General features: G+C 34.4%; 10 protein-coding genes across 21 annotated transcripts in view; 5 read left to right on the forward strand and 5 right to left on the reverse strand.

The window, feature by feature from the left end:
• Window positions 1–5,850, reverse strand: part of LOC122400306 (relaxin receptor 1-like) — a 10,244-nt gene extending 4,394 nt beyond the window's left edge. The window contains exons 1-16 of the mRNA XM_043401695.1: window positions 5,683–5,850; window positions 4,850–4,963; window positions 4,439–4,516; window positions 4,262–4,355; window positions 4,077–4,148; window positions 3,944–4,015; window positions 3,098–3,241; window positions 2,812–2,880; window positions 2,668–2,739; window positions 2,528–2,599; window positions 2,353–2,424; window positions 1,577–1,648; window positions 1,425–1,496; window positions 1,223–1,293; window positions 696–857; window positions 115–260 (exon numbers count right to left, since the gene is read on the reverse strand). Coding sequence (XP_043257630.1) covers window positions 115–260; window positions 696–857; window positions 1,223–1,293; window positions 1,425–1,496; window positions 1,577–1,648; window positions 2,353–2,424; window positions 2,528–2,599; window positions 2,668–2,739; window positions 2,812–2,880; window positions 3,098–3,241; window positions 3,944–4,015; window positions 4,077–4,148; window positions 4,262–4,355; window positions 4,439–4,516; window positions 4,850–4,963; window positions 5,683–5,770 — 1,470 coding nt within the window. The 5' untranslated portion in view covers window positions 5,771–5,850. The remainder of the gene's footprint in view (window positions 1–114; window positions 261–695; window positions 858–1,222; window positions 1,294–1,424; window positions 1,497–1,576; window positions 1,649–2,352; window positions 2,425–2,527; window positions 2,600–2,667; window positions 2,740–2,811; window positions 2,881–3,097; window positions 3,242–3,943; window positions 4,016–4,076; window positions 4,149–4,261; window positions 4,356–4,438; window positions 4,517–4,849; window positions 4,964–5,682) is intronic.
• A 2,287-nt stretch (window positions 5,851–8,137) lies between these two features.
• On the forward strand, window positions 8,138–13,650 carry LOC122400316 (odorant receptor 82a-like). The gene is made up of 6 exons (XM_043401710.1): window positions 8,138–8,675; window positions 11,468–11,753; window positions 12,115–12,214; window positions 12,434–12,544; window positions 13,329–13,484; window positions 13,600–13,650. The coding sequence occupies exons 1-6, from the start codon at window positions 8,138–8,140 to the stop codon at window positions 13,648–13,650; spliced, it is 1,242 nt and encodes a 413-aa protein (XP_043257645.1).
• An 8,704-nt stretch (window positions 13,651–22,354) lies between these two features.
• On the reverse strand, window positions 22,355–30,381 carry LOC122400342 (poly(A) polymerase type 3). Of its 2 annotated transcripts, none has more exons than XM_043401751.1 (12): window positions 29,950–30,381; window positions 28,988–29,218; window positions 28,661–28,904; window positions 28,316–28,420; window positions 28,071–28,221; window positions 27,776–27,987; window positions 27,387–27,684; window positions 26,688–26,864; window positions 25,537–25,658; window positions 25,277–25,447; window positions 25,080–25,178; window positions 22,355–24,804 (listed from the first exon to the last, which is right to left on the reverse strand). In XM_043401751.1, the coding sequence occupies exons 2-12, from the start codon at window positions 29,200–29,202 to the stop codon at window positions 24,751–24,753; spliced, it is 1,848 nt and encodes a 615-aa protein (XP_043257686.1). In that variant the 5' UTR covers window positions 29,203–29,218; window positions 29,950–30,381; the 3' UTR covers window positions 22,355–24,750. The 2 variants fall into 2 exon arrangements, with proteins under 2 accessions (XP_043257686.1, XP_043257687.1); XM_043401752.1 differs by having other exon boundaries at window positions 25,030–25,178.
• Window positions 30,382–33,872: 3,491 nt separating this feature from the next.
• On the reverse strand, window positions 33,873–43,780 carry LOC122400363 (forkhead box protein J1-B-like). 3 transcript variants are annotated; one of them, XM_043401788.1, is made up of 5 exons: window positions 43,692–43,780; window positions 43,366–43,424; window positions 34,952–35,234; window positions 34,410–34,588; window positions 33,873–34,296 (listed from the first exon to the last, which is right to left on the reverse strand). In XM_043401788.1, exons 3-5 carry the CDS (start codon window positions 35,187–35,189, stop codon window positions 33,874–33,876), a joined length of 840 nt encoding a protein of 279 aa, XP_043257723.1. In that variant the 5' UTR covers window positions 35,190–35,234; window positions 43,366–43,424; window positions 43,692–43,780; the 3' UTR covers window position 33,873. The 3 variants fall into 3 exon arrangements, with proteins under 3 accessions (XP_043257723.1, XP_043257725.1, XP_043257724.1); XM_043401790.1 differs by lacking the exons at window positions 43,366–43,424; window positions 43,692–43,780 and adding an exon at window positions 36,476–36,515; XM_043401789.1 differs by lacking the exons at window positions 43,366–43,424; window positions 43,692–43,780 and adding an exon at window positions 36,141–36,507.
• Window positions 43,781–44,300: 520 nt separating this feature from the next.
• On the reverse strand, window positions 44,301–48,011 carry LOC122400312 (dual specificity mitogen-activated protein kinase kinase 4). Of its 3 annotated transcripts, none has more exons than XM_043401703.1 (10): window positions 47,812–48,011; window positions 47,525–47,639; window positions 47,145–47,216; window positions 46,944–47,058; window positions 46,762–46,851; window positions 46,499–46,676; window positions 46,309–46,428; window positions 45,931–46,230; window positions 45,608–45,834; window positions 44,301–45,516 (listed from the first exon to the last, which is right to left on the reverse strand). In XM_043401703.1, the coding sequence occupies exons 2-10, from the start codon at window positions 47,565–47,567 to the stop codon at window positions 45,351–45,353; spliced, it is 1,311 nt and encodes a 436-aa protein (XP_043257638.1). In that variant the 5' UTR covers window positions 47,568–47,639; window positions 47,812–48,011; the 3' UTR covers window positions 44,301–45,350. The 3 variants fall into 3 exon arrangements, with proteins under 3 accessions (XP_043257638.1, XP_043257639.1, XP_043257640.1); XM_043401704.1 differs by lacking the exon at window positions 47,812–48,011 and adding an exon at window positions 47,766–47,777; XM_043401705.1 differs by having other exon boundaries at window positions 46,762–46,836; window positions 47,525–48,011.
• Window positions 48,012–48,283: 272 nt separating this feature from the next.
• Window positions 48,284–50,153, forward strand: LOC122400362 (iron-sulfur cluster co-chaperone protein HscB). The gene is made up of 3 exons (XM_043401787.1): window positions 48,284–49,618; window positions 49,693–49,949; window positions 50,024–50,153. The coding sequence occupies exons 1-3, from the start codon at window positions 49,250–49,252 to the stop codon at window positions 50,151–50,153; spliced, it is 756 nt and encodes a 251-aa protein (XP_043257722.1). The 5' UTR covers window positions 48,284–49,249.
• A 182-nt stretch (window positions 50,154–50,335) lies between these two features.
• Window positions 50,336–51,461, reverse strand: LOC122400359 (adenylate kinase isoenzyme 6). 4 transcript variants are annotated; one of them, XM_043401779.1, is made up of 4 exons: window positions 51,392–51,461; window positions 51,008–51,086; window positions 50,783–50,934; window positions 50,336–50,714 (listed from the first exon to the last, which is right to left on the reverse strand). In XM_043401779.1, exons 2-4 carry the CDS (start codon window positions 51,039–51,041, stop codon window positions 50,373–50,375), a joined length of 528 nt encoding a protein of 175 aa, XP_043257714.1. In that variant the 5' UTR covers window positions 51,042–51,086; window positions 51,392–51,461; the 3' UTR covers window positions 50,336–50,372. The 4 variants fall into 4 exon arrangements, with proteins under 4 accessions (XP_043257714.1, XP_043257717.1, XP_043257716.1 ...); XM_043401782.1 differs by having other exon boundaries at window positions 51,388–51,406; XM_043401781.1 differs by lacking the exon at window positions 51,392–51,461 and adding an exon at window positions 51,267–51,391.
• Window positions 51,462–52,657: 1,196 nt separating this feature from the next.
• On the forward strand, window positions 52,658–58,690 carry LOC122400307 (maternal B9.10 protein-like). 3 transcript variants are annotated; one of them, XM_043401697.1, is made up of 3 exons: window positions 52,658–52,762; window positions 53,462–54,150; window positions 54,821–58,690. In XM_043401697.1, exons 2-3 carry the CDS (start codon window positions 53,713–53,715, stop codon window positions 55,166–55,168), a joined length of 786 nt encoding a protein of 261 aa, XP_043257632.1. In that variant the 5' UTR covers window positions 52,658–52,762; window positions 53,462–53,712; the 3' UTR covers window positions 55,169–58,690. The 3 variants fall into 3 exon arrangements, with proteins under 3 accessions (XP_043257632.1, XP_043257631.1, XP_043257633.1); XM_043401696.1 differs by having other exon boundaries at window positions 52,663–52,757; XM_043401698.1 differs by lacking the exon at window positions 52,658–52,762 and adding an exon at window positions 52,781–52,904.
• Window positions 58,691–59,711: 1,021 nt separating this feature from the next.
• Window positions 59,712–64,902, forward strand: LOC122400370 (homeobox protein 4). 2 transcript variants are annotated; one of them, XM_043401802.1, is made up of 5 exons: window positions 59,712–59,987; window positions 60,229–60,624; window positions 60,719–60,802; window positions 60,932–62,658; window positions 62,733–62,857. In XM_043401802.1, exons 1-5 carry the CDS (start codon window positions 59,970–59,972, stop codon window positions 62,743–62,745), a joined length of 2,238 nt encoding a protein of 745 aa, XP_043257737.1. In that variant the 5' UTR covers window positions 59,712–59,969; the 3' UTR covers window positions 62,746–62,857. The 2 variants fall into 2 exon arrangements, with proteins under 2 accessions (XP_043257737.1, XP_043257736.1); XM_043401801.1 differs by having other exon boundaries at window positions 60,932–64,902.
• A 21,097-nt stretch (window positions 64,903–85,999) lies between these two features.
• On the forward strand, window positions 86,000–121,691 carry LOC122400317 (protein stum). The gene is made up of 9 exons (XM_043401711.1): window positions 86,000–86,030; window positions 87,014–87,075; window positions 88,598–88,979; window positions 90,559–92,305; window positions 115,361–115,624; window positions 117,585–117,801; window positions 118,390–118,516; window positions 119,383–119,577; window positions 121,564–121,691. The coding sequence occupies exons 1-9, from the start codon at window positions 86,000–86,002 to the stop codon at window positions 121,689–121,691; spliced, it is 3,153 nt and encodes a 1,050-aa protein (XP_043257646.1).
• Window positions 121,692–121,896: the final 205 nt, after the last annotated feature.

The raw sequence follows: 121,896 nt of genomic DNA on the forward strand, positions 1-121,896 counted from the left end.
AATGATATTATAAATGTATAATATATTTCTATATCAATTTTTGCTATTCTAAGTTAGCTTGTCCAAGTTCTCAGAATCACTCTATTTTTAATAAAAATATTAAATACCACATACCTCCAAGGATGTCATCGCCAAAACTCCTAAAATAGTGCAACTCCAGGATGACATCCACGAACTAGCAACTCGTTTGTAATTATCGCGGAATATCATGTCCGCCATAGCGATTACGAACAGGTAGATTCCCATCAACGTGTCGGAGACTGTAAAAAGATTATGCGATTCCCATATCGAGCTTATGCGATTCAATGATTTATAATCACCAATATTTTGTTAAAAATTGAAACTAATTTGGAAATTTATATAAACAAAATTTAAAAAAATATTATTCCTATCTCAAAAATTTTATTAGTACCTATACAATAATATGTATAATATAATGCAACAGAGTAGTTATTATGCATCATAATAAAAATAATATCAATTCTACGAAATTGTGGAACTCTATATTAGGCGACGAATAAATCATTTTTTGTAATGAAGTCGATTAATTATTCGTTATTTGAGTTAGAGGAATCAAAAAAGTGTTTAATCCTGTATTACATCATGTATTTAATAGTTTAGTATACAGGTAGCCAAGAAATAAATTTTCTTTTAACAGAGGGTTAAAATATTTAGTGGGAATAATTGTAACTAACCTGCCAGATTTTTTATGATAATAGTCAATACGCGATTTTCATCCTTGGCCGTGAATCTTCCCCAAAGAACAAGAACGTTACCCATGCAAGTAACGCACGATATTACCCATACTGCTGCCCGTAACAATGTCTTATCGAGCAAATGGGACAACGACGAAACTCCTGAACGAAACATCAGTCTTATATTAAACTATTTATTATACTCGCTGGGCAATGAAAATTATATTTTTTCTAACAATACTACTGTAGAAATTTTCGCCAAAATACAATTTAATGAACTTCTGCTGGACTTGTACGAATATTCATAATATTCTCAGTTAATTTGAAAAAATGGGATTCTCATTGTTAGATAATCAAAAGCTTAAAAAGGTATAATAACAGTAAACTGTGAACTTCTGAAGATAATACTAAAACAGCGAACAAATTTTATGCGTAAAAATAAATTTTAAAAATCTGACTGAACCGAACAATAAATTCAAATTAATTTGAACGAAATATTTTAAAAATTTCTTATTAGTTTGTCTCACCGTCTCCGGATGGCCGACATCTTATTGCGTTCGGCGCGAACGTCGCGCAATAGTGAAATTTCTTGAAATATCTGCAAATACATCGACCATTTCGCCTCTTTTACAAAATTTCGTGCATTAAACGATTAAATATTATTTTTCTGTGTTGTATACGTATCTGAAATTAATATTTGCCGGAAGAGTCATGGTTGAATTTACTTACACGTCCTCCAGTTCCCGAAACACGTCGAACGCGTTCTTCTTCAACGTGTCCAAACTTATGCCCTCCAAATCACTATGATTTCCATCGATGATAATTACAATCTGTGCAACCTCGTGTGATAAACAATGGGAAATAATACGGATAAAACTTACAGCGAATGAAGTTTCCTCAATGGATTCAAAACTGCCATCGGTAGATTGTGAAGATTGTTGTAGCCTAACTCTCTGCAATTTATAACAATTGTTAACCCATCCACTTACGACGCAATGCATTTTATGTATTAAATTTCATTTGTTTTAAAACGAAGTGAAAATAAATTTTACTTGCTAGTTTGATGTATAATAATTGGATTTAATACAGTACAGTAATTCAAATCAATCGTCTTGTGCACTAATACAAGACCAAATAAACCTATTTTCTCAAAGACCAACGAAGATTTCATTTTTGTTTAAATTAAAAGCTCCAAGAGGATTAAGCTTCTTATGCACGACAGATTCTTTAGAATTAAGAAGTTATCCAAAAAAAAGTTTTCCATTACAAATTAGTGAATTTCAAAATGTTCTATACGGTGATTTTTATTTGAAATAATTCACCGTGCAACATCGAATAATCGTCCGAAGAAAACGAAAAACGATGATCAAATGGGTTGATACGAGCAGAGGAAAAAAGGCTCGTTTAAACGTTAGATAAATCCTCTTTGGGTTCATGTAAATCCGAGAGCTCGTACAGCTACGTATCCGCATTATTTTCGTACGTGCCGCTAGAATAAATAAAAGTTTTAACGCCGACCATACGTGCCGTTCCTCTCGTTTGCTTTTCTAACGCCGTGTTCGACGGTAAATGTCATGTAAATATGTTGCGAGCACGCGCGTAGCTTAAGACGTGTAGCGTTACAATTTATGAGAATGCCCGTCCCTCGTATACTTACAGCTTCGTCAGATTTTTCAATGGCTGGAATACATTCAGCGGGACGGTCGTTATTTCGTTGTACGCCAAATTGCTGGACAGAAAAATTTATTTCGTACGACATCGTGATAAACGACGAACGTAACAACGCCGGTACATTCGCGCGCGATGCGTTCGCGGAAGTTTTGCAAACTCACAGTTCCTCGAGGTGCTCCAAATTTCGAAACGTCTCCTCCTCGATCGTTCTTATCGCGTTCTTCTGCATGCTCCTGGGACCGATTAATGCCATAATCGAAAGCCTTAATTTTTTATGTTCAACATCTAATTACGTACGTACAATAATCTTAACGTTGGACATCCGACGAACAGTGTATCGGGAATAGCATCGAACTTGTTCTCGTCTAGCAATCTGGAAATATATTAAACGGATCGAAACGATCGTAGTTTGGAAACTTTGAGAACGTTAGAGGGAGAAGCTTACATCTCGTTCAGCGCTGGCAAGTATGGCAGCTTCAGAGTTTCCGATGTCAACAGATTTTCGCTTAAATCTCTACAACGGTATTGCTTATTTAATAGATTTTAACATATTTATAATCAAATATGTACCTAATATTACCCAATAACAAATAAAGTAGTCACGCTCTAAGTGTGACGAATAACATCGTTGAATAAAAATGATAAATAATAAATAGTTCTGTCGTTCAACGTGCTACGATAATTAGGATAATTTTTCGGTTGCAACGAAATTAGTTGTACGAATAACTTACATGAAAGATAAACTGACGCTTCCCTTCAGATCCGACAAATCTGCTACGGTGATTCTGTTCTTATTTGCCTTTAGAGTCTCCAAATCATGTAAATCGGTAAAATGTCCAGGCAGTAGCTCACTGATTTTATTATTCTCTAATATTCTGCGGATCAATTTTATGTTAGCTCTTTACAAGTGGTACCGTAGCGAAAAAGAATATTTTTTTATTAATGTTAACAGCGTATATTTTAAATATTTGCAATATCTGTTTAGTTGCTAATAAAATTTAAAAAAAATTTGGTTCTAATTGTATGATTAATAAATTAAAGGATGTAAACACTTGTTAGTCTAATTTTCAAAACGTGTATATATTGTTACATAATGTAACAATAATTGAAAATATATTCCGCTCGAAGAATCATTTTTATATCCATCCTGAAACAACATACTTTTAATTTAAGAGCAACCAAATATCGAATGAGCTAACTCGGTACAAATGCACTGCTGCTCCACGATGAGTGCTCACGGCTCGTTGTGTCGCCATGTTTGACGCGAAAGACAAACTTAATCAGCACAACGCTTAACGTTTTAACTTTAAAAAAAATTTACGTATACTACGTATTCTCAACTTTTAATATGTTCTTTAGTTTGAAGACAGTTTCGAGGCAATATTATTAACTCAATAACAGCCAATAATTCCAATTAAAAGTCTCGATAAAGTTTACTGTCTTAACGAGAGATCAGAAATTTTCTTTTGATAATACCAGGAAGGCTCTTTTTATCAAATAAAATTTAATATACTCGAGTTAGGCTTGTACACTAACAAACTCTTGCCTGTACGAGTTTCCAGAATAATGGTACTTACAGCCAATATAGTTTCTTTAAATGTCTGAAAGCTCCTATCTCTATTTCGCTTATGTCGGTGCCATCGAGATACCTGAAAAAGACGATTTTCTTTTCTCGTAATTGAATGTGCACATTGTATGCAGAAAACTTACAATATACGTATTTCTGGGTATCGGGCGAAGGCGTCCCTTGGCACACGTTTAATGGAACTGTCGTACAGAGTTCTAAAAATGTTTGTGAGTTTTCACATTGATCGAATTATGCTAAAAAATACCGCAGAAACTTGTACAGTAAACGGGTACGAGATACTCGATTTTTAAATACTTAGAATTCGTACATCGCGGTGGTTTGCGAGGACAAGTTTTGTGGTATTTCGGAATATCCATAGCAAGTTGCACGACACTTCTCGTAGTTACATCTATCAATGGCGTCTGCAATAATAAGTGCACAATTTCGATACTCCCGTTTGTACTTGTTATTTTATTGTCTCTTGAAATTATAATTTCGCTGTTACCGCAAACGAATTTCGTTATGGCTTCCTTTATGGAGTCTCTGGGTTTTCCAAAAAGGTCCAGTACACCGTTAGGATCGTCTATGGTACATAATAAAAAATTCTACGTGAACAATGCAATTAATTTTACTGTGCAGAACTACGTGACAACATACAGGGTGTTTTGAAACTATAAGTACAAAGTTAACCTTATCAAATTTGGATTTTATTTAATGTTTACGTAATTGTGTGATTCCATTTGTGCATTAAAAACGTTAAATAAAATTGCTGTTTCGATCATTGGAACAATAAATAAAATAAATTTGATCAATACCTAAAAGTTTACGTATAGTTTACGTACACCCTGCCTAGATTTTCTATAATGTTACATTAGATGGAAACAATTGCAATTATTTGTGAAGAATATTAACCTACAGCAAGTTTGTTCGTCATCGCCGTAGGGACATTGTATCACCTGGTTGCACCAACTTCTTTGGGGTAAACAAATGGTGGTGTTGTGGCAAAGGAAAGTTCCTACAGGACACGCATCTGCATTCACGAATTTCCAAAGGTCATTATATAGAAATAAAAATATAAATATGTATTGCGTATTTAAAAGAAATAGATCTCAAAATAATAAAAGTTTATTAAGACGACATTAAAGTCACTTGTTAATGGTAAATAAAGTTGCTTCAAGATAATTTAAATCAGACTCCTGTTCATAAATCAAAGGGTACGCATTGCTTCTTGAAAGTAATTGATTAATAATTTAATTTGCCTGTTTCTTTCATTGTGTGGTGATCTCGTATACCAAATTGGCCAATTATTTCTATTCATTTCTGGATTTCGCATGAAACGTGAAATTGAATTGAAATAAAAAACATTTTATTGGAGCTAAAGACGATGAATGCAATCATCATACAGAACTTCATTCCCCCAGTTTGTTTTATTTAACAAATTTTCGTACGAACCTTCATTTGTTAAACATAAAATATAATTTCAATTGAATTTTGATTGAACAAATAATTAATCGAAAGAAATTTAACTTTTATTTGTTGATTTCATCTTTGTATCGTCGTATGAATTTGAGATTTATTTGTTAAAGTGTACGTTGTCAGTGACGCATAAATAAGAAAACGCTTGAAAGAAGCGTTGTGCGTGACTAAACATACATTTGTTTCGCATTGAGAAAGATGATATTCTTTTAAAAAGACAGAAAAACAAGGAAAATATAATGAAATTTGAGAATTCTGCAACGAGTCACGTACCTTGATTAAAGTAATACATGAGCCCCGAGAGTAAGCATACACAGGAGATCACAGACGCTCCAATGACGCCGATCCGCCTGAATCTCATCCTGTGATATTTGTAAACGACCAATCACCGATTGAATGTATTCGTTCTTCCCGTGAAACCTTGAAAAATCGATCCCTTACGTTTGGTTTCGGGTCGACTTTCGTGCTTCGTCCCTTCGCACGAACAATGTTCTCCACGTGCACTCGGTGCAACGACTGCATGACACTGGTTGCATCCGCTAGCACGTTGTAAGCTCCGACGTCGCGCACACGCGCTCTTCATCCTCCCCGAATGAGGTTTCCTTGTCCGTTTGGTGGTCAGAATTCCACATCGAATAACAACAATCGATTATTCTTATCTCAATGATCTCGATAATAGAGATAGACGTCTCTGATTATAGCGAATATCTCGCGACGATGAGAGCAAAGATGACAGGCTGAGGGTAGGTGGTACAGATTCATATGTCTATTTTTGACTGACGATCGGTGGGTTCTTTTGGACCCAGAGGTATCTCGTTCCTTCACTCTGTTTCAGCAATCTTTAAAGTCTTTTATTTTGCGATTGCACCTTCATTAGTTACTAAATTTTTAAAATCACTAAATCGTTAGAAGTCTAAATATGTAAATACTACAATAGATACGGTATGGATAGAACCACACACGAGGCATACGAGTAGACCTTACATTCAATGTATTTTTTTGGCCCATTTTTATGGATCTCTAGAGCCCCATTACCATTTTCGTGTCACTCGTAACATTACCAACAGGTTTCACAAATGAACACAAGAGACTGAAAATAAAATTACAAAAGAAAAAAAAATGTTATTTTTGACAATCGACGTTGCATTAGGTGCTAGTTATGCAATAGTTGTATCGTGAAATATAAGTATGAGATATAAGAAATGCAAAACAACAAAAATATTGGTAAATATTGAAATACAAAAATAGATCATTAGTAATTCGTTATTCAATAAAGAATTCCTTCATAATAAAAATGCAAAATTAAGAGATTAATTGGATGTATTTAAGTTTCGTAAAAGATTCCAGGAGTACATAGATTAGTCAATTTCGTGTTTTAAAATCTCAAATAAAAGAGATCTCACTGTAAATCGTTTACTTTTTACGCCTATTATTACCTACCTTTATTTGCAAATAAAAGGTCACTGATGTAAAACTGGTGTTTCGATCCAGTTAGTGCTAATGGACTGGCCGGTAAGGCTGATCTAGCACACCTTGTCTTAGACACAGTTGTTTAAATACACCGAGTATACTTTTAAAAACGACTCGAGTAATTGCTTGTTCGTTGAATGAAATTAAACTCTTCGTTAGTCGGAATAAACATGTCTTTATTTTCAAAGCTTTCGACTATAATATTCTGTACTTCGATGATGAATAAAAATATAATGTAAAGCTATATACAAACTTTTACTCTTATTACTCGCGAATCAAATCTGGTCATATTTAAGAGACATTGCCAAAAATTGCGTGCAATAATTTGTCATAATTATCTTAACGAATATGAGAGTAATTTAAAAATTTTAAAAATAGTTTAGAATGAACATAGGCAGTTTTCAAATTACACACCTCGTGCTTTGAATTTGAAATGTATTTATAAAAATTAAGCACTATGATGCTTCAAGAGATTTACATTTTTAGTTCGAGCTAAAGTCTGTGACTGCAAATAAACTGTAAAATGGGTGTAAAAAACGTAACCGCACCATCGACAATAAACGCTTCGACGAGAAGCAGAAGTTCTTAACCGTTCAAAACCGTGGAAAAAGAAATAATTGCACGGTAACGTGTCTACCCCAGAAGTTCAAACTCTGTGATTGAAAAGTATACGAAACTCGAGCGCGCCTTATAACGTATGCAACATTGTCTATGACAAAATTGCGGCCACACTTCGAGCGATCAGAATTCGCGCCGACGGCGTGACTCGATTCACGGCAGAATATGTAATTACTCATTAATGGAGAACTACGTATCGATCGAAATGTCGCCGCGATTCTGGACTGCGTCCAGCACACGAATTTTTATCCAACCTTTCGTCCACGAACTCAACGATCGTTTCGTTCGGAGTTCCAGTCGCTTATCGGCTATCGAGACGAAAACATTTCTCATACAAAACACCGATACACGCTATGTTGGCAATCGAGGAAATGTAGTGTAATCGAATTCGCAGAAGTGAGTGATTTTTAGAATTTTTGCTTGGAACGTTGCATGTATAGGTCGCTCTCTGCTATAGTTCGAATTGAAGTCGTAGACACGAACAGGAATTTTTGATGACTTTTTGGTGACCATTTCGATTTTGGGGGGTCTGAAATTTTACCATTTTCATTTTTAATTTTACCATCGAATATGTCTGCGCTGCTATGTATTAAAGTCTGTGTCGATGGTTTCGATGGAACCAGATTTCAGAGTTAAGAAAATGACTTCGACATTGACGATCGGATACTTTGTAATCTTTCAGGACAAGAGTATTGTCATGTTCGCGAGATTGAAGAAACCGATATCGGTGTACGTGGAATTGTTGTACGACAAGAACGTGCTTTCATGGAGCAAACGCATCCTGAACTTATCCGGCCTCTGGCCGGATAATCGGAACGACGTTAGATTCTTTTTCTACATTACGTACGTCATTATATTCACTTGGCTGGAGATCGTTACGTTCTTGCAGAACATGCACGACCTTGAGAAGTCGTTGAAAAATATCACGTTATCGTTTCCGACCATCTTGATAGTACTGAAGGCCGTGATGTTTCGACTGAACATGCATCTCGTGCTACCTTTACTGGCAGTCGTGAAAAGGGATGTGGAGCAAGGCTTGTATCAGTCGCAGGATGAAAGACGAACGGTGGTGTGGTACAACGTGGCCGCCACGTTATTTTCCACCTCGTCGGCCATGTCTTTATTCTTCGTGCCTATGTTGTTTTATGCCAAGCCAGTTCTCGACTGTCTTTCATCGAGTAAGTTCGATCGGATGCACAATTAATATTGTACAGAACTTCGTTTTGACATTGTTTATTTCTCATATAAATTATATTTACTTTTCTTCAATTTCGTAATCAAAACTTTTAACGCTTTGATCATGACCAATTGACCATTGTGGAACTAAACAAATTAATTCTCAAGTCTAGACGTTCGAGGGAAACTTCAGATAGGATTTGGCGGATTTTAGTAATGGTTACAGAAATAAATACTGAAACAAATTTTAAGTTACAGTTATATTTACAGAATTTTATTAAATTAAATCAAGAAAATAAGAAGACAATCGACTTATAATTAGATATGATTATTCTACGTGAAAAAGTGAATCGAAAATATGTTTTTGTTTCCAACATAATGGACGTTGAAGATTTATCTAACGTGTCTGTCTATTATTCGTTATTTCTACTTAGGTTGGACGTTCATAAGCATCGATATTGACATGATATTTATTTCAACTATAGTGGTTCTAATTAGTGAGCCCAACGACGAAAAGTAATTCCATAATAATGTTATTGTTTAAGGACATCGAAACAAGTAGAAATAACGGATAATGGACGGACACCTGCTCCACGAATTTCCAAAATGAATTTTCTCAGAAACAAAATACGAAAAAATTTCATTTTACTCAAAATCGAATCAGATAAAGGTTCATTTAAAACTATGCAGCCATTTACACGGAATTGTGTTAACAAATTTGAACCACACCGTACATACATAATGGCGGATATACAACATAGAAGCATGCTAATAATAATGATATTTTCATTGTCTCTATCATGATTATAATACAGTTCGTTTTATTTCTTATATGTTCGAAGTATATACTACTGTTTTCTTTTACGCCCGTTTTATTTTAACTCTACAAAATGGCGGCGGACGCATTTTTACGAATAATATTAAGGCTCATACTTACGGTATATGCGCGTTAAAAAACGTAGTAAACCGTTTCCTTGGAATGTTCGTTTCACTCGAGGCTTTTACTACCGAATTGAATCAGATTCGTATCTTTGAATTATTTAAAAATCCTCTAAAATCGAGAAATTCGGTACTGCCAGAAAACAACGTCCCCACTATCTCGAGGAGCGCCATTGAGAACTTAATTTCCAGCTTTACGCGTCAACCGGGTGTTTCATTAAAACGCGAAATGACGTTTCGTGTCGCGAGTCGTGGAACGAAGAAAGCGGTAAAAGTCGTGGCTTTATTAAACTCGCGGCCATTATCAGAGTGTCGCGGACGCGCGGGCGAGATAAATCAAGATTTTAATGTGGACTTTATCGGTCGAATCCAGGAAACGCATTCGATATCCGTATCCATATGATTGCGCGTACAGTTACATCGCGCGTGCAGTTTTATAGTGTTTCGAGGCGACAGTTATACTTCCTTCACGATACGCAAACGGCTACGTTTTACGAGCCTGTCACAGTTTGTCGAAGATTTTGCACGACCACCGACGCTGTGACTCCTTCGGGACCGTTTAATCGAGTACTTCACCGTCGAGGAAACCTGTATTTATGTACTCGACGCGCGAGTGATACGAATACCGAAAAATGCAATAAAAAAACCTCGTAAAAAGACAAAGTCTATCGTTGGTTGCAGAATTTCATTCTCAGGTTAATATTATTATTACACGAAAATTTACTCCTTCAAATAGCCTATTTTTTCGTGTGTAATTTTTTCGTAATGGGTGACGTTTGCTTCTTCACCTCCGCCAGAAAGAAAATTTATTTTTTTATATACAATTCATGTATAAATTTCACTCGATAAGTTCGCGTTAATTTTTTTGAATTTTTTAACAATTTTACAGTATTTGTGAGGTGCTTGATTTAAGGGGCCTTTCTACCTTGTGGGATTTTAAAAACCGAATTTTTTTTTTGCATTTTCTTTTAGTATGTAGTCTCGAAAATATATCTACCAAATATTAAATTGAAATTCTGAAAACTAACGAAGTTATAGCCTGCTGTAATGTACCACGCGCAGGGATATATGTACATATAACTACATTTTTCGGCACTGCGTATGTGATAACAGAAAAACTATTCAAGATATCAAGAGGAAATTTATACAGTATCTTTAGAACTAGTCTTCCTTTAGCATGAACTAGGATAATTGCGATATCTGCAATACTTTTTCTTTTATTAACAAAAAAGCAGCCAAATATATGAAAATATTCAGTATTTTTTCGTAAAATAGCTGCCATTTTGCCATTTTTTGTTCTTTTGAAAAGATCCTAGTCCATGCTATAACCACACTCATCTATATTAAGAATATCGTTGGTTTTTGGATTTCGGATAACTTGTTCGCAAGATATCACATACGCAGTCGGGCGCCGTTCCTAAAAACTGTTGTTTGTTGATCAACAAACAACAGCGTAATCAGTAGATATTATGCGTTGCAAAAATTCGTAAATATAGCTAAATATATAATGAATGTATCTACAAAACACGGAATTAATCACTCTTTAATAGTCCGCAAAAAAAAATATTTTTCGTGGCTACATGGTAGAATGGCCCCTTAATATTCGAACGAACTGAAGAATAGTATCCCACGAAGTACTAAAAAATAAATTTATAAAGTGTGCAAATAATTTTGTGAGGTCGAAAAAGTACACATTACGTTGTGGATTGTTTTTGTTTGTTCCAGAAGGCGAAATATTAATAGTCTTGCAAACTTCTTCATTTTTTAAAATACGTACCCCTGTACTAATGAATTTCTAACTCATTGTGTTACTAGGTGTTGCTTTTATTTATTGATGTTTTTCATTGGTTCGTAGAGTTCAACAACTGCACGCTTCCATACGAAATACCGATGAGAGTGAATTCTGTTTACGAAGTGACGGAAATGCGTACGTACGCGTTGTTCTGCGTTTATTTCATTCCGATCAGCATGGTATTAACAGTCGGTGCCACCGGGGCGGACAGTCTTTTAGTTACGTTAACCTTTCACCTGTGCAGTCAGCTCTCGATACTGTCGCAACGTGTTAGGAACATTGACATTGAACCTCGCACATATATCCCAAAAATGAGAATGCTCGTTGAACGACACACTGAACTTCTACGGTAAGGCGTTTCAAATAATCGTTCTGCCTTCAATTTCTCAATTAAAATCCATCAATCTTTGTATTAATTCAAGATACTCAAATGGAGAATCTCTCATAGTAACTAATATTTTGATATTCATAAATTAAAAAAAAAAACTATTATTCATTTGAACTTGGAGAATATAAAGGAACATCGTTAAATTACAGAAAATAATCTTTTATGTCAATTCTTTTCTTGTTAACTCCTATTAAAATTTTTATAAGAAAAACGAAAACTCGATAATTCGAACCTGTTACACGAGAGTAATATAAAACAATCTTTTTGCATTAATAAATTTATTTAATAAAAGCATCACAACGCCACGTATGGTTAATTATAGATTGGCAAATATTTTGGCGGAAGCGTTCAGTTCCTTGATGTTTGTGCAAACATTAGGACTGATATTCTCTTTGTGCGTTGTAGCCTATCAACTACTTATGGTAACGTTATCAATTCCTGTAGATATCGGATGAAATTAATTACACATGATCACATGCACTTTATAGTATAGTAAAGCACTCGATTCCTTCTACATTCGTCTGTTTGTTGGAAATTTTTGTTCAGCACGTTGCACGTCGTTGTTCGTTTTAAAGAACTGTTAGTGTTTCAGAAAAAATGTTCAAACGTTTGCAGAATTCAAATATGGCGATATTTTATAGACGAGCGAATCTGGCGAAGACATGAACACGATACATTTTGTAATTTACTCTTGCGCTGTAGTATTGCTAGCATTTTGCTACTGTTTCCTTGGAGAGTGCCTAATTGCCGAGGTAATTTCATTTTTTATACAATTAATATAATTATTATGCGTATTAAAAATAAGTAAAGCTTAGACGTTTTTAAAATTGTATGTTAGATGTAAAGGATCAAAAGTCGAGTTACAAAATGAAAATTAATTAAAGTAATTTTAGTTACAAGAATATCGGTTAATCTTCAGTCTGATCAAATTTTCCTCAACAATTACGGTTAAAAGGAAGGCTCTAGAGAAAATTTCTCTTAAGGAACCCTGTTGAGACGACCGTATATCCTATTTTAGTCGTTTCAGTGACCGTGACCGTGATCCTAACTCAAAATATATTAGTCTCGACTCCCTGCTCTTGGCTCTCGAGTAAGCTTATGAACCCCTTTCTCAAAATGGCGTTTTAACACTTTACCGACCGATAGCCTATTAATCGACTGTTTTACCGGCTAACGCTTACCGACTGATAGCCTATTAATCAACTGTTTTATCGGTCGGCGTTTACCGACCGATAGCCGATTAATCAACCGCTACCGGTCGGTAAAGTGTTAAGAGACTAATTAAATCAATTACTCTGCCAAATAAGAGTTCGTATCGAATAGAAAAGGATTTAAGTGTCCTGTAGTGTAGGTTTTTTACAAATTTTGTTTACAAACTGATAGAAAATTATGAATTACAACTACATGTTGGTAGCTTTATCAATGTTTGGAAGTTTACAAAAAAAAAAGCTTGTAATTTCGTATAAGGATTGTTTTCATGGAAACATTTCATCAAAGCATTAACATTGGGTTCGTCGTGTATTACAATATTTTCAGAGTAGTGAAATGCAAATGGCTTGCTATTTTATCAATTGGTATGACTTGCCAGACGAGTACGCGAAATCTTTAATGTTTAGCATAGCCCGATCCCAAAAACCATCGTACCTAACTGCGGGCAAGTTTTATGTGTTTTCATTGGAAACGTTCGGCGCTGTGAGTATTTCAAATACTATTACTTCGTGTCAATTTTAAACATAAAAATCCGCATAATGTAGGAAAACCATCATTTTTTAACACGATTGTTTCAAACGTGTTCATTTTGTTTTAGATAATGAAAGCGTCGATGGCGTATCTTTCCGTTTTGAGAGGGATTATGTAGACAACAATAGTACCTCAATAAAATTACTAAATACGCAGAAACAGTCGTTCGTAATACAAATTATTACTGTTTATCAGATCGATGTAAAAAGAACATTTATCTCGAAATAATTAATGGTTACGATATAAGTATACCTAAAGACTTAGTGTTAAATGTAACGTAAATATTTAACGCACAATACATTCCCGTTCTACTTTTCAGTGGAAATTCATTTTATTCTTGCTCGTTTCACTTGTTACCTCTTCCTTAGCCATCGTAGAAATCAATATTTACTACGCACAGACAGAATTGTATTAATTAAGAATCTTACACGCTTTCTCATTGCAAGTAAACAAAATGGCCACAATCGTGAACCCCCGTGGATCTTTTTTCAAAGCCAACTGTGTTTTAAAGGATCCATTCTTTTGTTTCAAAAAATTTTAGAATATTTTTCAAACACATATAAACAAACCCTGTAAATTTATCTGCAAAAGAGTATTATAGATTCTTTGTAAAAAATTCACGCTAGAGTACTGTCTCAAGTCGTCGTGCACGCTGGAGAAACATTTTAAAATAAGTCGTGCTCAGCGACATTTGCAATCGCACATTCCTAATTGAAGGACGGGTGGTCGAGAAGAAAATAACAAACGCCAGCTACGACAAAGCAGAATGACACGTCGAGACGTCACGACGTTTATTCGAATCGAATAGATGGAATTTCGAGGGTTGTTCGCGTCATTCCGCCGAATCGTGGCCGGCCGCTGATGTGCTTTTGGCTGAAGGAATTAAAAGAAAAATTTATTTCGGTTTATTCAAGAAAGATACAGAGTGTACAGCTGCCGGGGGATACAAATTATGCATATAACCCGTGCTTCTCGGTGAAAACAATCGTCCCTATTGCAACGTCGAAGCACGTGGACCCTGTCGTCGTTGTCTGCTTACAACGACCTCGATCCTACTAATGAAGTAACAGCTAACGCGCGTACGACGATCGCGATACACCTTCGAGGCCCCGCGGTCCTGCACTCGATGCACCTAACAGCCAGAGCTTTATCGGTGACAGAAACTTCTCGTGCAACGTCGTGTACATTTTACAAACTTCGATAAACGCGATGTGCACCGTGGTATGGAGCAAAATTCTTTTAACAGTCGTTCCAAGACTCTTACGAGCAACACGCTGCGTCTAACTGGGTACGTCGCGTTCGGGATTTCATACAGGACGAGAAACAAAAGAAAATTGTCGGACGATAATAGTCGTTCCCGATTGAAACGGGTGTTCCTTTGTTCGAGCGCGAGGGTAGTCGAAACTTTCGAACGATCGTAATTTTGGATCAGCTTGGGACGTTCACGAAACTTTCTTACCGCGTAGAATCCTCCCCAGCGACGAGGAAAATTGTCAGAATGAATCGTTTCATTTTATCCTTGGTATCCCTATGTATGCAGTTTGGTTTGATTTTGTTGTTGATTGCATTAAAGATACACAGAAATGATACGAAAACTTTTACAGCATAGAATCCTTCCTAGTGACGAGGAAAATTGTCAAAACGAATCGTTTTTTATTGTTATTAGTACTTCTATGTATGCAATTGGTTTGAATCTGTTGTTCACTGTATTACAAGTAGAATTGTCCAACGACGAAAAAAATTGTCAGAATCATTTGGTTTTTCATTACTGGTATTGCATTACTCTATAAGTAATTCTTCTGTAATCTTTTTTCTATAATATATTATGAATAGAACAAATTATTCAGCAATAATTCTCTTGGGTTTGTTTAATTCACAGCATTCTCAGATCCTTGGTCGATAATATTAACTCTACGTTTTTTTTTTAAATTTTTTACTTAAAAAGGAGTGCATGAGCTTACAATACTGTTCTTTGTTGTTGTATATCTACTTGACAAGAGCTTAAATATTATTAAATACTTGTAAAAAACGGTTTTCATGAAATAATTATTTGTCTTGCTTGATACAGTATCTTTGAGCACAAAATATGAAAAATAACCGTTAATTTTGTGTTAAATAAGTTTTGTCGAATAAATAAAAGTTGCTAGATTGAAAAATTATGGTAACCAGCTGGTCTGCGTTAATGGAGCCACTTTTAATATCTCTGCAAGTACTATACACTAGCTGCTGTTGATATTAGACATGTATACAAGAATTCTAATGAACACGAGAATATCTCAACCAAAATGAATAGAAATAAATTTAAATAATTTGAAATTGGAACAATTTAAACGACTGCATCGAATAGATCGATAAAAATTATAGAATTTCATTTAAAAAAAAGACGCAATTACATTTCTCAAATACATCAATGTATAAAAATGGATAAAATTGCATTGAGTTTGTGCATCATTTGATGCTGTTTAATTTTGCCTTATGACATTTGTTTCCCAATTGTGTGGAACACCTTGTATACGAATAAACAATGATTCGAAATTTCATTATTTAAAAACGTTTATTTTAAAGATGCAATGTTTTGTTTAAACGAGATCTATTTTAATGAAATCTTTTCATGATAAACTTGTCAGGACACACAAACACCTATTTTTTTATTAAAATAGAGAAATGAGTTTCTTTTTTAACAGAGTATATTCAGCGAAATATTATCTAATTTTACTGTAACAAGTAACACAAAGCGGCAAGGAAATATTGAGACTAAATTAACTCTTAAAAGACTTGTGCAATCTTCAATAACTTTGGTATTTTTATATGTTCCAAAATGTACAAAAATAACAAATCTAAATATCATGGTGCAGAGATATACTTTTATATTAATTTCATTGTTTTTGCAATACTTGAATATAAAGCATGGTAAAAAATGGAAATACTTAGCTTCGAGACCGTATGTTTTTCGAGTACAGTGATTGAGTAGAGTGATTTAAATACAATTGAATATTTGTTTATATTTCTTTTAGTCTCAATATTTTCTTAGCTTCTGTATACGTATAACTGTATTATAGTTGACTGCTAGTGATGTCGTTAAAATAAACAAAGTAAAACTATTAATGAAGTGCGTAGATCAGTTACGTTCTTTACGTTCCAAATCAATATAAAATACCATATTACTTACTTGTAACACTTGTTCGATCTTCGATATTTCAATTTCAGTAATATGTGTAATACGAAATACTTGTGCAGAATGTTCCATAATGAGCATTACATTCGATAAAACAGACGATTCTACGTGCAAAAATAAATCAAAAGTTTACAATAGAATTTTCAAATCAATTTTTGTAATTTTCGACATACGTAACCAAATTAATGGCGAAGACGTACAAATTTAGAAATTTGTAAATCAATATTTTACAAATTGTTGTATGAATATAGTCAAAAGATCTTTATTCTTTTTTAAGTTTCGTATTCAATATATTCTGGTACAAAATGGTTTCAATAAGGTCATTATCCAAATCTACGTTTCGAGTTAAAATCTACCAGTAACGTACTGCTTAACTAAGAAGGATGTAAATGTACTCCCACAATCTAGAAGCAATAATGAAATTAATTCGAACTAACTTTCTGATGATTATTAAGACTAAACAGGAGAAAAGTTAAGTAAAATATGACACAAATTAATAAGAAGTATGTTTAAAATGTTAAATTCCAGCTAAATACAAGCGTATAAAATATTAGTCAAATTAGTATAATGTATGTTTATGAAGTAATAAACTATTTCATCGAAAAAAGCGATTTTTCTTCTGTAAATGTATTAATTTGTTTAGAATCAGAATTTCAAGATTAAACAATTGGAATAAAATTTCTGGTCATAGATTACTATTTCTAAACATTGCTCAGAATTAAGGTGAACTAGCTTCAAAATTAATTTCCTCAAAAATGAAGTCGTTCGTGCAAGAAAATTTTCTACATTTTCGATTTATTCTTGCACGTAGTATCGCCAGATTCTCAATTGTAACACTCATTATGTATAGTTCGAAAATTTGAGCACTCTGGTCAATCGGATGAAACCAATTTTTACTTTATCAAGTTTTCGTGGCAAGAAATTTTCGAGATACCAATCCAATTCGTTAAAAATACTCGACGCTAACCGACCCGAAAATTTCGAATACCCACTCGCTCGTAATTATTTCGTAACCACAACGATGGCGATTACTATCGTTATTTCGTTCCCAGCGACGATTAATCGAATCGACTTCGCCTTCCTCGCGGCGTCACTTTTGCTTTCGTTACCGAACAGCTTCCTCTTCGGAAGGAACCTAAAAGAATTTCGACGCGTTACAACGATTCGATCACAGACGGGCAAAATTCTTATTTAAACGAAATTGTCGAATAACGAATAAAAAATAATACAGCTTTCATTGTTTGGTTAATAAGAATTATAAAATGAAACTGTGCTTCCTTTCGAACGAATGGAAACTTATTCGTGCAAGGTACGTACACCTAATCTCGACACTAATGCTAGTCAGTCATCGACACTTTAAATTTACTAATACGATCATTAGGACCACGGATTTTATTTGTTTATTATGTATACTTATATGGAAAACATCTGCATGAACGTATGAAGAATATATTTTATAAATTATTATAATAATATCAGTACTTCATATTGCATAAGTGCATACTTTGCATAATTGCATTTGCTACAAATGTATAAAATCCGTAATGTAATGAATATTAACGATTTTAGAGAAGTATTTCGTTTTTTTTTGTTTATTCTCAATATATATGTTTACAATTTATTGGTATTGGCAACTAAAATTTAAATATGAAATCAACATCCTAGTAATTGAATTTTATAAATAAATGTTAGAATGCCAGTTAATATATTTTTCATTGCTTGTGGGATATTTGCATATTGACGTTACGACGCTTGAGAGATAGTTAAATACGCGGACACTGATAACTTGTTCCTTAAGAATTTAAACATTAGGTCATAACATACAAAATGTCCGATTCCAACATTCTACGATTTCTAAATATATATTACGAAGAAACCTATCGTTTGCTTGCATTGTAAATCACATAACGTTGAAAATCATCATTTTGTTATTTTTTAATCAAATTTTAATTTTCTTATAAACAATTACATATTTTTTAAGAGAATACACTTTCCTACATTACAGTATATATTATGTCGTCCCATAAGTTCGTCTCGAGTTTTGTAGTAAACTGATAAACATTGTTTTATTAAACTTTCTACATTACGATTTGTTGGTCAGTTAATATCTTGTAAAGTCTAAATTTAACACATGTAAAACTTAAGCAAGATTTTCTGCATCAGACGTTAACTAAAAATTAGAATTTAATTAACAGAATAAAGTTATTTTTGAAATTAAGTAAAATTTAACTAGAAATTATTTATTAACTACATTTCAAAATACATATAGAAAATAGTACAAATTGTAATAGTCGTTATATTAATCGAATAGTAGATGAAGCACTCTTTAAAATGAAATTTGTTTCAAGTCGATTGCGTGGTTAGTTACGGAGATATAAGGGTTCGAAGAATTTGTTTACTTTTCAGTGTTTACGTCGCGAGGTTATTGACCTCACGTGCTCGTAGTAAACATTACGTCACTCAGTCACGACTCACGTGCGAGAGAGAGAGAGAGAGAGAGGCCGATACGTAAGATGAAGACAGAGATAATAAAATTTAAAAAATTACCCTTTCATTAAAACTATGATATCTCCATAACGGGGAAATCGGATCGACATAAACAAAAAATCACTTTAAAAGAGAAGCTTCAAATGATGGTTCAGTTATGCAGAAAGCATGAGTAGTTTCGAAACTGCACGCGTCTAAAGTTTTGGTATTTTTAACACGCATTGGTAGACTGTTTATTAAAATATTACAACAAATAGTAAATTATTTAGATAAGAAGAATTCAAGTTCAAGAATTGTATAAAATTCATTAATTACTAAAGAAGTTTATGAATGAAATGCGTTAATACTTTTCTCTGTTTTTGGACTTGGCCGACATATATTAATATAAATATAATATAAAGTAATGAAGTCTTTTTCCTCGTTCTATGTTCCTTGAAAAATGAAATTTTTAATTCGAATGATCTTAAATTATTATTGATGTTATTAAAATTATACAAAATCGCTTGAAATCTGTAATCATAGCACCTTAATCTGAAGTGGATAAACTCGGAACAAACACGGACATTTCATTTGTTACGACCTGATATAAAACAAACTATTATTTGTACAAAAATAGTAAAAGATATTGTACTCCGTAAAATGATTTTTCTCATTCGATAAGTCCTTCAATTACATACGTGAATACTTAGATAACCTTACTTACATACTTATACATATTTCATACATGTGTATATACTTGATCCTATTTTCATAAAGAAGTTCAAATGGATTAATGTTGTGCACCAAATATATTATAGAGAGAGAGAAAGATCAGTTTTGAAGTAGCATTAAGTTAGACATTTCGATCAAACTTTAAAACATATGTGTTCACGATTGGTCCAAAACATAGTTATCCCTACTAATAACTATTATAAAGCAATGAAACACAACTGTGCAGATATAACAGTTGTGTTCCACCGTTTTTCCATTGGCAAAAGTAATAGTATAACTATTTCTTGGCCCAGTGTACTATAGAATCACAAAATCATAAAATCAAACTACTTTGCAAAAGATGTTATTATCATAAATACATTTTTATTTTTGTATCTATGCCGAGAAATCTACTTTTTATTATCTCTAAAAAATGTAATCTTTCAAAAGACACAGCTGTATCACAATATAAACAAATTCTGTTGCCATTTAAAGTGACGATCGTCAACGTGTGTCGATAATCGGTATATTAACCGTAACTGTAAATCGTACAAAGATTGCAAGTAAATTGCTATAGTGAATTTTTATTCGTTATCTATCGTTCGAATAGGATTTCGCCCATCTTCCAGATTCGGTTGAGCCGTTAAATAAGGCACGACTGTGACTAAAAATTTGAATCCATACCATTTGCACGACGCGCTCAGGACTGTTTCGGTGTATCGCGACACTCGTACGCTGTGTACAAGCACATAAACACATGGTAATGTATCCGATGCCGTTTATTTTCATTCAGACAAATGACTCACGTTTCACATATTAACACGCAGCCGCGATGCGTTCTCGCGGTACTTCCACATAATTCAATATAAAATCGTGCGTCTCTGTGTTACGCTTGTCCTCTGGTACGCGGCGAACGGTACACGCGCGGTGTGTAAAACGTGTGGCACGCGTGGTGCGGTACTCTGTGCCTCGTCTCGCGGTTACGGAAACGAGTTGTGTTCACTGGCGTTCGTTTTGTGGTCTTTTTGCGTTGCAATTCGACAGAGACAGAGGAGACAGAGAGAGATAGAGATAGTATATGATACACAACAACGCCCGACAAAGAATCCTAGACGATCGACACCGATCGGGGGAGGGGCCGAACGATTTTCAGAACGCGCGGAAATTTTCGGGACTCTACACTCTTTTCGAAAACACTCGTCCCCCGAAGTGATACTCAGCCTTGCCTTCAGCATTTTTTTTCGACTTTTTCGGTTTTTTTTTTTTTGTTTGTTTTTGTTTTCTTTTCATTTGCTTGGTGGTCGTTTCCCGTTTTTGTTCGTTTGTTGTACCAGAGAGGTGTGTCACGGGCATTTTAATTTACCGTTTCGTTTAGCGTTCTTAGCGTTCTTGTTGGCGGCTCGAGAACGCCGTACCAGCGCAGTTACAGTGCGACGTTCTCGAGAATGGATCAGGAAAATAAAAATGTGCTATAGACATGTCTGTCTGTCTGACGTTCGGAGGAAAACGTGGATGGAGTTTTTGAGCGCACGATTTCGTTCTCATTTCTTTTTTTTTTTTGTTTTTTTTCTGTATTATTTTTAATTAATTTATGAAAGAACGTGGTATTTTACGCGCGAGGGTAATTTTTGATGTTCACTGTTTTTTCTGTTTATTAATTCGTGTCCGTATGCGCGCGCGCGCGTGTGTGTGTTATGTTATTTCCATGATATTATCCACGTATTTTTTGGTCACATTTTCCTCGTTAATAAAATATTGTACCGATGATCCATTCGCGTAACTGCATTTTACAAGTTTAATCTATTTCGATATTAAGAAATTAAATAATAATAGCATTAGTCGTAATAATATCAACGATAATAGTAATTATTATTAAAGCTATAATAATAGGTAAATCATATGACGATGCAGTATTTTTAACTATAGTATTGATAATAGTAGTAATAATCGCGCGACAAATTACGAGTAATATAATGAGAATAATGAAAATATCGTACTCTTAGAAATCTTAGAAATCTCGTAAAAATGTATGAACTAATAGACGACAGAAAAAGTTCGAAAAGGAGAGCTTAAACCATCGAGAAGTTTAAACAGAGAATTTTTCGTCATTCCATTTCACCACAGAAAATTACTTCTCACGTGCTTGCACAGCGTAGATCGTTAAGAAATCATGCACGATTTTTACTCTTACATTATGGATCGCTATAAACGGAAAAGTTCCGATCGAAGACATAATTTTGTTGAAAAGAATACGAACTAATTAATAAAATTCACTCGTGGACGTACCGAGCCTCACGAAACGTATATCCTTTTCAAGAAAACGGTACTTTGTAATCGCAACTTTTCCTTTCGAATTACATCCATGCTTAGCCAAAGCATCTTTCGACAAAAATTACGTATTGCACGAAAATTAAGTCATCTACGATTCTTTCGTTTTACTTTGAAAGATAAATCAGTCGTATTTTGGCCAAGATCTATTTTCAGACATCTTTATATATATAAATATGTTATTCACTGCTAAATTAAATTCTCCTACAAGAATGAAATATTTGTATGCAAAGTACAATTCAGTGATTACGTGGATGTTAATGCATAAATTATACAATGATGTGCATACATCTGAATAAAACATTCTAATTGGAGTGTAAAATAAATAATATACTCGCATAAGAGACTCATTTATTTAAGGCTCAAAGATCTCAATTTGCACAATGAAATTGATACACTGACTACATTCGCTTAGATCTGCAAAGGTTTCTCGTGTTCATATTTTCGCGAATCACAGAAGTGTTCCTGTTACTGTAACAAAATGACAGAATGCAACATCAATAAAGTAACAAATTATAATATGTATATATAAAAAAAGAAAGAAAAAAAAATTATCATTTTCTGAGAGACCTTGGTTCTTTCAAGAGTACAGTGTATTACATCTTTGTTATTGTATACTTTAATTGGTGCAAGACACGAGTAGAGAATATACAGATTCTAATAACGATGAATAGCGAGTAAAACTTGAAACAAAATAAACTACTATCCCAAAATTACAACGAATATATACAAACAACAAAATGGTCCCTAACCACTGAATAGAATTAACTACAGCATTCCCAAAGTATCTACTGTAGCACGTCTTGAATCAAATATTGCGCAGACTCGCGGCAGAGATCTACTCGAAGGCGTTATTTCAAAGGATGAGCTGAAAAATAACTATACAATTTATAGTGAAAGTGCCGCGTCGTGGTATTAATGTTAGAATTGCAATGGTTTGTACATGTACAAAAATTGTATTCGTATACAGCGCTTCATTTCGTATAGTCTGCCTTGCAAATACTCAGTTCCTCGATTTGATAGTCGTTATTATATCATAATGTACTATTCGTTTCGATATCTGTACATGTATCAGAGAGTGAACATCAAATACCTCGAAACATACGATGACCGACATGCCTTTAACACCAATGTAATTTGAAAAAGGTAAAGGAAATGGTACGAAAACCAGGATCAAGGAGTATAAGATAGAGAACTATGTCTGAAAGGGGACTGAAGGCAGTCAAACACCTGAAAAAACTCACCAACAGGTGATTGATGGTTTGAATAATCCAGATGCCAGTCCCTTGTTGCATTGTTAAAGCTATACGTTCGTTTCTGTGAATAAAAACTAAAAAGCGACTCCAATACGAAACTCATTTAACGTAACACATTCGTCAAAACGATAGTCAATGGCTTTCTTAGGGATGTTTTATTTACAGATCATTTCTAAGTAATCATTACGAATCTATGCTATTCAATGTCTGGTTCTTTTGTTCTGTAAATGAAACATCAAATCTCTTATGCCAGTGCCGGTGATTTTCGTTCGTTACCCGACTGGTTATTGATACGATACGAAATTAAAAAAAAAAAAGAATCTTAGATTTACGCGGAAGTATAATAATATTATATGCATCGGAATTGAGCTCCATTTAGTAACTGATATTCAAATAAACCGTTTAGCGTAGATATTATAAATAATATTAAGTAATGTTATTATAAATATGTTCTAAATAACTGAAGCAAATAAAACGCATTACCATATTAGGATTATACTTTCTCAAACTCAAAGACAGATCGCTTCATGTAGTTTACACCGACGCGAGAGCAACGAAGCGCACGAATTATTTACAACTTAAACATACCTATTTTTTTTTTTTTATACTTTATCTACTTATGCATTAAAGAAATGCGTTTTTTTTTATACAAGAATACGTTTCATATTCGTAACATTGAAACCTTCGTATTTTTTTTTTTTTTCATTCTTTTTTCTTTTAGTCGAAAATTCTAATATAAGCTTCTAATTCAAAATACCGTTACCTATATTCACATATCAATACGATAACACGAACTGTTTTCTAGACCCGTTACCGTGACTTCTCTTGTCTTCTTTTTTTTTTTTCCATAATTTCGTGAATAAAAATGATAATAAGCGATATGTACAAAATAAAATATAAAAATAAAGTTATAAACCTTATAGATAATGATAGATTTAAATTTCATGTTACTTGTAATCATTCCGTTAAGAATTCCCAAATTACTATTCGGTTTATAATAAAAAAAGTAACATCACAGACACTGGCACAATCATTAATTCGTAGCGTAATTGTTCCCATTGACTGTTGATGTTGTTTATAAATACTAAAATCAGAGCGTCTGTCACACAGTCGTGCATCGATTGATTCCAACAGGTAGCTTTCTCCAACGCATGACGTTGCTTTGTTTTTACGAAACGGGGGACTTACAGTGGGCAGTGGATGGTTGTATGAGATGTGATTACAGTCTAGATGGCCCAGAGGAGCATCTGTGGATCGATGTGAGGTAGTAATCCTGCAGTGGTCAAGTGCAAACGTATCCTTCCTGCGCTACTGTAGATGCACCAGTAGGTCCATCCTGAAACACGTTAAGTAACAAAAGAAATTTATTAAAGACAATTTATGAAATAACTAAAAAATCAAGTACATAAAAGTAAGGGAAAGAAGCGGAACGTTGCAAATAAATTATACACAATATATCCGCTCCATACCTCCTTGCGTTTCCGATTTACATTAAAAAAATGCTTTCTTCTCCAAGGAATCCAAAATTCACTTACTATGCTCTATTTTTATATGTAGTTACCTAATTTTGTTCTATGTTGATTATTGTTCATTATATGTACAATGTCTTACATCCTTAGTAGCTGTCAATGTTTGTTTGTATTCATCCAAGCTAAATCCAGAATTGCTATCTTCTCCACAAGATTGAACTACTAACGATCCATCTTCTCCCTGAATGGACATTGTATACATTAATACCATGTTAATTGCATTTATCTTGAACTTGTACTTCATGAAACATCCGTTATTATGTTCTTCCTAATACGTGCCTGTGTCACTAGCTGTTCGCCGTCATTGACCCTTCGTTTTTTTACACATGTGTCCGGGGTTTGGTCTGATAATCTCTTCCTACTTGCTGTATCTCCTGGGTTTCGTGGTGAAATACTACCACTGTTTCCATTACCAGCGATATTTCCATTTTTATGCACGCTGCCAGAAACCTGTTGGTGTTTGTGTCAAAATTATGTAAACAGTACGGTATGAAACATATATTTGAATTGTTAGAAAACAAATTTATCTGTACTCGTACTTTTCTTTCGCGTTTAATCAAGCTAGGAGAAACATATGTGTGTAGGTCCTTTCGTTTCACATGTTTCGCTTCTATCCACATGCCGTCCTTCAACATGTTTAATTGCTCCGCTTGCCTTTGAACTACAATATCATACAAAATTGTTGAAATTAGGAAGAACTTTTATAGCATGACACACATTATCAGCAAGGATGGGCAAAATGTATTTCAGAAAATATGCATACGACGAATACCTTACTAATTTCTATATTGTTTATAGCCAAATGCTTAAAAGTATTCGCTTGTCGTATAATGTAGCTGTGCAACAATAATAAACTTTTATTCTTCACCATCAAATACAGAATAGAAAGATATCTTGTAATTACCTGGTCAAGCAATGCCAAATATATTAACATTTCATTTTTAATAGCTGTATATATGCAGAATACTTTATTCGGTATCAACATTTAATACATTATTATTTTTGTAACAAACAACGAATAAATTTTTATCTGAACAATTAAATATGCGTTACAGACGTCTATGTGATATTAGTATGATGTTCATGAATGTACGGAATTCCGGTCGGGACGTGAATTTTTTTCTCGAGATCGAAACGAATTCCCGAGAATGTTTAAAATCTGAAAAATGTTCAGGATCCCGAAAATACCGCGACTTCCGGTATTTTCAGATTTTTCGATACTTTCGAGAATTTCGAGAATCCGAAGACCATTGTATTCTCGAAGATATACATATCTTGTTAATCGAAGAGGTTTATATTAATAATATTGTAGAAAGTATTGCGAATTTCGAGAATACTAAAATGTTTATTTATCTAATCTGTGCAACGGAATTTTCTTTTACAAGTGAATTGTAAAAGGTAGGGGATAGAATAAAAATAGTCTCGGTTATTTTCGAGATCCCGAGCATTCTACAAAGTTTTTTTTACTGACGAAACACCAATACAGTATAATTTATTTGATATTAGATGATATGTTGAATGCACCATACAGGAGTATTTAATATTCAACAGTGTAAATGAATACAAAATATAAGCGAATATCGATATTCAATCACCACAGAATACAGTATTTCAGATTGTTAGATTTCAATTACAAAATCATTTAAATATGCCCATCCCTGTTTATAAATGTTTAATAATATATTCTTACTTGAGTCCACAAAAGATTTTATATCGTATGTGAGATCAACATTCAAGTTTTCACTTTTGGCAAAAAGTAAGCCGATGAACCACATGGAGCAGTGCCCCTCTGGTTCTGGTTCTAATGGTGGAAGTGCTTCTGGGTTTACATGCGCCAATGTAATGTGAGGATTCCTTTCCAGTGTTCCTGTTTTTAAGTTAGGATTTTGCCATTTTGGCATCCGTGGATTATTAGCATTGCAATATTATCAAATGAATATACAAATTCAAAGTTTGACATTAAAAAAAGACACAAATTAAAATCGACATTTGTTAAATTTAATGATTTTTAACTGCTTACTCCTGTGAAAGATGCATACATTTATCTGAAGACCTATGAATAATTTTTTTTAAGTTTGTATTCCAATAAAAAATAACCTATTTTAATCTACATCATTTGTCTGGAAATAAACTAATACCAAAAGCAGATAAAATTCTTGATATGATTGACAAATTTACAAGATGCTATGTGTCATATTGTCTTCAAATTTTCTGTATATGCATTCATGAGGAACGATATTAAACGATTAAAAATAAAAATTAATATTTCATGTCCATTGTTTCGCACTATGTTATAAGTGGAAAATAATGCTTTGCGTATTCATAAACAAATTTGAACATGCCCATAGAGTCCAACAGAATATATTTATTGTTGTATTCAATATATTACCTATCAAATGCCGTATTTTTGATTCGACAAGCCCACACCATTCAAGTTGCTCTTCCGCGGCTATACTTCTGGCCAATAATGCAATATAATGTTTGTATTTGCCAAAAAAATTAGGAGGTTCGAATAACTTATCCCACGTTGCTTTCCCCATGATAATTTCTTCCGTGACTGACACCCCAGTTTCAAATGCTTCTTGCATAATGGTTCTTGTTGAAACCGACACGTTAAACGTTGAATTTTGTTGAGGATATGCTGGTGTAATTATTGGCATCAAATGATATCTATCTGATATATTTACCTTCGAAAAAGAAATATACCAGAGTAAAAAGCTTCTAGTATTAAAAAATGAAACTTATTCGAATGTATATGCGTATGATACAAGTTCTTACTCTTGGATCCCAAACTGGAAACCCTAAATTAACATTATCAGGTTGCTTTAGAAGGACTGGTTGCGGCCACTTCCACTGAGAAAATACAAGGAAAAATTTTTCTATTAGTGTTGCTGCAACAGCGTTCGGGTAAAGTTGACACGTTCTTGCAACCAACATCGCCCAAGATACACCTCCTAGATAACCTAGCACATTACTATAGATGCCATTTCCTAAGAATACAGAAGTAAAATAAAAGGTATGAAAAACATGTTATTTTATGAAATGTAAAAATAAAACAAAGTAACAATCTTACGTTTTGCCCACAACTTAATAGCTCTAAGTGCCAACCTAAAATTTTCTATATTAGGTACTAAACGTAATATTTCGTCTGTTACTCTGCAACCGTTAAGACTCCTCACACATTTCTGATCAAGATTTTTCAAAAGCATATCATCCTTAAGATCCTATATACACAAACAAAATTTATTGTTAGTTATACATGTATAAAACATAATTTAAACTGTCGCAATATAAAATTGTCTAGAAATAATTACTAACCATTGAGTCTGGAATTTCTTTAAGAGCTAGTTTTGCAAATAACATGTCAATTTCAATACCATCAAAATTCATTTTTATAACTGGTACAAACGCTTCTTCCACTGCCTAAAAGATATTAAATAATGTAATACAAAGCATTGTACCTTTAATTAAAATACACAGACATTTTATATAAGACACATCGACGATGTATTTGCATAGAAGGATTTTATGCTTTCTGTAAACTATAATAATTACTCTAAATGTAAATTGCAATACTTACTGTGCAAATGCTATTTGAAAACAAATTCATATTAAAGGGACGATTAGTTACTACTACTATTCAATATTATTTTAAATACATACCCTTAAATCTGTAACTTCTTCTTGCATTTTCAGCAACTCAAAGAAGGATGTAAAATAATCAGACCTATAGATGTGACGAGGTACAACACACAGAGCATCTATATCAGCACCTTTGTGATGTACCCCTAACCTATATGAACCGAAAGTATATATTTTACCGCCAACTAGTTCAACTACATTGGGTGGCATATTTCTGGCGATGCTCGTGTCCCTTATCCATTGCTTCACCAGTGTATTTAGTTTGCTAATTAAATGCAACAATTAGTATAACTTAAACATACTATTTGTTATAAACACTATGCAGTAAAATTATATGTAAAAAAATACCTTAAAATTTCCATTCTATGATTTAATTCTTCTTCCGATTCAAATACATTGTAAGGTTTCAATGCTTCCTTTAATTCATTTGTTCTTGTAAGATCACTGGGTTTCGGTTCTGCTACACTAATAGCAGATGTCATACCCAATGTACGAAGATTTCTTTCGTTTGAAGAATTTGTATTTGAGTTGTTACCTTGCGATGACCACATTTTGACATTCATTAATTTTGTTTTAGATCTATAACGGAACAACTTGTTACATTCAATTATATTTGCTTTACTAAACAATGAGAAAATACAAGAATTTATATTTTAAATTTAAATATTCAACAGGCTTGTATTAAAACTTGATTATATAAACAATTAACTATATCAGAACATACATAGTTGTCATCTAAATATTAAAAGTAATTTTATAGAAGCAAACAATTAATAGCATTATTATCAGAATATATGTAACAAAACAATTCCATAAAAAAAACTAATTTAAAATAAATAAGTTATTCATTATATTTCAAATATAAAACAAACAAAATACATGTAAATTTATTCAAACAATATTATTTTTCTATTAAATGTAACATTTATCAATATTCTTTGTAAGAATATGCTATAACTTACTTTGAAGTGAACAACATGTAATATTTGCTTTCACTAAATAACTATGTTTAAAACTTAAATTACATGTACAGTAATATAAAATGTAACAGCAACATGTGTAATACAAAAAAAAAAAACAATATTCAAGAAAAGAAAATAAACAGCATTGTATCATAAAAAAAAAAGTAGAGCATAAATAAGAGGGATAAAAAATAAAATTTATACGTTTATTTTACGAAATTTTTTGATATTTTACAAAATATGCAACAACCTTAATAGTTATTCAACGCGCAAATTTCGCCTACAACATGCGCACATGCTAAAATGCACAAAAAAAGTATGAAAGTCGTGGTTTTCTTAAATCCTTACCAATTAATATTTTGTCAAAGATGCTATGACATGATAAAGACAGAAAAACTTTGGATGTGTCGTCAGGTTATAAAACGCGCAAATGCTCGAAATAAGGGTGCATTACGTCCATCCAACGGTCACGGACGATTCCTGAAAAGGAAATTGTACTCCTAGCGCAAATAACACGTTCTGAGGGTTTTGCTTAGTCGTAAACCAGCGTGAACAACTTGTAAACAATTTATGAGGTAGCAAAAGAATTTCCAGAAACGAAGGTCCATAAGTCATAGATTGTTCGCGTCTATCTGATTATTTTATGTATTTTTAACGGAAAGCGATACCCCACAATATTAATCGCACTACACTTCGTGCACAGGACACTTACGTACCGCGGTGTACCGTGTAAATAAATAATTAAACGTTATTACTTGAAAATAATGGACACACGTATACCCGCACCACACCACCTACAGTATAAACATGGCGTCCCATGACGGCTCACTGTGACCATAAAAAACTACGTATATAGAATTGCATCTGAATCGAAGATAACTCTTCGAACGATGCAACCGCCGTATGGCGCCAAAACAGAGAACCAACAAAGTGAATGTTGCATTATTTATTTACATGCATGATGAGGCAAATCTACTAATATGTTAACATTTTATAATTACCCGATCTAATTTTAACATCATTTTGAATTTTTATAATTTCTAAACACTGAATTGTTTATATTCTACAAGTACTGTACTTTTAAAACCACGTGTCATTAGAAGTGCAGGAATTGCACCGAAGAGTTCGCGCTAAATCGACAGGAAATTTCTTGTAAACGCATAGCTCATGACTTGCATCTCGAACATGCTTTCATTGTTACATGTTATTGCTTACTTCTATCGTATCCAAATGTTATTGAAACATTATTTTATGTTATTGAAACCATACATGAAGTTTTACGTAACATAAATAATTTTATATGTATAATTTTCCACTGACAAAACCATGCAATTCGCAATGAATGTAAAGGTAATTTCCACATTGCAAAATCGGTGTACCACATATCAGTGTACATACTTAAGTCCAAAGATATTCCATTACATTTGTATATTTTATTTGAATTATTACTTTAAACGTAAATTCTGTTATTGCGGTAGTTATTATTTTTTAATAACGTAACGTAGTAAGAATATATCCAAAATTTCTTATAGGTTAACAAAACCATAGTAAAATAATCCGTAGCATAAGTTTTGTTTTACGAGTAAATCTTTTAGTTATGAATTAGTCATTTTTTTATACCACCCTCGTTAGAAGATTGACGAATCTAAATCTAACTGAATACGAGATACGCGGTAATCCCCCCATGATCTGTAAGGAAAACCAAAGTCACAGAGGCGACATCTAATTTTACGGCGGAATTTTATCCTGAAGTACTAGAAACACATGTAAACTTAATTAACAAAGGCTAAAAAATCTTTTCATTGCCAAACTATAGAACCCACCGCAATCTCTCTAAGATTGAACCAACATCAAAAGACAACCTTACTAAGTTTCTAAGAGAATCTAAACTTCTGTCCAAAATAATGTAAAATAGGTAGATGAAACTTGTAATCTTATTCTAGTCTCTCAGTCTGGTTTCTGTAACGTCAATCTTGTGTGGATAATTTGAGTAATTTAACTTCCTAGATATAATTATTTGCAAAATTGAAAGAACATTATTTTTAGACACACATACTTAAGAATGAAAAGGCAACATGTATTTTATTTAGACATATTAAATATTTCGTAAAGAAAATTCACAAATAAAATTAACTATTTTTTTTTCTTATTTTCCTATATTTTTATTTGTTTTCTCGTTTTCTTTCTGAATTTTCTGTTTCCTATTTCCACCTGTCTCATGTTTCTTACTTCAGTTATTCCCCTTCTTTCTACTTTTTTAACTCCTCCTCCTCCTCCTCATCTTCTCCTTCTTAGCTCTCAGCAGTCACTTACAACTAAAATTAAACTAATAAAAAAAGAAAATAAAACTAAAATAAAACAACTTAATCTCTAGTCTTAATTACTAGTTATCTCTACCCCGTTAGGAACATCCTCCTCTCCCCTCCTCTTCCACCTAACTTTCCCCATGTACCGCGACCCGACTCCTCCATCCATCTTCTTTTCTTTCTTCACAAATCCTTCCCTATCTTATCAAAAAAACCCTTCATTACCCTATACATACCCTGGTCCTATCCATCGCCAACAACCCTACCACGTCTTCCCCTACCTTCGCTATTTCCTTCACCTCCACATTCTCCTCCCCCTGCCCACACTCTCACCTTTCGTCTCTAATCAAACCTTTCCTTGCCAATGACCCTCTTAGATTATAACGATTAGCCCTTATCCTGGAGACCAGCCTAATCACTCCCCTATTCACCCCTCTTAACTTTTCAAACCACGGTTTAAACCTCTCCCCCTTACTACTGACCCAAAATGTCTTAAAATACTCCTTGCCTTTTTTCCTTCCCTTCTTTTCCATCTCCACCCTGAACTTCACCCACCCACTCTTTTGCCTTTGGTCCAACACCTCCTCAGTGGGCACCTTCATCCCCATGTCCGGTTTTTTTTTTTTATTTAACAAAAAATAAGCCAAAAAAGGCATGCACGCGTGTTCGTCATTTACATATTCTCTCGATCTTTGCGTTAGAAGTTTCAAAAATATATGGCGCCTTCTGTGAAGTGGGATTCTAACTACTAGAATGATAACAGGAGCACAGAATAGGAAAGAGGTCGACGAACGGCTGTAGAGAGAGGGGAATATTGTGCGAAAAAGACAGAGAATATGTATCATGGGTTGCTGAGAAGATATCAGTTGAGACGGCACAGGGGTCAGGGGACACGTGGCTCGCTTCACCTAACGTTACGAAAATGAATAAATTATTAAAGAAAGTAATCATGAATTACATTATCTACGTTTCTAAAATTTATTATTTCTATTTTAATTAATTATTCCTAAAGGTAAGATTTTTGTGAGACCTCTTCCCCTCTTTGAACTCACTAGGTAAATCGTATAGCCTTGCATGTTTAGTAATTTATTGTTTAGAGGACGTATTAAAACATTTATGGATACACGAAATAATGTTTATTTTTTTAAATAAAATATAATTAATGCAATTGGGTACATGCTTGCAGTCAGGCTTGAAATCTACTTCTAAACCACATAATCCCGAACCACTATGTCGTCCATTATAAAGTAAAGAAACTCCAAATCGGCAACCCACCTTCTATCTTCTTCGGTAATACGTTTAAATATTATTTCTGTGTATTAAAAAATATTTTAATTTCAAATAACTGGAACTGTGCAAATATATATATTTGTACACTATGTATTATCTTGTCATAATTATTTTATTGTTTGTGCATAGAAATATACATGCCTGGTAATATTTTTTCACAGTGTTAAATTGAAAGTTAAATTCAAATCCTTTCTATTCTAGCAGAATATATTATACACGTATACGTAATTCATAATAGATTAGTGTTTCGAAGCAGAAAAAAGAGAAAAGGAAATAAATATAATTATACAAAGGGTAATAAATAAAGAGACATATATAAACGTTTGGTAAACTCGGGCAATTAAACGTTTAACGAAACGATAGTTTTAACAAACTGGATAAAAGGAAAGATAGCTATTTATGTAGTTTGTATCATGAACGATGCAATCACGATGCAGTGGCAAAAAAAAAAAATTGTGTACATTGTATACCCTCTCAACTTTTATTAACACTGAAATAGAAAAGGTCACAATATTATATATTTAAATTAAATTCTCAGTTACGACAAAGATCGAAAACGCATTAATTCCAAGAGGATGGAAATCGAATATCGGCAAGTACATACGTTTCGGTTAAAAAATCGTTTTTCAACTCTTGTAAAAAAAAAAAAAATAAATAAACAATCGATCGGTTAATTTTAAAGGGTGTCCAGAAGGGAATCTAAAAGATCCAACTGATTCTCGTCCCAGCCTGCGGTGGCTATTAGCAAACCGGTAAGATCGTCTTCGCTTAAACTAACTTGCGTAGAGTCGGGGATTTCTGAGAGACAGTCTGGGATCGGAGGAGATACGCTGCTAGGCGGAGTCTCGTACAGCGTCGATAGACAGCTGATTGATGGCGCGCAATTCTCTTGTGCATTATTTAATACCATCGTTGTCATGGCCGTTTGTTTCTTTGATCCACGGATTCGTTGAGATATCGTTGCACGTCGTTTCGATTTTCTACCTTCTTCCATTCTTTCTAAATCTAACTTCCAGAAACCACCCTTTCCGGGCTCGTCCTTCGACCGTGGCAGCTTCACGAAACACTTATTCAACGATAGATTATGTCGAATCGAATTCTATTTAAAATTAACGAACACGTTTTAGTTTCTTACTCAGTCGTTTAAAAAGAAAAATGATTTTATCCAAATTTCTTTCTTCTTTTTTTTTTGTTTTATTTTAATTCTCGTACCTGCCATGCTGGGTCAGCATATTTGTAAAATAGAAAGTTTTCTCGAATCCATGCGTATATGTTTGAGAGGGATACTTTATTGTTGTTTGCACGCATCGCCAAACATATGATTGTAGCATACGAAAATGGCGGTTTTGCATCGGGATCGATCCGATACTTCTCAGCATTTTCAGCTAGATCTGTGAAAATAAAAAATTATTTTCTACGACAATTCTTGCGCAATTTAAGTGCTTGTAATAATTTTAATTTTGCTTTCTCGAGTATCGTTGCAGTCTCCACATCATATCAGTGTTAACTATTCGTATTTATACTAAAATGAAAATGTTTAAATAAATTATTCCAAACACTCGAGGTTACTATTTCACAGAGTAAATATTGTTTGTAAAAATAATTGTTTCTAATTGTCACAGAGATTTTTAAACTTTAGTCGAATCAATAAAGTTTTTCCTAAGCGTGAACGGTACGGGCAACAAATTTTACCATAATATAACAGAGAATTGTTTTAACGGTGAACATCGTAGGAATAAAGGAATGTTATTTACCTAATTCGGCCTTAATTAAAGGCGATAACTTTTTCCTCGCTTGTCTGGTAACGGGCGGCGGAGATGGAGAACAGGGTGGCGTTGGTAAATTAGAAGCACTCGTAATATCGAGCGATTGCAACCACGTAAGACTCGTTAACTCTGCTTCGACACCGTAGTCTTCGCTGTGCATCTTCTCCCTGATAAATGACGAATCGCGATCCGTTGGTGTTTCAATTTCGATCACCTCTGCCTTCATTTTGGTTGTTTCTCATCGCATAAGTACGAAACAGGTGACAAGAACCTGTACAAAAAGCAACCAGAACTTGAACAACGCACGTGCCACCCACCACGCACCACTTAACGTTCCCAATCAATCTTTTGTGATCTTTATTTCTATAAACGCGTCGAAACAATTTTTTATTGCCTTTCTGACCTTTTGATTTGTTACCAAAATTATTTTTCAATGATAAAAGTGTTTCACGCGAAGGCTTTTTTTAACCATGACTTTTTACATAAAAGATACTGAACAATTTAATCTATTTTAGTCTAAATGCCTGTAATTATTTAAATCTTTCACACATCTTTCATTAGAACCCATAACGCCATTTATGGCGAAGATAATATTATTTAATTTCTTTTCATTTTAATAACGTTTATACGATTTACAATTAAAAATATCGATAAATAAAAGTTGTTATTTAACGTAAATATTAAATTTAAAACGTTCGTTATAAATGATAGCAACGACGCAAAAACGCAACGATAGGGGTAGTTTAGGTATTTATGGCACGGTGTAGAAAACTCGCGATATTGAGAAAACATTCGTGCGTATGTTATTATTATTAACATTTAAATATTTCGTTTAAATGCTTGTCTTTTTCGGAATAATCTAATTAAGAAACATTATGAATCGAGATATAAGCTTATCTTTATTTTTACTTTCTAGCCATTGTAATTTACATACTCGGCCAAAAGTTTATATTATTATTATTATTTGATATATAGATATCATCAATTGTCAATAACGAGAACCTTGAAAGGTCTAAAAGTAAGAAACGAAGACTAGCATCACGGGAAATAAAACGTTTCGCGGTGGTGTAAAATTCAGATAGTTAACAATGAGAATTCGTTCCATCGATCGACAAAGAAAATTACTGTGTCCAATTGGTAGCAGTCTGCATATCCCAAGTTCACATTCTGAACTCACCGGCGTATAATACTGCGTCTGACGCGAATATATCCTTTACAAGATAATCGCCAATGCGAACGAAAATTTTTTTGATTGCTCGCGTCGACGATTAGAAAATTTTACATTCTTTGGAAAATAGGCGAAAACAAACAACACTGGACGGATAAAATACACTGAAAAACGGTAACGTGACGTTCGTACGCGACGATCACGGAGTCTCTCGATTATTTTTAACGATCAGCGACAAATTGAGGCTTCCCGATGACCCGAAACGTTCGCGGTAAATTCGTGTTTGTCGGTCTTAGCGAAGAATTTTACACGAGAAACGATTTATTATTACAGTGTATACATACGTTTCCACCTACATACACGGTAAAATGTCTAAACCGCATGATCGTTCGAATGAAACTAGTAGTACGGGGTAGCGAGAGCCCTGATAATCCCCCACTTTGAATCTAGTTTCTTGTCGTGAACCATTGGTCGTGGTCGCCGCGCGGGACAGGTGTTGGCTTCCTTTTGCAGGTGGACCATATGTACATACGTGCTATTTAAACCTACGGCACTCTTCCCTCGCAATAAACAGGGGAACCATTCCCTCGCCTTTCTTATTTATCATAATATTTGCCACGTTCTCTTTTCGCGTTTCGTTTTATCACAATTTTCTCAACCGGAAGGACACTTGTGCCACGATCATGTCAGACACGACGGTAACATACATACGTCATACAAATATATATTCACAAGTCAATAATTTTCTCACGCAGACAATTCGCTATGTTTCATTTAGATTACGTTTATTAACACTAGATTTTCGGAACCCTTCGATTTGACAAGCGTCAGACTCCATACTGAAGCTTGCAGAATTCATAAATATTATTTTTCATTAATTTATGCTGAATTTGATTAATCTAACGCTACGAATATATATCTTGATTAAAAGACAAACTGTATTTCAATATAATTGTTAATATGATAGTTTGACAAATGTCATACTCCATACTGAAGCTTGCAGACCTCATAAATATTATTTTTCATTAATTTATGCTGAATTTGATTAATCTAACACTACGAATATATATCTTGATTAAAAGACAAACTGTATTTTAATATAATTGTTAATATGGTAGTTTGACAAATGTCAGACTCCATACTGAAGCTTACAGAACTCATAAATATTATTTTTCATTCATTTATGCTGAATTTGATTAATCTAACGCTACGAATATATATCTTAATTAAAAGACAAACTGTATTTTAATATAATTGTTAATATGGTAGATTTAAATTTCTGTCCGTAAATCTAGTGTTAACTTTGTCGATCCTTCGTGTTTCTTTTGAATAATCACAATTATTCTTAATAAAATTAATCTAGCATTCGCCGTTTCTTATGAAAATTTTTAACAAACGCTTTAGAATTGCGTGGTATCGTTCAATAAACATATATTTTCATACTGAAGGTCGTACTGTTACAACTCGTTCCTTTTGTTTCAATATTCGTTAAATGATAGAGAAAAGAATGATAATTTTACTTTGACCATTTACGAAAGAAAGACGAATTATAGAAAATCGTATATCATAACGGAATAGCAAATAAATATAAACTTAATATTTTCTATTGCTTTAAATCTTCTTGTTGCTCCATTTTATTAAATTTTCATCTATTTAAATTCGCATTACGCTCATTTAAATTTTTCCAACGTAGTTTTCTGTTCCGTCTTTATAATTTGCTTCTCTTGATTTCCAATCTTCTCAGACACATTCAAAATGTTATTGCTTGCGGCTGTTCTCACTTTTCCATTTGAAATTATTAGCAATTGTTTGATGTCAATTTCGATATTCCAGTTCCACATCGAATAACGTTTCGGTCGGTGGACAGCATTATGTCCCCGAGTTATTCGGATTCGTAGAAACGCGGTTATGCTTCCACTTATGTCCTTGCACGTATTATGCATGTATACAGCAAGTCCTCGACTTGTGCGGTTTATTCATTCTGGAGTTTTCCGTGTATAAGCACACGACCTTAAAATCAGATTAGACATTTTTTTTCAAGGCAAAAAGAATTTATACTTAACAAATTCCTTAAAACCGTGGGAACGTCACTGTTCATAGAAGGCAATGCAAATAACTTGCTGCACAGTGTATGTCAAAATATAACATTTCACAGTTTCTTGACGTTTGTATAATGTTTATTTACAACGATGCTTGAATATTGTTCATTCTATACTTTTTTATTTTTTTACGGAGAGAAGGGTACACGTAAAAACTCAAAAAATAAAAAAGGGATTTTGAGCAAAGCTCTTTTTTTTTATTATTTGTTACTTCAACAAACGTTGCAATGATTAATGTTGTTACCATCGATTGAAATGCATTTTTGCTTTTATATTTTAAAATACATTGTTCGCCAACCAAATTTTCGTCTTGCAACCAAGCAATTTCGATTATTAAAAGTAACGAATGTATTTTTCATCGCTTCGATTAGGAACATTGATATTTCGAGAGAGTCCGGAGAAGTTAGAAAAGTTGGGAAAGCGTGAGAATAATAACTTTTACACCATTCTAGTGCCACGTATACCTTGCGATGAAACTTTGCTTCAACGAAAGAAAGTTTCGCTCGTATCTAGGAAAAAAGCTTTAGGACACGAATAAACTAAAAAATATTTTTGCAATATTATTTTTACGATAAAAACAAAAGAATTTATATACGATAGCAAAATTTCGCGTACAATCTCTCTGAAAATACGAGTTGGTGAGCAAAAAGCAATTTGAAAAGGAGTTTCCTCCGTGGTTTTATTTTTTATATTATCAACGGTTTATAAACTAATCGATTTACATAGGTATCTTTTGCGCGAAAGCATCGAGAAATAAAACAATAAAAGAGGTCGAACCTTTTAACCGATCGATGGCAACGTACTTAGATAATGAATAAATAAATAAATAAATAGCGGTAAGAATGGGATTAATTAGGTTTGGAAGTTACGTTGTATGTTTTTTTGTGTTAATAAAAAGCAGACGACCGTATTGAAAAAGCAGGTAAAAATCATTTGACAATAAACTAGAGGTGGTCGCATAATCTAGTCGCGTAGTAGAGGTACTTTCATTGATCGAATCAGGAAGGCAGTGACCGTCGGTTACGATATCCACCGGCAAAATGGAGGGGAAAGAAGCACAGCTATTCGACGATGCCGAGAATGGCGTGTTAAATTTCAGAACTCGGCTTATCATTGGCCGAGGTACGTTAGGATCGTTAGGGTGAAATCCCCCTGACAAAATCCCACGAAACGCAGACGCAACTTCACCCTCTACGCAGCAACCTTCACGTGGGCGTTATCCAAATATTCGACCAACCCTCTTTTCGTATAATCATGGAAGAAGATCGAAACGCCGAGGTGTTCGAATCGGTCCAAAAACAAATTAGAGTTTAGAATCAGGATCATTGTTTTTTTCCTTTACGATGACAAAGGTAATGGAGGACAGTTCGAAGAAGAGATTATTTTTTCTATCGAAATGCAACGTCTGGAAGTTGTGCAATGCTGTTTGCAAACGGCTTTCGACGAATAACGAAAGAAAAATTCATTGGAAAAAAAGATAGAAATTCAGCTGTACGTTGTAGCAAAGTTTCGTGCCATTTATGTAGTCCAAGTGGAAGTATCTACCTGCACGATCAATAATCTCCTGGGAACATCCGTTCCCCTGCTGGCTTACCCACCTGGCTACCCCTGCAGTAATAGTAACACCAGCAGCACCACCAGTACCACCAGCACCGACAATAGTAGCACCTGCTACCCTCCCCTGACCGCCAGTCGCGTCAGGTTCTGAGTCATGATCACTTTTCGTTTTATCACCATCTACCAATACCAATTGTTGTCGGAAAAATACGTTTCTCAACCTCTTCGGGGACACGCACGTGCACCCTTACTTTTTACACTGTTTTAAATATCCTATTATACATGGTATTAGACCACCACTGGGAAAAAATTTGAATGGGAGATTCTAGAGGTCAAAATAAGACGAAAATCAAGAATACTAATTTATCGATGGAGGCTTCGTTAAAAAGTTATTAACGTTTAAAGTTCCGCTCGTAACTGAATTTTTTGCTCAGAAATGGTTAGGAATTCAGAGGTATGTCTATTCACTAAAAATAATTGTACTTGACCCCTGTAACTAAATATAATTTTTTCAGAACGATTTGAAATTTTTTTTTCCGTTGAAGCACCCCCTGTCGATTTTTCATAGAAATTTGATTTTGATTTTTAATAAATTTGGTTGGCGATGTACAGAAATGTTGTCTAATACTTTTTTGTTGGCACCCATGGGCTCTACTTCAGAAAAAAATTTCAATGTGATACCTCTACTATTGCAGCAGTTATGACCGTTTGAAAATTGGACTAGTTTTAGGGGGTTTTTCTCACTTTACTATGTCAAGGAACAACTTTTTCAATATTGTTAGAATTTCTACATATTCGTCACTAAAATACGCATTGATTGCTTTTTGAAACATTAAAATCCTCCAATCCGTTCAGAAGTTATGACATTTTGAAGATTCGCATGAAATGTCGGGGTAACTTTTCTGACCAGAAATTATATTTTTGGAAAGGAATTTTTTTCTCGAAAATGGTTAGGATTTTAGGGGTATGTCTATTCATAAAAAATGATTATAATTGTCCCCTGTAGCCAAAAATAATTTTTTTATACTGATTTGAAATTTTTTAATTTCGTCGAATTTGTCCATTTACTCAATTTTTTTCTCGAAAATGGTTAGGAATTCAGGAGTATGTCTATTCACTAAAAATAATTGTACTAGACCACTGTAACTAAATGTAATTTTTCCAGAACGATTTGAAATTTTTCTTTTCGCCGAATTTAGGCACCTACCCTTGCCGATTTTTCTTAAAAATTACTTTTTCATTTTTAATAAATTTGTTTGACGCTCTACAGAAAAGTTGTTTAATACTTTTTTATAGGTATCCATGGGCTCTGCTTTAGAAAAAAATTTCAATGTGATACCTCTACTATTGCAGCAGTTATGACCGTTTGATAATTGGACCAGTTTTAGAGGGTTTTTCTCACTTTACTGTGTTAAGGAACAACTTTTTCAATATTGTTAGAATTTCTACATAATCTCCACTAAAATACGCGTTGATTGCTTTCTGAAACATTAAAATCCTCCAGTCCGTTCAGAAATTATGACGTTTTAAAGATTCGCATGTTTCAGAGAAGAATTTCTGGTCTCCCATTAGATTTTTGGTAAAGAATTTTTTTCTCGAAAGTGCGTAGGATTTTGGGGCATGTCTATTCACCAAAAATGCTTGTAATTGACCCCTGTAACTAAATATAATTTTTTTAGTATGATTTGAAATTTTTTAATTTCGTCTAAAAATTTCAGTATCTACTCGAATTTTTTTCTCCAAAGCGGGTAGGATTTCAAAGGTATGTGTATTCACCAAAAATGCTTGTAATTGACCCCTGTAACCAAAAATAATTTTTTCAGAATGATTTGAAATTTTTTAATAACTTTTTAACAAAGCCTCAGTCAAGAAATTAATATTCTTGATTTTCGTCTTATTTTAGCCTCTGAAATCTCCCATTAAAATTTTTCCCAGGAGTACCGAACACCCTGTATAAAAGACAACGTCGTCGCAAGATGGCTAAATAATAATTTAGCATTTTCTACTTCGTTCTTCCATAATCTTCGATATTACGATGGAAGTGGTAAGGGTGTATCAGACTAAATTTCGAATCAGCCCGACATTTTATTCTCCAGCGAGATAAACGTGTCCTTTCAACTTTCAATCGATCTGAATGACGTCCTGTCGATTAACCACCCTTGTACGGTGAACAACCTGCACACCTGCACGATGCGTCCCTGAATATTTCTAATAAAGCCATGTGCCAGTTCGCAGGTTCGTCTCCGGACATTATAGAAAACGTTTAGGGTGAAGTTGCGAGGGCTGTGCGCAAATGAAAGACAATTTAGAAACGTACAAGCGTGCTTGCATTTTTTCACAAATAGGATTCTTTAGACTCGGGAGGGTAAATGCTTTTAAATCCACCCACTTTGGACGATGATACTTTTATTGATCAGCGGAAAACGCCACGAGCACGATGCGCGTACAAATTTCCAGTTAATTTCGCGAGGGCGATTCAATCGGAAGATGCAAGGTGCTTCTTGTATCGAATAAAAGTACGAGACAGGGGCGAGAGACTTCGACCCTTTCGCTAAGGATTTCGACTTTAGTTCACAACTTGCTAAACAAATATCCAACTTTTGTTGAATAAATTCATACGATTGGATCTTCTCGATCTGCGCAAATTATTCGTACGGGAGAAGATGAACGAAACGATACCGAGTCGTTGGTTTATGAAAAAGAATGCATTAAAGTCAGCAAAGATCAAGAACGATCAAATAAAAAGGATGTTTCTTAAGTTCAGATTTGTACATTTCAGGGTCAAGGTGAATATTGTAATGTATTTGCAATGAGAATCTTTGAACAAAATCTTTACTATTTTTACCATCATTGGTACCAGAAACTAAAACGAAATCTGAATTATTGGAAAGAAATTTGCAAATAATACCCGCGTAGATGGGAACAAGCAACCTGTACTAAATTAATCGTGTGATCTTAGAGTTTCCTTGAAAATAGTAAGGCGACTCGAGGTCGATCACTTTTAATGCGTATCCGTAAGAAATGTTTATAGAGCATCGCACGAAGCATGATGTGGACGCGTATCAATGGGCAACCTAAAAGGCTACATACTACCCCAGGAAGTTACAAATATAGACACGAATGTGAGTATAGATTTGAGGAGAGCGATGGTGCTCTCATAAAATATTCAAGGGAATTGATTCCGACAACCACAGCAGCAGTAGCAGCGACGGTAGGTAGCGATAATATAGTTCGAACAACGATGTTGGTTGAAAATCCAAAGGAAGATGCGTGCGAAAAAGGCAATTACGCTTCTTTTATCCATTGAATCGTAAGAGAATATTTTTTACGATACATATTTAACAATTATCAAGCGTAATAAACTAAACACGATAAAATCGTCGAGAGGATCGCGTAAAGAGAGTACAATTTAAACTAATCCAAGTAATTATTATCAAATTTTTACGCTAAATGTGATTGCAATCTATGGTCAACTGTGAAAAAGTGAAAAATTATTTTACCCTCCGCGGTCAAAGACACTTGTGTTTCGGTGTCACACAAGTAATATAAAATATAAATAAACACCATTTAATATTCACCTTAACAGTCGTACCGCGTCGATCAACCAAAAGGATGGTCTTCTGGTGTTTCATTCAATCTGAAAATATTGAAAAGAAAAGAAAAAACTAAAAAAGTCTGTTAATATCTTACATTTTTTTTTTAGTGAAACTAGAAAATTAAAATTTATCGAATCTTATGCACTTGGTTCAACTATCGATGAATATGCACGCACGGGAGAATTCAATTATTTCAATCGTTGGACAGTATTTCTGTACTCGTTGCGTATTGGTCTCGGTTCGTTCGTCGCCATTTTGCAAAGTGTTGAAAAATGTTACCAAACAATTCGAATTTGAACCAACGTTACCTTTAGAAACTGCGATTACAACCACCAACCACCGGTGCCACCATTCTACCGCCATCTCCTTGCTCAGGTGAACGATACCGATACCACAGCTACACATCAAATAGGTATCTTACACCTTTATGCAGATATATGTACATTTCACAAGCCTATCGATCACGGTTAACATTCCTTTCTTTTTATGTATCTTCTATAGATATCGCGTCTATGCAAATAATTCGTTTTTACCAAATGAAGAATAAAGAAAAATGAAACAGATTGTACGGTACATACCTACTTGAATAAATAATGTATGAATTTATCATAATGAACATCATCCAAACATTCTTTTCGACAATCTCGCTTTTGTTTTTGCACTTCTTTTTTAATGCAAATAAACCAGACACTCTGAAAACATACGAAATCTTTTATTCTTCACACACGCGAACGAAGATTAATTCAAATTATTGAATTAACGTGTTCGGTAAAATATCAGTCAGTAATTCACACAACTATCATACGTCTAGATAAATGAATAAATATTATATTTTCCGGTAAATATAATCTCTTTAATGCCTGTTTTAAGAATAGACATAAATGTTTTTTACATACGTAATTTATATTTTGCTCCATTCCAAACTGTCGATGTGTAAGGTTCGCGTACGAATGTTTTGAGAAACTCTATCGTTTGGGCATCTGTTAAAAATTTGGTAATTTGATGGTATGGTGAATAATGTGTATATACACATACCTATAAATGCGATTAATGTATATACAATAGATAATATACATATTAAATTTAACGGAGTAAGCTTTCAGTCAAATATGATTTTATTCAATTAATGCGATCAAAGTTGAGTGAATTGTACAAGAATTGAAAATGTATTTGACAGAAAAGGAGAAGAAAAAGTTAAGGAATACGATGATTTGTATCCTAATCGACACGAATTACTTTTCCTTCTCCTTAATTTCTTGATAATTTTCATTTACATTTTTCTTCTTCTATACTACAAAAAGAACAATCGTGTTTCTTTGCGTTCTTTGTTGACCCAAACAATACACACGTACGCACGTTAGTCATAACGTCATAGAGTTGCGAAAACTATAGAAACGATATTATAACGTATTGCATATAATAATTCAAGCGTTAATTTGGTGGGATCTACTGGAAGGAGTTGTAAAATTTATAGTCTAACGGATGTGAAAAAAGATAAGACGAGAGCATGAGAACGTGAAGGGTTACAAGTGAAAAAAGTTGAGAAACTGTGTTATCGTCATATTCTTATTCCATACACTGAATACCACATTTTTAGGATTACGCCATTCTCATCCTCAGGATTCTTATACACGAAGCGAATAATATGGATTCAGTTTTACAAAGTGTTGTCATAATATAATTTGAATGAAAAAGCCGGTTTCGAATGTTCACCCTATGCATTATTCTGCAAATGACAATTTGTCATTAGAACACTTCTAATTGCTATGTATATAAGAACTCTGTGACACGATAATACATGATTCTACAGAAAATTATTTATTATCAACAATGATCGATGTTGATAAATTTTACTACCTACGCTAGAATTGAAGTGCAAATGACTTGCTCATTTACAATAATCAGTTTGAAAATTTGAAAAATAATAGAAATTAAGGTACAAACGTGGATCTTTTTATATTTTCAATTTAATGCCGATTGGTAGTAAAAGGCGTCAATCCCCTGAGAACCATGTTATCGAGAACGCCACTTATATACGCCGCAACGTCGACCGTATCTTCTTCTGCCTTTCTGATAAAAGGATGCTCTAACAATTTATTGTACTTTGGCCGTTGCGTCTCTTCTTTAATTAAACTGTAACGATAAAAAGATAAAAAAAATAATTATTTAATCGTAGCATGAGCCAATAGAATTCATAGTTGTTTACTATATTAAATCTACTTACCATGTATTGACAAAGTTTACAAAATCCATAGTAAAATGGTTTCCATTTTCGTTTGGGGATAACCGTGGTGGATCACCTTGAACCACTTGATAAAGCTGCTCAAATACTGAATTCCACTTTGGATATGGAAAATAACCAGTCGCAATTTCCATTAACGTAATCCCTAATGACCAGACATCGCTTCTAACATCATAACCTCTTGCACGCTGAGGGTCTATCCTTTCTGGCTGAAAGATTATATTACAATTAACTGCTTCAATTAATAAGCATTAGATCCATAAAATCTTTCGAATACTCAGCATTTAATCTATTAATTTACGTACGGCCATATACGGTCTGCATCCAGCGTCTCGTGTGCGGGCAATAGAATCTACCAATTGTCCAGATATACCAAAATCGCAAAGTTTTATATTACCGTGCCGATCTAATAGAATATTACTAGGTTTTACATCCCTATGAATTATTCTTAACTTTTCCTTGAGGTAATTCAATGCTTTTACCGTAGCGACAGTAATTTTTCCTAAAATACGTTCTGGTATTCTTTCCTTTAATACCTCATGAATAAACTTATAAAATATATCCAATGAGGTGTCCATAAGTTCCATACATATCCAACAATCACCCTAAACAAAACAAAACAAAACGCAACGCAATGCATGGTTAACAGGTATACCTATAATTAACCGTTACTAAAGACATACTTCTTTGAATAAAGCTCCATAAAACTGCACGATACATGGACACTCATTAGACTTCATTACAACTTCTAAATCCATTAGTAGTTGGTTTTGTTCCCGTTGATCCACCGTAGAACGAATTCTCTATAAATAAATTATTATTATAGTTATCAATAGGATAATATTTTAGTTTGAATAACATTAAAGTATATACCTTCACAGCCATAACAGTATCACTTATCCTATGAATCATCTTATTTACAGTGCCAAAGCCCCCTCGTCCTATTTCTCCTACATCCTGAAGATCTTCGCTAGTGAAATCGTATACCACATTCGGCGATAACTGTAATTTTCCAGTACTTTGCATAGACTGGCACATTCGTAGTTTATCCCTATAACATTATGCATTCTTAATATGTATGAACATCATTGGAATATAAGTAATGTTTAGTAATTAACATATGTAATTTTTGTTACCTTGTTTTGTCAGGGAGATCTTGCGGAATTATAGAACGTGGTCTCAATGGTAATTTCGGCAAAGGTAAAGGCAAACTTGGACGAAAAGATCTATTATTAAATGTGATAATAACTGTACAAAAGATATCGTTTAAAAACTATAATTTAAATATTCTGTATCTTTGTTTCAATAAATATCTTACATTGGTGGACAAGCTGTTGCTCCGGTCGAGTTGGAGATGGAAGAGTTTGTTGAATTACTAAACGACATATCGCTTCCTTGCGTTTGCAAACTGGACTTCAATTGCCTTCGCTTGTCTGTTATAAAACAATTGCAAGTATTATAAAAGTTAAATGTATATATATAGATTACATTTAATATGTATGTTTTATACATATTATACCTGACAGTTCATTTTGAACATCACTGATGGATCCAAAATCCAAACGTAAAGAATTAAATGTTCTGCTGGAACCTAACATTTACAATAAAATTAGTCAAAATATTGACATTATCATAAAGATAATACCGTATAACATTTATTTATATACCACTATGTTTGTCTCTGAGTCTACATATTAATATAAATATATATACACATATATGTATGTATGCTATACGTATCTTTACATATATATACTTGTACATATACACACGACATATGTGCGTGTGTACGTAGAATAAAATTATATGATTTCTCAAAAATAAAGAAAGTAGCATGTAGGTTATGTAGCTAAAACGATTATTGCATTAATGAATAAACTTTCTAGCCTTTTAACTTACTTTGATTCGTTGGAATTGAGAAATTCCCTCGATTATCTGTCATTTTGAAAATTCTCAATGCCTAACTACTAGAAGAAGAACCTCTTAACGAAGGCACTTCTCTTAGGAGACCTTTCTGCAAGATTTGAACAATGTAACATATGTGTTCTGCTGCAGACGCACCATTTGTACAGTTTCGTTCTTTTGCAAGTATCGCGCACAGAAATCCTATTCTTTTACTGTCTTTAAACACTTTAGTTACCGTAAATGAACTTTCTTTCTATAGTGAAAATGAAAGAGCACCTCACCGTAGAGCAGATCTGTCGCGACCACTTATATAGTTGACGGCTGCGTCGGCGTATGCATACGTGCTATTTCGTGTAATATGTATGATAAATGTAAAAAAATGGTAATGCTAACTTTACATTTAACTATAATTAAACAGCTCAATACTGAGAAAAACCTTTTCTCTTGGATTGCTTTTCATTTTTTATTTATTTTCATTTCATATAACGTTTGACAGACCCGTACAACACAGAAGAAATTCACAAACTATCATAGTTCTTCTTTTTATCATATCAAGCGCTAGTAGTAACTTGTCACTTAAATACTATATAGAGGGCCTCGAATCAAACGTATACAAAGATTATCGTTGACTCTTATTGGTCTGTAGTCTAAAATGGTGGCCATGAGTGAGGGTATATAAATCTTTAGCAGTGCCCACTTCACTGCAGTGTTACCAGATCGTCCATCAGGGACACTAGTGTAGATACTATCCGCAAGGAGAACGCACATTGTAAATATCAACGCGAACGTGTATGAAAGTCGGTTAAAGCTCAGCGACAGTTAATAAAACGAGGCCTTGCTTCTTTGTGATAGAAAGAAAGATAAATCATTCCAGGAGTGTCTGTCCTTCCCGGTTATCAGTAAAAATAAAATACAATTTCTTATATAAAGTTTAATTTTGTGTTAAATTCATCTCGCTCATTAACCACCTAATGTAGGATCAGTATCCACAAACTACAAAACTCAGGCACGTGATACTTCACACCTACTTACTTAAATATATAATGATCTCGAATAGCGTGAAGGTAGAAGATAGAAGACGTGAAATCTTGTTTTAAAATCTGATTGGCTAATTCAAATAGTAACTTTTAAGGAAGTGGGTGATTATTCGTACAAAAACAAGTCGAAAATATAGAACAAAATTTTTGTGTACGACCTTCAGTTATCGAGAAACATAATTTTGAAAATCTGCGGGATGCGATACACGTGATGGAAGGGGGCTACGAGCCAAACAAAGTTGAGAAACACTGTACAAAAGGACTTATCGTTAATAAATATTTTGATTTTCATATATATGAACTTATATGAACACCGATTGTTAATCGATAATTTGCTCTCTAAGTTAGGACTAGAGATTTTAATAGTTTCAAAATTCATCAATACATCGCTGACAACAGCGAACCTAATGACCACTTGTAAATTAAGCCCATGATCAAATTGTCTTCTAAAATCAACAGCCAATTAAAATACTATACATTCGGTATCGAATATAGTTTCATTGTAATAAATGACCTATTAATATTTAAATTGTTGAAGCCTATTAAAAAAGTAGATCAAAATTTCAAGTCCGTCGCAAATTTGTAACTTTGTTACTCCTTAGCACTCGTTAAAAAGTTAGAAATCTATATATACTGTTTTCAATGTTAATAAATTTATAGGTTATGACATTCACAGTACAAAATGTACATGGGAAGAGCGATTTTTAAATTTACGAAAAATTATAACGTTTCGTATTTCAACTTGATACAGCAACAACGAAATTTACATTCGTATCGTGCAGAAAAACATAACTTTCCTTTGTTAATTTTAACGAATATATCACAATACTCGAGCGACAGTCCGTTAAAATGTTGGAATTGTAATTTTACATATAAATCTGATCTATTTTGCTCTAAATGTAAAATCTTACAAAAACCACCCGAAAATGTAACTTATTTCGAAATAATGGGTATTCCGAAAAGTTACGATCTAACGGTGACAGACGTTCAAAGAAAATATAAAGAACTTCAAAAATTATTGCATCCTGACAAATTTAGTAATAAATCAGAGGCAAGTATATGAAATATTATGGAATTATACCTTTCCATATAAAGATTCATATTTTGTTATTCTGTTTTTCATAGAAAGAAAAGCAACTATCTGAAAATTTATCATCACTGGTAAATAATGCTTATAGTACATTGTCACATCCATTAAAAAGAGGGCTATATATGCTGGAATTAAATAACAGAACAATACCAGAAGAAACAGATAATATAAATGCAGAATTTTTAATGGAAATTATGGAAAAAAATGAGGAAATAGATGATGCATTAAATGATCACGAAAAAATAAGAAAGTTGATGCAAGAAAATGAAGTGGTGTTAAATAATTTGTCAATGTAATACTTCCTCTTAATTAAAGAGAAATATGGTAGTCCATGACATAAACTAATGCAGCTGTTCTTTTATGCAGGGAAATTGCAGATGCATTTCGGGAAAATGATGTCATAAAAGCAGAAACTCTTCTTATACGAATGAAGTATTATGATAGTATACATACTAGATTAAAGAACTTAAAACGTGATTTAGGTATAATAGAATGAATATAAATATTTTCAAGTGTACAAAGCATCTATAATATAATTGTATAAACATATGTGTAATATAAAATGTGTGCTATTATATAGCACTTTATTACCTACAAATTATCTTACATCTCTTATTGATATATCAACACTTTATATCATTACAATATGTTATATATATATATAAAACAAAAGCAGGGCAATATGTGATAAAAATAATGACTCATAACATTTAACTTATTCCTGTTGATTATCTATTTCCCATTGCTCAATCCATTCGCACATTCTATGTACATTTTCTCTGACTTGATTTAAATTATTACTTGCTAATTCATGAACTATTTCTTCTCTGTAAGCTGATCTTGCCTCCTCAAGGATAGTTTGAAATATTTCACAATCTATATTGTCTTCTAACTTTTTTCCTGTATAACCTCGTTCGATTAAACGATCATATAAGATTGTATTATCAGTTCTCAAGACAAACACAATGTCAAACCATCTCTCTGGGAAAAAATCGGCTCCATGGTAATCAACAATTTTTCCACCTTCGCACATAAGACTTTCCATGTGGTCTAATAACTATAATTTAAATGTGTAGTTTATTAATTAACATAGATTGTGAAACATGTGATTATGAAAACAATTACCTTATCTTCATCTAAAATAGGACATTGATATATTTCATCGTATTCTTCTAAACATTTGTTCTCAATAGCAAATTTACTAACATCAATCCATTCTAACCCTGTCATTTCTGATAAAAGACGGGACATTAAACTTTTTCCAACACCAGGTGTACCTATGATTAAAACATTGTTTGTTTAACCTAACATTATACTTAAACTACATTAACTATTAAAATTACAAATTACCTGTTATTAAAATGTTCGGAGAATTTCTATTCATGTTGATTGTCTCTGAATATTTGAGTTATACTTTTTATTGTCGGAGCTATTAAAATAAATCATGTATTGTAAACGTTGTTAACATGCTTTTGGAGGTTAACTACGATATTCATGTATTATGTGACACGAGGGTACACAATATTTTGGATTCAATAAAAAAGAAACGAAAAGAAAGCAACGTGTTAAATTTCGATAGATTAAAAATATTTAAAAAATGTTCCTGCACCTCAATTTATAATCAATAACCTTAACACACGTGTGATATGTTAACTAAATTCAATGTTAAAAATCGAAGGTTAAAGTTTTTTTTTTTTTATTGTTTTTAATTGTTTAATTAAATATCATACATACTATCTCCAGTGAGAAATTTGTACAAACAAAACCACATGCCTGTGACAGAACCTTATTAGTTCGCTATATTCTAACCAGGAATGTATCATAGATCTAACGTACATTGGGTCGTCAAAAGGGTATAGCCGAATAAGGGGGACAAATGTACCCTTGAACCAAATTTGAAATACTATGGATCCATCGATAGAGCATCAGAAAAAAAACATTCTGTGGCAAATTTCAACCCCTTATCTTGTTCGGAAGGGTAGTTATAGGGAAAACTTGGATTAGCGAATTTGTGCCTATTTCCCCTATTTAATCGAGTACGAAAATTATGAAAAAAATCTGGTGCATTGTGGTTATTGAGATACGTGTTTGAGAATTTTTTCCGATTTTTCGATTCCAATTCCTAAGTGTGAAAAATTAAAAACGCAGAAAAATACCGATTTCGTATTGAAGCTTTCGAGACACCAGATTTATATAATTACTGTAAATGCATATTGTTATTGGTCATGTCCCTGAATTTTTTCAGATTTTTTAGCAGGGTGCGCCGTAGTAGCAAAAATCAAAAACCGATTTTTTCGGCGTTTTTCGCGTGAAAGAGCAACTTATACTTTGAATTTTTGTATTCCCTTTAATGGATAACCATATTCTATGGTTTTAAACAATTCTATGTTGAGTGGAACGGTGTATAGAATAGAAAAACAAAAATAAATCATCAAATTAAAGGTATCAGCATTATTTGCAAGAGGTGTAATAGTGTAGTGAGTAGGATGCTTGATTGCGGATACGCTGCAAACTTTTTGACGCTGGTTCGCGCGCCCCGTTTAAAACACATCTTTTTTTTATTTTATTAATTATATATATATTATAGCACCTTTAATTTGATGACTTATTAAATTTGGTTCACGGCCCCCCTCATTCGGCTATATCCTTTATTTTAAATATACTTTTATTTGTATTAATTAATGTGATAATTTTATATAATTTTTATTGAATCTGTAGTATTTGGGGCGTAACACCACGCTATTTGGCTCTTGTGAAGCTTATCGCAAGTCACGTGGTTTTGTTTACCCATAGTTTTCCGCTGGACGAAATATAGATTAATTATTTTGAAATGTATATTTTTAGAAATACATAACACTGTCTTATCGTGTCCAAGGTGTACAACATTATTATTTGTAGATACTGCTTAAAACTATTTCGTCAAAATTACTTTGCCTTTATTTGTAAAACTATAAATAAAACTAACTGTCGAAGGTCTATATTTTCAACATACTTCGTGGACATTGATGCAACGTAACACGTGTTGGGTCGAGTACGTTTATTTAAAGAGAGAGAAGACGTAGTAGTTTCATCAGAAACACGGAATTTTCGTCACTGATTCGTAAGGTCAATTTATCATTAGTATTAAATTTTTAAGCATATCGAGCGCGTGTACAGTTACAACGACAGTGAAATATTATGATAAATAAATAATCACCAAGAATCCCTGTTGTGGTATTTCAGGAACAATCGCTCACGGCACGACCTGGTACGACAAGAATGAGCTGGCATAATTCGTTGTACTCATTATTTCAAAGCAATCGTTTTTCAATATTTAGTATATTTTACAATGGTGCCGTTTGCTTTGTTTCTGTTTACTGATTATTTCGATCGTCATGTAAACTACCAGTCCTGTTTCTCAACACGATTTACCTAACCTGCGTTATTATGATTTATAACCTAATTAATACCCATAACATATTGTTATCTAGTTCCATTACGAAATGAAATCAGTTATTATACATGTGAACATATATTTTAATAATATAATGCAACAAATCATATATGCATAATATTATCGAAATTTGCTTGTTTTAATGTTTTGCTTCAGTTTCTACATTGAAGAAACAAACAAACAAAGTACTTAAAGTGGATAGATTAGATAGGTACACATTCGTCTGTTTAGAATATTCCTTTGGAATTGATGCTTTTAAACTCGATGTTATTGTAAACTTTTAATAATAATTAATACTTAATCATTTAAGTACATACAGTTGGCATTCAAATCGATAATTTATTAACGATAGATTTTCTGTATAATTTCAGACGAGAGTAACAGATACAATTGGTACAAAATCTATATACCAAAGAGGAAACGAGATAGCATAGCAAAAGTTTCACAAAAAAAAAAACACAATTGATCATAAAAGATTTAAGTATTGCAACGGTGCAGAAGGGCTCTATGTGCGCCACATCAGTTTCAGCAAATGGTACTTTAGTTTTCAAGAATATTGTGTCAAGGCATCAAAGACGGAATTCATTTACAAATTGTAACCTTGGTATACGACAAAGGCAACATGCGCAACGAAATCACTGCAGCAGTACTATTCTTAGTACAGCTGATAGAAAAAAACGAAAAATTTAGTCCTGATCAATTGGAATGTTTTAAACGACGTTTGGTCGAATTATTGACGGAACGTTTTAAAAATCATTGGTTTCCTGACAAACCATTCAAAGGTCAAGGTTATCGTTGTATTCGTGTAAATGGTCACAATCGGAGGGATGCAACTTTGGAGAGTGCTGCTACTGCTGCTGGAGTTAAATATGAAGATTTGTCGTTACCAGTAGAATTAACACTCTGGGTCGATCCTAACGAAGTTTGCTGTAGATTTGGGGAAAGTAAGGGGTCCTATTGCACATTGGCATCATTTGACGATAAAGAAAATACTGTACCAATTTTCCATGGAAGTGAAGAACGTGAAAATAAACAATCTGAGGGGCTGACTAAGATACAGGTTATTATATTATTATGTACATATTTGCCTAATATAATATATATTTAATTTATATTAATATTTTCTCGATTTTACAAGAAATTTTTATGAAATTTTGCAGTTTTGTAGAATGTCTAAAAATGAGGGATATATGTATGTTTTTAAAAATGAAAAAAAGAAAATTCCCGAAAAGTCAATTCCAAGAATTGGCGGGGTAGCAATTGGTCAATTTCGAAGAGAAAATTTCGACCAATTTTTATGGCATCACTGTACCGGTATTTTTAAGATTCTTTAGAATTCTTGAAATTCGCAATACTTTCTATAATATTGCTAATAAAAAACTAGTTCGATTTGCAAGATATGTATATCTTCGAGAATACAATGACCATCAGATTCTTGAAATTCGATTTTTTTGAATTCGGATTATCGAAAGTATCGAAAAACCTGAAAGTATCGAGAGTCGCGGTATTTTTGGGATTCCGCATACCTCTAGTTATCGTAGCTAAAACGAACTATATATCCCTTATTTTTATTTTTAATTTTTAATCATTTTATAAATTTGCAATTTCATCAAAATGAAGAGGGGATGGGGCATTGGAAACATTCCTTATTAATTTGAAAAAATAATATAAATTATGTAAAGAAGTTAGAACATAGTTAAAATAACAAAGTCTATGTTATTTTTGTACAGAAATCCCCTTTGACCACCAATGCAGAACAAAAATCAAAACCATTAAGCTCTGCTAATCAAAATCAACAGCATAGTAATAATGGTACAGGTAGGAGGCGCAATTTGAATAGCCCTAGGCTACACATTAATAGAAATCGTTCGTGGTTCGGTCCCTCCTTCAGTATGGGTTATGGTCCTCATCCAATAAGTCAACCGTGGTATAACATTATGCCTCCTCACTTTTTGGGTGGTCCGTCCCCACCGCCTTTTATAGGTCACCGAGGAAATAAGTGGATTCATCCACCTTCCTATCCTACAGGACCCGCCCGTTTCCACCATTGGTCCCCTAAAGCTGCTCTTAAAGTATAAACAAACCCTCTTTACGAAAGTAGTTAAAAAATCTGTTCCTTTGTATACAAAAAATAATATAAAATTAATACTGTTTGAGGCTTCCGTATGTAAGCTGTGTCCTTGGAGGAAATTGTTTTGACGATTCGCTAACATTGCAGCTAGCACATTGATATTGATTTGTGATTTGATCCTTGATGAAGCTAACTGTAATGTCGGCGAAACGTCGGAACAATTTCGTCCAAGAATACAGCTTAAACCTGGAAGTCTTAATCAGTATTAACTGTTAGAAACTGAGCTGTGAAAGCCTGAAATATCTTATAAAGTATAAAATTGTTTTGTCGATTTAAAAATTTTATAATTCAGTCTAAAAATTAGTAGTAATAATGAGAAAATGTGGTAATAGTAATAGTAATGTATTATTGTTTGCATTCGATTTTTTAAAAATTGAATATGAACGTTTTTATATTAGGAACAGATTTATTAACGTTTCAGTGACGAAACTTATCCATTTTGTAATTACAAATGACCTTGTTCGAATTACGACTAAGGCTTACGATTTTTTATGATGAGAAATGTTGCATTATTACATGTTATATATAAATAATTAATTGGATGATAGATGTTTAATTCCGGATGCAAGGTTGCTTGTAAAATATTAGATTAGTGAGAATTTACCTAGAAAGGATTGTCATTGATGTGTGAGACATAAAAATGAATGTTATATCACTTGTGACACTTTTTCCCCATTAATCCTTAAGGAAAGGATTTAGTAATATATAGATCGTATATATTTCAAAAGGGAGCAGTATTGATTTTAAGCGGGTTTCCAAAATTAAATACAATTGCTCATTAAATTATATGTAACAAATTTTAATGCCTTTATAGGCGATCTCAGTTCATTAGTAAATATTTCATATATCAAATTCTATCATGTAATAGAAAGAAAGAGTTTCAAATAACTTTTTCTTTGATGTATATATAAAACGTATTCATAACGACTAGAGCTTCAAAATTCACTTCATTTTTCAATATTGTTATAGAACAGTGCAGAGACAGAGAATTTAGCCATTTAATCTGCTAATTTATTAAAATAATGATATGCTACAACAATGTTGATAAACCATGTATACTTTGAAGTTCTAGTAACAGTGATTTGAAAATGATGTTTGATTAGTTCAAATCAATAATTTTGTCTTTTATTTTGTACATGTGTATTATTATATTACATTAACGAATAGGGAAACGATATCATATTTAATTTCACAGGTTTGTGGTGCAGAAAAATTTATAATATTTTTGCTTCAAAAAGCATACCATACCTGTTACATGAACATACTGCCTCTATAGAAATTCTGTTAATAATCAGTTATAGTAGAACGTTACTAAAAAAAATATATGGATTCCATGGTTAATGTGCAGTTATAAAAATTAAATCTTTATTTTAATTATGCTCAACGTGAAGATAAATTGAGCTTATGTTTTTAAGTGAAACTAATGAAACTTAGCATTTAAGAATATATATCATTGATGTTGGTAGATCTATAGCACATTGGAGTTCAAACTTTAATTCTGTCGTACTAATGCTACTGTCATGTACATTCAATTTTGTATATTGTAGACAATTTATAACACCATAGTAATTTATACCTACTTAAACCATTTCCTCCTGCTTTGTTAACACACACGTACGCGCCTTATCTTTATTCTGGATTTATCTATGTCTGAAGGTTTCAAAAATCAAGTAATACAAATAAGATTTTTTGATTGCAATTTTATACAGTATTTAAAGTGTTACAAGTTAGTTCTTTAGTAATTTTGTACATCGTTATTTATCTTTGATCACTATTCAAAGATATACTTTGTGTGAATATATGTATCACAGTTAGCAATTAAACAATCATTCTTCTTTAACTATTGTATTTAAATAATCTGCATTACTTGTTTTCTGAACTCTTTGGTCATGTGATATGAATGTTTTAGTATTGTTAGTGCCTAAAATGTGCAATTTCTTTAATTTATATTGTAACATAGGCTCGCTCATAAAAGTAACTATCGCCTTATACACGTGAAAATTTAACGTGAGAGTTACTTTTAAGAATTACGTTCGTACAAGTATGTTATTGGTTTATTGGCGCAAAAGATATTCATTCTTATGAAAGGTATGCAGTTATTTTAATGACACATAATTAATTTGTTTGGTTTAAATATTTTAAGAATTTTTGATCGATGTTCCAAAGCATTGAAATTAATAACAAAGTGAAGAATTTGTATTGAATGGCATAAGTGTTACCATCTGTTACATATATTTATATATATATACTGTGAGTTTTAACTAACTCTAATGCAAATTGGAATATTGTTGTCACTAGGTACACTTAGTGTCTTTAGATAAATTTCTAAAACTATAGCCAGGTACAGCATAAATATTATTGAACAGACTATATTAAAGAAAATTTTAATCAAATATGTAGTGTAAATTTGCAATTTTCATGTTTCACGTTTAGCATTATTTAATGTATGCATGAAATTTGCTCTATTATAAGTAATTTTTGTGTTCAATTTGTTAAAACTTATTCAGGAGTCATTTTGTTACGAAAGATGAAAATTCTATATGAATATAGATATTATAGTGTATATGTAGATTTAAGCAATGTTGCATTCGGACATATTCTTTTATTAATATATATGATGCTCAACATTTGAAATGTTCCAAACTTTTTAATTGTGTTCATGTATAAAAAAAAGAAAGAAAGAAATACTTTATGCTCCATACAATAACATTTTCAAGCGATAAGAAATGTTCAGGAACAATTTTTTTATAAGGAATCTACATTCGAATAATATGTGATAAAATACATAGTATTTAATGAATATCTGCATATTTGGTGAAAAAAATTACATAAATTTCAAGCAAAAAGTATATTCTCTTTTATATAAAACATTCTTTTATACCTGAAATTTCTTAACTACATAATAGATAGACGTTAAAATTTATAAGTGAATATAGTGCTTTAGCACGAAAAATTAGTATCCTTTACATAGTTTTCAAAAAATGTAGGAAAATAGTTTACAAAATAAGAAAGAAGAAGAAATACAAGATTTTAATTCTTACTTAAAAAAATACTATTTTTTCTTTTTTATGACCAATATGTATACAAAATTTTAATACTGTATTGTTGTACATTCTCTTATTAAAGCTGTATTTTACAATCGTGTAAAAATACATTTTATTAAAAAAAAGCAAATTTGATATTAAGTGAAACTTTATACTAGATTGTCTTAACGTTTGGATCATTTCGATTGTAGGGTAAAGCACTATATAAGCGTATACATATATTCTACCACTGCTGTGTCATATGTTATAAGAATACTTCTTGCATAGTTATGCAACAATGACTATAATCCTGTTCTACAACCATACTGATCTTCGCATTTTTTCATAACTTCAAATATATATCTCTGTTCAGTACTTTGTTTCGTGTTATCCAATAAAAGATATATTACACATTCAAGCAAAATATTTATAGATTATTAATTGTACGACCTCTTTACTTTTAGTATTAGAATCAAAATTTATGAACTTATCGATAACGTAATTATAAATCAAATTTTATGACGTATTACGACGATTCATACCTGTACTAAAAATCAAAGAAATCATAATAAAACTGTATTATTGGTGAATCAAAAATTAATGATTATTATATCATAATATATATATTTTTTATTCAATAAATTTGTTTATTCTCGCATTTATTTTTTTAAATTATACGAAATAGAAAGGCAAAATTATAATATATTTCGTGCATTGATGTTTTATAGTTTGTATCATTACACAGAGGTATTACATTGAGAGATAAAAGTGCTCTAAAGTTCAAATGGCAACTTTTTCGTAATTCACTTTTCATTCATTTACGACTTATGTTCATTTTAATTTGAAATCATTCCCTGCATTTGCTTGATAAGTGGAACGCAATCTTACGAAGGTGAACAATTTTCCAAGTATTAAATACACATTGTGAACTTATAATTATTGTTGTATTAACATCATTAACAGTTTTATGATTACCAGCATTATGTATGGGATATAACAAATACTTAATAAATATTTCTGCAAATCAAGATCTATCGATTACTTTTCAATGTACTTACCTCTCGACTGTTCTTTACAAATGGAGATCAATACGAAGTAAATTAATGTTAAATTATTTTAATTACAAAACTTGCGTTAATTCCTATCGTGTTTTTGCCGCGCAAAGTTGATAGATATCGCGATAATACGTCGATGTCCAATAAGATGTGCAATCATTCTCCTATGTGATTTCATTGGTCATGCTCGTGTATTGTGTTAAGTACGATTTTCATTATTGAAATTTTATATTCAAACTCGATTTTTTCATTCAACAAATGCTTTTTTTTTCCTTCGCGTGATTGTATGACACATCATGGAAAATCGTGAAAGTAATATACTGTGACCTCGGTAGTTGTTAAAAAGGGTCCGCAATAGAACGTGAACGTTGACGACCGAGTGGCTTAGACGAGTTACCTATATAGATGTGTGGCAAACGACAGGGAAATTTTCAATCCGTCGTTTCATAGGTTTTTATCGCACATATTTCGAAATTTTTATTGAAGGCGTTATCGCGTACATTGTCTTCGTCGCCGACGATGCTACGAAAAGATAAATTGCGCTGAAATGTGCACAAACTGTCCATATTTCTATACGAAGCGAACGATAGGGTTATGAGGCTCCAATTTCGAAGTCTCGCTATTCGTCAATATTTTTGCACTGTTTATAATATAATTTCTGCAGTACACGATGGCTGAAAAATGTAAGGTACGTACGTTACAATCAAACGAGTATAGTACGGAAGTAAGGAGTATATTTGAATAAAAAATTAAAATATTAGAAACTGAGTAATAAAGATCAAAAATGGTTTGTTTAACCAATGAAACAATAGAATAAAAGACGTCAGAATGTAAACATATTGTAACTATTAATTGATCTTTAATCTTTTGCAATAGGCTGAAATTGCATTTTCTACCATACGTAACAGATAGTATTACTTTTGTTTTAGGAATGTGGGTGTAAATGTGCAAACTGCACACATAATAATCAACAGCATAATGACATGCATTTACATGTAGAAATAGAAAATTTGCGCCAACACCTGATGGAAAGGGATAATCATATTGCTACAATGGAGACACAATTCCTCAACGAGGCTGATAAGTTTCCAAATGGAGAACTGGCTTCGATGAAGGAAGAGCTTCTAATATGGCAGGAAAAGTATTCAAGATTACACGATGCTCACAAACGTGTTCAGAAAGTAAATCAAAATCTGGAGGATAAATTATTGAGGATCGTAGATAAATGCGAAACAGAGAAAAGTGCATTTACCAAGGATATTGCAACTTTATCTCACAGATTGGCTGATGCGAATTACACTATACATCGTTTAACGCAAGATAATGTATGTTTAAAATATAAAAAATTATTTTCCCTGACTGAATCATGGATAAAACTCATTTCGAAAACCTATTAAAAAACGATATGTTTTATTTCAGGAAAATTACAGAAATGATGTGAATTTGGCGATACAACTTCTTCACTGTAAACCTTCCAATTTTGTTGGTCAAAAATATGATTCTGTAAGTAGTTTATATTGATAGTAAGTCCTCGAGTTCTGCATACCTAGGAATCTGTATAACTTCAGGACTTGCTATATTTGATCTTGTTGTATTACATGAATTATTCTAACAGTAATTACTTTTTTCCAGTTACCTACTGAAGTACAGGCTAAAGTTAGAACATACGTTGCGCAAAAAAAGCGTACGAATGATGCTCCTCCCGATGTTAAAAGTATTACAGTACCAATTTCAACGTTTCCACCGACAGCTATGGTGTATAATGTAACTAAGCCTGCACTTGACAAACTTAGCGACGATGATAGCGATGATTCTAAGCCACCGGTAGACGTTGTCTCTGCCGCAATAATGGCCAAAGTGTTAGAAGACCGAGAAAAAGAACGAATATTTTCAAAGCATTGTGATACATGTACTTGTCATAGGAGCATTTTGATGGTCGATGCTGAAACTCAAACTAACGCGGAAGACGTCTTTTCTTGTAACGATTGTGCTTTGAAATACGCGCAAAGCGTAGAGAAATATTCAGATAGCTTGAAAAATACTGACACAACTAGCCAAAACAAGGAAAGTCAACACTCTATGTTACACATAACTTATCACGAGGTAAATGAAAATGTTAGTAATAATAAAATGCAATATCAGAGCAATTGTACAAAGACTACTAGCAGTCATAATTTATGCACAAAAGATAAGTTTGTAAGTAGAAATGGTAATGTTGTAGAAAGTGTAAAGGAAGATGGTCGTGTAAATCCCAATACGAAAGCTAGTTTAAATAAAAAGAACTCGTTGCGTCGTGGCGATTTGCAGATTCAAAGCGTGTTTCAAAATCAGAGCGCAAACACGACGAAACAGATAATGCCTCAAAAGATAAGTAATATGTGTACTAATAACAAAATGAACTCTGACAAGGGAAAACAGGTGAAACCGTATAAAAAATGCGAATCACAAATCGATGGTACATTTAATTCGAATCATTGGAAGAACTTAGAAAAGAAATCCTCTAACCATAGTCATATAGTTCCTGAAAATTCCAACAGTTATTTCGACGGAAAAGAGCAAAGTCCCATTGACATAATTAATGATAGACTGTGGAAAAACGAATGGACGAAATTGAAATCACAAACCAACAAGGACAGTAAAAATATAAACAAAGTATATAGCGATATCGAAATTGATATTATTAACGACAGAGTTTGGAAGAATGATAAGTCAACGGAGGAAATCCATCTGCCAGCACAGTTAACTTTAATAGAAGTGAAAAACATAGATAACAATTCAAACCAAAATGATCCTAGACAAATGGAAGTTGCCACTAGTCCAAGTTTTAGTAGCGATAGTATAGTAATTTCAACTTCCGATCCCTCCAGCAGCTCCAGCGATGTTGTTCAGTCTCTCAGCGGAACGAATTTGCACAACGTCGTCAATTCAAAGCCCAGCAACCAAAATCGAATAACTGGTCCAAGAAATTGCCTCGTGAGAGTCACGCCAGGATCAAAAAATATTCTTCTAGATAATGCTGGACATTATAAAACTGTATTGTACACTAGCGGAAGTAACAAACAAAATACTGGTTTGATACAGTCGAAAGAATTATCTCGATCCGGATCGGAAAGATCAATTTCAACCAGTAGCGAGGAAAGCTCCCCGGTTTTGCTGCATGACAATAATCAATTACAAAGAGTAGCCGAATGGGTTCAGTCGTCTGTACACATGGACAATTCTGTGTCAGGTTACACGAAATTGAAGCCTAACGAAACCATAACGAACAAGAGATCTTTATTGTATTCAAACGAGTCGCAAACAAAGTCCAAACCGTTCGAAGACGCTGCGAGGTTGCATGAGAATACTCAAGAGAAAAAGTGCGAAAATTTAGTAGTAAACGTTCACGAACCCGGCGAGGAAAATTTAAATAATGATGTAAATAATTTTTCAGCAAATGTAAATAATGTTGAGCCAGAGAAAGAAAAAGATTTAATATCTTTCGACATTTCAAACGAGGAGGAGAAGGACGTGTCCAAAGCTTCCAACAAAATGGATAACGCAGATTTTAACTATGAAGTTAAAATCACTAAAGAAATGGAAGAGACTTACCTAAAGCTAGCCGCAAGTTTAGACCATGCCACGTTAAACATACCGCGTACAGATAGTGCAGATTTAACAATTGAAAAGTATAGAAAAGATCATAAAAGACTTCAGAGGAGCCTCGAGAAGGCGGGATCAAAAATGTAAAGTATTTCAGCAAATATTTCAGAAAATTATTAGTACTATCACAGCAGGGAGTTCCTTTAAAGATAACAGAGCGTTATTTTTTGTAACTATATGAAACTAAGGCTGTACCAAGATCAGTAGCTTAGGAGAAAACATTCTATACACCACTGCAGACATAGAATTATATTTATTTAATTTGTATAGTTAATGTTAGCATTGCAGCTTTATTACCTGATGAATGAGATTCGGTTGTGTGGCAGTCGTAAAATGTTGCTGAGATATATATATATATAACTATTTAGCAATTACAATGGACAGTTCTCTTACAGCTGATATGTGTAATCGGATGAACAGAATCTTGAAATTCTTTAAATATTTATTAAATTCTTTCGGTGTATAAACTATATGGAGCCACTTTACAAACGATATGAGAGATATTGTAATTTTATTTTAATTTCGTTGACTCTATGTAGTATTTTATAGAGCCATTCTATGTCGAAAAATAGCCCGATTAAATTAGACGACGAAACTTTTATTCTTGTTACTGCGATTAAATATTATAGAACGAATTACGTTCGTTTGTATTGAAACGTGACAATATTTAAGATTCGTTGTCAGATGTCAGCAGCTATGTTCTGGATGCGATATATTGGCGCGTGCTACTTCCAATGATTAGGGCCACGCAGCAAAGTGTTTGCATTGCAAAACAAGATCCCTCGAACTCATTTGATACGAGAAACATTGATAATCGTATCGACAGCGTTAACGTGTAAAATTCGAAAAATTTTATTTGACGATTGCGTCGCATACGTAGTGATAGAACGAATAACATATATTTTCCTTGCGTGCTCGAAACGATATGACAGAATATAGCGGTGACAATATTATAGTTGAGCTAATTATTAAGGTGTATCTGTGAAGCAACGTTTTAAGGAACTTCGTTGCATACGCGCAAGCAGAATATTTATGGGGGAAAATCTATAACAGAAATTTTTTTTGAAAGGATCATTATATGTGTTAAAGAGTAATCATGGTACCAAAGTTGAAAGCAATCGTTGCAAGTTAATACGTTTAGTACTTATTTAATTGTCCGCTTAAATCAGTGTATCATAGTATAATTATCGTCCGTTTTCTTTTGCACGTCTCCCTATATGCGTTTTTGTTTCTCGAAGAGCACATGTGATTTCTGTAAAAATAAAAAAAGAGGAAATAAGAATGTGCTGCATGTATGTAATTAGGCAATGCCCATTGGAAATGGATCTTTGCCTGATCTTTAATTAGTCGGTCTAAACTGATAGAGAAAGGTGAGAATTACTAACTTTCGTTTGCATGAAAAGTAAAAATTCAAAACTATATTTTAATAAATTACAGTGATTCCTACTTTTGAGTGACAAAATCACAGCCTCGTGTAAAACTTTAAAGTTGAAGTGAAGTGTTATCAACAGATTGGCGTGATTTTTACGACGAAAATTAGTTCAAACACAACTATAATTATACGTTATTCGAATTATTTCTGAAAAATAGTCTGTACGAAGTCGTGTTTGAATTTATTTTCAAGGGGAAAACCTCACTAATTCATTAATAATACTTACAGAGATATAAAAATTTTTATCAGAGTAAATTGATCTTGTCAGCCGAGAATTATAAAAAATTGTCACTTGAAAATTGGAAAATACTGTATTACAAACAATTAGTGTAAGTCTATTTATTGTTTGTAATTTTTTCGATGATTTTATTTGAAGGCAAGAGCGCTTATTAATCGATCAGGATTATACTTAGCGATTTTTTGAGCGCGTAGTGAATTGTCGGGGCGATAGAGATAAACCAGTGCTGTTTATACGGTTCTGTCCCTCTTTACATGTCATATTACATTTGTACGGGGTGCGAACCATAACGCAACGTCATTAACGTTCCATTCCTATGTTAACGGAAACGATTAGGGGAATATCTCTAAATTCCGTAGCTTACGTTCGACAGCGCTGCGTTAAATAACATTGCTGATCTTGCAGTCTATGCTTGTAACCTGTTTCATCAAGATACTTCAAACTCTAAAATATTGCGTTTCGATGCATGCTGCAAGAAGTGCAAATAAGCATTGTTCCCCGATTTCGAATACGCGCGATAGAAAGTTCCGCGTTACGCGAGTGTTACAATGGCGCGGTGAATCGAACCAGGACGTGTGTTAGAAATTAATTACAAATACGTGTAAATACATATTATATACGCATACGCATATATAAACAATAATAGCAAATCGCTGGAGATACAAACACGTGCAGAATGTTGTCTTACGTTCAAGATGCGGATGAAAATCGGAAAGATCGTGGTACTTTTAGGCTGTTTAGTATCCAAAACTAACTGATTTTTATAGCATCGTTAAGTGTAAGACGTTTTTTAAATTAACAATCATTGAGGAGGTAGTCTGGCCTGGAAAACGCTTTAGGCTTTCTTTGAGTATTAATTAAAAAATGGATCGTTAGACCTGTCGATCTCAAATTTTGTACACATATTCGTGCATATTTCGGGCGCTTAAATATTTTATTTTAAGCATTTATGTACTATTGCGTTGAAGGACAGAAGAAAAAGTTGTTTGATCTCCAGAATCAAAAACAGCAAATAGATCGTGATTATAATATGATTGCGGCTATCGTGTGAACTAAGATTTTTAAAAAAATAATCAAAATTGCAAAATTGCCGTCCTCGCAAAAACGTGAAATTTTTGACAGAAATTTTAGCCTTTATTATGCAATAACAATTAAAAGTTTTTAACGCGTAAAGTTGATCCTAGTTCATACGATACACGGACTTGAACTATATATGTGTGCAACGTTTCAAGTCAATTGGTTAATTGAATCTTAAGATATAGTGGACGCCAGTTTAAAAAAAATGTTATTTCAAGAAAAAACTGCTTCGAAGTTTGATACAGTCGAGAGGCGTATAAGATGTAACTTAGTTTAATCGACCTGTGCGAGGTCACATTTTTCGAATTTTGGAAATTCGAACTCGACAACGTGTATTCTGGATATATAAAAGTTTAAGAAAACGTAAAGGGAAAATTGATGTTTTCTGAGATCTAGACCAGACTATCCTCGTAATTAAAGAGGTATATGAGTCACCGGTATATCGATGAGCAAGTTATAAGTATACAGGGTGTAAGAAAATATTTGTCATGGCTTCAACAGATGAATCTATACGTTTTAATTGGTAAAGATTTCTAAAACAAACTAAATTCAAACTCCAAAGGTTACTTGTTTGTTTCTTGCTTCATTTTACAATACAAACTAGGCTCTTCAGTATTGGTATACGTATATCAGTGATTTCTTTAAAGAAGAGAGATTTCTGCGCTCGAGATTTATAATTAAAATATTTTTGTTATATTTATTTTAACTAATTCAAAATTAAGCTTTTATTGATTTAATTCTTCACTCTTTGATACGAAATTATTCAATACATTGAATCTCAAGTTAGTGTTTCATGTCTATGGATATCCTTAACATTTGCTCAGACTATAGCGCGAGAAATAAAAATATTTAATAGTTTGTTAGTGTATTCAGGCCTGGCCTAGGTATTTTGGCGCTCAGGGCAACGACGGAACACGACGCCCTTCGTTTAAAAACGTTGATCTCGAATTTTCACCCTGAGAAAATTTCTGCCCTCGAAATAAGTGGTAGGTTTAAACGATACAAGATAAATATACTTCTACAATTGATAAGATTCCATTGTTACATCGTTAGGTACTTCGAGGCCTTGTCATTTTCTCCAGCTTGTATCTTTAAGACAAATGTATCGATTTGAAAGTATTTTTTTTTTTTTTTTGTTTAAATCGATATATTTTTCAAAATACAGAAGACTGTATAAGTGAGAAGTGTAAAAGTTATTTAATAACGAGGGAAACGCGAGTTTTAAAAACGAGCAGGATCTTTTAGACTTCCACGAGATAGCTGAGGGTTGTTAGAAATAAATGTTTAAGTTATCCACATACTCTTCGTCTCTCTCGTATTGTAAGACGTTCCCCAGTTTGGAAAATACTGGATTCACCTGTGAAAACTGTGACGAATATCCGTTTAGAATAATCCGCGAAGTATATATTCCCGTCACTTTCAATATGCTTCAGACAAAATGGCGCCCTCCGAGTCTGCAAAAGTATCGACAAATGGAGATCGCTAACGGCATGGGCAAAGCAAATTTCACATTCGAAACTCAAATAAGAATAATCGAAGTTACTAAATTTCGACGATAGCGAATAAATTGTAAAATTTGATTTTTGCGCGACGTTGGTAGAGGTTTACCAAGAGTTTTATCGATCCGATTATCAAAGATTGATGTCCCTGCGGTTTTACTCGCATACCGCGTGTCTCGCTTCGATTCGTTTCGTAAATGACTCGTGCTTCGATCCTGAAACAACTGGAAGAAAGAACGGGATCTCTGACTTTCCGAACTACCTCGTTGCATTCCTTAGTCTTTGATAAAGAAGAAGATACGACCAAGTTCTCTGGATTTCCCAAGCGCGGGGGAACGATTTCGCGTTAATACGCGTTAATCTTGTTAATTAATCGAGAACGGATCGATCGCTTTGGATTCGAGCATGGCACGAGTACACGTGTAACAGTTACCCATTTAAGTCAGGTGTACCATATGTAACGCGACGGTGATTATTATGTAAACTGTACATATACAACCGAATAAAATGTGTTTAAAAGGTGACGCTGCAGTATTTTATTCCACGTATGATTTTATACAAAGCTGAGTGTTATATGAATAAATGGAATCTTAGACTATGTTTAAAGCATTTATATGTTATGTTACAGTCAATTGCATAAAATCGCAGTGGATAAAAATAGAATGATTAATGGAAAAGATTCTGCTTAGAATAATATTGCAATGAAGATTATAGAAATAAAATTATATTCCAATGATTTTTTTAAGATAAAAAATAAAGTGTATGCCACTCGTGAATGAAGAAAAGGAATTCTTCACAAAAAGACTGCTTATTAGAATGTTATTCTAAGATTTATAGGAATAAAACTGTATTCCAATGATTTTACTAAAGTAAAAAATAAACTGTGTATCATTTATAAACAAAGAACAGGGATTCTCAACAAAAAGACTCTGCTTATTGGAATAAGAGTCTACTAAAGTTTTATAGAAATAAAACTGAATTTCAATGACCATTCCAAAATAAAAAATGAACTATTTGCCATTTATAAATAAATAATTGGAACAAATTTTCTTTTGGCCTGAGAATAAAGTTGCTATTTTTTAAGAAAAAGGATTCATTTTTATTCTGATAAACTATTTAGAAATAGAATTCTTTTTACTTTTCATGCATTTATTATAGACTTATAAAGTGTATAAATTTCCAAATTTGTAGAACTTTCTGTTGTAAAGTAAAATGTCAGAATTTCTAAATTCGTACAACTTTTCTGTTTCACAGCAGGGTTGGCGAACTGGCACCTCGCGAGCCAGTTATGGTTGTTTCCCCTACTTTCCGGTTCCGCTCAGGCGCAGAAGAACTTCCCCCTTTGCGCCTACTATGCAGAGCTGGGACGAAGGCTCGCTGAGAACCTAACTAGGTAGTATGAAATCTGACGGGCTCTCTGATAGTGGAAGAGTCGGTTGACTGGTAGTGGGGACTCTTTTGGCTCTCTGTGGAGAAGTTAGTCACCCCTGCCACACACCACACACACTGCATGACCGAAACACACACACAACATTCAGAAATGCTACATACAAACCTCACAGACAACACAATATACCATACATCGCACGTATGTGAACACTTTACCTATCATACAATATACAATATAATAGTTTACACGGTATTTTTGTATTCGTCTTTTTTTCAACGTGTTTTTATTTATCTTTACACGATTTTCTTAAACACGTTTGCAAAAACGCGCACTAATTATTTAGCAGAAAATGTCACGAAAGTCATGCGTGTCCTGTACGAATATTTCAAATCTATCTTTTCTTCAATGTACTGTAGATACACTACAGGTGTGTTTCCTTTTCATTCTTTCATTTTTAACCTTTTCAGGGTCGATTTTTTTTTTTTTTTTGGGTCTACTATTTATTGACAGTAACTATAATTATAAAAAAGAAAATTAAACGTCCACCATATGTGGCTAAGAGTGTGAAGAGGTTAAACGTTTTTTTTATATGGTTTGACACAGGTATAATTATTTTCTGTTTCTCTTATTTGAATATTATCAAAAAAATAAAATACTTATTTCGAGTATGTACTGTATTTTCTGAATGTTATTTGCAAGACTTGTGCTCGGGACCTTTTTTGTTCAAATTAAAAATTTTAGTAAAAATACAATAGTATATTAGAATGCATATGTCAGTAATATCTTCTGGTATGGTCTATTTTCCTGGTCAAAGGGGTTTCTAATCTCAATTTGATCATGTCTATAGATAGACATATTATTAAAAATAATATTTGAATTGGTTTCTGGTACAGTTCGTCTTATTTATATCTAAATACACTGATCTTTTGTATTTTTGTACAATTAATTTTATGCATTACATAGCTATATTTTCCATTATTGCAGCATTTCTGTCAATTATTCTTGTATCGAAACACGATTTTGAAATTTAATTTACTGAAATTTTATCAAGTTGTATACACAGGATAGCGAGTACATACGTATAATCATTGTTATTATTATTATTGTAAATCTATAGTGCGCGTATTTTTATTTGTTTTCGACTATTTCTGTCAATTATTCTTGTATTAAAAAACGATTTTGAAATATAATTTACTGAAATTTTATCAAGTTGTACGTACAGGATAGCGAGTACATATAATCTTTGTTATTATTATTGTAAGTCTATAGTACGCGTATTTTTATTTGTTTTCGACTAAGGGCGGTAGTATTGCATTTTTACAGAATTCTTTCGTTTTCTTTGTTGCATAATTTATCGTCAGATTTCAGTACGAATTGCACCGATACCGCAAAAAAAATCTGACGCACGGTTGGTGCCGTGCTATCGGAAGCATACATGCACGAAATTGATCCCACACGATCAGGCCGAGCCCAGCTCGCTTAAATCAAGCTAATGTTCCAATAATTTGGATCCAGTAGACCTGGTTCGACCAAATGAATGAATGAATGGCCTCGCCTGCGAGTTTACGCTATACATGCAACGCTTGCGTAGTATAACGCGCATTCAAACGGTTCGCGGTTGTCTATAATTGTTGTAACACATTCCGTATATACAATCGAGTGCGTGGGTGGACGACTAAGCGTAGTATACTCGACGATCGATATTATAGACGAAAATCAGGAATAGTGTTATTTTACTACGTTCGAAACCCTCTTTCTTTCGACTTTTCCTTACTTTTCCTTTTTTCCTTACTCGAGTCGCTCTCTCAGCTTTGGGATTAGAAATTTCGTACAGTTCCTTCGTTTTATTTGAAATCCATACTTCGAGTACGTTACTATTGTAACTCGTACAATGTACGTTGTTTAGAATTTTTTTGTGCCTTTAATAATGCAAATTATCGAGATTAACATAATTCTATGGTATAAAGAAGAAAATTTACATTTCGGTGACACGCAACCCTCAAATGAAGGGGCCTATTCGAGACGAAATGTTTATTTGGGAAATTTTTGTACTAATTTCGTCGAAGTACACTAATTAGATTCGAGTACACATTATCTACCACATGTTTCCTACACTGTTAGCTTTAATAGAGAATGTATTCAAAAATTGCTGTCTTATACAGGATGTTTCGAAAATTTTTCCAGCGAATTTAGAGACGCGTTCTACGTGGAATTCTATATAGAATTACGCAAAGCAATTTCGAAGTAAATATTAAATCTGGCGGGACATTTGCCAAGTGGTTATATCAACAATTTTACTTTCCTTTCTCTCGTGCAACGCAAACAATCGATGCAATGCATGCAATTCCCTTAGAAATTAACCGGAAGTATTCGAATACATGTGAAAGTCCACGATACGGTATTTCAACGCGCGTGTGTCTTCTAATGGAGGCCACTTCGAACACCTACTGAGAAATTATGCAGTAACAGTTTGTGCGAACTGCATGCGATAACATGACTTAATACTTCTGTAATTTCTGTAATATAGGGATTAATAAGGTTTAATACATAAATTTATTTATTTATTTTATTTCAATTTATTTTAAACTGTTTCATATATGATAATTAAATGTAATAAGTAAATATATGTGTAACTAGATAGATAGGTAGCAAGCAAATAATAATAGTAAATTTAATAGTAGACTAGATATAGTTTGTAAGGTTATTGTTTATTTATATAAAATAAGCAAAACATTCGATTCTGTAATTTTTGAATTTGTAGTAGTAGATTTTGGAATGCAAATGGCCATGGAGGTGCAGGGAATATTCTAAGAAATTAAATTGTTTTTTCTATCGTAAAATTTTTGGAAGAAACATTAGGATCAGTAGATGAAGGCGAAAATTATGTTTCTTGCAAGAATAAGGAGATACACTCATTTTTTGGAAAGCAATACTAATGTTATGGAATGATTGGAGATACAATATTATCATTGTTTATTTAGTCCATATACAAGGGATATTGTTAAGAACGTATATGACTAATATAAAGTATTAATGTTTCGATGTGTAGATATCAATGACTGTAAGCGAAGAAACTCTTAAATTGGGCGTTTCGATGTGTCCGTGTGTGTCACGGGTGTGGGTGTTAAGGGGTTAGTAGCTAAACTCGAGACGATCCTGCACGTTCCCACTACCTGATCATGCTTAGATCCCGAGTAATATGACCAAAATCTTACTCGTAATGAAATCGTAAGAGAAATGTTGAGAAAACTTGGTTTTGGTCGCTTTATTTATACTTATAGTTTTCTCGCGGCTAACAGGACATATTTTCATGCATTAAGGTCGTCCCATATGTTCGTGACGAGTTTTGCACTACAACTTAAAGCAATATTTCAAAGGTGTCATGGAATTTAATGGAAAACCGTAAACCCCTTTTCATTAAACGACTCCTGCCCCTTCCTTTGGAAAAGCCATTATATCGTCGCTATAAAACTTCTTTGATTGTTACAATGTAATTCAAAGCTGTTCCTTGAAACGTCATTTTCAAATTAGTTAATTACTAATAAGCCCGAAAATTGTTGTATACTCTCCAGTTATTAAGTGCTTTAGGAAAGGTTTAGTTTTATTATATGCTAATAAAAATAATAAGAAAATTTTATATTTGTTTCAAATTTCTGTGAATTGTTGATGCTGTTTAAAATTTCTAAAATCCTCTGAGCTGACAAATTCTAGAAAACAAATAAAATTTGTCAGTTCAGGCAATTTTAAACATTCTAACATCATGAAACAATTGATTTCTTGATCGTGCTTGAGCCTGATTGCATGAATATTTTCATTAGCATACAATAAAACCGAACATTATAAGAAATAAAATACAACAGTCTCCAGGTTTATTAGTGAATAAACAATTTAAAAATGTCAATGGTTTAATAAAAAGCATTGAACTATATCTTAATAAAAAATCAAAGAAGTTTTGTAGCGACGATACAATGGCTCTGCCAAAAGAAGGGGAGGGAGTTGTCGAACGAAGAGAGGTTTACTGTTTTTCATAAAATTCCATTACATATTTAAAATATTGCTTTAAGCTATAGAACAAAACTCGTCATATTTTAATTAATTTCCATTATCCATTCGCTTTTGTCCTCGATTGTAAATAGAGTTCCACTCCAAACCGCGATGTCCACAAAATGCCACATGTAAATCATTTAAAAATGTCAATGCTTTAATAAGAAAAAGTTTAGTAAAAAAAAAAATTTAGTAAAAGCTACATCTTAATAAAAAATCAAAGAAGTTTTGTAGCGACGATACAATGGCTCTGCCAAAAGAAGGGGAGGGAGTTGTCGAACAAGGAGAGGTTTACTGTTTTTCATAAAATTTCATTACATGTAAAGCTATAGACCAAAACTCTGCACGAACATATGGGACAACCTAATATTTTAATTAATTTCCACTATCCATTCGCTTCTGTCATCGACTGTAAATGGAGTTCCACTCCAAACCGCGATGTCCACAAAATGCCACCCTTTCCTTTACGCTGGAAATGAGCGCCGTAGATCCTCCGGCGAAGAAATTGCTGGTTTATCAGCGTCGTTTCCTTGGACGCCTGGACATCGCGCGAGCGCCTCCCAAGTGACCAACCTCGTACCCTCGCTTTCACGACGTGCAGCCGAGTCGGCCAACCCCGCGGCAGTAAGGACGCGTTCGTGCTCACGCGAAGACGCGGACCGACGCCGCGGCCGACCGACGTCGATGCCGACTACCGACCCTTCCTTGAGGCTTGCACCCTCGTAAATGCACCCTGCCCGGCGACTCGGCCTCGCTGTCCACCTGGTAGCCAGGTAAGCCATCGACTACGTCTTCCTAAACTTTGGCTTACTTTGGGCGCTCGGCCGTCGAGTTTGGAATTAACCAACGTGGAATCTCGTTTCCTCGGTTCACGAAGTGCAAAGTATACTCGCTCGGAAGACACCAATCACCTTGACGCAACATCGTCCGGGCGGTAAACGTTAAAAAACAAGTGTAGAAAATACGATCTCGACCGGAGACACTCCAAACAATTAACGCTGCCTTCATCCCCCACTGCTTTCGCTGGCTGTACTTCTTCCAACGAGCATTCCACGGAACTATTTTTGTCCCCTTGTATCAACGCTTCGAATCCGCTTCGATGATTCAGAACGTTAGATTTGTGGTGTTTAACATTATTCTTTTGCTCCGTGTGTTTGCGACTGGGTTCGATCCGGTTGGACGTGTTCGTGAAAATAGCGACCACCGACGTTTCTCTGTGATGTATCACCGTACTGTAATATGTCTTGTTGTATATCCGACACCGGTAAGATAACGTTCGAGAAGTGTAAAAAATATAATCTTAACGATTCACGAATACGTCGTTTTCACCCCCTGCTGTTACGTTGGCTTTGATTCTTCCAGTACGCCGCGAAACTATTTCCGTCACTTTGTATCCGTATTTAGGATTGCGTTGGACTCCGTGATGTTAATCGTTTGTTGTGTTCGCGGGTGGCTAGGTGGGTTTTGAAATTTCTTGACGCATCGATGGAATTCGCGGCGGCTCGGCTCTCGTGACTGGCGAGCACGAGGTCGTACTTGAAATTTCATGGGTCAGGCCGTTTTTTTTTCGGTCTGGGCTGGATAACATCTGCCCGCGCGATTATTATAACGGCTACCTTGACGCAGCGCCCCGCGCTGATTGCCCGCGAACGTATCACAGGAACGTACGAATGGTCGCGGCTGTTTCACTTCGCGATTCCTCGAGGTTAAACTCGTTCATGCGTCGGCAGACGTCCGGGAACGCTCGCGAGGAAGGTGATCGATGGATCCAGATCACGGCGCGTAGATCTCCTGAACCCAGGACGTTTTAAACATTCGCAAAGGTCGCTTACTCTTTAGAAGCTCTGGTATATTTAAAAGAAAATTAGTTTTTGCGCAACGAACAATATTTTCGACCCTGATTGCAAAAAGTATTGTCGTGGATTCACTAATAAAAGTTCAGTAGATTCAGTAGATCTGGTATATTTAAATAAAATTGTAATTGTAAAAAATATTATTGCATTTGATCGTTTGAAAAGTCACCCCTAATATAGGTAATTTAAGTTTGTTCGAATTGGTTAAACGAAAATAAATAATTGTGAAGATTTGTGTATGCAAAACACGACGATGTAATCTTAATATTTGTTGGTCTTATCGAACGGAGAATTAAATTATTTTTTATTTTCCAGTCTTCTTTAGGAAAATTCTAACATAATTAAAGACTGTAACAAAATAATTCCTGTTTACAAAGTTAACTAAAATAAAACGCTAAATGAATCGATACGTTCCAAATTAAAAGAAAATAAATGGATTGAAAAATGATTAGAAAGATGACCGGCGACAGTGGTCATTCTTAAAATACTTGGAACAAACAACTACTTGTAAAGCTTTAAATAAGTTTGACGCCATTGAAACATTAAATATTTCTATTTTTCACGCTATAATTAGAACAAATTTCGAGGACACTCGTAGACATGGAAAACTTGCGTGGCAGTCGACGCGTTAATAGCGTCGTATCTAAAACAGAATCTTGTAGATAAGCTTAATCGGTTGGTTCAACTAACAGATACAAAACAAAATGGAGGAATATTGTTCTTTGCATTGTAACTGTTAGCGTTTACAGATAAAACGTACTGATTACGAGAGAGAATTTCTTATCTAGTTTTGATATGCAGATACGAGAATTCTATAAATGCGAGGGCCGGATCGAGAGGCCCAGCTGGCCCCTTCTCTGGCAGGGCCTCTGGTTGATGATTCAATCGTGGAAATGTTGCGCGCGCGAGCAGCGGTCTCCGTGGACGGATTTGAATCAGATCGATAAAAGTCCAACTGTTCCACTTAAGGAGGAAAAATCCTACGGAATTTCCTTGTTTCTTGGCCCGATAAAGCTTCGTGTCCGACAATTTTCTAGCGGACTTTATTTTAGATACCAAATCAAGCGTACTTCATCGTCGTTAAAAGCTAGTTCCGTTTCGAGTAACTATGAAATCAACAGTTACAATTTGTTATACAGCATAATGCACCCAATAGAAGCCCAATGCAAACAATTTCTATTTTCGTGTCTTCTTTCGGGGACATTTACTAATCGATAAGAAATAATTCCTTGTTCGAAGGATGAAACGAAATTCATCCAATGGAGGATTGAATTGTTTATTGATGGCCATGTAAATATTACATAAATTCTATTGAATAAATAGGAAAATAGAATTACAATGCGCCAAATACGAAACTTGATATAAACGATTGTTATTTAGAATGTATATTAATTGATTTACAAGAAATAATTTCTTATTTGACGGGTAAAATGCATGATGAAATTGTTTATCGAAGGCCACGTGAATATTGCATAAATTATATCGCTACAGGCTTGTCGAATTTTTTTTATTACGATTCTCACCGTTCTTGGAACATTGATCATAATCTTATCTTTCATGAATCTCCAAAGAAAGGATCTAGAGACGTAATATTAGGCAAAGAAGGAGGCCACGCAAAAGACGCATCATGTCCTAATCATCTGTTATTAAATTTGCTATTTAGATGTGGATCAAATAATTGTTCTTTTATCGAAGATAAAATAAAACTTCTAGAAAAAGATTTTCTAAAATACTATAACAAATTGTACTTGTTAATGAATTATCAAACAAGCATCTAATAATTACAGTATCCATAATGTCAAACCAAAGTTCCGAGGCTATCGATACTGGAACGCTATTGTTCCCTTCTAATGAGGATTTTCAGGTGGCCAATAATGTAAATTATGTCTATTAATGTGGCCATTGTTGGTCAATGTTGTAAATAGGCTTGGAATACTACAGTGGTTTCTGTGTTAAGCTATTGCGAGGAAAATGTAGTTAAACGTGAAATACAGTATACATAGGAAGCTAAGAAACGCTCATATTAAAATTAAACACTGTTATGAACGTGAACGAATAATTTAATTAAAAAAAAATATTTTATTTTTATATCTGGGACTACAGTAATAATAATTGCAAACGTTATGTTACACATAAGTACGTTTGTAGCCCATTAAAAATTTTAACATTTATTCAGACGTTTTCGACCCTTGTTAAGGTCTTCTTCAGTAAAAAAATTAATCTATAATAATTTATATAAATGTATAGGTAAAAAGTAGCTGTAAAAAGAAAGAAGAATGAAAAAATTACGATAAAATAAAATAGTAATATTGTTATATAGTAGCAAAATTATAATAGTAGTATAATTTTCTTCGAGGGTGGTTTTAGAAAATGTGAAAAGAAAAATTTTATAAATTTTAATACAAAGTCAATCAATTTTGATGAGTTTCAAATGGCTGAATCCTAACCAGTAGTTAATAACGAATAAAAGTTATAATTATTATGATTATTTTTCAGTCCTATATTTGTTATTAAACTTATAAACTAAACCATTTAATTTTTTCAATATACCTTAGTTTTTCTTTAAACGAAAAACTTATATATTCCCAAACACTTCATGTCGAAGAAATTACAGTTATGGTTAAAATCGATGGATTAAAAAACTGTTTCTATCAGTTACAAAACCAAATAAAAATTTCAATCTAAATAAAAATTCACGCGCAAAACAAAATTACAGTTTTAATCTAGACACAATTTCATGGACAAATTAAACCATGACTTTAATCTAAATTTAAATTCACCTGTGTGTGAGTGTTCCCGCGTTATTTTCACTTTATACGGCGGCGTTTCAATTTATCTTGCAAAATTATTTTTCGTTTTAAATTTTCAACTGTGAAAAACGGGCTAAAAAGTGTTTCTAACAAGTTTTGTTAGAAACGAGTGGAGTATATTCAGAATTGTACAAATTTGTGTGGCATTAAAAATTAAAAGGTAGAAAATCAGGAAACTTTGCATGGAAGTTTCAATTTCTCAGATTTTTTGTCATGGATTAAGATAAAAATGAAGTAAAACTAAAACATAATTTCGTATGACTAATTACTAGACTGCGGATCTTTATGCAAATTCATATTTTTATTAATAGGATTAATAAAATGGGAGCTTTGTAGATGATTGTCTCAACCCTTAAATATAATAATTCGTATCTTACTTTAAGTATTTCTTATATTTTTGCATATTAAGTGCATTCTGTAGTTTCTTGAGAATTAAAATTCCCCATAAATGCATAAACATCCGCAGTCTACTAATTACTAAATAAAGTTATATCAAATGTTTACATTTGGGGCTTCTTCATCGATGTCAATGATTTTGATATTTTTAGAAAGCAATTTTTTAATATTCTGACGCAAAAAATAAGCGTAGTTTGCACTTAATTTTGGAGCTATTGTTGTTACAAATCTATTACAATTAATGCTTATGCACTAGAAGCTGACGTTAAATAAATATTGAAATGATGACGAAGAAGCCCTTTATGTAAACATTTACCAAAATTATATTATTCTACAAATCATAGGTAAACTGTTGAAGTAGTAATTTTAATTTTTTAGGAGCACAAGTGCCTTTTGACTTTGTTAAGACATCATTCACTTAAAATATTTGACATTAATGGCCAACATAATAATTTTTCCACCAACTCGTACACCTTAGGATAGTGTCAAACGAATTTCGTCCTTTCCGATAATACGTTTACCTCGACGTAATAATTTCCCAAGATCAATGTTAAATCGACGCTCGTGTAATGGACGTTCTGCCGCGTATCGTTCGATACGTTCCTTTTTTTGACGTGTCCGCGAAACCACAGAAATTAATATACATGCACGCGCTTGCATTTCGCTGTTGATCGATGACAATTGTCAAGGAACACGATGCCTTGGCGCGACCCGCCGCGGAGACGTTTGAATTAAAGCAACGACAACGACTCGGCACGCGAGAAGTTTTGTTACTGGTCTCGAGTGGACGGAAAATATGTGTGCTGATCGCTTCCGTGTAATAAAAAACGAAAAGAGAGAGAAAAATAAAGAAAAACCGTGCGACCACATAATCTCAACTACGCCGAAATTTATCGTTCCAAATTAACTGCAATTATGTCGCTTCGAAGTTATGGCCAGAACGATACGGCGCGACGGTAAGCGTTTGCGTTCCGTAGTCTCGAAATAACCATTCGCGATGGAACAATGCGCATAGAATTTCGATCGTATCGAAATTCCTAATTTTTATTACCCTTTGATTACACATCGACGCTGCCTTTTGAAATCCCAAGGAATTTCGCGATCGATAAAGAGAAACTACACTTAAAATTCAATTCGGATTCCTCAACGTTCGAATAAAAACAATATGGCTGTTCCATTTTCTTTCTCTCTATGTTTCATCGTTAAATAAATCTTATTTTTATGTTATTCACGTGTGCAGACTCAGGATTCTGTATAAAAAGTGAAATTTAGCTATAATGGCTTGGTAGCGATACTTTAACCATCGTTTTTTATCTTTTCATTCTTAACAATAGCTTGTTTGAAACTAATACTTATTTATGATATCAACAAGTGTGCTCTTTAGTATTTAATTATTAATTATTTCGAATTGTTCTGGTTGAAGTAAAATTTCTTCCGCAGAGAATGCATGCAAACAAAGCTACGAATTTGCCTCCATTTTGCGCCAGCTTAATGCTCCGATGACGAGGCGCGTTTAACGAGGTCCAAACTTGAACGATAACCTCTTGCAACATTTTCCACGTACGACATTATTAGTAACAATTAGCCGGCGATGAGGCGCAGGAAAGGATAGCCATCGTTTTAATTAGCTTCTGTTGCGTAAAGTTTGCTTAAGTTGGAGCGTCAACGAAGCTCGAAGAGGAACACGCTTTCTTTTTTTTATACGCTTTAATTGGGCTAGTCGGGAGGTCGAATTTTAGCGAATACATTTTGCAAACAACGCATGCATAAATTTTTATACTTTAAGAACTTGGATTCGACATAGATTCGATATAATTTTGGCGCCAAAATTTGAATTTATGATCAAGTTACGATGTTTGAGGAGTCATTTGACATACAAAATTCGAACGATAGTGCACGTGTAGAGCGAGACTTTATTCAACAATGATGACGATTTCTAATGATTACAATTTTTTTCGCAAGGCAGAAGACTTGACATCACTTTTAGCTGCAGTTTTGAATTAACTATAATTTAATTTTAAAGATACAAAGATGGATAGCTTGTTATGTTCGATTTAGTTTATTTATCGTGTCATTGTGACTTTAAGTTTACAATATTGATCGAACAGTCTGTAGAATAATTGTCAACTCTAAATTACTGTTTGAACACCAAACGATTGAAGACACATTACACGTGTGTACACAGGTCCCTTTCTACAATATTTATAATTACAAAGATTGTAATTTCAGTGTAACAAATCGTTACAATAAAATTATTCGTCGATTCAAATTTAACTATTAATTTATATCTTTCGATCAATGTATGCCATTTTCTCGTCACACCAATTTTCTCGCAAAAGTAAAAAGAAATTTGAATCACAAGAAAGTCGAGAAATGAAAATTCTGAAATGCGTATTCCGAGGGATCAGAACACCAGGAGGTGGTAAAAATAGCAGTGTCATCGGCGTAGAAAGCCAGACGAGTTGTTTGCATTTCTTCGGCGGATCATCGATATAAAAACGCGCTTTCCACGGGCAGGATTTCTTATTGCACGGTCTGTCACAACGTATTTACAGCGAAATAATAAATCGACCAGCCGGCAACGAGAGTAGAAAACGCGAATCCTCATCCACGAGGATCAACGACCCCGTATGCGTCGGCTGTATTCATCGGGCAAGGAAGTTCCGCGCGGCGTAACGATCATGTAATACCCGATTATTTCGCGAGGCAGTCGAGCAGGGATCGTCGAATTAATTGTTACGCAAAGCTAAGCGATTCCACGGTTCATCTTACCGGGAACGTTTGCATTAGCAAACGCATTAATTAACGTCATTTACCTGGGAACGTTTATTATCCATTCCGTTGCGCGTCTCAGGCATCCATAAACGTCATGTGTGTCTCCTCAGACGTCATTTTTCGTTCGCGTTTCCCGAGAAATCATTCTTAACACTAGAACTACCAAAGCAGTCAAAATGACCCATTCGTAATTTCTAATAAAACTTGTAAAAAATTTACTCGACTGAATTTTTGAAAAATTATAATTTTCTATAAGAGAATATATAAACACTTATTTCCATTGAATTATATATTTCTTCGCGTATCTATCGTTTCAATTTCTTTGGTACAAATAAACACACCATAATTGTCGGTAGTTTTAGTGTTAATGTATCGTTTGCAAAGCTTGGTTCCAAGCAGAGTTGGCTAAAAATTATTAACATTTTATTTAGCTCTACGAATCAGGATCGAAACGACTGAAAAATTGTTCAAATTTTGAATCAGAAAGTTTTACAACGATGGATAACAGACAGAATCGAGTAGAAATTGCTTGTCTAATTGTTGCAAGAATTAAAGTAAGGAAAACAGTATAAAAGAGAGACTGAAATTAAAAATAAAAAATAAATTCTGTTATTCGAGACTTTTAGAAATATATTTATCAATGTATTGTTAAATATCCTTCCAGTACTACGTTCGTTTCGTCTAGTTTCGTTCATTCTAATGAGTTTATATCATGTTTCTAAATTATGCTGGACCGAGTAAAATATTTTTCGAAGTTTAATAAACTCGTAGAACAGTTCGATAATGTTCTACAGCGGTGAACGTATATCGCACCTAGGATTACTTGCATAATTTGAATATTTTTCGCGCATGTATGCATACTTTACGTGCCTAAATGTCATATGTTCTTTGCATATCTTACGCGCATAAACATCTAGGGTCTAATCATTAAAATTAAAAAAATGTTCACCGTCGTGATCCATGTTTCTGTGAAAAATGGATCCCACACAGTTTTCGACCTCTCGCGTTTCTACCGCCTTTTTCGATTTCCGATCGCAATTAGATAGAGTGGGCACTGGTCGTGCCTGGAAAATCGTCGATCATGTCACGTGCTCCTCGGGCTCGTATCTCATAAAACGGTTTCCACGGTGTCAAGGTCACAGTCGGATCTCTGGAATGATTCTCAGAATTGTGGCGTGCCATTCAACGGAAAAATAATGACTACACTTCGCAACATTTAAAGGTCAAAAATGATTTAGATCGGCCCCACAAGAACTTCGACGCTCCGAAGAATGGGTCAATTTTATTCTGAACTTTATTTTGAGCTCGATTCATCGGGTATCAAATGAAAAACGATTATTCTTTGGAACTATTCCCATTCGATCTGTGAAAATCGACGTTTGGGTTAATTTCACTCTGAACTTTATTTTGAGCTCGTTGCATCAGACATCAAATAAAAAACGTTTATTCTTTGGAATTGTTCTCATTCGATCTGTGGAAATCGTTTCTTTTTTAGACAAGTATCGATCTTTTAAAGTGATTAGTTGTTACAAACAGGTACGAAATACTGTAGAAGTTTGATGTGACAATCTAATGACTCAGAGGGTGTATTTTATAGTTCAAGTTATGTATCATACACATACATTAATTTACAGTTATAAAAATTCTTAGAATTACCAAGAATTAAATTCATATACACGATATATGAATATTCTGTTTAAATAAATAAAATTCCCAAAGATCGAACATTAAAATATAAAACTTGTTTTTCAATAAACGATTAATAAACGATAATCTATTACATAATTTCCAGTTAATTTTTTTAAGAGAAAAAAAAGAACATGCACGATTTGCGTCGATTTAAATTACGTTCGTGACCAAGCAGACCATACAATTTTTAACTAAAAGAAGGGTCAATGGTTCCAAAGTTCATGAGAGAAAAGATTTTTCAGGGAATCGATTTGAACTCGAAATCGTTTTCAGAATTTATTTTTTTCTACAGGAACCGAAAATCCCCAGTTTCGAGTCGTTGAATTTTTATTCGTTCGCCCCAGTTAGTGGCTCGACCCGTCGAGCGGATTTTCCATTAACAATTTAAGGAACCTAATTGCCGGAAACGATCTTGCATACGCCTCGATGTTGTTTTGCAGTTGAGCCGCGCTTTACGAAGCGATCGCGTTACAGTTTGCGCGAATGGTTCTCAGCATCGGAAGTCTCTGGGATCTAAAATCTGCTTTGGATCACGCTCGATGCTAAAACGGTAGCAATTTCTACGCTTTCAAATAAATTAAACATTTTTTTTATTTAGAAAAATTTTAACGAGCTTTCGACACGTTTAACGTTTGATAATTTTGACTCGTCAGTGATGCACAGTGCGAGAATAATGTGAAATCGTGGAGGTTGTAGTGAAATGCGATTCGTGGCACCGGTATTCATCGTGTCAGATCACGTGTTTGTTCTTGTAGAGGTACACTTTCCGTGATTACCTTAGCGTGCTATCAAAATCACTCAAAATGGAACGTATTTATAATATTAAAGGGTGCATAATATTAGAGATCAAAATTGGGGTTGCAGATTAACTACCCTTCGTGTTCCTCCGATCTGATCCTATTTCAAAATTTGATATTCGAAATTGTTCGTTACGTATACTATGTAAGACCAAGTTTTAATTGATGAACCACCTTATCAGCATTGATCTTGTTTTTTTTTTTTTGGAACTGAACTTTTCTTTAAATGTTTGAATTTTCTGATTAATATAATACATTATGCATATTTATTAGTCTTTGAGGCTTATTTTATGATAGAATGTGGTATCTGCCTACTGACATTGTATTAATTTGTTTGAAATATTGATATGTTTAAATTATGTTAAAAACAATTAAAGCACAAATGCTGTTGAAATCATTTTAAATTCAAAAAATGAAATGGGAAACGAAAATAATTATCCTTTAACAGTTTATATAATAGAAATTTCATCATTGCCAACGTTTTAAGCATTAATTATTAGCTCTTATAGGGAGGTTGGAGCGGGAGGTGGAGGGGGGGGGGGGATGATTCCGGAGAATCAGGCGGGGTTCAGGAGAGGGAGGGGTACGGTGGACCATATTTACGTACGTATTAGCTCTTATAGAAAAACAGTAGCATCTTCAAAACAAGAAATTAAACAAACAGGTATTAATTCTAATAAAATTTATCTCACAATCGATAACTCACACTGAAGATAATTCTACTATTTATATTAATGAAGAAGACTACTTTTGCTTACTTTGCAATTAATCGAAAATAGAATGCATAAAATATTAAACATGGGTTCATGAAAGTTGTGGAGACGTATTGAAAAGAACAAATATTTATTATCAACCCTGCTGTGTTAAATAACCATAAATATATTTCTAGTTCTTACTTTACGTTAAATACTTTCTATTTAATTACTGTTAAAGTACAGCTTAACATGCGTTACAAATTAATTGCATTAAATACGTTATTTCTTAGATATTGAATGTTGTATGGTTTTTTTATTCGTGTTTAACATATATAAGTATGCGTTTATACATACAATCGTATTTTTATTACAACAGATACGATTTAGGAGATGGATTAACATAATCATAACCTTTTATCAATTATTCATTTGTTTGAAGCATTTAAACTTGGAATTTCAATCTTTGGGTTAGATACAAGATATTTTAAGAAATTAAGAAAAAGGGTGGTTAATTTAATAATGTTAATATTGATTTAAGTCTTCTTATAAATTGCATAGAGTTAGGAAAATTTTATTCGCGAACAACAAATTCAAACTGTATTTTTAATTACTTCTCTCTCTATCGATTTAAAAAATCCACCAAATTTTAATCTACAAACAAAACAAACGAAACGTAAAGGAAAGTTAGTTCACGAATGAATCTAAAATTTTTGTTTGTTATTCGTGAATAAAATTTGCAATTTTCTTAAACTTTAATAGTAATAAAACATCTGTGACGTGATTTTACTCTGCTTCCAAACATTCGAACGCTAGCGTAAGCGTCACAATGGGTCGTGTTTTCCGGTTCGATCATCCGTCGATTGTTAGACGCTTCCTCCGAATAATCGAGCTTGAAAAAAGTCGTTTAAAGTCGTTCAAAAGCTAATATCAAACTCCCCCTCCCTACTCGAGCGACGTATCCAGTTCACCGGGAGACTGTTTCGAAGAAGATCGGTAAAACTGTGTTATTCCATGCATCGTCTCTTACTTTCTTGATGCAGCGCGTTCCGTCGGGGGACAGATTTCTAGAAAGCGTGCAACGATCCTCTGGAAACGCCACTACGGCATCGCAGTTCGCAAATCGCGCCACCATTGGCCTGTCCATTAATTCGAAAACGAGCAGTCGTCGTAAATCAACGCGTCGCCCGTACGTGGAGCATCGTCGATTACGTTTCGAGGACGAGGTCGTTCATGTTCGTCCAAGCTCGAATCTTCCCACTGACGAACCTGCCAGGAGCTGACGTTTCCAGTGACGGTCACAGGAATGTCGTTGGACGCGACGCAGTTTTTCCGTCGAGGGCCGTCCACCTGGAAAAAGTCGACGCGATGTATCGGGATCGTCACCTCCGGATGGCGTCTGCGTTGCTATTATTCCAGTGATTATCTTTCATTTATTACCACCGATTATCGTAGGCCGGATAATCCCCTATTCTGCCTCAGTAAGTCGAGTAAAATTTTTCTTCCGAAAACGGAGACAGAGTTGGGATTATCTAGTCACGGTGCCTTGAACTTTAGAGCGAGATCGTTGTGAGTCATTGAAAAACTTCGTGTTTGCGGAGCTGACGGTTGCACGATTTTCGTGAAGTGCCTTTTGTGAAAACGATGAGTAACTCGATAAGAGCGGCTGCGTAACTCGATTGGGAAACGGAGGGAAAAATGTATCAGTGTGCTTGTGATATAACTTTGTTCTTGACAAGTTGATTCGGTTGTCGAAGGAAAAGGAACGGAATATAATAACAAGATTTCATTAACCTATTTTATGTTACACTTCGCCTACAACCATTTGCATCGAAAATGTACGATGTTCAACGGTAAAACTAACGTTTTATAACGAGCGTATCAGCGTGACGAGATTAAAACCTAGTGTCTTGAAGAGTATGTTGGCGAAAACCACACTTAGGAACTAAGGAAACAAGAGAGATGTCTAAAAATTGAAGAAAAGAGTGGGTTAAATTCCGAAGAAACGAAATGGATGTCTTTTTACTTCTGAAACAAGGTTCATCGAGGAAGAGAAGACATTGTTGTCAATGTGTAACCAAAATTCAACTTCTTGCTAATCAAATTCATCATTTGTCTAAATTACTGCTTTCTCAAGCTTTCGTAATAAAAATAAAACTGTATTTATCGTTAAAATATTCCAACACTATGGGATACAAAGCCGCACACGAATTATTTCATAGCAAGTACCAATTCATTACATATGGAATTCATAATTATGCACGAGTATAGCACGTGAACCGCGCCATTGATGGTAATTTTATATATTCATAAACAATTCTGAAAATTTGTAAGGGTCGTTAGTTATATTTACTAAATTTTAGCGTATGTTTGGTGAAGAAAATGGCGGTGGAAAAAGTGAGTTCAACGACAAAAGTGATGAGTATAATTTGCAAAAAGTTGAATTTGGAGCGCAGAACCTTTGCTCAAATATGTTTCAAGAACAATTTTTAAAGTTCTGAACAGAAGGAGGAGATCTCCGGAAGAAGAAGGAGAATTTCTGACCACGAGGCAAGGCTTTCTAACTTGTCGTGGATCGTCCCTTCCTGTTCAGAGTGTTTCGTACCGTTTTGAATGTCGACGTGATAGAAAATAGTGTACGACCCAGGGGAGGGAAGGTAGAAAATGTAGTTCAGCAGCGTCACGGTATGGCGGTAATAAGCATAGCGCGCGTAGCGAGACCGACGCGATCGGGCCGAGCATTCCCGCCTATGAGAGCGTGAATAAAATGCGTATCCCGAGACTGGCTGTCCGCTCAACGAAGCCCAGCAGAAGCAGAATGAATAATCGCAACAGTCGACGAATAATTACGTTGTTCCACGCGGCTCTGTTAATTGCCAGACCCGGCCACGGGCGAATCTACTCGTTGATCTTCGACCGGAAGAGGAGCAAGGAGCACGATGAACTAGACACAGTCGGAGCCAGCTATTTCAAGGACCGTTTCGCGATCGAATTCCCGGAAACGCGCCTTTTTCTCCCGCGTATCGCGCTGAACGGAGGGCGTTAAAAATGTCGTGTTAATCACGGAGGAACGATCTAATTTGATTTAGCACCGTCGACGGTGGGGTCCCTAATAAACAGAAAACTAGGTCCCCGGTATTTGTTCTATCGTTCGATAATCGTTACGTAAACGATGTATCGACGTGCGAGTGTTCCTTTTGTTTTTAACGCAGAATCGGTAAGCGTGGTATAGAGATTCTGCGATTGTTGTTGTACGTTCGTTAAGCCGTAACGTGCTAAGTAGTAGTTTATCTGACAATCTAAGCAATTCATATTTTATCGGTTATCTTTTCACTGGTCTCGTGTGTTGTTTTCAGCCGAGTTTTCTCTGTGTGTTTCAGGTGAGAGCGACAACGGATCTCGGCGTCCTCCGCATCCTGGTGGTCTGCATGAAGGACTCGAGGTACTATATTTTTTTGGAAAATTACATGGGTCATTCTGATCCAGATAGTATTTTTGGAATTTCGAAATAAGAGAACTATGACATTTTAAACAACTTTTTAAACCTTGTGACAGGTTTAAATTTCGAGGGAATTTAGATTTATATCAGTAGTGGAATGAAATTTTATTTATTCATTGTATATATACAGTCGTTACTTCCACTCGTATTCATACACTATAATGGGGATTCACTATAATATTTTTACCGTAATGTTGTTTATTACACCTATGTTACTTTTATTTGAGAAATGTTTTTGTTTGTTTTTGTGTTTTATAATATTGACAGAGAAGTAATGCCCAATTACAAAACCGATAGAGAGGTATAATAATATAAACAGTATAACAATAACAAACAACATTTAAATCAGCCATAACTCGATCAGTTCCAATGCAGCTTCACTTCGGTGATCAGACGTGAAGTTTTTTTTTCCAACAACGATTTATCAACAATATATTTACAGTTATACATATAGAAACTTAACTTACGTTAAACTTACATAGTCTTTCCTATATAGCTGATGTTTGAAAGCCCCCTGCCTTTCTTTGTGGTTCTACCTTCCATTATGGAACATTTTAGATATTATATCTATTTTTCTTTTAAATTTATCACAGTGTGATGTTCAAAAATATACACTTTCTACTGAAGAATTATCTTTTTCTTACAGGAAAAGTTTAATGAAAATCTGCTTATGAAAATTGCATTTATTAGATACGTTACTTACATTCAGTCTTTCTTTCATTTTTACTGTACTAACCTAATTTTACTTTGTTGTACTAACAGTTTCCTTATATCTGCATATAACTATGCGATGTATATCTATGTAGATGTGAACCAGTGTTTCTAACACTATCGTTGAAAAGGTTTGTTTTTTATTTATTCAAATACAAACCTTTAGATATCTCAATGGAATATACCAATTTCAAAATGTAACGCATAGATACGAGTGGGAGCAACTATATATTAACCATTCCTGACCACTATCACAATACCAAGCTTATAATACCTTTTGAAATATTTCTACTTAAAACTAAAAAAAAAAATTCGATAATATTTCTCCAATCCATGGGAAATAAAATAAAAAATGGTTAAGTTGAAAGAGTTAAAATTAATTTTCAAACTTACCAAATTCATCATTCCTAAGCCCGGAAGAAGTATCGTACACAAATATTTTACAAATACTTTTGTCAGTTTCCACGTGTGAAAGTACACGGATAGTACAGAGACTAGGTTACCGAACATTCATCCTCAACGTATACATTCCCCCCTCCACAGTCGTTTCTTATCTCTGCTCTCAGCTTTTGCGAAACAAAGAGCATAGATCTGACTAAGCGTGATAGTGGGGGTTGGAAGGTTGGGGGTCGTAGGTACGCTCGAAAGCGAAGGAGCCTAATTCAGTTCTTCCGCGATTACCGTTTGGGGAAGCGACCGCGGGTTTTGAAAATCTTCCGCCTTCGGCCACAGACACGGTGCGTTCACGTTGCAGCTTCGGGGCCTCGAAAGGATGAGGCGGATCGACGACGGCCATGTTCCACGACCGCCTCCGTTCAGGGTGCTCGCGGCACCCGATGGGAATTATTTGGCACCCCCCACGATACCGCCGCCCCCGCCGCGTGCACCCGAGCCCTACAAGATCGCGCCATCCTCCACGTCCTCCTCTAGGGCCCACAGACGGTCCAGCTTCGTGATAATCGCGGACTCGAGGCCGGTGTCGCCTGAGTCGAGGAGCCCGTCGCCGACATTGGCCACCGGCAGAGTTTCGCCATTTCGAGGACGCGGATTCAAGGGACCGCCACCAAGATCGAGGTCGAGGCCACAGTCCCCGGAACACGCCGATGGACGGAAAAGAGGTCGAAACGATCGTCGAGGTAACCTTTTGTGTCAGTACTTTTCAAACTGGGGGGCGCACGATCCCTCAGAAACTTCCTAGATGCATAGAAAATAGTAATATGTCGGTCAACTTACTCTTGAGTCTTCCTCAGCTCCTTCTTGTTCTTTCAATATTTTTTTTTTGCAATACTAGGTCATTCCACGATTTTTTATCTCTGAATATTTCTCTGACGTTCCATTCTACTTTCAATACTTTTTTTGCAATACTAGGTCATTTCACAATTTTGTACTGTAACAAAATTTAAAACAATATTTTAAAATTGTAAATTCCTTTCCATTTCTTTGACAAGTTACATGTGTTGCTATAAGAAATGTTGTTCAACATTGTTGAAGAATTATAATACTTTAAAGTGTTCAGTGATATTTGTGAGTCTTACAAAATAATAGAATATTATTAAGGGGAGTATTTTAATATAAAATGCGTTTTTTTTTAACTTATTGGACTAAAATGCAAAAGTATTTCGATCATTACTGCAGTTTGAATTCCAAGAGTTCGATTATTAGAACTGCATGGAACGTTTTAATTAAAATAATTTTATTGAAATAGAAGGATATTAGATTTATTTATTTCAGCAAATTAAACATGGGAATCGAACCTTGTAGAAAAAAATATAAATTATTTTACTTAATTTCTGAGAGATTAAATATTTCATTTTTCAAAAATCAATAATTACTAAAATATTTTTCAATCAAAGGCGATAAGGGTGAAATATCCGTAGAATATTCGTTTGATTAATTTTCGAATCCAAACACGATGCGTTTATAAACATGGTTAGTGTGGTCGAAGTTATTGCTACATAAACTAATATTAGTTTCGCCGTAGAAGTGAATGTGGCAAGTAACCATAACGATAAAATTTAGTAATAGGGAAAAGCGAGATACGATCTCGCGACGAATGCGTTTTTACAAACATTTATAACGAAAAAATATCTAAACCGAAATTGTCGAGTCGTATATTTTGGAAATTCGAAGCTTGAAGAAACTGTCAGTTTTAACGTGAAACATAAACGATTCATTCTCAGAATTTCATTCTTAACACTTTTCGTTTTATCGAGAAATACGTAGAAAAAACTTCGAAAATCTTATACAATTTTATCGATGGTCTTCGAACAAAGTAAATAGAAATAATACATTTTTTCAAATATCTTCTCCATCTTAGCCACAAGTATATACATGTGGAGTGAATTATCAAATTTGATCCTTCATATTTTTCCTATTTTATTTCATAAAAAATCACCTTCCTTATATACATAGATAAATTTGCTTTACACGTGACAATACGTAAATATCTTTGTCTAATCTCTACGACAGTTAACGTGAAAAAGTTTGAAAAAGACTAAGGATAAGAGATATCAACAAAAACCTACTGTATATGGAATGAAAACCATTGTATTATTCTACAAGGCTCACAGATATCACCAATCGTATAAAATTATGACCAAGTGTTCGATCACTAGGTAAAGTTATCTTCTACACAAATGTTCAGTCCCCGTTTCTTACAATAATCGAGGTACTAAGGTACCAATACCTTCTCGCGCGTCCAACTGTGATTGTCAGTTTCAGTATCGCAGCAGAGCAGCCCAAGAAGAAGTCTCATACCGCAGCCAACTCGACAGCGCTCGACGTCCCTCAGCAAATCGAACGAGCGTCTTTCGTCGCCAAGAATCGGTCGCCGCGTGGACTCGCGAACCCGTTTGAACGTCACCGACTCGAGGAATCGCCTAAACGTGTCTGGGAACAGCAACAGCACCACGAACCTGGTCACACGTCGACAAACCACCAGGACACCCAGCAAACTCTCGCCTATCCAGGGTACTCCGACGAAGCCAGAAAAAACGCCGCAGTTCGTGCGGAGAGACAGGTCCAAGGAAGTGACGAGGTCGTCGACGACCAAGCTGCAAAAGGTCGCCGCGTCTCCGTCGAAAAATCTGAGGAACGCGAGGAGAGCGACCCAGGAGAAGACGACGTCGAGCAGAACGTCGAGCAAGGAATGCGTGACGTCTCCGTCGAAGATCCCCTTGAAGACGAACAAGATCGGCACGAATAACTTGAACCCGGCCAGGTTCATCACCATCTCCAATCAGCCTAACGAGAGGAGCAGAAAGGCGGGCGACAAGGGGTCCAAGGCGAACGAGTCCAATCAGACTGGCAAACAAACGGAAACGGGCTCGAAGGAGTCTCAGAACTCGTCGAGCTCGGATCGCGTGGGCAATTTGCACTTGATCGATCTGTTGAAACAATCTTCCGGCGCTACCGGCACGTCCAGCGTGGTGAACACGACGGCCACAACAGCCGTGCAGCCACTGCACATAGACGCGAACGCTGTTCCTTCGGAGAAAGATGCTTCAGAGAGAAGAAACCCATCCGAGAGGACGAAGAACAAGTCATCGGACCCTAACAGCAAATCTTCCAACCCTTCGAACGACGATTCGGTTGCTAGACAGGCGCAAAACGGTCAACCTGTCGGCGACGATCAGCGTTCGAACCAGGTCTCCAGGTCTAGCAAGCCTGGTAACAATTATGCTAGAACGAAGGGTGGAACGGACAGCAGGAACGATTCGCCCATCCCAGAGGCTGTTGGCGGCCATTCGAAGAACAGTAGCGTCGGTCAATCTGTGAAGAGCCTCAACAAAGCGAACGGAGCGGCGAACAACACCGGTTCGGCCACGCAGCAGCGTTCGAACAGGAACCAGACCGCGATCAACGATCAAAATGCGAAGAATTCCAAGTACAACGATCAAAAGTCTGAGGATCCGGCCGCGTTGCAATCCGTTTCGACGAGCAACTCGACGAGGACCAACGACGTGGAGGCGGCGAACGATTCCGTGAGGAATTCTGCGAGCACCGGCACGCAGAGATCGATGGCCAGTGCTACGACGAAACAGGAAGACGCGAAAACTGTTTCGAAATTGACCACAGAGTCGGAGACGAAGGTTCCCGCGAACGCTGCCACGGGGAACGTTGCGACGAACGCGGTCGTTGCCGATCAATCGACGACCGCCGCGAAGACGAACAACGTGTCCGCCATGATTGGTGCAGTGAACGGCTCGAAGAATGTGAACAGCGCCGAGGTGAAACCACGGCAAGTTAATCATGGAAGTGGTACGTCCTTGAAATCGTCCGCGGGTATGTCGGTCGATTCGATCGAAAGCGTGAGGTCCACTGACACCGGGGTGAGCGTGGACACTGTTAGGGGTGTGTCCTCGCCGAGGGAGAAGACGGGGATGCACGTGGTGAAACGACCGCAGGAAATCGAGACTCTCAGCGGGAACGTGGTGCACCTGGAACAGAACGGCGAGCCAGCGTGAGTATATATTTTTTTGTTCTAATAGGTTATTTAGGAGTCGATGGGACTATATTTATTGAGAAATGTCTCAGAAATTTTTTGGCGAAACAAATTTTGTCAAATCGTTCTGGAAAAAATATTTTTAGTTGTGGAGGTCAATTAAAATCATTTTTGGTCAACAGACATACCCTCGAAATCCCAACCATTTTCGAGAAAAAAATTCCTTACCGAAAATATAATTTTGGGCTAGAAATGTCACTCCAAAAATTCTTGCGTATATTTAAAACGTCATAACTTCTGAACGGATTGGACGATTTTAATATTTCAAACTGCGAACTACGCGTATTTTGGCCAAGAATAGGTGGAAATTCTGAAAATATCGGAAAAGTTATTCCTTGACCCCGCGAAATTAGAAAAACCTCATAAAAATGGTCCAATTTTCAAACGGCCATAACTCCTACAATAGTGAATATATTTCAATGAAACTTTTTTCTGAAGTAGAGCTCATGAGTACCTACAAAAAAGTATTAGACAACATTTCCGTACAATGCCAGCCAAATTTATTAAAAATCAAGAACTAATTTCTATGAAAAATCGACAGGGGTAGGTGGCTGAAATTTTTCGGCGAAAAACAAAAATTTTAAATCGTTCTAAAAAAATTATTTTTAGTTGCGGGGGTCAATTTCAATCATTTTTGGTGAATAAACATACCCCCGAAATCTTACGCACTTTCGAGAAAAAAATTCAGTAAGTGCAGAAATTTTTCGTCGATATTAAAAAATTTCAAATCGTTCCAAAAAAATTAGTTTTAGTTGCAGAGGTCAATTTCAATGATTTTTGGTGAATACATATACCTCCGAATTTCTTCGCACTTTCGCGAAAAAAATTCTTTATCGAAAATCTAATGTGAGGCTAGAAATGCTTCCCCAAAATTTTATTTCTATTTACGAAATACTTTTGTTGTTAAGTATAATAGAATAATTCTAACAATATTTTCTAGTATTTAGTAATTTTATTACGGATATAAAACCGTTTAATAATAATTTGACTATAATGTTCCCCAAACGGTCACCCATTCTTGTACTGGTCGTGGCCCAATGATGATTCCATTCAGTGATCGAACGTGGATCGTTGTTTTCAACCCGCACTGACCGTTGACGAGTTTCTTTTTGAATTTATTCAAACATAAACCATTATACTGTACGAATATGAGTGGGAGTAACAGTATATTTGGTCCGGAAATCATTCGATTACTAAAACAGAAAATCAATTTTTGCACAAACGCGTGCAATGAAGTACAACTCGAACATCAGTACAAGTAGAAATGGTGAATAATGAACAGACGCGCTAACCAAATCACACATTTTCGAATTCCATTATTTTGAAAGCGATTATAGGAATAAATTTACTGCGAAGGGGTTGCTTCACAGCAAAGGCACTCACTTAGCTATTCTGGACGTGTCAAATTCAGGCTATCGATAATATCGTATTTTATTCTAGTACCTAATTTATTTTAATATTGCATTTCATTTTAATACTTAATTTATTTTAATATTAAGCTGTGAGCATTGCCTAATTTTCTTTTTACCCCTAGGAATTCAATATTTGTCATCACTATAATAGATCATCTAACAAATTAAGTATTTTAAATCTTCTGTATTTTTTTGGATATTCTAACAACTCTGAAAATTTTTAAACGATCATTGTTGGAGGATATAGGTTAAAACCAAGATTAAAAAGCATTTGAATATTAATTTTAGTCCATATTAGCTAGAAATATGAAATCCAGATAAAATCAACAGCATTTCAGGTGTTTTAGGTTGTTTTATGCATCATGCGATTTTCCAAGCTCGCGAAGTCATATTTGCAAACGTCGCCAGATGTTTATCTACAAGGATTCACGCGCGGGGACTATTTATGTCGTCGGAAGTGACAATAAATCGCATTCGGGTTCGATTTAAATCCGTATTAAAGGACACACGATATACGTTCGCGCAAAACGACCGCGGCGGATCAGAAAATCGAATTATAAAGCGGGGAGGCCGCGACACGAAAGCAGAGCATCATTCTCAATTAAACGAATCACTTTCGCGATGAGTCGACCGCGCACCGAAAAGAATTGCCCGCTGCTTCCGGCCAGGAAAGTTATGAATCCGTGAAATTGCTTCTTTATGAAATCGTTCTCTTCGCCGTGCTTCGGGACCCATTTTTCGTCGAAATTACCCGTCCAGTTGTTTCATTAACAATTTCATGGCGGTGCGCCCCGAACGAACGAAGATGGAGTTTCGAACATTATTATCATGAAACGCACCATTTTATTCGGGGACTTCATATGCAAACAAAATCTCTTTGCGTTTGTGTATCGAAAATTTATATAGAAAAAGAATGTTTCTAAATGTAGTTTAGAACAAACAGAAGAAATCGTCTAGAACTTATATAATTACAAACAAAGATACGGTTTTGTTCAAAGAAGGACAAAATTCTTATCTAGATAAAAGTTTCGAATAACGAATAAAAGATAAACAACTTTTGAGAAAAGTTGCAGACTGAATTATAAAATTAAATTATATTTCATATTGGAGAAATGAGAGATTATTCGAACGATTGTCTGACCGAAAAAACGCAGCAAATAGATCGCTATAGGATGTTGCTATTCATCATCTATTATCCGAATAAAATTTTGCCTATCTCTGGTTTTAAACAGCCAGTGTATCGCCACGTTCGTGAATATCTTGCAACGTGGATCGCGAACGAGCTACATTACTGCGCAGTTATTCATTGTTACGTCCTCTAGCGCTTGGCCACCCTCATAATCCACCCCTGGCGGTCTGTGCTTCCCCTAACTGGGTATTAATTGTTATGCACAAAATTTAATGGAATGCAGGCCGAGGCGATTAGATAGAAATTATCGCGAAACGGTGACTGGACAAGAAGCGAATATTATTCCGTCGTTAAAAGTTTATCAAAGGAATTTACCCGAGTAGGAAGTTGCTATAAAATTAAATTCTTATAGGTGGGAACGTTTCTTTAAAAGACTTCTGAATATTCATGAGAGCATTAAACTTCGCGAGGAAAAATATTTTCATAGAATGAAAAATAAGAGAAACAGCACGATTTTACTTATTTTGGATGCTCGGGAGCCTATTTTTCTTTATTAATATACGAAAACAGATTGTAGAGAAAGTTTGTTTAACAACGTTCGACTCCTGTTTTCAAAGTCCCCTTGTAGATTTTAATTATTTAAGTAAAACATTTATGATGTAGATGTTTTACAAAATAAGCAGTGGCTAAATATAAATTATATTCATATTTGTTTTATGTGCATCGATAAATATAGAACTTTTGCTGGACTCGAACCGGAATCTTTTCGTAATGGCGGCCATCGTTGACACGGTACGCCATCTAGGTGCTTGATTTAAGCGAAAAAAATGCAGTTTGAATAAGTAACAAATAAGATTCCATTGAATATTTATTAAATGATACAAGATGAGAAGCTACTTAACATTCTCGTGTAAAATTAAATTTAGTTTAATATTTATTTAACAATATATCACAGAAATTGAAAAACTACAAAATCATTACCCATAGACTAATTTTAAAACATAAATATAAAGTTACATTAAAATTCATTTAGGCAAGAAACATTTTGTTTTAAATAGTTAGAACGTGTTTTAAAGCGTGCCTTTCCGGCGAACATATTTTTTTAGAAATTTTTCGCGTTCGCAACGCTTTCCCTCCTAAGTAAAAAATAAAGACGACGAACAGGAAGCCCGTCGTTGTACGCGTGCAATTAAATTGTTCTACAAGTTCGTGCTGCCGGGAACCATTTCCTACAAGTATCGTAGACAGGGTCGCGCGGAAAACTTGGCTCATCGCGTTAAGATCCAGAGTTCCTTCACCCCGGTTGGCTATAAAGCACAACCCTTGCTGGTGGTCGATGCAACCGAGCTGGGTTTATCGATCCCGCGGAGATTTACATCGACGGAGTTTCAGCGGCCTGGCTCAAGGGGATTGCTGGCCAGAATCTCGAATCGCCTCGTTATACGAGCGTCGCTAATTAACTCGAATCGGTAACGAAAAAAACGGAAGAACCGTAAAGAAAAAGAGAACGCTCGGTGCAGCGAAGCGGGCAGACCGTGTCCATCGTTCGCGCCGTCGAGTCCCTATTATTTTTCTTTATCCCTCTTCCACTCGATCCTTTGTTCGCGAACGGCGCGATAAAATCCACGGAGATCGCCAATGATTAAGAATAATTCTGCAAAGGCATATAACTGATCGTAAAATGGCGAGGAAGTGTCTAAAAAATCCGAAAACTTCCTTAGAAATTGACTTCTAAAAAGTAGTTATTTTACTGACAGTTTACCTTTTAATAAATCTAGGCCTAAAACTTTGTGAATGTATATTATGCAATATTTGGTGGTTTTTAAACTTAGAAGAAAAGAAGATCGTTAACCCTTTGCCCTACAATGATGAGGCTACTACACTCGTCATCAAGTCTCATACATTAAAATTATTTGGGATTACGTTGAGTGGTCAAAGGTTAATATATTGGAGGTTCTAAAATATCTGTAACTGTCGCTACAGGTGTGCAAAGGAACTCGAATTTCGTTCTACGCGTAATCTTTCGGCCAGCCCTTAGTTAATTCGAAATGGAATCACCAGCGCCTATCGCCAACTCTGAAAATAATCTCGTTGAATGTGCACGCGCGAGTAATCGGGCCCGGTAGCGCGAACAACTCCGTACGCGCGAGCAAATATTATCGCTTCTATTATTAGTCGTCGGTACGGTTGGCGAACGGGATTTCTTTAAAAACACGGTTGCACGTGCAGACCGTTTCCGGCCAGTGGAACGCAAACACCCGGTTCTCGCGATCGATTCGCTCGTTTCGCCGCGCGATTAAAATTCCGCCGTTAGACACCTGTCATGACAGTCGCTTCTTTCGCGGTTTTTGCCCCGACGACGATTTCGAATCCACCGGACACGGTCGTCGTTTCCCGTTTTCCGCGTCGAACGAGCACGGTACCGGATTCCTTTTTGCTCGCGGAAGCTGTCGAGATTCCTCGAGTTCTACGCAGGTAGCGGTGCACCGAGGAATCACGGATTTTCCAGTGACTAAACGCGATCAAAAGTATTAAGCATGTTTATATCGATTTATATTAACACTCTCAAGAGATAAAGATCAGAAAAATTATAGGATCGATTTGTTGAGGATTTTAGTTTCTAGTTTCCTTGTAATTTGTGGAGAGTCATAGGTCAGACTTGTACCAATCCAAAAAAACGAGATCTCATTCTTTTGTCGAATTTCGTATTTATGTTTTACATGTTTTCGTAACGAAATGAACGTATCTTAATTTTAAATGACATTAAAGTGCTAAATTAGATGTACACTTCTGGTAGAAAATAATTATGATTATGCGATTATCTGTAGAAAGATATCGATAAAATATTATTTTTTTATCATTTAGAACATTTTACTTTATTTTAACGAGGGTGTATACGGTTCATAAATTCACGTTATAAATTTGCTTATTCGATTTATATTTGTAGAGCACAAAACAAAATAAATAACTCTTCCCAGCATAGAATGTAAAAACAAAAATAAACTGGAGATATTTGTGTACCACGATTAATCGTATCGGTGTTGATCGAAAAATAAACATAGTCCAAATTTATTTAAAAGGGAACGTCGAGCTCATAGAGCTGCGGTATAGAAATAAATGATAAGAGCCACGTAGTAAATAATGAAAGGAATTAAATATCTGGATAGTCTTAAAATGTAAATTGGAAAAAATAAAAATTATGATAATTGAATTTATAGTCAATATATTTGTAGATTTTATTAAATTGCGGATCGTTGATAATATTATTTTACGAATACAGTTTGCGAGTGACAAAGTTTAAAAAAAACGTACCAAGGTAAATATTGTTTTGAAAATAAAAGTCCAAGCGAACGAAAATGAGAGAACAGTTATCTATAGATAAAATATCACCGTTTATTATATTTATTGAATAATAAAAAACATGTCTGTATTGGAAGATGAGGAATTTCACATCATTTACGTGTTTCGGTGTAAGTATGCGCCTGTTTTATTTCAGAAGGTGTTCGAAACGATCGCCGTTAATTTCCAATTGACTTTCTCCTGTACAAGTACTTAAGCAATCAATATTTATCATGAAATATTTATCACGATATTCCCACAATATCAGAAGACACGCGAGAACAGCCGTGCATGCATGTACCACAACCACTCCGGAACTCATCGAAAGTGTGAAACAAGCATCCATTCATCATGTTCGAAAGTGTATGAAAGTAACAGTAATCATCTTGAACATCTTCTGCAATTAGATATGTAAATATCCATACTGAAAAATGTACAGATTATGTACAGTTTCAATGCCATTTGAAGGTCAATATATCATACATGGTTAAATTTTGTTTTCCAAGAACTGCATTATTATTTTAATAAAAATATATTCCATTTTAAAATAAGTCGATGATCTCGAAGTCTCATAAAGATGACACTGGAAACAATTTTCACTTATCGAAATATTTGCTTCCTCCTTTTGTGACGCTTTTCCATATCTTCAAAACAAATTTTTATGTTTTAAAAGAAACACTATTATTATTGGAAAGAGAGTGTGATTATAGTTACAATCCCTGTGTGATAGGATAGAGTTTTCGAAACTATACGAAATGATCTCTAAAAAAATATGATTCCGGTTAACATTCTTTGGGGTAGTTGAATATTTTGAAAAACTTGTATATTTTTTCTACTCTGAAATAATAAAATATCTCAGGTGGTGTTTAATGGGTTAAGATACACTTCAATCCTAAATCAACCTCCATCTTCGAGAGCCTTACCGATGCACAATTATTTACACTTCAAAGTTCTGTGTGTGCTTAACGCTTTTGAAGACGCACGATGGTTGCAGAAGATTCTTGAACTAGGCGGAACCTCTTCTGCGAACGTGGTGCTCCACTTTTACCAACGTGCACGTATTTCACAGTGATTTCTGTCTGGTATAAAAATAGCACGACGACCCTCGAGTCGTCCTTAGCGGATACCTCTTTCGAGGCTTCAACCCTTGGACGAGAGGGGTGTGAATTGGAAGCGCAAGCGTAGGAAAGAATTAAAGTTAACCCTTGACTGACAGAAGGAATATCTGTGATACAGGCTAACCACCCTCCTTATTTTTATTGTCAATTGACGAATTTTCTTTTATCACGAACGACATGTGTTGGATATGTCAATTTGATAACATTAGATTTTTGTTGTCCTCCTTATTTTTGTTGTCAATTGGCGGATTTTCTTTTATCATAAACGACATGTGTTGGATATGTCAATTTGATAACATTAGATTTTTTATTATTATTTTGTATTTTGGAAGTTTTTAAAGACGCTTTAAATTTTTAAAAATACACCTTCTCAGTTTCTTTAATCTACCATTTAATGGGTTAAATCTTAAAAAGTGCAGATTAGATAACTATTGGAGCAGAATCTTTAAATATACTGCTATACTATACAGAGTGTTTGGCCACCTTTGGAAAAAATTTTAATGGGAGATTCTAGAAGTCAAGATAAGATGAAAATCAAGAATATAAATTTGTTGATTAAGGCTTTGTTAAAAAGTTATTAACGTTTAAAGTTCCATATTGACCGGTAAATTTTTCGAAGAACTTAAAAAAATTCAAATCATACTAAAAAAATTACAATTAGTTGCAGGGGTCAATTACAATCATTTTTGGTCAATAGACATACCCCCGAAATCCTACGCAGTTTCGAGAAAAAAATTCATTACCGAAAATTTCATGTCTGACCATACCATTGAGATGTTTCACTGAAATTTCAAGCAAATTTTTAAAACGTCATAACTTCTGAACGGATTGGCCGATTTTCATTTTCAAAAATGCAAACAACGCGTATTTTAGTGGAGAATATGTAGAAATTCCAAAAATATTGGAAAAGTTGTTCCTTAATCCCGTAAAGTTAGAAAAACCCCACAAAAATGGTCCAATTTTCAAACAGCCATAACTCCTGCAATAGTGAATATATTTTAATGAAACTTTTTTCTGAAGTAGAGCTCATGAGTACCTACAAAAAAGTATTAGACAACTTTTCTGTAAAGCGACAAACAAATTTATTAAAAATCAAAAACTAATTTCTATGAAAAATCGAAAGGGGGTGCTGAAATTTTGTGACGAAAAAAAAATTTTTAATCATTCTAAAAAAATTATTTTTAGTTACTGGGGTCGATTTCAATCATTTCTCTCTAGAATTTCTCGTTAAAATTTTTCCCAGGGGTGGTGAAACACCCTGTATAATTATTGAAGGATAGTTGCTCTACAAAATAATCATAAAGTTTACCATCTTTTCGACGTCCATAGCAGTGTGATCCCTTAAATATATCGAATGTATTTCGATAAAATGCACGTTGAAAAAATGGTAAAGTTTATGATTATTTTGTGGTACAAGTATCCTTCAATAATTATATAAAGCAGTATGCGATGCTCAAATAGTAATTTAGTCTGCACTTTTCAAGATTTAAATCGGGGAATTCGCATCGTTGCTGAAACAACAATTGTTATGGGACCACACTACCGTGTAATGATTTTTTATTCAGTAGTTTAATAAATGTAAAGGTATACGTAGACAGGTATTATTAAGTACTGTTGCGCTGTATCTGTTTTAAAATTCTAAGTAACGCAATATACATACAGTAGTTAATCACTTCAGCATGAGTATACGCAACGTGTACGAGGAAGCTTGGAACTGCATCTTGAAAAAGCAAAAAAAATACAATGGTTTCCACTCGATAGGTCGCGTGTCCATGAAAAAACAGAATAGCTTACAAAACTTTCTCTGATATTAGATTAGAAAGTATCAAATTAAAACGTTTCGCATCTCATTATTGATGTGTAAAAAAATAAATCTAAATGGACATTTCGACTTTTAACGGATTTTCAAAATGGTGACAGTGATTTATTTACAAGTGAAATTTGTACCACGAAAGTTGTAAAAATTTTCTAAGAACGAACTCTTTTGACTTTGAATATTTAATAAACAGAATCGCGTGTAAAATAATTGAGGACACACCATTTAAAACAAAAACATGTTAAAAGTAAGTAAGTCTATTTTTCGAAATTTTTATTATTGCATGTTCTTCTTTTCAAAGTACTCGTCAACTTTTAGTCCAAACATTTTTTTCTCAGATTAATATAAATGTCTAAAGAAGCAATCGTTAGGATGAAACCCTGTAAAGCGTTATTTATTATTATATTAACCCCGTGAATCATAAAATAAACACAGAAGGCAGCATAAATTATAATAATAGTTATATTCCTCGGATAGAGGATGAAGAGCCCTTTAAAATGAGTGTTGATTGCAGTCGATAGCGTAATTAGTTCTAGAGATATAACGATTTTTGTTTCAAGTCGATTGCGTGGCTAATTCCAGAAATATAAGGGTTCGAAGCGTTTGTTTACTTTTCATTGTTTACGTCGCGAGGTCATTGACCGCTCGTGCTGGTAGTAAATAGTAAATTCTTGGAAATACTACGACTTCCTGGTCACAACTCACGTGCAAGAGAGAGAGAGAGAGAGAGAGAGAGAGAGAGAGAGAGAGAGAGAGAGAGAGAGAGAGAGAGAGAGAGAGAGAGAGAGAGAGAGAGAGAGAGAGAGAGAGAGAGAGAGAGAGAGAGAAAGAGGTCCGATGCGTTAGACAGAGACAGAGATAGTTGAATTTTAAAAATTAACCCTTCATTTAAATTACAATATTTCCAAAATGGAAAGTCGAATCGATGTAAATCAAAAATCATTTCAAAGGGGAAGCTTCGCCACTTCCAGCAGTGGCTCAAATATGGATAAAACTCTAGTAATTTCGGAACTGTACGCTTCTAAAATTTTAGTATTTTTAATACGTGTTTCTAGACTATTGCAAAACGGCGAGATAGAGATAGTAGAATTTAAAAAATTATGTATTTCTTTAAACGACGATATCTCTGAACAGAAAAATCGAATCGACGCAATTACGGAGAAAACACGAAAACCTTCGGAACTGCTCGCGTGTGAAGTTTTAATACTTTCAATAAGCGTTACTGAACAATTTATTAAAATATTACATTCGATGGTCGAGTACTTGTGAGAAAGGTACAGTTTGAGCGTATCCCTCTGTCGGCGAATGTGGAAACTGTCGCCACGACTCTATCCATCGCATTAAACTCACATAAAGGGCACTTGTATAATCTGTACAATAATTCCATCATCCAGGGGTGGCAATATTTTATCACGAATATCAACTGTTTCAGTTGACATAAAAAATATAAACCTCAAACTTTTACATAGACGTAATTATACGTATGTCTCTATAGATTCGAAAATAAAATTTGCCCAATTTCGATGTGCATCCCCTGGAGTCTACCGTGACATAGGATCGTGGTGGTGGATAATCCGTGTGTAACCGAAAATCGACGTAGTGCTGCTACACGAATTGACCGGTGAGTCGTCGGGATCGCGTGCGGCCAAGGTCGAACCCCTGACCACCACTGTATTTCACTCAGCTGCCAGCCAACTTCTCGTTTCTTCGTGTTGTTCCTCCATCCGGCGTACCTGTTCCGCGTCGCATCGTCCGTTTGCATCGTCGTCCGGTGTCGGGATCGTTGAATTTTTACGGATCATCGCGATCGAGAGACGATGACGAAGGGTTGCGTGACGGGGTGGCCGGTCGGCGAGGTGCTCGGGATGAACTAGCCCTTCGTGTTTGGCCCAGTTTCGTGCGACATTGACGTCAAACTCGACGTTTATAAAACCGTTTACCCCCGCGGGGCTTTTATTTGTTGACGTTTTGCGGTTGGTGTGGCATTGTATCGCTGCACAGGCTCCCGTTACGTTCTCATGTAGTGTGTGGCGGTTTGGTATGGTGTTATGTAGAAGAGTGTCACGGAGAGATCGATTCGCGAAAAGTCGATGTCGTTACAGTAAGGCCTCGATTCGATGGATTACGAAATTAATGGACGGAATTTGAGGGCTGTATGTCGGTGAATCCCCAAGTTGTATGCCAATTTTGGTTCTCTACTGTGTTATTTTCAAATTGGATAATTTTCTGAAGATTTATGACGCAATCTAGCAATTAGTAGTGCCAATGTCTCGTCAGTTAATATCGAATAAACATGAAAAATGAGGAACTAAATGATTTTTCTTGCGAACAAAATAAATATATAATTGTTGAATTGTGTTCGAAAATGTAAAATTTTTGTATCTATTGCCATAACTTAAATATTGTCAGTAGTTCTAGTGTATAAAAATTGAATTTTTCAATAAAAGGTATTAATTATTTAAAAGTCGATGCTTTACCGTAGTGATACGTAAAAGTGTTATGGAAAATGTGCTCCACGATACCCTAAAGAGTCACGAGGCAAATGACATATTGAAATATACTTATTTGTCGCATTAAATACGAATAAGACCGTATGGACGAGTGAATATATATTTCCAAAATTGTTTTAATTTGAAAAATACGATAAAGCAAGGTAAACAAAAGCACAACACAAATAGTTTGAAAAGATACGTGTGCTTGTTGAAATTTCGTTGGACCACCGAGTTTAATTCTCGTTAATTTAGCAATGCCACGCGAAAGGGGAATACGATTTCATTTTAGAAAATAACTCTGATTATCGAAAGTCCTGAACATTAGTTACACGGTCTACATACCGTTCATCTCGAAATCTTGTAACCTTCGTCCAAAACATTTGTTGCTGTCACCATTAATAATGACAATATTTATGTTGATCGATTACAATTCTACTCCCTATAGTACTGTAACGACATAATGTGTATTACAGTACTAATGCAGTAGCACTACTATGTTATTGCGGCAATGATCAAAGTTGACGTAACATGACCACATTATTAAAAGTTAGGTAATGTTTTGCACTGATTTATTTCTTGCTGGATTTGCTTTTACATTGGTATAAATATTTCTTTAATAATGCAAAAGAGTAAAGAGGCGAAGAGCAATTTGGTTGACATTATCGTTCTAAAGAAATAGCAAACGACTGTGTGGAATGAAATATATAACAATAATTGAAGGCTGGTTGATTGAGAGAAAAGGATTGCGTGTGACTGTGCTATATATTAATGGTTATCGTAATTAAGAACGACCTAAGAACAACTTAATAACGACTTTGAATAAAGCAGCTGTAGTGGAAAGATTTACGGACTTACATACGTTCGCTGGAATTTGTATCTGAATTCGAGCGTTTAAAATACGAGTGAAACTTGAATTTATTTATTACTGTTTCGATTCTATATGAAAGTTTACGATTGAAATGAAACGGACTTTTTGTTCATCTTTAACGCGAGCGAGTTAAAGTTAGTTAAATTCACTTTATATTTAATTCAGTTTAAGTAAATGAAAAATGAAAAATTTTTTTCTGAATTTCATTATGACAATCCTTTCCAATCATAGTTCGTAGTTAATAATTCTAATTTCAATTGCTGCTCTCATATTTTTATTTATGTTTTTAAAATAGATACCATTTGATTTGATTTTTAACGTTGTGTTTTTATATACGTGTCTTTTTAATTTTTCGTTCACTTATGCTGAATACGACTGGAATTTGTGTCGAAAAGTTTCACAGTTCGTGGCAAGGCTGCGTAAAGAGTCCATTAACGTTTATAAATTATCAAACAATAAAAATCGAAACGACGCGAGTCTCGAGAACTCGCCACAGCCGTTTTGAAACGGAGTCGCGACGCGGCGTGGCGATAACACGCTGATAAGAACGTCACGGTATCCGCAACGTGACGTGGAGGCATTATGGTCTAAGTGTATATTTATAATTACCACCAATCAGGTGAAATGAATTGTAATGCGTCACATACCACCGTTGAATTTCCTTCCCTTCTGGCACCCCCCCCATTTTTTATGCCAACAGTTTTGAAAAATGACAAATAATGAAGAATATAGAAAACCTGGCAAAATCAAAGCTAGACATTGGGAATCATCGTTTGCAAAGTGGATAAAAAAAAAATAAGATTTGCATATAGTCAATATGACAAATTTATTGCAACTATTATCATAACGTTGCTGAATTTGCAGTATAATTATTGAGGAATATAGAGGAAGACTATCTACAAAACGTTTGTTTATTGTAACGAACAAAAGATTTGATTTTTGATCTTTGATGTTGAATTTGCTCCCCTTCTGGCCCCCCCCCCCATTTTTTATGTCAACAGTTTTGAAAAATGACAAATAATGAAGAATATAGAAAACCTGACAAAATCAAAGCTAGACAATGGGAATCATCGTTTGCAAAGTGGATCGAAGAAAAAAATAAGATTTGTGTATAGTCAATATGAAAAATTTATTGCAACTATTATCATAACGTTGCTGAATTTGCAGTATAATTATTGAGGAATATAGAGGAAGATTATCTACAAAATGTTTGTTTAATGTAACGAACAAACCGAACAAAAGATTTGATTCTTGATCCTTGATGTTGAATTTGCTCACCTTCTGGCCATTTTTTATGTCAACAGTTTTGAAAAATGACAAATAATGAAGAATATAGAAAATCTGACAAAATCAAAGATAAGCAATGGGAATCATTGTTTGCAAAGTGGATCGAAGAAAAAAATAAGATTTGTGTATAGTCAATATGAAAAATTTATTGCAACTATTATCATAACGGTGCTGAATTTGCGGTGTAATTGTTGAGGAATATAGAGGAAGATTATCTATAAATAATAAAGATTTGATTCTTTGCTCATAATTTATATACCTATAATAAGTGCAAGGTAATTTACATTTCGAATTTAATGGTGGAAACGTGAAAGAGTACAAGCTCGATTAAAAGTAATTGGATCGTCTTTATTTTTATTATCGCGCCCAGGGGCGTGTTGCACGTTTTATTAAACTCGTCTTTTGAAAGATTTTTTTTTCCGAAAACGAGCGAGGGTAAACATTTTTACGCGACACCGCAACGTCATCGATTATTACTTGCATTCGCAATGCCATTAAGTTTTAGCTCTTGTTTATGTTAATTAGCCCCGCTACCGCGTCAACCGGCGGTCACGTAACTTAAAATTAAGCGGCGTACACGTGATTTCGTTATATTTCTTTTCTATTGTGCCAGTGTATCGTAGCGAAAAGATACGAACCTTTTCGTGGGCAACGGGTGCAATTGCAAAATTACGTAAAGCTTATGCCGGAACAAAGCAATTTAAGGGAACATCGAGAGAATGGTCTGTTTCACAATATAATTTCAGCGTTTCCCTAGTTTCCTTTCTATTCGATGTCGAATCTCTATCTAATTACTACCCTAATTACTCTATCTGCGTTACTGTAATCCCAATGTCCTGGTTAAGCAAACAGTTAAAGGAGAAAGTACAACTGTTTCTGAAATTAGTGGAAATGCTAAAACCAACAACCGAACTCGTATCTACCATGGAAATCTTCGTAACATATTTTTCTATTAACTAGTAAATAAATTAAAGCAAATTAATCCGAAATTGTGAAAATATTACGTGCTGTCATTTCAGAGGAAAGTCCTTTCGTTTTCATTTACAAGCTTCAATGTTTTATCGATGTGAAGAGGGATTATGAATGGCAAATAAATATTAAGAATCAAAAAATTTCGAAAGAAAACGAGTTTTAAGATCTTCTGGTCACATGCCAATTATTAAAAATTATTGTTATATTATATGTGCATGGGGCATTTTTGTACTTAAACAATTAAATAGATTTTGAATAAAATGTTATATTTAAGTTCTATATTATCATCTTTAAATTTGATTAAATTTTTAACCAAATCAGTCCATAGATAATAGATTTTTTTATAGTCTTTTTCCAGTACAATTAAGTACACTTTATATTTTGAACAAGCATAATATATTCAACATTTTAATTACAAATTTAAATCCTTTCTTCGTTAAACTGGTAAAATTATTATATACACTGCTGATTTGCTATTTAAAAAAGATATTATGATAAATATAATCTAAAGAAAGCATTGTTTATTCAATATAAATATTTCGACCCCTAATTTGGATCATTTTCGAAATATATAAGTTCAAGAAAAACGTAACACTATTTAACCTCTTCAGGGACGAATTTTTTTTTTCTGGTCTATTTACTATTGACAGTAATTATAATTATAAAAAAAAAACAAAAACTAAACGTCCACATATGTGGCCAAGGGCGTGAAGAGGTTAATCCAGTTTCAAATATAAGTGAATGAAACTTATTATTATAGATTCGTAGGATGGCCAAAAATATTCGACACATATTTTTGATCGAAGAATATTGATTTAAAAAAGATTTAAATTGGCACATCTTGTCCTCGTTGGATGAAAATATTTTAAGCGCGACAAGATTGTAGCTCGTGAACCCTAGCAGCAGAAATTGTCATTTAATTAAACGCTATTGCTTAGTCGTTCCCTCGGGGCTATCAAGTGAAAGTAATAACAAGGTAATTGCGTCGCTAAAAGTTCCTTTACACTACGAGAGGGTTAACGACGCCCCGATTCTCGTAGCATGTGAACTTCTAACTGCATGATTTTGGCGGTTCGGTGGTATAATCATCGCGGAAATTGTAGCACGGCCGCGTTGTACGAACTTTCAGACAACTTTTAATGGTTTTGTTTAACGCGCTCGCGCCGGGGACGGGCCAACAATTGTGAACACGCGTTCCATCGCGCCAACCAGAAAGCAACTTTGCGTTAGGTGCACCGAAATATCGACAAATAGTTTCCACTTTTCCGTGGCTAGTTTCGGTATTTGCGTTAGAGAACCTTTCCCAGAGAAAAACGTTTGAAAATTTAAGGAATAACTAAAACAAAAGTGCACGTGCGTTTCTTCTGAAGAGCCTCGAACTACCTTAGATCGTCAAAATTTCGATAAAGAAAACTAATTTTATGCTCTCTGCATCGAATTTTTTTGGAAATATTTAATAATACGCCTGACATGCTCGAAACAATTATTAATCGTTTTATTTTCTCCGTGCATTTCTCTAGGTAAAAAACTTAAATTAGGTGTAAACGCTCTTAGGCTTCCGTAAGAATTAAATTAAATAGTTAAGTTTTTCTTGTCGAATATGTATAACGCATTGTTAGGAATTGATTTAATTACACGTGTTAAAGAGATTTGCTAAATATGGTTAGCTAATTTGTTTAATTGGTAGATGGTAGAGCTTACTACATAGAGAATATGGAAATTTATACGGGTGCGCGATCAGAGGAACCATATAAAATAGTATTCAACACAGAGCGTATAACTGCTCCGCTACACGGAACTTGAAGAAAGATAATGGTCAACTGGCTCACCAGGTGTAAAGACTGTTGAGAAAATTTCAAGTTTTCACAAATTGATGACAGCTGATACCATACGTAAGAATAAAAGACAAATATCACCCGAATTTTTGCAATGTTTGATTCTAAAGATACAATTTCGTTGTCAAGGTTTCATTGTAAAATTAATATTGATCGATAGATCTACAATTCTTGGAATAACATCACCATTTAGATAAATGCAATTTAACGTTTTATGTTTGTTCTGTTTATATAAAAATTTTTGAAATTCTAGATGACTATCATAAAGTTCAAGAAGAGTATTTTATTTGGTCAAAAGGAACATTTTCTCCGATTGGATTCGAGCAGTGAATAAATTCTCAAATAAGTTTATTTGTCTTATCTATACAAAAGAATCACTTCATTTTTCTCAAAAATGATAAAACAGTCGAGAATAAGAACTCCATTTTCTTAGCTTCGTTTCGTTATATTTTAATAGCTGGACTACCGTTCACGATTCACGATTTCCACGTTAGGTGGTCGCTTTGTAATTTACAAGGATCTGGAAAATCAGTGTTGTAAACGAGCTCGATGAAAATCGCTCGATACTGTAATTTCCATGGCACCACGTGATCGAGTGCAGTATATCAGCACGCGCAGGACACCGTTACACCACGTTTCGCATAATTCTCTGACCGCATAATAATATGTTTTCTGACGTCACAGTCCTGTGTCGGAGACACCGTTATCAATTGCTCGACTTTTACGACACCGTGAAGTTTTGTTATGTGATCGGTCATTGGACATAAAAGAAAGTGTTTCTATGGAAAGCGGGACGCGTATCAGCAGCGATCGTTGAAGGCTTTATGCAGTAGTCGTAGAATAAATTTGTGTTTTTTAATGGAGGGACGTGACCCCCAAGGGTGGAAATTTAACGTAGAAACGTCTGGATAGCTCAAACGTTTCTTTCTATTAATAAGATGTGATGAAATAGGCGTGACTATGTATGTTCCATCCTAAAAATTTAGTTGTATTTATTTGTTTCTATAGCAAAATTTTAATGCATGCATGTTATTAGTACCTATGGTTTCTAATAAAATTTTTAAAAAATTCTACAGCTGTCAAAATAATACATGTAGTCTACAATCTTCAAATATTCATTGTTTGAAATATTTTCACAATTATTCCCAACGTAATTCGTTGTTTTCTATTTTGAAAACATTTGTTAGAATATCAATGGACATTTGGCATTGAAGATCAAGCAGGTATCATTCTTCGTTTTGCAATGAGTCATTTAAGTTTTCTAATATTTATTTTATGAATTTTATTAAACATTAAAAATTAAAAATTTTATTAAAAATTCATAAAATAAATATTAGAAAACTTGAACGACTTCTTGTAAAACGAAGAATGATACCTACTTGATCTTCAATGTCAAATACTATGTCCATCGATATTCTAAAAAATGTTTTCAAAATAGAAAACAACGAATTAAAATAATCTGACGATTTTTAAATATATTTTTTTAAATTTTAGATATTTAGTAAAATAAATTGCAAATAAATTGGTTTAAATAGAATTTGGGCATCAACAGCATTTAACATCGATTATTTTTTGGTGCTAAATTGAAGATGAATGATGTCCACAGCAAAAATTATTATCTTTTGCATAACTATAGTGGAAGGTTCAATTTTATGGCAAATGATGTACAGTTTTCCTTCACACCTAGAGTCTTAACACACGAATACTCGTTTCATATCGATGCAATAAAATTTTCAAAATTCAATGTATTTTCGAGGTAAGCATTCGAGTTTCTCGGTGCATTTTCTTCTCGCAAATGGCACAGAGATATCGAACGATTATTCCGGCGATGCGAAACACGCGCACCGAAGGAGAGAGTTCTTATACGAAACGACGTGTGCACGCACATTTTGCAAAGGGGTAGTCGAAGTGGTCGCGAGTCGAAGTAAACGCAATTAAAACTTTTGTACCATCGAAGTTCCACGTCTTCGTCCTACAGAAATCCTGGTAACGACCAGGTTTATTGGTTTACCGAGTTTTGAAAGTGGCTCGTTGACTTTAACGCGTAAACTTTTAACAGTGAAATTTTCTTGCATTAGGAGTTATTGAAATCGGCCGGAATATTATTCAAGAATGGTACCGTTTCGCCGTGAGAACGTAAATTTTCCTCGGTGGAAGAATCTTCTTCCTCGAAAAGTATGCAGCGATTAAAGGGAGGAGAAAAAACAGTGCAAAATACGATTCTTGCGCAAAGTACACGAAGTGCATAGTGTTCTGGCAGAGTATCGATTCGATACAAATTCCGTTCAACGATTCAACGGTATTAACGTCGAGCGAAACGAAGATACGAGGACAAAATGTGGACAGCACGAACACAAAATACGGGGGGAGGGCAACAGGATCACAATAAATAAAACCGCCATCGTTGTTGTGGGAAACTTTCGTAAAATCTATGGGATTCTCTCGCTTTCGATAGTCAGGTTATCAACAAGGAAAGAAAAAAAATATTTAATATGTAACACTTTCCAGAAGTTTAACAGATTATTTACTAAACTCATTATAGCAGAAAAAGGAAGCATTTATCGAAAATTATTTTCATCAAGATGGGGAAAAATTGAAGATATTATATTGTAAATTGAATGGTAGTAAACAGTATACATTATTTGCTTTTAAATTTAATGTATGCATATTGAATGAGGTTACCGTTTCTTCAATTTTTCTTTCCATAGAAAAGTACACATAGGTGGACTGTAATTCACTTTTGCAACAGAGATGATTAAATGTATTGTGGGAGGGAAGAAAGACAGGCCACTCGTTGGAAGGGTTGAAAGGTTTCTGCCTTTGAAAGGCCTACGACTCTGAGCAAACGTCAGTCGACACTGTACACATTCGCCTTATTGATGATATCACATTATTCTTAACCCGAGAATAATTTTTCTTTTTCCTCCCCCTCAAAGATAAGTTAACAACGCAAGTCAAAGACTTATCGTACTTGACCTAATGGGGAGACCAAATAACCCATGCATGCTGCAAGTGAAAAGTATTCTCAAAGTTCTGAGATTTTTAAAATTGAAAATTTTTGCTCCACATTATTCTAAATCCTTTCTTAAAATTAAATAATGTTTAAGAAATAAATCGTTTTCTTTTTAGTCACAAAATGTCACAAAAATAATATTTAAGCATCATCGAAATTCTTGTCGACCCTAAACATTACAATGGACGTTCTAAAACTAATAAACACTGTTCTTCGAGCATCATTCGTGGAATTTATCATGCAAGAAATTACTTGGACACTCTCCCAATCTCGTAATTACACGTTTTTATTTTACGTCCTCGCTAGACAAAGATCTCTCTTTTACCGTTTCTCGATTTAAAAAACCCGAACCCTTTTATTCCGCGTGCTTCTATAAAATTCTTTCACGTGTCAATAATTTCTGCGAACAGCAACACCTGCGGACTAAACCTCTCACGAAACGAAATAAAAAAGCTGACGCATTCGCGGTTGTCACCGTTGGTGACTCGGTGAATAGAAAAATACGAGGGACGGGGAAATCAGAAATTTTTACCGACGCGAGGGAAAGAAAAATCGCGTGAAAAGAGGGGGAGCCTGGTGCCTTGAAAGAGCGCCGGTGTTAAGGTAAAGAACTTCGCCGTATCGATTTCGCGGTCAACCGAAGCCTACGTGTATGCGGGCCGTCCGAAGGAGAAAATCTTTGCGTGACCGCTCGCCAAGCCGACCGCCCTCTTTGCTTCGCCACCCTACGACGTCCATCGAGGTCCGGCCAACCCCCGTGGACTGCGGCACCTGCAATCTTCGTGCGACACGAGCGGAGCCGCGATGCTCGCTGGCCAGCCTCGAGGCAGTACCGTTTCTTCTCCACCGCGACGACTGCGAATCGATCCACCGCCGCGGGATCATCCTCGAGGACTTCCGTTCGCCGTGCGTCTCGACGTCTCCGCCAGGGCCACGAAGACCTACGGAACCAGGGAGCAACGAGGTAAGGTTTTTCCGAGCGTACGTTCGCCCGACGCTCGGAAAGGGTAGGTGTCGAAGACACTTGGAGAGGGTTAGGTCCGGTCTCGAAGACAATCGGGGAGGGTCCGGGGGGGTGGTTCGATGCACACACGGAGAGGGTCAGAGACAGAGGGCTTTGGAAGATACTGGGAGAAAGGTGGACTCGCGGTTACTCGGGGAGGATTAAACTTGAAACTTGATTCGTTTAACTTAGTTGATCAAGGGTGTTTATTGAGATTCATTTTTTTAATAAATATATAAGTATAGTACATGATTTTTAACCTTTTCATTAGGATAGCAATCTTGGATCGTTGTGATTCGATTTTAGGAACTGTGAATAGTAAGCTAAAATTGTTTTAAGGGGTAACTGCTAAATTGTTAATACCACATTATGAATCGATCGTATATTATATCTAGTACATAATTGTATAGCTTTGTATTATGATAACAATTTTTAATCGTTATGATTCGATTTTAGGAACTGTGAATAGTAAGCTAAAATTGTTTTAAGGGGTAACTGCTAAATTGTTAATACAACATTATGAAACGATCGTATATTATATCTAGTACATAATTTTATAGCTTTGTATTATGATAACAATTTTTTATCGTTATGATTCGATTTTAGGAACTGCGAATAGTAAGCTGAAATTTTTTAAAGGGGTGGTTGTCTTTAGTCTTGTTTGTTAACATTAAGAAAATGGATAGGTTATCTGTAAATCTTGTAGGACAATATAATATTATTAATTCCATATTTGTACTCTCTTTGTAGAAATGTTTAGTGAGGAGTAAACTTCAAGCTAACATTTTTTAAAGGGGTAGTTGTCCTTAGTCTTTTTTTTTAACATTAAGAAACCGGGTGGGTGATCTGTAAATCTTGTAGGACAATATAATAATATTAATTCCATGCTTAAACACTCTATCGAAGCATTTTATTCAACCAACTTAACTGGCTCAGTGGTTAGTTACTTGAGCTTAAAATTTATTGTATTTTGAAATATTCAGAGCGAATAAACATGAATATTTGTGAATGATACTTATACAAATAACATTGCATTTAAACATTCAATATTTCTACTTTCTCCACTATAATGCGAACTTTCGAAAACATCCCCCAACACAAGCTGACACAATCAACGTGTTAAAGACATACTTATGTCTTTATAATCACAAAAATTCGCAGGAGAAGCGAATTACATCACAAACTACATTTACTATTCCAAGAAATGAATCATTTTCTGCTAAAAATTTCACGTCACAGGCCTGAAGACTCTAAACAACCCTTGACAAATAGTTACCACGAACACGATGATCTTGGGGATTCATGGAGACGAAAAATATGGTCGCTAGGAGTGGGAGATGGTGGTTTCGAAAATGGTGGAGGGGTTGATTAGTGTGTGGGCAACAGGACGTGAAACACGTGGGAATTTTGCGTGCACGTTGTCCCCTTACACCTATAGCCCACCCCCTCAATCGATCCACAGGAATTCTACGCCACATTTCTCTGTCCTGTTCGCGATATTTATGGAGAGTCGAAGAGATTAATACGAGCGATTCAATTGGTAAGCGATCGGTGTTCGAAGGGTGACGATTTGGATAGATAGGCTGGGGTCGCTGTTGGATTCAGTGATTAATGAACAGTGGCGTGATCGAGCGTTCGATGTTGAGGTTGAAAAGGGAACAGCTAATTTTCTAAATTGCCGGTGTCCTTCGACTGTGGTCCTCGAACTGTGTTTTTGGATTTATTCGTGAATTAATTTCTGTTTGCGTTTCATTCCTAAATCAGAAACCATTAACGAATTTATTTAAATGGCTTCTGGCAGAAGCGGCCATTACGAGTCACATGATGCGTTAGTAAAAATATGTATAATTCTATGGAAAAGAAACTCGTCAATCATAAAAATAAACAATTTACTATAACAATTTTTGGTGGATAATCTTTTCATATTTCACGAATATTCATATATCACTTTTATTAAATTTTTAAATTAAACATACTCTACTTTTTCTATCGCCATATTCTCCAACGAAGAATCTCATCTAAGAAATTAAAAAAAAAATCAAATTATCTAAACATTTGGTAGATGTAATTTACGACACTGCTGTAACCCCAACAAATTGTCATAATTATCATAAGAATAAATACATGAAATTATCGTCTCTACAATTTTAATACTCGTACATAATTATAAATTCCATATGAAATAAATTGGTGATTACGTAAACAACACGTGTACATGTTTATATTGCATACAGTGAAATTTAGAATATTGTAATATTATTTATATTTACATTCAATTTTATTTTCATCACAAAAGTTAAAACCAAGCAATTGTTTAGACAAATTTCATTTACAAAAGGTTCAATCTGGGGTGTAAACAATTTCTGTACGTGTACATTACATACAGTTTCTATTACATTACCTGTAACACTAATGTTGCTCATAGTTTCGAACAATTTGTAACCGTCAGAAATTTTCCATGCGTCAAGTGGGTTGAATCAACGATCAGATCTAATCTTCCACAAAATATCTAAGCGTACGTGTCCTTGAAACAACCAGTCCCAACGGAGTCGGTGGTAAATCAACCGACGTTGGCACAGTTCCGTCAATCGCGTCGCGTTCGACGCTGGTTTCCTTCTTAATCGACGCCGAAGGCTCCTTTATCGGTAGATCGATCGATCGAGGGAAACCAGGCGTTTTTTAATAATGCTAACAGCATAAACGGGGCGCGGCCGCCTTTCGGATTACAGGGTGCTGGGAGCAGCGAACGGCGTTGGTGAACGGCCGCCCGACGGATTTTTCGCGCGTTGTAAGAGGTCTTTGGGTCGCTGTTGCGAGTGTTGCCCCAGCATGAGGTGTCTCGCCTGTCGTACCAACCCCAAAGGACTCGCCTGGCCTGGGAATAACACCAGGATCACCAACGTGACGGACACGAACGAAGCAGCTCGGCAGCCCGCGGTTGAGAGAAACGATGCACCTGTTGGCTGCTGGTCGAAATTCAAGAATGGATGCAGGTAAAAAGAACCGATCGAAAGGATTGGAAATAATAATCGAATGGGCAGGGTGTTCAAATTTTTAATTTGCTTTCTTTTATTCGGGGGATTGGTAAATACGATGGTGTCTTCTAACTGTCGTGGCTGGGGGGTTGCAATGTGACAGAGAGGGAGGTATGGGTTTTAAAAATTCAGATTGAAGTGGCGAGGATGATAGTAAAGAAAAAAAAACCACAAAGTCCAGAATAATTGAAATTTTCGTTTAGTGTTATGTCGTATCCGAATATTTAAAATTTCAATTTTGTTCTCACAATTTAGAGAATTACTTTAAACCTTTGCTCCTGAGACTGATATTGTTTGTTATGTCACGAAGATAGGTGTTTTGTGAAATTTTTATTTAGTGTTATGTCGTATCTGAATATTTAAAATTTCAATTTTGTTCTTACGATTTAGAGAATTACTTTAAACCCTTGCTCCTGAGACTGATATTGTTTGTTATGTCACGAAGATAGGTGTTTTGTGAAATTTTCATTTAGTGTTATGTCGTATCTGAATATTTAAAATTTCAATTTTGTTCTTACAATTTAGAGAATTGCTTTAAACCTTTGCTCCTGAGACTGATGTTGTGTTTTGTGAATGCAGGTACAGTTAAAGTTGTGAGGTTGATAATTAGAAAGGGATGGAAGCGTGCTAGGAGTTTAGATACTGTGAAATTAATAGGTGTAATAATTAGAGGGGTATATAGTAATTAGAAAGGGAGGTTGGTTATTTTAGAAACTTGCTTGTCTGCCTCGATTGATTTATTTCTGTGTATGCTGGAGTCGAAAATGAGAAACAGTGAAATTGAATGAGATACGTGACAATTATAGAGGTAAATGCAGTAGAAACCGCGATAGTTGCTGTGGCGCCACTGTAATTGTTTCGCTGCGGTGTTCGCGGAATTAATAAGGGAATATAGTGGCATGACACAGATATACAATCATCCACGAAAGTTCACATACACTTTAAAAATTTGTTATAATAATAATTGTATCTCAGTTTGGGGAAAGATCAATTGTTTTAATTATTATATTAAAGTTTAGTCATACGTTTTAAAATTTATTGTGAGATACTTGAGAAAACTTATTAAATCGATATATTATATATGTTGATTCGTGTAACTGTCTATACATTCTTTGAACCATAAATGTTAAATGTTTAGATAAGGAGAGTTAGATTTATTTCCTGCTTCCCCTTAGGGTTACACTTCCTCCCCACCTTACATTTCCATCTCTCCCTTAACCTAACTTATCCTACTTTAGATAAGGAGAGTATCGAATCAATTTGAATTCTTTCAAACATTCATTGAAATACTTCGTATCGCAAATTGAATTTAATACTATAACAATAAAATGAAAATACTTATGCTATGTGATTTTTGTAAAGACACTGAATATGGAACACAGTGTTCCTCTTTGGAGAAATGATAGTTTAAAGAATCGACTTTCACCCAGGTACACAGATGAAGTGTTAGTGGCTTTTTTAACGATTGGATGCTTCATCGATTCATTAATATTCATGGTTATGCTTTCTAGGTTTATTAAGTCGACAAATTGATTTTTCCTCGGATCGTTAACGTTCAGACACGAGTCACAGACGATGCACTTTAAGAAAGAAAATACTCCGGTTATAACAGAACACATGAAATAAATCAAGAGGCATCGTAAGCGATGAAAATATTAAAAAATAGGAAGGAAAATAATAAAACGTGCAAAAGCAAATTTTATTTAACTTTTATCCTGGACTTTGTTTATGTGCCAAGTTTTAAAAATTGTAACAATTTCATTCTGTTAATTTAAGGCATATTAATTGAACTATACGTATACAAATTTATTTAGTTTTAAAAGAATAATTTATCGATTCTTCTTCGCCCTTTTCGAAGTCCAAGCGTGTTGCCTACTAGCGAACAATCATAGCAAATTTTTATGTTTCCTCGCGTTAGGTGCAATCGATTCAGGGAAATAAAATGTTGCTCAAGAAGATCGAGGATCGCGCCAGCCGAGGCAGCCGTCTGTTGTCCTCCGGAACGAAGATTCGGCGCCATTTGCCGTCGATTGTTCGACAGCTGCAAATGCAAACGAAACGTTGAAGTAGAACGCACAAGAAGCATACGTGCCAAGAACAGTCTTACCAGCGTAGCGCCGCCCCCATTATCGGAGGTAATCAATTAATAACTATACAATGAAAGTACCAAAGGGGTAAGTGCCAAATAAAAGTTCTACAATTAAAGAGAACATTTTAATTCTTATAACTTAAAACGAAATGTTCTTTGGCATATTTCAACAATTTACTTTCGGCCATTTTTCAGGCCGTTTCAAGGGCTACAAATTAATTAATCTAAGAACTACCATATTTCGTTGCTACTATTCTTAAAGAAGAACCACCCCTTTTACAAGACTCACACCTGTTTTATTCATGTTTATACATATATTCTCTACATTACAGGAGATGTTCAAAGGCGTTTCGAATACAAATTGTATCTGTAAATTAGTGAGAAAGGATGTTTGAAAGAAATTTTGTCTACCAGAAAGAAATACACCGCTTAGGCAACTAGTACTTGTGACTTTAACTCTTTTCTAGAATTATTGGCCATGTAAATCGTAAAAGCATTTCGATCTATCAAATTTTGGCGCTTAACCATTTAGTGTTTTTATTTTGGTATAGTTTTTCAACAGTGTTGGTTTGTTTTGCAATATCGGATGTTTAAATTTATTTCTAACAGCGACTTTCTTTTCGTTAAACAATAGGAACCAAAGGCCAAGATACCGGATGTCCTGGTGGAGCACAATTCCCTAATGCGCGGCGCTATTCCGTGTCTACCAGTACCTCTCGCCTGGTTCTGTCTAGTGTGGAACGTTTTACTGCCCGGTTCTGGTAAATCGAGACACAGCCGCTAATTTTATATTTAATAGAAATCTCAACTTTCCGCGGGCACATTAAAATCCCATTAATATCCATAGAAATTGTAAAAAGTGGTCACGTTCTGGATATTAGACGCGTTAAAATTGTTCTTTCCTATCTCTACATTCATTTTTCGTGACCGTGAAAAGAATAGACGTTGTAAATTGATATAATTTTCCATGAATTAGTTTAAATCAGTGTCAAAATTTTATTTGAATGATATACGATGTATGTAACGATTTATTCATGATATTTATTCGATTAAACGCTTTAACTTTTATCTGTACATTGTCAAGTTTAATTCTACAGATAAAAAAATGTTTAATTTATATTCGTTATTCGAAAGTTCAATTTAGATAAGAGTTTTGCCCAAAGGCCAGTTCAGGTCCTCGATTTTTGTGAAACTTTTAGTACATATTTGTCCTGTTTATTATATATTTCTTTTATTTTGTTACTTTGAGTATAATGAGAAAAAATTCTCAACTGTAATTTAATGCAAGGCTATATCAATATATTTGTTCACATATTGTTCGTGTTCATTTTTAGTAAAACTTGAGTTTGTATATGTGACAAATAGCTCACATTTTATAAATTTAAAAAAGGCAATATTTTCTTTATTGTATTGAAACACTTCTGATACAGATTTTCATTCCAGATATTTAAAAAAAAAATATTCTCATATTATATAAAATACTATTATTAATATATGAAGTCAATAAATTTTTGAACTTCAAGTTTCGTCGAAATCGAAGATTGGAGCCCTTTTTTAAGTCAGATGGTTGATTATTTCTTCTCTAAAGAGTGGATTTCTAGGTTTGAAACAACACTGTTGATTTCAGGCACCGTTTGGAGCGGTCTTTTCAACTTGTGCACCGGACAGCCGAGATTCTCTGCGGTGGCTGGATTGAAATCAAGGCTCGGCGCCTTCGTGGTGAACCTAGTGGTCGGAGTGGGTCAATTATTCACCGTTTTATTCTGCCTGGTTGGGTGGGGCTGGAGCATTTGGTGGGGCGTCACTTTGGTTCGTTTAGCCAGTAAGTAATATTAATTTATCGATCCTAAATCGACCGGATTACTCGTACGTAAAACTAGGCAACACCTTACCCTCGCAGAAAACGGGATTAATCGCGTTACGAAATTTCAGTTTCGCGTAAAACGGACGAAAAAACTCACCGTGTCAAGGTTTATCACCGGCGAACCCGCGAACTTTCTTAAATGTAACGTAATATCCATAGAACATGTGAATTAATTAGTATACAGCATTATAGAATATTTATTCAGTCAAATCTGTTGGGTGGCTAAACAAGTTTAGTTTCTGATTATTAGACTGCGGATGTTTATGCATTTATGGGAAATTTCAATTTTCAAAAAGCTATAGAATTTAGTTAATATGCAAGAATATAAGAAATACTTCAAGTAAGGTACAAATTATTATATCTAGGGGTTGAGACAACCCTCTACAAAGCTCCAATTTCATTGATTTTATTAATAAAAATATGAATTTGCATGAAGATCCACAGTCTACTGATTATAAATATTGTTTTAAAACAAATATTAAAATAGAGGACAGTTTCTGGACTTTGGGTCTTTTTAGATCCAATACCTTCAGAGATCCATATATTTTCAGAGACCAATATCTTTGGAAATCCTATGTCTTTAGACTCATATATTAAAACGTAATAAAAATTTTGAATTTTAAAGATATGGATCTAGAAAGACTTGGAGCTCCATATATTTTTAGAGATGCTATATATTTAGACAAATATATTAAAATATAACAACATTTTTCAACTTTGGATCTTTCTAGATATCCATATATTTTTAGAGATTCATATCTCTAGAGCTCCATATATTTTTAGAGTTTCATATCTTTAGAGCTCCATATATTTTTAAAGACATATATCTTTAGAGCTCTATATACTTATAGAAACCGAGATCTTTAGAGATTCCATATCTTCTTAGACCTACATATTAAAACATAACATAATTTTTTGATTTTTGACTTTCTTAGACTCACATCTTTAGAGACCTATATCTTTGAAAATCCCATATCTTTAGACCAATATATTAAAACATAACAAAAATTTTGAACTTCGAGTCTTTCTAGATCTATATCTTTAGAGCTCCATGTATTTTTAAAGACTCATATCTCTAGAGCTCCATATATTTTTAGAGACTGAGATCTTTAGAGATTCCATATCTTCTTAGACCTATATATTAAAACATAACATAATTTCTCGACTTTGGGCTTTCTTAGACTCATATCTTTAGAGACCTATATCTTTGGAAATCCTATATCTTTAGATCAATATACTAAAACATAACAAAAATTTTGAACTTCGAGTCTTTCTAGATCTATATCTTTAGAGCTCCATGTATTTTTAAAGACTCATATCTCTAGAGCTCCATATATTTTTAGAGACTGAGATCTTTAGAGATTCCATATCTTCTTAGACCTATATATTAAAACATAACATAATTTCTTGACTTTGGGCTGTCTTAGACTCATATCTTTAGAGACCTATATCTTTAGACCAATATATTAAAACATAACAAAAATTTTGAACTTTGAGTCTTTCTAGATCTATATCTTTAGAGCTCCATATATTTTTATAGACCCATATCTCCAGAGCTCCATATATTTTTAGAGACCCATATCTTTAGAGATTCTATATCTTTAGATCCAAATATTAAGACATGACAAAATTTCTGGACCTTGGATCTTCTTAGACCCATATCTTTAAAGCTCTATGTACATTTAGAGACCAAGATCATTCGAGATCCTGTATCTTTAGGTCTATGTATTAAAACATAACACAGTTTCTGATTATTGAGTCTTTTTAGACCCATATCTATCGCAATATGTATCTATAATCAGTCAGGAAGCATAAAGAGTACCAGAAAAGTATTAAAAATTGAAGAAAGATAACTGATACGTGGGTCCAAAAAGGTCCAACGTCGTTCCATGAACGTTCCCCGTAATTTCTTGCGAGATCCAAACACTTTGCGTTTTTTTTTAGGGAAATACAAGCGATTCAAGGCTTCCGAGGCAGCCAGCAACGATCCCGAGGCCAGGGGTGGTGAACCAGCGGCTCTGCCACCCGGGGTGCCCAGTCAAGCCCTAAGAGGGATGGAACGGACCCGATGATCGAACAACAAACGCACGATTATTTAATCCTCGCCAGACTTCGCGTCCCAAAAAAAACATTTTTATATCGCTCGACTACGATTCTTCGCTACGTGCCTTCTCGAAACAGCTGCGAATCGCACTTTTCGCATTTCGGGGAACGCTGTATCGTGCGTCGAAGACATTTCTGAAAAAAAAATAAAGGAACACGTCGAACCGTCTCGTC

Source organism: Colletes gigas, unplaced genomic scaffold, assembly GCF_013123115.1.
Source record: "Colletes gigas isolate AHSC1104 unplaced genomic scaffold, ASM1312311v1 Colletes_gigas_Sc00017, whole genome shotgun sequence".
NCBI lineage: Eukaryota > Metazoa > Arthropoda > Insecta > Hymenoptera > Colletidae > Colletes > Colletes gigas.

Bases quoted from the DNA above. Each gene is read 5' to 3' on its own strand.
- LOC122400316 (XM_043401710.1), top strand. From the start codon at position 8,138: ATGACTTCGACATTGACGATCGGATACTTTGTAATCTTTCAGGACAAG. The intron at 8,676-11,467 runs GTAAGTTCGATC...ATTGGTTCGTAG, and splicing joins TCTCGACTGTCTTTCATCGA to AGTTCAACAACTGCACGCTT. The intron at 12,545-13,328 runs GTAATTTCATTT...CAATATTTTCAG, and splicing joins GAGAGTGCCTAATTGCCGAG to AGTAGTGAAATGCAAATGGC.
- LOC122400342 (XM_043401751.1), bottom strand. From the start codon at position 29,202: ATGAATGTCAAAATGTGGTCATCGCAAGGTAACAACTCAAATACAAAT. The intron at 28,222-28,315 runs GTTAGTAATTAT...TTGTGTATATAG, and splicing joins AAGAAATTCCAGACTCAATG to GATCTTAAGGATGATATGCT. The intron at 27,685-27,775 runs GTAAGAACTTGT...TCTTTTTCGAAG, and splicing joins TTCCAGTTTGGGATCCAAGA to GTAAATATATCAGATAGATA.
- LOC122400363 (XM_043401788.1), bottom strand. From the start codon at position 35,189: ATGAAGGCAGAGGTGATCGAAATTGAAACACCAACGGATCGCGATTCG. The intron at 34,589-34,951 runs GTAAATAACATT...TTATTTTCACAG, and splicing joins TTTAATTAAGGCCGAATTAG to ATCTAGCTGAAAATGCTGAG. The intron at 34,297-34,409 runs GTACGAGAATTA...AATTTTAAATAG, and splicing joins ATGCTGACCCAGCATGGCAG to AATTCGATTCGACATAATCT.
- LOC122400312 (XM_043401703.1), bottom strand. From the start codon at position 47,567: ATGACAGATAATCGAGGGAATTTCTCAATTCCAACGAATCAAA. The intron at 46,429-46,498 runs GTATATACTTTA...ATTTATTTATAG, and splicing joins ATACTGTTATGGCTGTGAAG to AGAATTCGTTCTACGGTGGA. The intron at 45,517-45,607 runs GTAAGTAGATTT...TTATCGTTACAG, and splicing joins GTAAACTTTGTCAATACATG to TTTAATTAAAGAAGAGACGC.
- LOC122400362 (XM_043401787.1), top strand. From the start codon at position 49,250: ATGTACATGGGAAGAGCGATTTTTAAATTTACGAAAAATTATAACGTT. The intron at 49,619-49,692 runs GCAAGTATATGA...TGTTTTTCATAG, and splicing joins AATTTAGTAATAAATCAGAG to AAAGAAAAGCAACTATCTGA. The intron at 49,950-50,023 runs GTAATACTTCCT...TCTTTTATGCAG, and splicing joins GTGTTAAATAATTTGTCAAT to GGAAATTGCAGATGCATTTC.
- LOC122400359 (XM_043401779.1), bottom strand. From the start codon at position 51,041: ATGAATAGAAATTCTCCGAACATTTTAATAACAG. The intron at 50,935-51,007 runs GTAATTTGTAAT...TTTTAATCATAG, and splicing joins TCCGAACATTTTAATAACAG to GTACACCTGGTGTTGGAAAA. The intron at 50,715-50,782 runs GTAATTGTTTTC...TTTAAATTATAG, and splicing joins CTATTTTAGATGAAGATAAG to TTATTAGACCACATGGAAAG.
- LOC122400307 (XM_043401697.1), top strand. From the start codon at position 53,713: ATGCGCAACGAAATCACTGCAGCAGTACTATTCTTAGTACAGCTGATA. The intron at 54,151-54,820 runs GTTATTATATTA...ATTTTTGTACAG, and splicing joins AGGGGCTGACTAAGATACAG to AAATCCCCTTTGACCACCAA.
- LOC122400370 (XM_043401801.1), top strand. The intron at 60,625-60,718 runs GTATGTTTAAAA...GTTTTATTTCAG, and splicing joins ATCGTTTAACGCAAGATAAT to GAAAATTACAGAAATGATGT. The intron at 60,803-60,931 runs GTAAGTAGTTTA...ACTTTTTTCCAG, and splicing joins TTGGTCAAAAATATGATTCT to TTACCTACTGAAGTACAGGC.
- LOC122400317 (XM_043401711.1), top strand. From the start codon at position 86,000: ATGTTTGGTGAAGAAAATGGCGGTGGAAAAA. The intron at 118,517-119,382 runs GTAAATCGAGAC...TGTTGATTTCAG, and splicing joins CGTTTTACTGCCCGGTTCTG to GCACCGTTTGGAGCGGTCTT. The intron at 119,578-121,563 runs GTAAGTAATATT...GTTTTTTTTTAG, and splicing joins CACTTTGGTTCGTTTAGCCA to GGAAATACAAGCGATTCAAG.